Source organism: Mesoplodon densirostris, chromosome 3 (assembly GCF_025265405.1).
Source record: "Mesoplodon densirostris isolate mMesDen1 chromosome 3, mMesDen1 primary haplotype, whole genome shotgun sequence".
Classification (NCBI taxonomy): Eukaryota; Metazoa; Chordata; class Mammalia; order Artiodactyla; family Ziphiidae; genus Mesoplodon; species Mesoplodon densirostris.
Window position 1 is genome coordinate 149,432,256 of NC_082663.1, and position 142,457 is coordinate 149,574,712.

At 49.4% G+C, this 142,457-nt stretch overlaps 4 protein-coding genes across 7 annotated transcripts; 3 read left to right on the forward strand and 1 right to left on the reverse strand.

The window, feature by feature from the left end:
• The first annotated feature begins 1,569 nt into the window (after positions 1-1,569).
• ARRDC5 (arrestin domain containing 5) lies at positions 1,570-14,514 on the forward strand. The gene is made up of 3 exons (XM_060092351.1): positions 1,570-1,822; positions 3,282-3,490; positions 13,987-14,514. The coding sequence occupies exons 1-3, from the start codon at positions 1,570-1,572 to the stop codon at positions 14,512-14,514; spliced, it is 990 nt and encodes a 329-aa protein (XP_059948334.1).
• A 16,187-nt stretch (positions 14,515-30,701) lies between these two features.
• On the forward strand, positions 30,702-56,433 carry PLIN3 (perilipin 3). Of its 2 annotated transcripts, none has more exons than XM_060094436.1 (8): positions 30,702-30,789; positions 33,860-33,941; positions 37,997-38,195; positions 38,368-38,450; positions 44,230-44,527; positions 50,646-50,845; positions 52,864-52,989; positions 55,632-56,433. In XM_060094436.1, exons 2-8 carry the CDS (start codon positions 33,876-33,878, stop codon positions 55,974-55,976), a joined length of 1,317 nt encoding a protein of 438 aa, XP_059950419.1. In that variant the 5' UTR covers positions 30,702-30,789; positions 33,860-33,875; the 3' UTR covers positions 55,977-56,433. The 2 variants fall into 2 exon arrangements, with proteins under 2 accessions (XP_059950419.1, XP_059950420.1); XM_060094437.1 differs by having other exon boundaries at positions 55,635-56,433.
• An 8,173-nt stretch (positions 56,434-64,606) lies between these two features.
• TICAM1 (TIR domain containing adaptor molecule 1) lies at positions 64,607-82,360 on the forward strand. Of its 3 annotated transcripts, none has more exons than XR_009531425.1 (3): positions 64,607-64,741; positions 78,024-80,794; positions 82,041-82,360. XR_009531425.1 is itself a non-coding variant. In XM_060092352.1 (2 exons), the coding sequence occupies exon 2, from the start codon at positions 78,166-78,168 to the stop codon at positions 80,287-80,289; it is 2,124 nt and encodes a 707-aa protein (XP_059948335.1). In that variant the 5' UTR covers positions 64,607-64,737; positions 78,024-78,165; the 3' UTR covers positions 80,290-80,818. The 3 variants fall into 3 exon arrangements, 1 of the variants encoding a protein (XP_059948335.1); XR_009531424.1 differs by having other exon boundaries at positions 64,607-64,737; XM_060092352.1 differs by lacking the exon at positions 82,041-82,360 and having other exon boundaries at positions 64,607-64,737; positions 78,024-80,818.
• An 18,377-nt stretch (positions 82,361-100,737) lies between these two features.
• On the reverse strand, positions 100,738-104,485 carry FEM1A (fem-1 homolog A). The gene has a single exon (XM_060094448.1). The coding sequence runs from the start codon at positions 104,364-104,366 to the stop codon at positions 102,372-102,374; it is 1,995 nt and encodes a 664-aa protein (XP_059950431.1). The 5' UTR covers positions 104,367-104,485; the 3' UTR covers positions 100,738-102,371.
• Between the last annotated feature and the right edge of the window lie 37,972 nt (positions 104,486-142,457).

Sequence of the window (142,457 nt, forward strand, 5' to 3'; positions counted from 1 at the left end):
ATCAGCCACGTCACAGGTGTGAACAGGTGGGCAGGCCTCCCGGAGCTTGTGAGGCAGATGAAATCTTCCACATTGACAACACCTGCCCCAGGAACCCAGCCTGTTCCTGGCAAGAGCATAGCATCCATTTGTGCCTGCTGTTGCTAAAACTCAACGTGGCCGAAAGAAGAAATAGACCGTATATTCTTCATGTACATTTGGTGCAGAGCACAGCCCAGGCTCCTTGGATGCCTGAGGTTAAGTGACACAGAAAGAGGTGTCTGGCTTTCCCTGAAGAAAAGACCTGGAGTGGCGGGGATGCAGGGCCCCATTTCTCTAGTCATTTCGAGAAAGTCAGAGGGGTTGCTTGGGTTAATTAACTATGAGCAAGAGACTATGCCAAGCATCTCCAAAAGAAGCTTAGTAACCAGTTAGGAAGACAAGACATCGATGTCCGCAAAAGACATCACATCCAATAAAGCAAGATACGACAAAGAGTAAATGAGGCCTGCCAGAGCCTGGAGAACAGATACTTTGTAGAGCCTCTTCTGCTTCAGACCCTCCCCCCGCTTAGGCACCGGCCCACGTGTGAATTGGGCAACATGAATAACGGCTAGGGTGCCAAGGGCCCCAGTTTCCCTTTTGCAGAACAATATGCTCTCGACAGCCATTAAGTCATTCAACAAACTTTAATTGTCCTCCCTTGCCTGAACCAGGCTCTGGGTTCGGCAAACAAAGTCCTGCCCTAGAGGGACTTCCCAACCAGTGGAGGAGACGCTGGCATAAAGACAAGTGTCAGCTGTGCAGAGAGAATGCTTCGTGGTGGTATCCACATTCACATGGAGCCCACCGTGCTCTGAGCATCTTCAAGACACAGCAGATTCCATGTCCTGGCCATGGCTATCATTTTCCTTCTAACACACACTGATATAAATCTAGAGCTATTAAGGTGGAAATGACAGAATTCCCTGGCAGTCCAGTGGTTAAGACTCCGAGATTTCACTGCTGAGGGCACGGGTTCAATCCCTGGTCTGGGAGCTAAGATCCCACAAGCTTCATGGTGTGGCCAAACAAACAAACAAACAAAAGGTGAAAACGATTATCTGTGTAGGACCCAGCATCAATCTGTGAACCCTGAGAAGGGGGTGCACACACCCACATTTGGGGGCCATCAGATGGGGCAGAGAATACCCCTGGGCTCAGGCCCTGTGCCTCTCCATCTGTAAATAGAGCTCATGATGCCTGCCTCACCTCAGGGCCTGGAAGAATTCTTCGCACCCAGGGCCCTAGACCTCTGGCAGGATGACTGTTGTTCCCTAGTCGGCAGCAATGTTGGGATCTTGTGGTTTTCTTGTTCGTTATTTCCTAGGAAAAAGAGGTCAGGCTACCATTTCACCAACCAGTGAGGACTTTGAGATTCCCAAGCGGCCGCCCACTCCCAACAGCCTTGCCTCTCATCCTGGCCATTGGGAACCCCTTCCCGGAACCCTGGCTGGATGATGTCACAGACGGATGACATCACTGCAGCCAAGGAACCGGGGATCTCAGTGACACAGGGGAGGGGGGAGGATGTTCTCACTCCAAACCCCTATGTCTGTGGTGAAGTCCATTGAATTAGTGCTGCCCAAGGATGCGGTCTACCTGGCCGGCTCCAGCATAAAAGGGCAGGTGGTTCTAACTCTGAACAGCACCCTGGTGAACCCCATCGTGAAGGTGGAGCTCGTGGGAAGAGGTTATGTGGAGTGGAATGAAGAAATTGGGGCATCCCGCGATTATAGCCGAGATGTTATTTGCAACAACAAGGCTGACTATGTGCACAAGACAAAGACATTCCCAGTGGAGGGTAAGGACAAGGCCGGCCGCCAACCTTAGCCAGAATAGGAACTGGGGTCTGAAAGGTAAACACGTCTGTTAGTCAATCAACAACCCCCCGAGGATATCAGAAATGGGCAGAGGCCTGGTTCCCGTGGTCACGGGGAAAGAGACAGGAGGGAGGAGGCTAGGAAAGCTCTCCGTGGGAAGGACTGACTAGTCCCCAACTCTGCCAGGTTCAAATCTAAAGTCTGGACAGACATCAGGAAGCCTGAGCTGCCAGAAAACTATATGTCCTTTCCAAAATGTGTCCATGGGGGTGTTTCCGGGTAGTCCACAGTCAAACAGAATACTTGGCCAATGCTTGGCTGAATGAAGTTCAATTGTAGGTTTTTTTTTTTTTTAATTTTAGATAGGGTAGCCTGGGAAGGTCTCTGCAAAGAGGTGACTACCAAACTCAGATCTAGTGATGGGAGGGGGACCTGCCAGATATCCAAGGGAGGAACGGCAACCTGCTGGGCCTTCATACTCAGCAATTAGGCTGCCTCTCTGTATCCCAGTTAACCCACCTGGAAAATGGGAATAGGAAAAAGTCCTGCCCCCTAAGACAGTCTTGAGGACTTAATGATTTAATGGCATGTCGAGGGGAGGGCTCAGAATAGGGGGGTGGGGTGGGGGGTATACAGTAAGTGCTTGTTAGGTGTTCGTTTTTTCAACCAAAACACTCCCCCGCCCCTCACCACCCACATTATCAGCTATCACCCTTCTCCATTTCCAAGGGAAGCATCCTTTCCCCTCCGAAGCATCAGCCCCAAGCCTGCGATGGGTTCACTCATTTACTTCACAAACATGTATTAAGCACCTACTGTGCACAACAACCATGCCAGAGGCTGGGGATACAACAGCGAAGAAAACAGACAGAGTCCCTGGCGTCACTGGGGTTGCCATCAGGCAGGGAAAACACTCTAATAAGAGGGCTTTGGAGAAGTGCAAAAAAAAAATAAAACAGGGAGGTCACAGAGATGGGGGGGCAGTGTGAGTCCCTCCCCGGTCTTCTGTCACCACTCAGTCAATCAACAAATATTAAGCTCCTACTGTATGCTGTGCACTGAAGGCCAAGCTCTGCCAGGGCAGGGAGATTTGCCTGCCTTGGGACCCAAGATGTGTTTGTTGAATGAATATGCGATCGAATCCTGCAGCCGGGCCTCCAGTTTCCCAGGCCCAGAGCAGGGGTGAGCAAGTCCTGGTCGGTGGTTTTGGGTGACCACCCCAGTCGCATCACCTACCCAGGGCATCAGTCTCCAGCCCAGCTGAGACCTAATATTTATGGGCCTAGGCTTTTTAGATCCCTAAAAATCACAGAGCTAAGCCTAGCTCAGGGACAAACAGGCCAGGTCCAGAACAAGCTCCCTGCCAAAACAATAAAGAAAGAAAAGAGGGAAGAAAAGATTCTAGAACCTTCTGATGGCATCGGTGTGTTTTGCTTTCAGATAATTGGTTAAGTGCAGGCAGCCGCACCTTTGACTTCCATTTCAACTTACCTCCCGGGCTGCCTTCTACCTTCACCAGCAAAATTGGCCACGTCTTTTACTACGTGCAGGCCTCCTGCATAGGTCGGGAGCACATTCTAGCCAAGAAGAGAAGGTACTTGTTGGTTCAAGGGACTTCTTCGGATTTCCACGCAGAAAACCCATTGCAGGTAGTGATGTAGAAGGAGCAGGGGTTGGGCATGTCCTCAAAGCTCCCCGGAGGCAGGGGGAGGCGGGCAGACAGGAGACAGGGGAGGCCATGACCCGGAAGAAGGGAAAGTGTTGGCCGCTCCTAAGGCCCAGTGATTTTGCAAATGGGGGCTCAGAAACCAGGGCAGGAACTAAACCAGCAGCTCTCAACTGGGGTGATTCTGCCCCTGTGGGGGACACTGGGAGACGTCTGAGAACATTTTGGGTTGTCTCAACTGGGGAGGGGGGATGAGTGGGATCAAGAGAGTGTGGGCCAGGCATGATGCTCCACACCCTGCAGTGCCCCCCACAGAGAATGACATGAGCCCTGAATGTCCTTGACATTCGAGAAACAAGAGTGAGCAGAGGGACTTCCCTGGTGGTGCAGTGGTTAAGAATCCACCTGCCAATGCAGGGGACACAAGTTCGAGCCCTGTTCCAGGAAGATCCCACATGCCGCAGAGCAGCTAAGCCCGTGCACCACTACTAGCCTGCACGCCACAACTACTGAAGCCCTTGAGCCTAGAGCCCGTGGTCCACAACAAAGAGAAGCCACCGCAATGAGAAACCCGTGCACCACGATGAAGAGTAGCCCCCGCTCGCCCCAACTAGAGAAAGCCCGCGTGCAGCAACGAGGACCAAACGCAGCCAAAAATAAGTAAATAAATAAATGTATTTAGGGAAAAAAAAAAAAAGTGAGCAGAGGCCCCGCTGTGACCCCTGACTGAGGGTCCTGGGTGCTCAGTGACTCTCCAGGAGCTGATAATGGAGGTGGTGCCCCCCACCAAGAAGCACGGAAAGGGGATGTCTTCCATTCAGGCGGAAGGAAGGGCCTTGTGGCATCAGTCACCTGAGCGGAGGAAGTTTTTGGACAGCTTCTGGAGGCCAGGTGCAGAGGTGGAAGTAAGGGAGGGTGGACTTACATTGGCCAAAGTCACTTCACCTCCCTGGGGACCCATCTGTCATCAGAGTGTTGTGGCTGAGAGGGCTGGCATTTTAGTTTTCAAGGTCCAAGTTAAAAAGCCCAGCATCTCCACCTACATACTGTGTGACCCTCTGCAAGCGATGTGGCCTCTGTGTGCCTGCATTGCCTCATCTGTCAAATGGGCACAGAGATGGTGCCTATCCCCTAGATCTCAGAAGGAGCAGTGAGTGGACTTCATGCAAGTTCTGGACCTTGCACTGTGGCTGGCAGTGGTGGTAGGAGAGGAGCCCCAGAATATTTAGGCCCCATAAATCTTGTCACCGCTGCTGCTGCCACAAGTAGCCTTTTTTTTTTTTTTTTTGGCTGCACCATATGGCATGTGGGATCTTAATTCCCTGGCCAGGGATCAGACGCGCACCCCCTGCATTGGAAGCATGGAGTCTTAACCACTGGACTGCCAGGGAAGTCCTGGGTTGTCTTATCTGTGTAACAGGGACCATCTCTAGCCCGGCCTACTTCAGGGGGGTAGATGCTTACAGGGGTGGATCAGATGAAGCAGACCTGAGCTCAAGGCCTGCTTGGCCACCTGCTCCTTGTGTGACCCTGAGCGGGCTCTGGTCCTTCTCTGGCTCTTCCCTCAAGAGTTAATCTAGGGTGCAGGGGGCACAAGGTAGGAATTGGGGCAAAATGCTGGTATGGGACCAGACCTAGCTTGAGATCTCTGCCGCCAGATCTTTCACTAGCCGATGGCCTTGGGCAATTAACAGCACCTCCCAGACCCTTGATTGTCCTGATCTATACAATAGGAATACTACTACTACTAATAATAATAATCTTTCCTCGATTGTGGGGATCACAAAGCACCCAGCACAATGTGTACACATAGGGGATGCCTGGTAAGTGGGAAGAGCTCAAATCGTTATTATAGCGGCAAAGGGAGTTATTACAGATATGTTTTCTTATTTATTTATTTATTTATTTATTTATTTATTTATGGCTGCATTGGGTCTTCGTTGCTGCGCACGGGCTTTCTCTAGTTGCGGCGAGCGGGGGGCTACTCTTCAGTGTGGTGTGCGGGCTTCTTATTGCGGTGGCTTCTCTTGTCGCGGAGCACGGGCTTTAGGCGTGCATGCTTCAGTAGTGTGGCGCGCGGGCACCATAGCTGCGGCTCTAGAGCGCGGGCTCTTGAGTGCAGGCTCAGTAGTTGTGGCACACTGGCTTAGTTGCTCCATGGCATGTGGCATCTTCCCGGACCAGGGCTCAAACCCGTGCCCCGTGCACTGGCAGGCGGATTCTTAACCACTGCACCACCAGGGAAGTCCCATGTTTTGAGAGTACAAAAATATGGTGTTTTCTTCAACTACTCAGTACTGTTTTAATCAGATTGTAAGGGGCAGGGTGAGGGCAGGAGCTGGTGGACCAGGGCAGAAGCTACTGCTCTGGTCCAAGTAGACACGGAGTCTTGACTCCTACAATCTGTCCTTCTCATAGCAGCTGAAAGGATTCAGGTGATGACACTCCTCGGCCTTCCAGGGCTCCCACCTCCCACGGGGTAAAAGCTCAAGGCCTCCCTGCGGCCCCCAAGGCCCTGCACCACCTGCCCCATCCCCTCCCTGCCCTCCCCTCCTCCCTCTCCCCACCTCGCTCACTCTGCTCCAGCCACACAGGCCTCCTGGCTGTTCCTCCAACACGCCAGTCATGGTGCTGCCCCAGGGCCTTTGCACAGGCTGTGCCCTCTGCCTGGAACCCTGTGATAGGATCTTCCTATCCCTCCCCCTCATCCTCCAGATCTTTGCTCAGAAGCCAGGTCTTCAATCACCGGCATTGCTGATGCCCCAATGAACAGCCACAACCCCCACAGAAGGCAATATCCATATTAAAATGAACACGCACTTTGCCCCATCCATTTCCCTTCTAGAAAATTCTCCCATCGCTATCCTTTCACGTGTGTGACATGACCTCTCACTGCACTGTTTGTGGTGGCCAGAAACTGGCAACAGCTTAAATGTTTGTTGCTAAGTCAATTAAAGTAGCAGTACACAAAGGTCAACCCTACAGATACAGCAAAGAGAGAAAGAGAGACCAAGACACAGACAGAGACAGAGAATGAGGCAGCTCTCCCTCTCAGCACCTCCAAGTTACTGGGTTGAATGAATAAAGCAAAGTTCAGAACAGTGTGTCTAGCCTGCACCGTTGGTGGTAAAAACAAAAAATGCACAGAACTTCCTTGCAGGTGTAACAAACAAACGTCTCTTTCCAGAGACCAGAGAAACCAGCAACAGACACTGCCTCCTGGGAGGGAGCAAGGGAGGGGCAAAACTTTTCCCCTTCCACTTTTTTTTTTTAACATCTTTATTGATATACAGCTCACATACCTTATAATTCACCCCTTTAAAATGTCCAAATCAGGACTTCCCTGGCAGTCCAGTGGTTAAGGTTCCATGCTTCCAACGCAAGAGGGTGTGGGTTTGATCCCTCGTGGGGGAACTACGATCCCATGTGCTAAGCGGTACGGCCAAATAAAAAATAAATAAAAATAAAATAAAATGTCCAAATCAATGGCTTTTAGTGCATTCACACAGTTGTACAGCCCTCACCACCGTCAGTTTTAGAACACTTTTATTATCCCCCAAAGAAGTCTTGCACCCCTTAGCTGTCACCCCCAAACCTCTCTGTCCCCTCCCCCAGCCACCACTAAATCCATTCTCTGTCTCTGTGGATTTGCCTGGTCTGGACATCCCTCCCTTCACCTCTTGATGGACCTTGGATTGTTTCCACATTTTGGCTATTAGAAACCATGGTACTAACGTACGTGTGCAAGTTTTTACACGGACGCAAGTTTTCATTTCTCTTGGGTAGACACCTAGGAGTGGAACTGGGAAAGATGGTAACTCTATGTTTTACCTTTCGAGGAGCGGCCAGAATCTTCTCCACAGCGGCCGCCCCATTTTACATTCCCACCAGCCATGAACGAGGGTTCCAGTTTTTCCACATTCACTCCTATCTGTGTACCTTTAGAATTTTGAAAGACGTGACCTATTGCCTTTTCCAACAAGCAGTACCACTGTGTAGAGGACATGTCCCCAAGACCTTTCCTAACCAAGAAGTCTGAAAGAGTCGGAGTCCTGACTCCCCTTACCTCACCCCCTTGCCTAACCACATAGCTTATCCCTATCAGAAAAGTACCATTAGGGCTTCCCTGGTGGAGCAGTGGTTAAGAATCCACCTGCCAATGTAGGACACCTGGGTTCAAGCCCTGGTCCGGGAAGATCCCACATGCCGCAGAGCAACTAAGCCTGTGTGCCACAACTACTGAATCTGCGCTCTAGAGCCCATGAGCCACAACTATGGAGCCCGTGTGCCTAGAGCCCATGCTCCGCAACAAGCCACCGCAATGAGAAGCACGCGCACCACAACGAAGAGTAGCCCCCGCTCGCCGCAACTAGAGAAATCCCGTGCGCAGCAACAAAAACCCAACGCAGCCAAAAATAAATAAATAAATAAACAACAACGACAACAGAAGAAATGTACCATTAAAAAAAAGGAATGTACCATTTATATGTCCATCTCCAGACCAGAGCAGGGACTGGACTGGTCTTCACTGCTATAGGTTTTCCTTGAACTTTGCACCAAGTTGATACAAACGAATATTGGTTGAATGAATGAATCCCCCCCAAAGTTTCATATATGCCAAAGGAATATGAGGTCCCAAAAAACTTCTGGGTACGGAAAATCAATGTTGAGTTTTTGCCCTAATATTCTTGGAAATCAGAGCCCTGTGGCCACCCCACCTGGCCTGGCGCGGGGGTCTCTCTGATGGGCCACCCCTGATGCCTCTCGGCACCTCCTTCAGGACCAGGACAGAACTGCTGGCTTGGCCTTGAGTTAGAGCAGTGAGTCCTTTAATGCCTGCAGGGTCCTAACGCATGCAACGAATTTTCGAATAACACTGGAGGGGTTTAGAATGAAATGGGCTGCAATTAGCCTTCCAAGAGGAGGGAAAGAGTGGGAAGGCTGAAGGTAGGCAGGAGCCAGAGGCAGAGCGTAGGAGGTGAGGCTGAAGGGGTCGGGGGGTCAGCCTGAGGTCTCCAAGAGGAAAGGCATTGGACCTAGAACAGTGTTTTTCAAACCTCAGGTCATGACCTGCTAGTGGGGTGCAAAATCCATTTAGCAAGTTGCAAAGCATATTTCTACAAAATGAAAGGATAGGCAGGACCAAAATAGAAAAATATCAAAAAATATCAATTTTGTGGGTTGCAAACGTTGTTGTTCTTAACATAAAATAAGAAAACAGAACAGAGAATAAAATAAGTAGAATAGAAAATATCAGAAAAACTCCACTTGGTGGTTTGCCGTTAATTTTTTTTAAATGAAAACATAGAATAGAATATGTCAGAAAATATAAATTTGGTGGGTTGCAACAGACTTTGTTTTTATAAAATCAGTGTGTAGGACTGAATAGAATAGTATTGAATAAGTAAAAGGGGATAGAATTTACCAGAAAAAATAAATTTGGTGGGTTACAACATTTTCGTTTTATATAAAACAAAATGATAGAGTAGAATAGTGTAAGTAGACTAGAAATAACAGAAAAATCAATTCAGAGGGTCCAATCAACAGTTTTTAAAAGAATAGATTAAATAGAATAGAATAGGATAGAAGAGGAATTCTCAGCAGACATGTAGCAAGGATAAGCATTATTTCATGAAACTTATTTCTCTTTCATAGATTTAGATGTCGATGGATATATAGATTTGTGTTTTTCGCCACAATATTAAAATCTACGTTTTAACTATGAGTTGTGTTTTTTAAAAAAAGAATAATATGTAACAAATACTCTGTGTGGCCTGTAGAGTCTAAAAGATTTATTATCATCAGGCTCTTTACAGAAAAAAATTCATCAACTCTATGCCCTAGACCAACTCTTTCTTTTAAATTGTAGTATAGTTGATTTACAATATTATATTCATTTCTGGTGAAATATTTTTATATTTCAATATAAAAGTGATTCAATATTTTTATAGACGGTACTCCATTTAAAGTTATTACAAAATAATGGCTATATTTCCCTGTGCTGTATAATATATCCTTGTTCATCATTTACTTTATATATAGTAGCTTGTGTGTCTCTCTTTTTTTCTAATTGGAGTATAGTTGCTTTACAATGTTGTGTTAGTTTCTGCTGTACAGCAATGTGAATCAGCCACATGTATACATGTATCCCCTCTTCCTTGGATTTCCCTCCCATTTAGGTCACCACAGAGCATTGAGTAGAGTTCCCTGTGCTATACAGTAGGTTCTCATTAGTTATCTATCTTATACCTAGTAGAGTATATATGTCACCCCTAATCTCCCAATCCGTCCCACCCTCCCCTTCCCCCCTTGGTATCCATATGTCTGTTCTCTACGTCTGTGTCTCCATTTCTGCTCTGCAAATAAGTTCATCTATACCATTTTTCTAGATTCCACATATATTCATTAATATATGATATTTGTTTTTCTCCTACTGACTTACTTCACTCTGTATGACAGTCTCTATGTCCATCCACGTCTCTGCAAATGGTGCAGTTTTATTCCTTTCTATGACTGAGTAATATTCCATTGTATATATGTACCACATCTTCTTTATCCATCCCTCTGTTGATGGACATTTAGGTTGCTTCCATGACCTGGTTATTGTGAGTAGTGCTGCAATGAACATTGGGATGCATGTATCTTTTTGAATTATGGCTTTCTCCAGGTATATGCCCAGGAGTGGAATTGCTGGGTCATATGGTAGTTATATTTTTGGTTTTTTAAGGAATCTCCATACTGTTCTCCATAGTGACTGTATCAATTTACCTTCCCACCAACAGTGTAAGAGTGTTCCCTTTTCTCCACACCCTCTCTAGCATTTATTGTTTGTAGACTTTTTAATGATAGCCATTCTGACTGGTGTGAGGTGATACCTCATTGTAGTTTTGATTTGCATTTCTCTAGTAATTAGCGATGTTGAGCATCTTTTCATGTATTTGTTGGCCATCTGTATGTCTTCTTTGGAGAAATGTCTATTTAGGAATAGACTATAGAATAGAAATGTCTATTCTGCCCATTTTTTGATTGGGTTGTTTGTTTTTTTGATATTGAGATGCATGAGCTGTTTGTATATTTTGGAGATTAATCCCTTGTGAGTCGCTTTGTTTGCAAATATTTTCTCCCATTATGTGGGTTATCTTTTCGTTTTGTTTATGGTTTCCTTTGCTGTGCAAAAGTTTTGAGTTTCATTAGGTCCCATTTGTCTATTTTTGCTTTTATTTCATTACTCTAGGAGGTGGGTCACAAAAGATCTTGCTGCGATTTACGTCAAAGAGTTTTCTTCCTATGTTTTCTTCTAAGAGTTTTATTGTGTCTGGTCTTACATTTAGGTCTTTAATCCATTTTGAGTTTATTTTCGTGTATGGTGTTGGGGAGTGTTCTAATTTCATTCTTTTACATGTAGCCGTCCAGTTTTCCCAGCACCACTTATTGAAGAGGCTGTCTCTCCTCCATTGTATATTCTTTTTTTTTAATTAATTAATTATTTTATTTATTGGCTGCATTGGGTCTTCGTTGCTGCGCGCGGGCTTTCTCTAGTTGCGGCGAGCAGGGGCTACTCTTTGTTGCGGTGTGCGGGCTTCTCACTGCGGTGGCTTCTCTTTGTTGCAGAGCACGGGCTCTAGGCACGTGGGCTCAGTAGTTGTGGCTTGCAGGCCCTAGCATGCAGGCTCCGTGTAGGTAGTTGTGGCACATGGGCTTAGTTGCTCCGTGGCATGTGGGATCTTCCCGGTCCAGGGCTCAAACCTGCGTCCCCTGCATTGGAAGGCGGATTCTTAACCACTGCACCACCAGGGAAGTCCCTCTCCATTGTATATTCTTGCCACCTTTGTCATAGATAAGGTGACCAATACCCCTATCTTGTCCCTCCCCTCTTCCCTCTGCTTACTGGTAACCACTAGGTTTTTTTGGGTTTATTTATTTATTTTATTTATTTACTTTTGGCTGCATTGGGTCTTCGTTGCTGCCTGCGGACTTTCTCGAGCTGTGGTGAGCGGGGGCTACTCTTCGTTGCAGTGTGCGGGCTTCTCATTGTGGTGGCTTCTCTTGTTGTGGAGCATAGGCTCTAGGCGTGTGGGCTTGGTAGTTGTGTCACGGGCTCTAGAGCACAGGCCCATTAGTTGTGGTGCTCTGGCTCAGTTGCTCCGCGGCATGTGGGATCTTCCCGGACCAGAGCTTGAACCCGTGTCCCCTGCATTGGCAGGTGGATTCTTAACCACTGTGCCACCAAGGAAGCCCAACCACTAGTTTTTAAGATTCCATATATAAGTGATAATATAGAGTGTCTGTCTTTCTCTTTCTGACTTATTTCACTAAGTGTGATACCCTCTAGGTTCATCTACGTTGTTGCAAATAGCAGAATTTCATTCTTTTTATGGCTAAGTAGCACTCCATTCCATTCCCTATATATGACACATCTTCTTTATCCATTCATCTGTTGATGGACGCTTAAGTTGCTTCCATAGCTTGGCAATTGCAAATAATGCTGCTATGAACTTTGGGATGCATATATCTTTTCAAATTAGTGTTTTTGTTTTCTTCGGCTATATACCCAGGAGTGAGATTGCTGGATCATACGGCGACTTTACTTTTAGTTTTTTGAGGACCCTCCATACTGTTCTCCACAGCGGCTGCACCAATTTACATTCCCACCAACAGTGTACGAGGGTTCCCTTTTCTCCACATCCTGGCCAGTATTTGTCATTTGTAGAATTTTTTTTTTTTTTTTTTTTTCAGTACGCGGGCCTCTCATTGTTGTGGCCTCTCCCATTGTGGAGCACAGGCTCCGGATGCGCAGGCTCAGCGGCCATGGCTCACGGGCCTAGCCGCTCCGCGGCATGTGGGATCTTCCCAGACCAGGGCACGAACCCGTGTCCCCTGCATCGGCAGGCAGACTCTCAACCACTGCGCCACCAGGGAAGCCCTGTAGAATTTTTGATGATACCCATTCTGACAGGTGTGAGGTGCTATCTCATTGTGGTTCTGATTTGTATTTCTCTGATGCCTAGCCACACTGAGTCTTTTTTCATGTGCCTATTGGCCATCTGTACATCTTCTTTGGTAGAGCAACTCTTTCTTGTATGTAAGCCCAAGAAGTGTCTTCAGATGCTCCTTCCAGCTCTTTTATGATGTCAAACACACATGGAAACAATATAAATGTCTATCCTTCCCTAGCGGTCCAGTGGTTAGGACTCTGTGCTTCCACTGCAGGGGGCATGGGTTCAATCCCTGGTCAGGGAACTAGGATCCTGCATGCCACACAGCACGGCAAAAAAAAAAAAAAAAACAAACACAACTATATATATACATAAAATATACATATTATGTGTGTGTGTGTGTGTGTGTGTGTGTGTGTGTCTATCATGGAGGGGGAAGGGTAAATTAACTATTTTGCAGCACATTCCATTGCCATCGTGGAAACAAATGAATCAGAGTGACAGGCACCAACATGAAAGCCTTTCAAACACAGAATGTTAAGCTAGAAAAGCAGGTTGCTGGAAACGATATGAGGCTTGATTTATTTAAAGCATTCAAATATGTCAAACAATACTGTGTACTTCTACCACAAATAAATAAATGTATTCCTAAACAATACAAGCATTTGCATGAGCATGACAAATGCCACACACACACACACACACGCCTGTAAAAGTATCAAGTTCCTTTGGAAGAAGATACAGGAAGTCAGCAGAAGCGGACAGCAAATCATTGTAAGCGCACCCCACGTCACATCAAATCTTTTATTTTATTTTATTTCATTTATTTATTTATCTTTTGGTCACATGGCTTGCAGGATCTTAGTTCCCTGACCAGGGATCAAACCTGGGCCTCGGCAGTGAAAGCACCAAGTCCTAGCCCCTGGACGGCCAGAGAATTCCCTCGAATCTTTCACAGTGGTATCCACAAATAAAAAGCCAAATGTTACCCAAGCCACACGTTAAACATAACGTATACGTGACTTTATTTGCAATCCAGCAGCTAACCAATTGATATAAAGGCTGCTTTTTGAAGCTTCTATTTAAACACGTTACATAATTTCAACTCTACAGTTTTCATGATTCAGAGCCCATAATATTTTCTCCTTAAGTCTGAACTACTTGGGTAAACCCTAGGTCTGGGCTTAGACCATAAGACATTCTCTGTCTTCCAGAAAACTAAGACTCAGAGAAGTCAAGGCACTGGTTCAAGGTCACACAGCAAGTGAGTTATGGAGCTGGGGATAAAGCCAGGGTCTTGTGAATTTCTTAGGTCTATTTTACAGACAAGGAAATTGACAATCAGAATGGCAAAGGATTTTGATTAAATGGCAAAGCTGGGAATGACTTTGGACTGCAAAATCCCCAAGACTCCAGATTCCACCCCAGTGCCTCTTACTAGGAGAGTTCCAAAGGCTCAAGGTTTTGGTGGACTGTTGGGTGAGCAAGTGGCTCTTGTGGCCGCAATGCCTCACAACTGTCCATTCCCCCCACCCCCTTCTAGAATCCTCTGTTCGTGGAGGCCGAGAAAAAGATCTCCTACAATTGCTGCAGCCGGGGCACCATCTGCCTGCAGATTCAGATGGAAAAGAACACCTTCACGCCAGGGGAGAGGGTCATTTTCACCACGGAAATCAACAACCAGACCAGCAAGTGCATCAAGACGGTCATCTTCGCCCTCTACGCCCACGTGCAGTATGAGGGCTTCACACCCAATGCAGAGCGACACTCAAGGGTGGACAGCAGTGAGCTGCTTCGGCAGGAGGCCAACACCCAAATCACACCCTTCAACACCACCAAGATCGTCAGCACTTTCCACCTCCCGCCCGTGCTGTCCGTGAGCGGCGGCACACAGGCCAGCGAGATCATGAACACCCACTACGAGCTGGTCAGCACCGTCCACCTGCCCTGGTCCCTGACCACTGTCAAGGTCAAGGTGCCCATCATTATCACCAGAGCCCCCGTGGACTCAGACGGCTGCGGGCTGCTAGACGGGAGCAGTGTTACTGTGAGCCTGGATCATCAGAATTAAATGCCCAAACGTCTAAATATTTAAAGTTTTATCAGATTCTAAGGCAGTTCCTTCCTTTGCCTTGTGCAGATGGCCTTCAGATGAGTCCAGGCTTGGGCAGCATGTAGTCTGAAACTTGCCAAGTTCCAGCCATGCGGTCATCCATTTCTCCCATCCCAAGAAAGATCACTCAGTACCGGTAGAGGACAAAGCCTCCCAGACTGACAAAGCCTTCCAGGTCCGCACCCCAGTTAGCACCCCAGACCCATCTGCTTGCTGGCTCTTACAGTGCCAAGACCAGGGATCCCCAACTGGGAGCGACTCTGCCCTCCAGAGGACACTGGCACAGCCTGGTTGTATTGGCTATCCCAACTGAGGGGAGCAGAGTGCGCTCCTGGCATCCAGGGGGTGGGGGCCAGGGATGCTGCTCCGTGCCGCACAGTGCCCAGGACGGTCTCCCACAGAGAATGGCCCAGCTCCAGATGTCAGCAGTGCCGAGGTGGGGAGACCCGGGCTGGGGCCATTCATGGGGACAGATGGTTGTTGAGTCCCCAGGCTGGGTCTGGGAGCCTCTTATCCAAGTCGTATCCCTCCTCCACTCAGTCCCCCTCCCCGGCTCCCCCACCTCATTCAGGGTAAAAGCCCAAGTCCTCCCAGCACATCCACCCACGTCCAATCCATCAGCAAGCCATAGGGGCCCCTCTCCAAAATCTCCCCAGAATCCTCCTATTTCTCTGCCCTCCTCTGCATCCAGCTTTCCTCCCAACCATCCCCTGGACCAGGGCGGTCACCTGCACCTGGGTCTCCTGACCCCTGACCTGGATCCCCACGTTCTGTCCTTCCTGCAAATAAAAATCCAGGACCCCCAATTAGACTTGAATTTCAGAAGAATAATTTTTTAGCATAAGTATGTCCCTCACCACAGTTGGTATCTACTTATGCTTTAAAAAATCATTCGTTGTTTATCTGATATGCCAGTTTAACTGAACATCCTGTGTTTTATCTGGTCATCCGATTCCCCAAGCAACTAAAAGACTCTCCGCACAAATCGGGCCACCATACTCCTCGGCTTAAAATCTTTTAAACCTCCGTCGGGTCCCCAAAGCACCCGCTGCGGCCCACCAGGTCCTGGGTGGTCAGGAATGAAGGAATGGGCCAGAGTGCTTCTTCTGGGCTAATGACTCTAAAATATTTCTCCAAGCACCCGCAGGGGACAAAATACACATACCTGCCTCACCCCTGCCGCAGGCCCTCCATAAACCATGCAGACAGAAGAGAGGCATATACACTTGAATGGCGGGCCCAAGGCATCCCGGAACATTCTGAGATGCTGTTTCAGATCAAACTTTTTTGAGGGGAGGTGGTGCAGATAGAATGCACAGATTTAATTTGCTATTTCTCTCTTTAAAAAAATTTTTTTCACAAGAGAGATCTCTCACTTTCAGCCACGTTTACAGGGTGTCTCCAAAAGAGCTTCTGTGGCAGTCCTGGCTCCCTGGAAGGGGTTACTGCTGGGCCTGGGTGGGGATGTACCCCTGCTGATGTGGGTATGGAATCTTCCTTTTGCAGTGGACAAAAGGATCCAACCCTGAGGCAGTGTCATTGCGCTGCCCTGCTTCCCAAAAATTCAAAAAGGTTTATTTCAGGGAGGAAGAGGATGATATTGCTTGCCATGATGTCCTTGGCCCCAGCCTGAGCATCCTTGAGGCTCTGAAGACCAGGTCGGGGCCATCCCCACCTCCCCAGAACTAGATCCAGAAGGGCTGTGTTCTTCAAAGCTGCAGAGCCAATGTCGCCTCCTCCAGGAAGCCTTCCAGCCATGCCTCTTGCCCTCCAAAGAGCTCCCCAGTCCCAGACACTTCCTCCATCTGGTCCTGACCTCATACACCACAGAGGCCTTTGTCCAGCTCTGTTCCATGTGGGGGGGAAATTAAGGTGGGGATATCACAGCAGAGTCCTCCTCAGGGCCCCAGCACCACTCCAGCCCCCAAGTGGTTGTTAAAGATATAACAAGCGATTGTTAATGTATAACAACAGTGTTGGTGACTCTGCTGCTCTTGGATGGTGGGACAGAGCGTTTCAAGAATCCCAGAGGTGGGTCATAAGCCAGCTGGTGACTGCCCCTCACAGCTGGGGTGTCATCAGGCCGGAAGGGGGCGTCTGTGAACCCGGCGGGGGGGCCTCCGATTCTTTCCCACCATACTATCCTTACTTCCTTCTGTTTGGGACAAGGGATTTCTCCTCTCTGGGCCTCAGTTTCCCCATCTGTAAAATGGAAAAAACAAAAGTTGTTACCCCTAGAGCTTGGAGAAGATTAAAAGGATTAGGGACTTCCCTGGCAGTCCAGTGGTTAAGACTCCGCGCTTCCACTGCAGGGGGCAAGGGTTCCATCCCGGTTGGGGAACTAAGATCCCATATTGCTGTGCGGCCAAAAACTTAAAATAAAAGGGCTAGTACGTGCACCGCTTTTAGGAGAACTTCTGGAACACAGTAAGTGCCAGCCAGATGCTAATGATGAGTTTTAGGATTTATTTCCCTTCCATGGACTTCTCCAACTCCAAGAGCTCACCAGTCAGGTCTCAGTGACCTCCAGGTCACTGCGCCTAGGGTCACCTCACTGCCCTTGTCCTTCTTAGACTTTTTATTTGGAAAAATTCCAATTCCTATGGAAAAAGCTTGAAAGAATGATACAATAGACAGGTGATCATCCACCTCGAGCCTCCTGTTGTTGATTTTGGCCATATTTGCTCTTTTCCTCTTTTTCTCTCTCCCAGATTGTTTTGCAGTAAATTGTAGCATCACGGTGCTGGGCCCCTGTACTTTGCACTTCTTCCAGTACCCTGAGAATTAGAAGCGTCTAGATAATCACAATAACATGATCACTCCCAGGGCAGTTCCATCCTCTCACCTATATGTACTCCATATTCCAATATCCTCACTCTTCCAATATGTATCTTTTTTATTGTGGTAAAATACACACAGCATAAGATTTACCATCTTCACCATTTTTTAGATGTACAGCTCAGTGGCATTAAGCACATTCACACTGTAGTGCAACCACAACTAGCTTTCCTAGCTTCCCAAACTGAAGCTCTGTCTCCATTAACCATTAACTCCCCATTCCCCTCACCACCAGCCCCCCCCCTTTTTTTAAAGGCTGAATAATATTCCATTGTCTGTATACGTCACATTTTGTTTATCCATTCACCCATCGGTGGACATCTGTTTCCATCTTTGGGCTACTGTGAAAAACGCTGCTATGAACACGGTACACACATAAATATCTCTGAGACCCTGCTTTCCATTATTTTGTGTATATTCGCAGAAGTGGCCTTGCTGGATCATATGGCAATGCTATGTTTAATTTTTTGAGGACTTGGTATACTGTTTTCTTTCTTTTTTAAATATAGTTTATTTACTTATTTTTGGCCGTGTTGGGTCTTCATTGCTGCATGCGGGCTTTCTCTAGTTGCAGCGAGCGGGGGCTACTCTTCGTTGCAGTGCGTGGGCTTCTTATTGCGGTGGCTTCTCGTTGTGGCGCGCGGGCTTCAGTAGTTGTGGCTTGCGGGCTCTAGAGCGCAGGCTCAGTAGTTGTGGCGCACGGGCTTAGCTGCTCCGTGGTATGTGGGATCTTCCCGGAGCAGGGCTCCAACCTGTGTCCCCGGCATTGGCAGGGGCATTCTTAACCTCTGCGCCACCAGGGAAGTCCCAACCATTTCCTCTTTATGCAAACATCCACTTCCCTTGATTTCACTGATGCCACACCCTTCTCATTCTTCTCCCGCTCCTCGGATTTCGGATAAGGGGCTTCTACTTTCTTCAAAGTCACAGCATCCAGGCCTCCTCTTCCAGGAAGCCTTCCAGTCTTGCCAAGCAGAGCCTCTCACCCTCCTCTACCAGGTCCTGAAACATAGATGAGCTTCAGGGTTCATTTCTGCAGACATCCATATCCCACTGCTTGGTCAACATTTTGAACTCTGGAAATGCTAGGTCAAGGGCATTGGACTCGATCCTATGGCTTATGCGGAAATGTTTGGAGTACTTTTCTTTGGAGACGGGCTAGAGAGTGAGGATTTGAGAAAGGAGATTTGAAAAATCATTCCACTGACCCTGTGGATGGAATACAATACATCCAGGAAGCCGCTAGGTCGGAATAACATCAGAAATAATGAGGACAATGATAATAATACTATGGCACAAACTGGCTCCTTTTCCATCAAACTGTTTCCTTCTTCGTTCTGGGGACGTGGCTGGACTACATTTCCCAGCAACCCTTGCACTTAGGCAAGGCCATGGGACAGATCTGGCTAATGAGGTGTAAGAGGAAGTGATAAAAGTCACTTCCGGCTTGATCCTTTAAAGTATTCCCCTGAGAGACTTGTTCGCTCTTTCCCCTTTTGCCAGCTGCTTGGAGAAGATTGTTTGGAGGCGAGCTGCTCAGGAAACTCGATCTGTACTTGATTGTTGCATATCCAAGAAATAAAACTTTACTGAATAAACGACCTCCACTGAAGTTGGGATTGTCTTTATTTATTTTTTAATTGAACTATAGTTTGTTGTGCCAGTCTACTGTACAACAAAGTGAGTCAGTTACACACATACATTCTTTTTTTTTAATATTCTTTTCCATCATGGTTTATCCCAGGATGTTGAATACAGTTCCCTGTGCTATAAAGTAGGACCTTGTTGTTTACCCATCCTACATATAATAGTTTGCATCTGCTAATCCCAAACTCCCAATCTGTCCCTCCCCCACCCCCTCCCCCTTAGCAACCACCAGTCCGTTCTCCATGTCTGTGAGTCTGTTTCTGTTTTGTAGATAGGTTCATTTGTGCCATATTTTAGATTCCACATATAAGTGATATCATATGGTATTGGTCTTTCTCTTTCTGACTTACTTCACTTAGTATGATAATCTCTAGTTGCATCCATGTTGCTGCAAATGGCATTATTTTGTTCTTTTTTTTATGGCTGAGTCGTATTCCATTATATATATATACATACCACATCGTAGATTTTCTTATTCCAGCCATAGGATTTCTCCACCTCCATACAATTGACATTTGGGGTCAGATAAATCTGTTTATGGGGAACAGCCCTGTGCATTGTAGGATGTTAAGCAGCGTCTCCGGCTTTTACCCAATAGACGCCAGTAGCATCCCCACCCACCCCACCCCACCTCCACCCGGCCACAGTTGTGACAACAGAAATTTCCCTAGATGTTGTCAAATGTCCCCTGGGTGGGCAGAATCACCCCCAGTGGAGAGCCTCTAGTCTATTCTTATCATGCAAGTAGCTACGTTTATGGACACCCTTGCACATTTTGGGGACATGGACTCAATGTGGCCACAGCTGAACCTGCCATCATATCTTCCTCCATCCCTGCCTCCACCTGCTCCTCCCTCCGTTTCACTGAAGACCCCACCTGAGGGTCATCACTGACCTTTTATTCTCCCAAGTCCTGTTTGTCTTACTTCCCAAATAACTATTAAATCCGTCCATCTAATTCTCTCCATCTCCCCTGCCACCATCAAGCCTTGCCTGGGCTATTGCAGTAGCCACCTCCCAGGTGGCCCTGCTTTCATGCCTGCCCCCTACAGTCCATTCTCCACACAGCAGTCAGAGAGACAGCTTTTCAAAACGCAGTTGTGATTATAGGCTCAGCTGGGTCGGGGAAGCTGCTTCCAAGAAGACTCCCTCACATGGCTGTTGGTGGGAGACCTCAGTTCTTTGCTACCTGGGCTTCTGGGGTATCCTCACAACATGGCACCTGGCTTCCCCTGGAGCGACTGACATGAGAGAGAGTGGGGGGGAGAAAAAGAGAGAGCAAGAAGGCTATGGTACCTTTTATGACCTAGTTTCAGAAGCCTCATGGGTATTAGACACAATCACTTCTGCCATGTTTTGTTTGTGAGAAACAAGTCACTAAATTCAGCCCATACTCACAGGGAATAGACTTAGGCTCCACCTTGTTAAAGCAGTGTCCAAAATGTGTGGACATATTTTTAAAAACCACATTCCCTTCACACAGCTCAATATCAAAAAACCAAACAACCCAATCCATAAATGGGCAGAAGACCTAAATAGACATTTCTCCAAAGAAGATATACAGATTGCCAACAAACACATGAAAGAATGCTCAACATCATTAATCATTGGAGAAACGCAAATCAAAACTACAATGAGATATCATCTCACACCGGTCAGAATGGCCATCATCAAAAAATCTAGAAACAATAAATGCTGGAGAGGGTGTGGAGAAAAGGGAACCTTCTTGCACTGTTGGTGGGAATGTAAATTGGTACAGCCACTATGGAGAACAGTATGGAGCTTCCTTAAAAAACTACAAATAGAACTACCATATGACCCAGCAATCCCACTACTGGGCATATACCCTGAGAAAACCATAATTCAAAAAGAGTCACATACCAAAATGTTCATTGCAGCTCTATTTACAATAGCCAAGACATGGAAGCAACCTAAGTGTCCATCAACAGTTGAATGGATAAAGAAGATGTGGCACATATATACAATGGAATACTACTCAGCCATAAAAAGAAACGAAACTGAGTTATTTGTAGTGAGGTGGATGGACCTAGAGTCTGTCATACAGAGTGAAGTAAGTCAGAAAGAGAAAGACAAATACCGTATGCTAACACATATATATGGAATCTAAGAAAAAAAAAAAAAGGTCATGAAGAACCTAGGGGCAAGACGGGAATAAAGACACAGACCGACTAGAGAATGGACTTGAGGAAACAGGGAGGGGGAAGGGTAAGCTGTGACAAAGTGAGAGAGTGGCATGGACATATATACACTACCAAACGTAAAACAGATAGCTAGTGGGAAGCAGCCGCATAGCACAGGGAGATCAGCTCAGTGCTTTGTGACCATCTAGAGGGGTGGGATAGGGATGGTGGGAAGGAGGGAGACGCAAGAGGGAAGAGATATGGGAACATATGTATATGAATAACTGATTCACTTTGTTATAAAGCAGAAACTAACACACCATTGTAAAACAATTATACTCCAATAAAGATGTTAAAAAAATTAATAAAAAAATAAATAAAAACCACATCCCCCAACAATTCCTTGGCAAATTCTATTGAATCCACTTTCAAATTCCTTCTAGACTATTACCCTTTCCCTTATCACCACCCTGGTTCAGCAACCCGAGTGTCCATCAATGGATGAATAAATAAATGCTGTCCATCCATACAATGGAATATTACTCAGCTTTAAAAAGGAAATTCTGGGGTTCCCTGGTAGCACAGTGGTTGAGAGTCTGCCTGCCGATGCAGGGGATGCGGGTTCATGCCCCGGTCCAGGAAGATCCCACGTGCTGCGGAGCGGCTAGGCCTGTGAGCCATGGCCGCTGAGCCTGCGCGTCCGGAGCCTGTGCTCCACAATGGGAGAGGCCACAGCAGTGAGAGGCCCGCGTACCGCAAAAAAAAAAAAAGGAAATTCTGACACCTACTACAGCCTGGATGATCCTTGAGGACATGATGCTCAGAGAAATAAGCCAGACACAAAAGGGTGAATACTGTGTGATCCCACTCACAGGAGGTCCCCAGAGGAGTCAGATCCACAGAGACAGGAAGCAGATGGTGGGGGCCAGGGGCTGGGGGAGGGGCTGGGGAGTCAGTGTTTCATGGGAACAGAGTTTCAGTTTGGGAAGATGAGAAAGTTCTGGAGATGGAGGGTGGGGATGGTTGCACAACAATGTAAATGTGCTTAATGCCACTGAGCTGTGCTCTTTAAAATGGTTTAAATGATACATTTTATGTTCTGTGTATTTTACCACAGTTAAAAAATTTACTTTTTAATATCCAACCCTTATATGGTGCTTCCCATGTCCCAGGCACCATGCTAAGCTCATGGTGTTACCTCATTTGATCCCCTCCATCATCTGTGAGTTAGGGACAATGATCATCACCCCATTTTACAGTTGAGACAACTGAGGCTCAGAGAAGAGCAGTGATTTGCCCAAGTGCTTGCAGCCAGGATTAGATGCCCTAACCCTTGTACATGCTGCTTCTCCATAAACCACAGTGGTTATCATTACTGCTTCAGCTGAGAAGGAAGACACACAGCTGAGGCCGTTGACATTGCCTGCTAGGGTCCCTGGGTGTCAGTGAGTGGCTGAGCTGCGATGGGGACCCTGGAGAGTCTGAGCCCACACAGCCACTGCAGGCTCGATTTGTGAGAAGGAGCAGAGGGGCCTGTGCTGGGCTGTGGGTTCCAGTCTTCACTTATATCTCCTCTCTGGGCCTCAGTTTCCCTTACTGCAAAGCTTGAAAGGACAGTAAGGAAGCAGCCAAGGGAAATGGGTACCTGGGGTCCAGGAGTCCAAAACACAGGCTCTCTGGGCCTTAGTTTCCTCATCTTTAAAGTGAAGACTGGGCTTCCCTGGTGGTGCAGTGGTTGAGAGTCCGCCTGCCGATGCAGGGGACACGGGTTCGTGCCCCGGTCCGGGAAGATCCCACATGCCGCGGAGCGGCTGGGCCCGTGAGCCATGGCCGCTGAGCCTGCGCGTCCGGAGCCTGTGCTCCGCAACGGGAGAGGCCACAGCAGTGAGAGGCCCGCGTACTGCAAAAAAAATAAAAAATAAAAAAAAGTAAAAAAATAAAGTGAAGACTAAGGGGACCTCCCTGGTGGCCCAGTGGTTAAGACTTCGCCTTCCAGTGCAGGGGCTGCAGGTTTGATCCCTGGTCAGGGAGCTAAGATCCCACATGCCTCGCGGCCAAAAAACCAAAACATAAAACAGAAGCAATATTGTAACAAATTCAATAAAGACTTTAAAAAATAAATAAATAAAATGAAGATGAGCAAGTTCCCTGGTTGCCTAGTGGTTAGGATTCTAGACTTTCGCTGCCGAGGGCTCGGGTTCAATGTCTGGTCGTCAGGGAACTGACATCCCACAAGCTGTGAGGTGTGGCCCCAAAAGAAACAAACAAACCTTGTTTAAAAATAAAATAAAATGAAGATTATACTTAATAATAATTAATAATATTATTATTACTTTTCACCTCAGCAAGACTCTACATTTGGGGCTGGACCATTTTCTGTGGGAGGCGTCCTGGGCACTGTGGGGTGTGGAGTACCATCGCTGGCTCCCACCCACTGGATGCCAGGTGTACCCCCAATCGAGACAACCAAAATGTCTCCAGACACCCCAAGGATTGCCCTGATTGGGACCCCCTGTCCACACTATCAGGTCGGAGGCCTATGTTGAGTTAGTATATCTGATACTAAATGCTACTGAGATTCCCAGCTCTCCAGTTTCTGTGCTGTGTGACCTTGGGGGAGTCGCTTCCATTTCTGAGCCTCAGTTTCCTCATCCGTAGAACTCGGATTCATCAACAGCCCCTCCCTCCCGAAGTCTCTGGATTAACGTCTATAACCGGTATCAGCCACAGTAAGCACTCACTCCAGAGGCAGCGTTGCTACCCCAGTGGGGGGTCTTCTGGAAGATTCTGGCCCACAGCAGCGGGCCCCTGCACCCTCCCTGCTGGCCGCCTCCCCTCCGGGCCTCCGATTGGGGGACCACACAGGCGGGCGTTGGGAACACTTCCTGTGCGGTGGCCACCAGTGCCCGCTGGGCCAGGTGTGCCAACGGGAGAACACAGCTGGGGCTGCCCCACTTCCTGCCCTGGGTGGAGGCGCCTCTCACGCTCCTTTGCCACCACCCCAAAAATAACATGCCCCCCCAAACCAAAGCCACCCGCGCCAGCTGCAGCCTCCAACTTAGGGGACGCAGGACAGGCGGGGGCCAGCAGCTGCCACCACGGCGCCTGTCCCGCTGGGAATGTCCCCCCCCAATCCCCCGCTGCTGCCACCTCCGGCATTCCGATCCCAAGGGGGTGACCTGGCCTCCCCCAAGGTCCAGACACAGGAGCTCTGAGCAGGCAGGGCTGGCTGGGGGGAGGGGACTCCTCTGCCATACTGGGTGCAAGGGACCCTCTCCGGCCAGAACCCCCAGACCCGAGGTGCCTCCGATCTTCACCTCAAGGGACCGTTTGAGGAGGGAGGGGCTGGCTGCCAGGACAAAAGCCCCCTCCTCTTCCTGGGAACACAGGGGAGGCCGGGAGAGCCAAGGACTGCATGTTCTTTCCCCGACAACGTGACTGGCACATCCTGGCAGCTGGCACTCGGAGGGCTGGGCCAGAGCCTCTGGGCCTGGCCACCCCACACAACGCCACTCAGTATGGGAGCACTGGGATGGAGTGGCTGCCGTCCCGAGGGATCTGGTTCCTGGTCAGCTGCCCGTAGGCCTCTGTCCTTCCAGTACATTCTGACGAGGAAGTCTGCCGGCTCTGCCTGCAGAACTTCACAGAAAGGCCAGGGGGCCTCCGATGTCGGGCTCCGAGCTGGATGGGCCACCAGGATGGAGGGGGACAAAGGCCACGTGGAGGCCTTGCTGCTGCCCGCACCCCTGGCCCTGCATTCCGGGGCCGGGGGGTACCCAGTGGGACACCACACCCCACCCCACCCCACCCCAGCCCGGGAGGGGCCAGCCCAGGGGACAGTGGCTCTGGGAGCAGCTCCCCTCCCCCAAGCCACGCAGGGGGCAGCGGGCAGCTGGCGCCACCAGGGCGGGGGGGGGGGGGGCGGGCCAGGGCCAGGGCCTGCATGTTAAAAGACCCCCAGCTTCCTGCTGCGAGCGGGCCAAGGAGACAAAACCTTGTCTTCCGGCCATTGGGGCCACAATCGGTCAGGCTGTCGACCCACTGGCCAGAGCTGCAGTTTGGACGGACATCGTGGGCAGATCTGTCCTGGCTGGGGTAGGGTTGCCAGAAAAAAGTACAGGTCCCACAGGTAAACAAGTAATTACTCAGCGTATGTCCCTTGCTATACTTGGGACATACTTATGCTAAAAAAATTTTCACTGTGTATCTGAAATTCACATTTAACTGGGGGTCCTATATTTTTACTTGCTAAATCTACTACCCGACGCCAGGGGCTCTGGGAGAAGCAAAACTGCTTACCGACATCCCCCCAGACTTGCTCCTCTGCTGGTCCCAGCCTCAGGGGTGGTCCCACTGTCCCTCCACCCTCACCCCTCACTGGATTCCCAGCCAGAGGCCCGTGTCAGCCTCACCTTCCAAACCTTGGCCCGTCACTCTCCCGCTGCAGTCTCTCTCCCATCTGCCCCTCATCCTCAGCAGAGGGGGCCATGAGTTCCTGTCTGCCCCCCAGATATCCGGGGCCCCTTCCCTGAATCTCAAAGGTTCCATGCCTCCATCCCCAGAGATCTGAACGGGGCCCCTCCTCTGCTCTGAATCCGACAGTTGCTCCCCACTGCTCCCACAGTAAAGGCCCAAAACCTCTGCTGGACATTGGAAGCTCCTTCCCCAGCAGGGCTCCAACAAACCCCTATACCCAACTCCCAGCCCCCGCCTCCTCAAATGAGCTGTGGTTTCCCAAAAGTTGCCCGTTCTCTCAGGTCCCCAGGTATGGCCCGTCACTCCCAACCTGAGTCAGGTCCCATCCTTCCTCTGCCCACAGGCCTCCATGGTTCCCACCTTCCTGAGAGTAAAAACCCAAGTCCTCCCCAGGGTCCACAATGTCCTGCACGACCTTCCCCTGTCCCCTCCCTGCTCTTACCTCCTCCCTCTCTTTCCCCTTGTTCTCTGCTCCAGACACACAGGTTCCTTGCTGTTCCTCCAACACACCAGGCATAGTCCTGCCCCAGGGCCTTTGCACATGGTGTTACTGCTGTCTGGAGCACACTTCCTCCTAAAAGCTACACAGTCCAACAGCCTTCCCTCCTCCAGGTCTCGGCTCAAATGTCACCTCCTCAGTGAGGTCTCCCTGGTCTACCTTTAAAAAAATTTTATTTATTTATTTATTTAATTTGGGTGCGCCAGGTCTTAGTTGCAGCACGCGGGATCTTTAGTTGCGGTATGCAGACTCTTAGTTGTGGCATGCATGCAGGATCTAGTTCCCTGACCAGGGATCGAACCCGGGCCCCCTGCATGGGGAGCGCAGAGTCTTACCCACTGGACCACCAGGGAAGTCCCTGGTCTACCTTATTTAAAACTGTAAACTACCCCGACTCCCCATCTTCCTTTCCTGCTCTATTTTTCTCCACAACTCTTATCATCTTCTAATATACTATGCATTGACTGTTGCACGTGGTCTGTCTCCCCAACTAGGACGTCAGCTCCGTGAGGGCAGGGATGTTCTGTCTGGTTCACTGCTATATCCTGAGAAGGGTACACAAGGGGTGCTTAATAAATACTTCCGGAATGAATAACCATCACTGTTTCTGGAACAGCCTCCTGCACACCCCCTTCCACCTTTCGAGACTTACCTGAAGCAGGTGGGCTCGTGTTCCTCTCCCAGGTTTCCTTTATCCACAGGATGGCCCAAGATAGCTTTCGAATGCTCCAACATGCCCCTGCTGACCTTGCTTCAGAACCTTCTGTGGCTCTCCAGTGCCCTCAGGACTCTGTTAGCCTGGCCCTTGCCAACCTGTCTAGCTCCATCTCTCCCTCACCGATATTCCCCATCCCCTGGCCATGGTCTACCCTCCAGCCTCACTCTGCACCTTCACCCCCTCTGTTCCCTCCGCCTGGAACAGCTTCTCCAGTACCTTCACCTGACTTCATTTCTCAGGCCTCAGATCAGACATCACCTCCTCCTAGAAGCCTTCCAGGACCACCACCCAAACCTAAGTCCAGCACCTCCTCTGGACTCCACCATGCCTGAGCATCCCCATCACAGCCCTGACCACTTCTATTTTATCCACCTGGTCACCAGAGGCAACTTGTCATCAGACAAAGGAGACCCCGGGTCCACAGCACTTTCAGGAACCCACAAAATGGCTTCATTTTAATTTCTCTTAAAATCAAAAGAAACAATGAATAAAATAGTACCAATTCAATTGTAAGAGATCATTTGTAATATTTTTTCATGAAGGGAGGCGTCAAGTGCCTCAGGCCCAGGAAGGTTTTCTGTTGTTGTTGTTGTTTTGGGTTTTTTTGGGTTTTTTTTTTTTGGTCACGCCTTGTGGCATGTGGGATCCTAGTTCCTGACCAGGGATTGAACCCTGCAGTGGAAACCTGGAGTCCTAAACACTGGACCGCCAGGGAATTCCCCCGTGAAGTTCTTAAAGGGGCCCTGCTGATCCCATGTGGGTCTCCCCACTGGACTATGAGTGCTGCAAAGGCAGACGTCGAGACTGGGTCCCCACGGCTGCCTGGCAGTGGCCTGGCATACAGCAGGCACTTAATAATTGTTGTGTTGAATAACTGAATATCCAGTGAATCGCTGGGTCCTCACAGCCAGGCCTGGCTCACACATCATAGGAGATGCTTGATAAATGGATGGATGGATGGATGGATGGATGGTGGATGGATGGAGGGAGGGTCAGAAGGCAGATTGACCAGGACACCAATCTGGGACCAGCAGCGCCGCCTTGTGGCACACTGCTTGCCTGCCTCTCCCCCGCTTAGGTTTCAGTGGAAAAGTTCTGGGGAGTTTTCAGAGGCTTTCCACTGGAAGGGGATGGAGAGGAGGAAAAGGAGGAGGAAGAGGAGGAGGAAGCAGCAGGCAGTGAACTTAGAAACGAAGACCTTGGGTCCAAATCCCACAGCCACCCATTTGTGGCTGTGTGTCCCAGGGAAAACTACATCATCTCTTGATTCTTCAGCTTCCTCATCTAGAAAATGGGGGAAATCCAAATCTGGCCTCTGAATAACGTAATGAAATAGCTCAGAAACAGCAGCTATTTCTTACCACCCACCCTCGGACTCCTGGACAGGTGCTGTCCTCAAGGAGTCCCCCAAGGCTGGGAAGTGACAGAGTTTTCATGAAGACATGGCTGGGGCAGAGAAGTGGACATGGGTTTGGGGGTAGGGTTGTCAGGTTTAGTAAAAGCAACAAAATAAATAGGATGCCCATCTCAATTTGAATTTCAGATCAACAATGAATAAATTTTTAGTATAAGTATATACCAAATATTGCATGGAATACACTTAAACCCCCAAAAGGTATTTGTTGTTGACCTGAAATTCAAATTTAATCAGGAATTCTGTATTTTATCTGGCAACCTTAGCCTGGGGGAGCCTGGGGAGGCAGGCAGGAAGGCTTCCAGGAGGAAGGGGCAGTGGTGCTAAGAGCTGATGGTGTGGCCACCTTTCCTTCCCCTCCCCCACCTACACGTGCACCCTTGACTGGGCTCACAAGGGACTGGAGGTGGGGCTGATCTCCACACCAGGGAAGAAGGTGAGCAGGCTGTTCTCCTTTTGTTCAGAAGATGTGGGGCAAAATCATCAGGACTTTATATTCCAAATCAGAATTGAGTTACATCCCCTTGACCAGGGATATTTTGACCACATCCCAGCACTGAAGGCCACTTGGAAGCTGAAGGCTACCAGGCATATCTCCCGGTGACTTTCCAGCTGTGTGACCTTGGACAAGTCACTTTACCTCTCTGAGCTCTACACATTGCAGACCCGTTCTCCTCCAGTGCTCTCCCTCCCTTCACTCTGCCTCAGCCACATAGGGTTTTGGCTGCATCTCCAATTCACCAGGCATGGTACAGCCTCAGGGCCTTTGCACGTGCTGTTGCCGTCATGAGGAATACTCTTCTCTGGATCTCTACGGGGCTCCCTCCTCTCCTTCCTCATTTCTGTGCTCAAATGGCACTCTGAAAGGCCACCCCGACCACCCTACTAAAAAGTGTAGCCCCCACATTCTTAATCCCAGTTCTTTGCTTTTCTTGGTAGCATTTACCAACACCTGACCCGTTATGCATTCCACTCATTTATCTAGTTTATCATCCATTTCCCCACTGGGTGGTGAGCATCACAAGGCTGGGATCTATTTTACTCACTTCTGTGCTCCCCTCCCCAGCACAGCAGCTCAGTAAGAATTGTTGAATGAATGAGTAGGAAAAATGAATGAATGAGTGGGAAAAAAGGCCTGCCGCATATGTGAAATTTTTATCTGCTATAATTTTATATAATTGCTTTAATCATTTGGGGGTTTCAGAGTCACTTAGGAATCGGACAGGCTGCATGTGGTTACTTAAATATGTATATTCAGTTTCTTGGTGGGCAACAGCCATATGGTGCCAGTGGCCACTATATTGGTGGCACAGAGTTCTAGAACATTCCTCTAATCTCAGAAAGCTCTATCACACAGTGCTAGTATAGACCCTCTCAAAAAAAAGAAAACAAATGCACTAGTCACAGACACCCAATGTTTTCCATGTTCTTTCCGGAGGTTCCAGAATTCCCACCCCAACACACATAATTTAGCAGAGGTGGCAAACTTGTGGCCCCTGGACTGGATATGGCTCCATTGGGTTTTATTTGGTCCAGAGGTTTTTTTTTTAAGAGGCAGGACACGTTGTCTACAGTCTGGAATCTCCATGGATCTGTAAATACTTGGGTGGGTCTCCCCCAAGGTAAAGCTCTGCTCGCTCTAGGCAGGGCATGCTGTCACTTTTTAACCTCCTTCCTGGCCCCTGGGGCCATCTGAGTTTGAGAGCTTGGTTTATAGACGAAGAGAATAAAGGATTTTTTTTTTGGTGGGGGGTGGTGAAAATGCAAGTGAGCACCTTCAGGAAGGGGTTGATCCAGGAGTCAGAGATCCAAGAGTTGGCCCCTGCACTGTCCCTGGATGACTGTCTCTGGGCCTCGGTTTTCTCATCTGTAAAATGGGGATGATAAAGGGATACACAGTGTTGGGAGGATAAAGTGATACACAGTGTTGGGAGGATAAAGTGGCATGACGCAGGTCAGGGCAAGTTGTTCATAATGCTGGGCCCAGGTTGGCTCCATCACCCTCACGCGGAGTGGGGAGAGGGGGAGGAGGGGCGGAGGGGGAGGAGGGGGGAGGGGTGGCCCCTGACACGCGGGAGGCATCACGCTATGCTCTCTGAGTTCCCACTGCCTCGATCCGGCCACTGGAGAAAGAAGGGCGGGGGACCCCAGGATCGCACTCACCTCCCAGGGCCGAATTCCTAGGGTCCCTGGCAGGGAGGGGCGTCCCTTGGCTGGATCCGGCGTCGTATAGGGGTCGCCCACTGGGTGTACAGTTGGCAGGGCGCGCGCCCGCGAAATTCCGGCCCTTCCCGGACTTCACTTGTTGCTCCAACGTCCGGAGCCGGGCGGGGGGCGTGGCCTGGCGGCGGGCGGCCCCCCCAACCAGATTGGTCCTTCAGCCCGTCAGTCCCGGGCGCCCGCCCCCAATCATAAAAGCCTGCCTTGGGCTGGCCCAGGACGGTTTTGGAGCTGGCCTTGAAGTAGTGGTCACCGTTCCCTGGACGTGCCGTTGAGCAGGGTGAGAGGCGAGGGCCCCCGATTAAGTGGGGGCGGGGGCCGCCGAGTCCTGGGGTGCCCCAGGGGAGGAAGGGCAGGAAGGTCTTCCTGGGGGCTCTGCTTGTCTTCGCGGCCTGGGGAGGGGTCTCCAGCCTGGGCTGAGCACACCTCCCCCCCCACCAAAAATCCAACTTTTGGAACAGGCTCAGACTTTCAGACTCTCTCCTCTCAATATCTAGGACTTTCCCGGGGGGTGGTGCGCGAAAGAGCCCCCTAGAAGTGGTAGTATCAAGCGGTGGGGGAGGGTTGTCTTCAGTCCCAGCCACATTCTCTTGCTTTGCAAACGCACTTTGGAGGCAAGCCACAGCCCATTCCGCACAGGAATTCCTCCCTCTCTGGGTCTTCAGAGCGGGCCCCCTCCCTCCCCGCAACAGGGGGCAGTCTCTTCGCCTAGCAAAGCCCTTTCCCCTCCAAATGGTTTTGCCGCCTGGGGGCTCGGCCCCTCCCTTGATCTTCTGACGCCCCCCAGCTGAGCCTGGCGAGGTCTTGGGGCAAATCCCGCCCCCTTTTCCTGGGCGGGTATGGCCAGTGGATTGCACAAAGTGGTGGTGGGAAGGCCTACCCCCTTATCTGAGTCCTTGGGACCTCTGTAAAACCAGAGCCTAGGCCTGGGGTCCGTCCCGGAAACTTCGGAAGTTGGATCTTCACATTCCCTGGCTGCAGCTGAACGACTGCGTGACTCCAGCCAGTTTCAGCCAGTTCTTGGTCTTGCTGCTGGGGCCAGCTGCAGGCAGGTTGCTGACCCCAAGGACTTTAATGGGGGTGCTGACATCTGCAATGGGCGTCCTTGGTTAAACCATTTCCAAAGGAGTTGATGGAGAAAAGGGATGGGAGGGAGGACCTCTGAGCTGCCCAGGTGAGCTCAGGCTGCAGGGAAGGTTAGGGGAAGAACAGGAGTCAGGTGATGATCACTAGGGGTAGGTGTGCCTCCTTGCCCCACTTCCCAGTTGGGGGACCTTTGTACCAAGCAGAAGCTCAATCCTGGCTAGTTTCACCCGTTTCTTTGTGGCAGGCAGAGTGGTGTGAAATGGATCTGTTTATTGAGCACCTACTGTGTGCCAGGCACCAAGCTACGTTCCAGACACTCCTCCAGTCTACAGGGACTCTGTGCTAGGAACGGTTATCCCCATTTCATAGACGTGGCAAGTGAGGCTGCGAGAGGGGGTGCTGCCTTCCCAATCTCCCACAGCTAGGGAGTTGCAAAGCTGGGATTAGAACCCAGTTTGGACTGTAGAACTGGTGCTCTCAAAGCATCAGTTTGCTGGGTTCCATTTGGGGGATAGCAAAACACGGTGTCTGGAAGGAAATGCTCAAACTCAAGGTCAGGGGTTCACCACAGGCTTATCCCAGAATGACCTGGGGTGGGCTGGCTTCCATGGAAGTCCAGTGGTTAAGACTCTGTGCTTCCACTGCAGGGGGCATGAGTTCAATCCCTGGTCAGCTAAGATCCCACATGCTGTGTAGTGCAGCCAAAAAAAAGAAAAGAAAAGAAAAAGGACCTGGAGAACCAGACTTAAGGCAGGCTTAGCCCCATTTTACAGATAAGAAGACTGAGGCTAGGGGGGAGGAAGCTCCTTGCCCAACATAGCACAGCATGGGTAGAGCTGGGACTCCTGAAACCTAATCTGACAGTGCTCTAGCTGTCTCATCTCATTTGGCCAGGAAAATGGAGCATATCTGTGGCTGCCATCTTGCCTGCAAATGTGTGCATTAGATTCACCCAGGGAGCCTCCCTTGCCTTCCCCACATCCCTGAGACTGACTTGACCGTCTGCAGAGGGGCCAGGAACAGTCTCTCTCTCTCTTTTTTTTTTTTTTTTTTGCGGTACGCGGGCCTCTCACTGCTGTGGCCTCTCCCACTGCGGAGCACATGCTCCAGACGCCCAGGGTCAACGGCCATGGCCCACGTGCCCAGCCGCTCCGCAGCATGTGGGATCCTCCCAGACCGGGGCACGAACCCATGTCCCCTGCATCGGCAGGCGGACTCTCAACCACTGCGCCACCAGGGAAGCCCCTCTCTTTTTTTTTTTTTTTTTTTTTCAATTTAACTTAAAAAAAAAAAAAAAAACCTTCACTTTTTTTTGAACAGGTAATGTTATCTACCTGGCTCAAAAAGCCAGAGGCCTGCCCCAGCTACCCGATCTTCCTCCCTGAAAGGTGGCCACTGTAACAGTTTCCTGTGTCTCTTTAAAGATTCTGTCAAATACAAGCAAAAACTTTAGCCCCACTCACACCTTTTGTCCCTTAACAGTATCTTGGTCCCAGTCAATTACATGTAAGCTTCCACACTTAAGCCACTGCCCTGGGCTACCACTGTTATTTCCTTTAGTCCCCTTCTATTGGGCAATCAGATTGTTTCCAGTGTCTGTGGCCAACACAGGTATACACATCTCTGTCCACCTGGCAGTACCAGTGTGGGACTGTCCCCGCAGTGAGGTTTCTGGGTCAAAGGGAAGATGCCTCTTAAAACCCAGTAGTAGGGGGCTTCCCTGGTGGTGCAGTGGTTGAGAGTCCCCCTGCCGATGCAGGGGACACGGGTTCATGCCCCGGTCCGGGAAGATCCCACATGCCGCGGAGCGGCTGGGCCCGTGAGCCATGGCCACTGAGCCTGTGCGTCTGGAGCCTGTGCTCTGCAACAGGAGAGGCCACAACAGGGAGAGGCCCGCGTACCGCAAAAAAACAAACAAACAAAAAAACCCCAAAACCCAGTAGTAATCGACAAATTGCCATCTACAGGGGTTTTGCACCATAGTATTGATAGAGGTGAGCCCTTGGAGGGCTGTGCACAGACCTTGCCCTTTAAGGTATGGCCCCGGGATGAGCTGCATGAGCAGCACCTGGGAGCTTGTTAGACTTTTGCTCTGCTGAATGAGCACCTGTTTTGAACAGGCTCACAGGTATGTGTCAACAATTGAGAGGTAGGACTCTAGGAAATTGGGGGCAGGGGTGGTCAGAGGGCAGGTGTGAACCCGGACATCCCCCTGGAGGGAAGAGAGGAGCAGGCTGTACCCTGACTGGCCCTTCTGTTCACAGTGCCTGCTTCTGAGAAATGTCTACCAACGAGACAGAAGCCACTGCCAGCACCCAGGTGTCAGCGGAAGAACCGGTACAGCAGGTGAGGAAGGTCTGGGATCTGTGGGATGAGGCTTCCCACCTGGTGGTGCCTTGGCAGGGAGCTGATGGCAGCACAGGGTGGGTCGAGACACCCTTCTGAGTGGATTGGGCAGAGCCATTATACTAGCCCCTAACAGGTGCCCCACTAATAGGTGGAGGTGGGAGAGCTGGGGATTCCAAGGGCTCTTGGGAGAGCAGGGGTACAGCTCTGTTTGAAACTGCCTGGCTCCCCCCAGGCAGACCTTCCCTGTCTCTACAGGTTCTCTTAGGGTCCTCCTTTTAGGAAGCCAGTTTCTATTTCACCTCCTTTCCCCAGTTTAAATAAAAGCCCCTTTTAATAAGCAGCTTTTTAAGTTAGGTATCATTCATATACCATAAAATTCACCCTTATGAAGAGTACTACTCAGTGATTTTTAGTAAACTGCCCAGTTATGCAGCCATCACCACCACACTGGAAAATTTTCATCTCCCCCAAATGAGACCCCATACCCATTAGCAGTCGCTCCCCATTTTCTCTCCTCCTGGGAACCCCTCTTCTGGGTTCTGTCTCTATGGATTTGCCTATTTTGGACATTTCATAGAAATGAAAACATACACTATGAGACCCTTTTGTACCTGGCTTCTCTCACTGAGCGTAATCTTTTTTTTTTTTTGCGGTACGTGGGCCTCTCGCTGTTGTGGCCTCTCCCGTTGCGGAGCACAGGCTCCGGACGCACAGGCTCAGCGGCCACGGCTCACGTGCCCAGCCGCTCCGCGGCACGTGGGATCTTCCCGGACCGGGGCACGAACCCGTGTCCCCTGCATCGGCAGGCAGACTCTCAACCGCTGCGCCACCAGGGAAGCCCGAGCATAATCTTTTTGAGGTTCATCTGCATTGTAATATCTGTCGGTGCTTTGTTCCTTTTTAAATTTATTTTTATTTTAAAATTAATTTTTATTGGAGTATAGTTATTTTTACAATGTTATGTTAGTTTCAGGTGTACAGCAAAGTGATTCAGTTATACATAGACATATATCCACTCTTTTTTAGATTATATTCCCATTTAAGTCATTACGGAATATTCAGTAGAGTTCCCTGCGCTGTACATTAGGTTCTTATTAACTATCGTGTTCCTTTTTCAAACTTGTGGTAAAATACACATAACATAAAAATATACTATTTTAACTGTTTTGAAGTGTGTAGGTCAGTGGCATTAAGTATATTCACAGTGTACAACCATCATCACTATCTAATTCCAGAAGTTTTTCATTACCCCAAATCAAAACCCCATATCCATTAATAGTCACGCCCATTCCCCTCTCCCCCAGCCCCTGGCAACCACTAATCTGCTTCCTGCTGATGGATTTACCTTTTCTGGACATCTCATATAAGTAGAATAAGTGGAATCATTTTATAAAAGTAGCACCTTCTGTGTTAGGTACCACATAAGTGGAATCATACAGTGTTTGTCCTTTTGTGTCTGGCTTAGTTCACTGAGTATAATGTCCTCAAGGTTCTTCCATGTTGTAGATCTTGTCAGAATTGCCTTTTTTTAAAAATAAATTTGTTTATGTATTTATTTTTGGCTGTGTTGGGCCTTCGTTGCTGCCCACGGGCTTTCTCTAGTTGCGGCGAGCGGGGGCTACTCTTCGTTGCAGTGCGCGGGCTTCTCATTGCAGTGACTTCTATTGTTGCAGAGCACAGGCTCTAGGCGCACAGGCTTCAGTAGTTGTGGCACGCAGTCTCAGTAGTTGTGGCGCATGGGCTTAGCTGCTCCGCAGAATGTGGGATCTTCCCGGACCAGTACTCAAACCTGTGTCCCCTCCATTGGCAGGCGGATTCTTAACCACTGTGCCACCAGGGAAGTCCCTACTTTTAGTTTTTTTTTTTTTTTTTTTTTTTTTCCTTTTTGCGGTATGCGGGCCTCTCACTGTTGTGGCCTCTCCCATTGCGGAGCACAGGCTCCGGATGCGCAGGCCCAGCGGCCATGGCTCACGGGCCCAGCCGCTCCGCGGCATATGGGATCCTCCCAGATCGGGGCACGAACCCGCATCCCCTGCATCGGCAGGGGGACTCTCAACCACTGCGCCACCAGGGAGGCCCCTTACTTTTAGTTTTTTGAGGAACTAAAATGTTGTCCATAAGGGCTGCACCATTTTGCATTCCCACCAACATCATACAAAGGTTCCAATTCCTCCACATCTTCACCATTACTTTTTAATTTCTGTTCATTTGATAGTAGCCATCCCAGCGAGTGCAGGGTGTGAGGTTGTAGCTCATTGTAGTTTTGACTTGTATTTCCCTAATGATTTGCGATGTGGAGAATCTTTTCTTGTACCTGTTAGCCATTTGGAGACTATGTATTTTTAAAAACATGCTTTTTTAGACCACATTTTCTTTATCCATTCACCAACTGATGGCCATTTGGGTTGTTTCCACTTCTTGGCCATTGTGAATAAGGCAGCTACAAACATTCGTGTATGAGTCTTATGTGGACGTGTGTTTTCCTGTCTCTAGGGTAGAATCTTAGGAGCTAGATTGTGTGGTAAGTTTGTCATTAATTTCTGAAGAGACCTCCTGGGCAAACCCTGGAGGAGGACTGCCTGAGTCCAAGGTCCAGCTTTGCCACTGGCTTGTTTTGTGATCTTGGGTGACTTCCTTAGCCTCTCCATGCCTCAGTTTACCCTTCCATAATGTTGGAATAATACTCGCAATCTCCCGGGACTGGCAATTAAGTGAGCTAAAACACAAATTCTACAAATAGCCCCTGTGAGAGTTAAGTCTTCTGCCTGTGCCTTCACACGGGTCATCTTTGCAACTCCTTCAGGACAGAAATGACTTCCCATTTTATGGATTGGGAAACCGAGGCTCAGAAGGCCTGTCCTGAGTACTCAGTTCTGCTCTTGTAGGCTAAGAGTGGCCATATTCAATATGTAAATGAATGGGTGTGGCCATGTGCCAATAAAACTTTATTTACAAAACCAGATAGCATGGGATATTATTCAGCCATGTAACAGAATGAAGTACTGACACACAATGCAATGTGGATAAACCTTGAAGATATGGTCAGTGAGAGAAGCCAGACACAAATGGACAAATCTTGTGTGATCCCACTCACAGGAGGTCCCTAGAGGATTCAAATCCATAGAGACAGGAAGTAGATGGTGGGGGCCAGGGGCTGGGGGAGGGGCTTGGGAGTCAGTGTTTCATGGGGACAGAGTTTCAGTTTGGGAAGTTGAGAACGTTTTGGAGACAGATGGTGGGGATGGTTGCACAACAGTGTGAATGTACTTAATGCCACTGATGTGCGCTTAAAAATGATTTGAATGGTAAATTTTAAATTATGTGTATTTTGCCACACTTTTTTAAAAAAAGGAATGAAGCACTGAGACACGCTACTATGTGGATGAACCTTGAAAATATTACTCGGTGAAAGAGGTCATACACAAAAGGCCACATGTGTGATTCCATTGATGTGAAATGTCCAGAACAGGCAAATCCACAGAGACAGAAAGTGGATTCATGGTTATCAGGGGCTGGGAGGCAGAGGCGTGACAGCCAGTGGGGACAGGGTTTCTTTTTGGAGTGATGAAGAAGTTCTAGAATTAGACAGTGAATGTTGCACAACCTTGTGAATACACTAAAAACTTCTGACTTGTGCATTTCAAAATGGTGAAATTTTATGACGTGTGAACTAGATTTCAGTAGTGCTGCTAGGAAAAAAAAAAAAAACAGGAAAGAAGAAAAAAATCAGGCGGTGGACGGGACTTTGCCCCCAGGGGTCCGTAGTTTCCTGGCTTCAGTTGTAGACCCTGAGCTCCAGGACAATAGGTTCTTGTGTCATGTCACTGCCTGGCGCACAGTGGGTGGCATGTTCAAACAAGTGGGCTTGTTGCGGAGCATGGGCTCTAGAGCACAGGCTCAGTAGTTGTGGCACACGGGCTTAGTTGCTTAGGTGGGGACCAAGATACAGGAAGTGCCCGGCGGCACCCCGGAGTTCCTGACTTGTGCAACCGCGTGGGTTCAGGGGGAGGGGAGGCGAGCCGTTTCACTGGCCTGAACTGCCCTGCCCGTAGCCCAGCGTGGTGGACCGCGTGGCCGGCATGCCGCTCATCAGCTCCACCTGCCACATGGTGTCCGCCACCTACATGTCCACCAAGGAGAGCCACCCCCACGTCAAGACTGTGTGCGATGCGGCCGAGAAGGGCGTGAAGACCCTCACAGCGGTCGCCGTCAGCGGGGCGCAGCCCATCCTGTCCAAACTGGAGCCCCAGCGTGAGTGAAGCCTGGGAGAGCCTGGACCCGCCCCTCCTGGCTATTTCCCAGGCGAGGGCGGGGGTGGGCGAGGCGGGGCGCGGGGAGGCGGCCTGAGGACCTTCCCGGCCAGAGGGATGCGCATGCGCCGTAATATCAGCTGTCTGTCTCCCCGCCCCCCGCCGCTCCGCAGTCACATCGGCCAGTGAATACGCCCACAGGGGGCTGGACAAACTGGAGGAGAATCTGCCCATCTTGCAGCAGCCACCGGAGAAGGTGACTGACCGCCGCCAGTGGGGGGAGGCGAGGGGGGGTGGGATGCTCAGCTGAGACGGGGGCCTGCCTAGGTATCGAGTCTGTGGTCCCACCTTAACCAGAGCAGATGAGTGGGACAGCTTCCTCCCTGACCCCTCCTCTGTCTGTCCCCAGACCCCCACCAGGCAGCTGCAGGAGCATTCTGAACACCAGCCAGATGTGCCCTAAACCCCCTTGTGTCTCCCACCTGGCCCAGAGCAAAAGCCAAAGCCTTACTCATGGCCCCACCAGATGTGGCCCCGCTGCCTCTCTGCCCTCCCTGCCCACCTCACTTGCTCCATTCCATCTGCGCTGGCCTCCATCCTCCTGTTCAGTCACATCAGCGCCCATAGGTACCAGACACGGTGATGGAAACAGAGTCCTTGCCCTCATGGAACTTTCATTCCAGGAAAGCGGGGAAAGCAAATACAATGAACACACCCATCTGAGTGCTACCCCAGGATCTTTGCACCTGCTGTTCCTTCTTCGTGGACCAGGCTTCTGGGTCTCTGTTCTAATCTCACCTCTTCAGAGGCCTTCCCTTCCCTCTTAAAGAAGGTCCTTCCAGTTCAGCTCTGCCCAGTAGAACTTTTTCTGTACACCTTCTTTCTGTGCACCATCCAATATGGAAACCAATAACCATATGTGGCTGCTGGGCCCTTAGAATGTGGCGAGTGTGACTGAGGAACTCAAATACTAATTTTAATTATTATTTTTTAACATTGGGATTATTCTCTTTTTTAAAATTTATTTTTATTTATTCTTTTAAATTTAGTTGCACCGGGTCTTAGTTGCAGCAGGCGGGCTCCTCAGTTGCAGCAGGTGGGCTCCTTAGTTGTGGCTTGAGGGCTTCTTAGTTGTGGCATGCAAACTCTTAGTTGCGGCATGCATGTGGGATCTAGTTCCCTGACCAGGGATCGAACCCAGGCCCCCGCAAATTGGGAGTGTGGAGTCTTAACCCCTGCACCACCAGGGAAGTCCCTAATTTTAACTTTTAAAATTTTATATAGCTAATTTTAATTATTTTAAATTGAAATAGCCACATGTGGCTTGTGGCTCCTGTATTAGCATCATTCACACTACATCAGCTTGTTTGTTTGTTTGTTTTTAATGTTTATTGGAATATAGTTTCTCTACAATGTTGTGTTACTTTTCTGCTGTACAACAAAGTGAATCAGTTATACCTATATCCCCACTTTTTTAGATTTCCTTCCTATTTATGTCACCACAAAGCACTGAGTAGAGTTCCCTGTGCTGTACAGTAGATTCTCATTAGTTATCTATCTTATACATAGTAGTGTATATATGTCAATCCCAGTCTCCCAATTCATCCCACCGATCCCCCTCCAGCTTTTTGGTTTAACAGCTTTCACTGAGATATAATTCATGTACCATATATCTCGCCCATTTAAAATGTACAACCCAGTGGTTTTAGTGCATTCAGATTGTGCAGCCACCATCACCCCTTTTCTTTTCTTTTCTTTTCTTTTTCATCATCCCTTTTAGAACATTTTCATCACCCCAGAAACAAATCCCAAATCCCTTAGCTCCTTCCCCTCCCCCAGCCCCCGGCCACCACCATCTACTTTCTGTCTCTGTGGGTTTGACTCCTCTAGGGACTTCCTGTGAGTGGAATCAGGCAGTATTTGTGCTTTTGTGTCTGGGTTATTTCACTAAAGATCGCGTCCTCGGGGTTCATCCATGTTGTAGCAGGTGTCAGAATTTCTGGGTGGACCACATTTTGTTTCTCCATACTTCCGTCAGTGAACTCTTGGGTTGTTTTCACCTTTGGGCTGTTATATACCCATGCTCATTGCAGCAGCATTCACCAATTGCGTTAACTTTTTTTTTTTGGCTGTGCCACGCAGCTTGCGAGATCTTAGTTCCCAGACCAGGGATCGAACCCCGGCCCCCTGAAGTGGAAACGCGGAGTCCTAACCACTGGACCACCAGTGAATTCCATGCATTAACTTTTAAAAAACGTTTCAGATAGTGTGTTACATAACTGCTTATTTGTCTCCCCAGCTGGAGTGCGGGCACAGACTGTCTGCTTTGTTGCTGTGCCAAGTGCCCATCACACAGCCTGGCACGTAGGAGATGCTTATTAAACACTCAGGTGCTTCATTGCCCCTTTTTCCTGGTGGGACCGAAGTGCCGCACTAAGGCAAACCTGTTCACGTTGAGAATCTTCCCACCAGAAATAGGTTTTCCCTGGTCGGGGGCAGTGGGACACGCCAACCACTCCTCCAGTTCCCTTAGGCTTTCTGCTGAGACCACCTACTTTGTCAGGCAGTTTATTCACCCGCTAGCTCTCAAGCGCCTCCTGTTGGCCAGGGACCGCGATATGTCATGTCCCCCAAGGGCAGCCCCGTTACACAGAAACGGAGTGGGCTGGGGAGCATTGGAACAGAACCTGAACCCATATCTTACCACAAAGAGTGTTAACAAGTTGGGCATGTGGAAGGTGAAAACGGCCACATCCAAAGAAGGATGGAGAATCATCGCCCAGGAGCCGCCTCCTTAGGGCTGAGTGCTTGCATTCTCCTCCTGTCCTGCGGGTGTCACCAGGCCAGCATTCCTTCTGTTTATAGACGGGATGAGCTCAGGGTGACATTGGACAAGGTTGTCCAACAGAGCGGACGCTCTGAGCTCCTGACTTCCTGGGAGGCTCTCTCTTCTTCTTTTTTTTTTTTTTTTTTTTTTGGCCCTGCCTTGCGTTTTGCAGGATCTAAGTTCCCCAACCAGGGACTGAACCCAGGCCCTTGGCAGTGACGCCCCAGGTCCTAACCACTGGACCGCCAGGGAATTCCCATCGTGGGAGGCTGTCCTGATTCTGGGCCTTGTGAGGTTCCCCTTCAGAATGAGGTAGCTCTGCCTGGTCCTGTGGGACAACAGGGCTGTCAGAGCTGGGATTTGAACCCGGGCCAGCGTGAGCTACGTGACAGCCCCACTGTGTGCTCAGTGAGCTTAGGGCTGGTGTTCAAATCTGACAACCGTGCCCTCTCCCCCCAAAAAGAGACTGATTCCCATGAATAGGAGGGTTTAGGTGTTAAGAGGGGCGCCAGCTTAGAAGGGTAGGACGGGAGGGGGCATGGTTTTTAACTTTCCAGAGTGCTCTATGGGTAGAGATCTATTTAAAGACTTAGATTCGAGAGCACCAGGCATGGATCAACCAGTACCCACTGTGTGCTCAAGCGGCTTCTCCAAGGATGCAATGCAAAGCTAGTCCAGAGGTGGGCAAATCTGGCCTTCTGCCTGTTTCTGTAAATAATGTTTTATTGGCACACAGCCGCAAACAGTGGCTTACGCATCATCTATGGCTGCTTTTTTTTTTTTTTTCTGGTATGCGGGCCTCTCACTGCTGTGGCCTCTCCCGTTGCGGAGCACAGGCTCCGGACACACAGGCTCAGCGGCCATGGCTCACGGGCCCAGCCGCTCAGCGGCATGTGGGATCCTCCCAGACCTGGGCACGAACCCATGTCCCCTGCATCGGCAGGCGGACTCTCAACCACTGCACCACCAGGGAAGCCCTATGGCTGCTTTTGCCTGAACACTGGCAGGTTTGAGTCGTTGGGACAGAGACCCTCTGGCCTGCAAAGCTGAAAATATTTACCATCTGGCCTTTCCTGGAGAAAGTTGCTGACCCCCTTTAACCAGTCAAGGTTACAGGCAGGAGAATCAAAATACCAGGTTACGATTCAGGCTCTGCTCCTTAGCAGCTAGACAGCCCTCAACACAAGCTGCTCAGCCTCCCTCGGCCTTGCTTTCTCTTCTGGGGAATGTGTACACTCCTGTGTCTTGGAGATTTGCTGAAGTGGGTTAGGTTCATCACCTGAAGGCCGAGAACATACTAAGTGTTGGTTCTTTTTTTAAATTAATTTTCATTGGCGTATAGTTGATTTACAATGTTGTGTTAGTTTCAGGTGTACAGCAAAGTGAATCAGTTATCCATATATCCACTCTTTTTTAGGTTCTTTTCCCATATAGGCCATTACAGAGTATTGAGGAGAGTTCCCTGTGCTATACAGTAGGTTCTTATTAGTTATCTATTTTGTATATGGTAGTGTGTATATGTCAATCCCAATCTCCCAATTTATCGCCTGCTACTGAGTGTTGGTTCTTCACGTCTTGATACGGGCTTCGGGGGTCCACAAAATGCTTTGATGTTTTGGGCACGTCACCAGTTCGCAATGGGGAGTTTAAGGTAGTTGATGTGTTAAATTGGCAGTTAATGGAGACAAAACGTTTGGTTATTTGGACAGGTGCATAAAATCCCTCCTGGTGCTTTATTTTTTTTTGTTTGTTTGCTTTTGGGTTTTTTGGGGTTTTTTTTTTTTTTTTTGGTTGCATTGGGTCTTTGTTGCTGCACACGGGCTCTGTCTGGTTGTGGTGAGTGGGGGCCACTCTTCGTTGTGGTGCGTGGGCTTCTTATTGCGGCGGCTTCTCTTGTTGTGGAACACGGGCTCTAGGCGTGTGGGCTTCAGTAGTTGTGGCTCGTGGGCTCTAGAGCACAGGCCCAGCAGTTGTGGCGCACGGGCCTAGTTGCTCCGCAGCATGTGGGATCCTCCCAGACCAGGGCTCGAACCCGTGTCCCCTGCATTGGCAGGCGGATTCTTAACCACTGTGCCACCAGGGAAGCCCTGCTTTTGGGGGTTTTTTGGCCACACTACGCGGCTTGTGGGATCTTAGTTCCCCAGACAGGGATTGAACCTGCTCCCTCGGCAGTGAAACACAGAGTCCTAACCATTGGACCACCAGGGAATTCCCCTCCTGTTGCTTTAGTGTAGCTCTGAGCGTCTCACTCTAAAGGGGGTGTCCCTCTCCCTCAGCACCACTGACACTGGGGCCAGTCATTCTCTGTGTGCGGGCCATCCCAGGAGCTGTAGGGTGTTGAGCAGCATCCCTGGCCCCCACCTGCTCAATGCCAGGAGCCCTTCCCCCCGGCAAGTCATGATGACCACAGATGTCCCCAGACACCACCCAGTGTTCCCTGGGGGCAGAAACACCCTGGATGAGTAGTGCTGTCCTGAGGGACTTAACATACTGATTACCTGTTCAAACAGGATTGCAGTTCTTAGTACGGGATTGTAGTGGTCCCTTCTAGGGATGTCGCTAGTTGCTGGTCTCACACTGATTCAATGCTTGAGCCAAGCACTGTTCTAACCCTGTGATTTAGCCGGTTAGGACTGCTGTAACAAGTACCCCTAACAACAGACATTCGTGCTTGCACAATTCTGGAGGGTGGAATTCCGAGACAAGGTGTCGGCAGGGCTGGTTTCTCCGAGGCTCCTCTCCTTGGCTTGTAGATGGCCATCTTTTCCCTGTGTCCTCATGTGGTCACCCCTGTGTGCGTGTCTGTGTCCTAATCTCTTTGTATAAGGACACCAGTCAGACTGGATTAGGATCCACTCTAATGGCCTCATTTTACCTTAATTTACTGCTTTAAAGGTCTCATCTCCAAATACAGTCACATTCTGAGGTCCTGGGGGTTAGCACTTCAACACTGTTCAGCCCATAACACCATGGGGAGAAGAAGTGGAGGCCCAGAGAGGTCGAGTGACTTGCTTGAGGCCACACAGCTAGGATATATCAAGCCAAGGACTCTAACCAGGCTGTCCGGCTCCAGAGCACATGATCTTAACTGCTTTCACCCTTCAGGGTCGTCCTGGAGCTGGAACTCCTCCCTTCGGCCCAGGGTGCAGGGTGGGGGTACCCAGGTACGCAGGGAGGACGGAGATGCTGACGCTGCCCTTTCTCGTAGGTCCTGGCAGACACCAAGGAGCTCGTGTCGTCCAAAGTGTCGGGAGCCCGAGAAGCTGTGTCCAACACCGTGTCCAGCGCCAAGGACACCATGGCCTCCCGGGTGACCGAGGCGGTGGAGGTGACCCGGGGTGCTGTGCAGAGTGGCGTGGACATGACCAAGTCCATAGTGACCAGTGGCGTCCACTCGGTCATGGGCTCCCGTGTGGGCCAGATGGTGCTGAGCGGGGTGGACACGGTGCTGGGCAAATCGGAGGAGTGGGTGGACAACCACCTGCCCATGACGGACGCTGAGCTTGGTGAGTGCAGTTCACAGGGCTGGGACCCCTCCCCAGACCACCCGACGTGGGCTCCCTCTCGGCCACCAGGAGTCTGTCCATCACATGCTGTCATCTCATCCCTGCCCCCTCTTCCCATCTATCTTAGCCCACCTGGACCAGCTCGGTTCCCTCTGCCCTGGTCTGTGGTGCCTGTCCTCCCTGAAGCAGCCTCCAGAGGGCGCCTGTGAACACTCAAGTCAGGCCCCTCCAAGCCTCCCACCTCCGGTGGGTAAAAGACCAAATCCTCCTGGAAGCTCCCTTGTACTTAGCTGCCTGCCCTCATTCATTCTACTCCAGGCACACTAGCCTTCTTGCCCATCCTGGAGCGTGTTCCCACCCCAGGGCCTTTGCACTGGCTGTTTCTTCTACCAGGAACTCTGCCCTGACATCCAGATGTCTTGTTCTTTCTACCTCCAGCTCTGTGCTCAAATGCCACCTCCCAATAAGGCCTCTAAAATTGCACCGTCCCTCATGCATGTTGTGTCCTGAAACCTCCCCCCAGGCCCGGCTCTGATTTTTCTCTTCAGCACTGGTCGTCAATTCCACAAAGCAGAAGCTGTGTCCTTCCTGAGTCTAGAATGGGGCCTGGCACTTAGCAGGTGCTGAAATCCCCAAACAAAATCACTCAAACTCTTCTCTATCATTCCCCCACCCCACCCTAGGCATATTTTTGTTTGTTCAAATGTTCCTTGAGCACTGGCTGTATGCCAGGCCCTCTCTAGGTCCTAGGGATATGTCAGTGAACAAAGTTCTGCCTTCGTAGAACCTAAAGTCTAACGTGTACAGCAATCAGATTTAAGGAGATGTTTCTGAGGAGGTGACTTTGCCCTTTCGTGCATGGAGGGAGGGAATGAGCTGTGCAGATGTCAGGGCAGAGACGCAGGGAACACAGACCCGGGCGCAGAGGCGTACCTGGTCTGTTGGAGGGATAGCAATACGTGTGTCTGGAGCAGTGAGCGAGGGGGAGGGCAGGGAGGGGACTGGGCAGGTCGTGCAGGGCCTTGTGGACCACGGGGAGGACTTGGGCTATTACCCCAGGGAGGTGGGACCCTGGAGGGCTGTGGGCAGGGGGCGGGGGCGGCGGGGCCTGACTCTGTACTCACTCACGCCCTCTGGTGGCTGCTTTTGGGAGGACAGACTCCGGGTGAGGAGAGGGTGGGAGCCAGGGGAATCCGGGTTCAGGTGAGCTGTGATGGGGCTGGACCAGGTGGTGGTAGGAATAAAGAGAAATAGACAAACTGGGGATAAAAGTGTTGAGACAAAGCAGCCAGTCTTACTCATGGTCTCATACGCATGGCTCTTGGGGTTGGCCTTGACCCCGCCTTCTAGAGATGGCCGTCCTTTGCACACATACCGGGAACTTCCAGCCGGGCCAGCAGTTGCAGACTCCAGTGCCCACAGCAGCAGGGGCCCACGAGGGCCATGTGTAACCAGACACCATGCTCCGTCCAGGGAGAGCAGCCTCTCAGCTCCGGCCAAATTTAGCCAGAGCTGGTTTGTTTGAATGAGATGCCAAATATTTGGGATGACTGGAAAGAGTTGAAGACAGACTAGATCAGGGTTTCCCAGCTGTCACTGGAGCCGGGTCATCCTCTGTGGGGGGCCATCCTGGGCACTGTGGGGTGTGGAGCAGCCTCCCTGACCCCACCCACTCGATGCCAGGAGCACCCCCAATTGTGACAACCACAGATGTCCCCAGACATCGCCCAGTATACCCTGGGGGCAGGATCACCCCCAAGTGAGAACCAGTGCTTTGCCTGTTCTAGAACTTCATATAAAGGGAATCATATGGGAATTCCCTGGCGGTCCAGTGGTTAGGACTCCACGCTTTCACTGACGAGGGAGCGGGTGCGATCCCTGGTCAGGGATGCTACAAGCCACATGGTGCAGCCAAAAAAAAAAAAAAAGAATCGTGATTCCCTTGGGGGTAGACAGCTCCTAATCATCATCTCCAATCTCTTTTTCCATTGGGATTGCAACGTGTCACTGTTCTAGCTGTTATCTGGAAAACTTCCATGAACAAAGTTCTCAGTTGCAATCTTGATTACCCCAAGGTACGGTTTATAGAGGAAAAGCAGGGCAAGTAGTTAATGTTCCCCCTTTTTATTTATTGTGGCATCGCAGGCTGGTTCACCAGCACCCTCCAAGAGTGCGTAGTGAGTTTTTACATTATAGGTTTGAACACGAAGATTAACACGACGTATTGCAATCCGAGGTATTTATTTTATTGATGCTTCACTTGTCCTATTATTTTCAATTGCTTGGAGCCCTCCTTGAGCTGACTCTGAGACCCCATGATTCTCCCTGGGAATCCTCGGCAGAAAGTCATGGTCCCTTGCCTTCTGGAGAAACTCGATGTTCTAGGTGGGGCGACGTTCCAGGCAAATGATCTTAAGCCCTGCAGCGTGTGGCTTGAGCATAGCGTGTCGCTTGTCCTTTGTGTTTTCAAAACTTGACTCCAGACCTCTTGAAGGAAGGGACCTGGCTAATGTCTTCCGTCCTGTATCCCAAGTTCAGTGCCTGCTGGCCTCTTGTAGTGCTCAGACCAAGTAACACTTGGCTATGGGTCTTGGCCCCCAAAAGTAGGGGGAGAAGCAGGGTTTGCTGGGAGGCAGTTGTGAAGCAAGCCTGGGAGCCACTTCAGAGAACAGATCTGTCTGAGCAGCTTTGACTTTCTGCGCTTTCCTTTGTGTCCATCCACTAAGGGTGAAATCACTGTGCACAGGGGTGCTTGAGGTACTGGGGAGGTCTGTGAGTAAAGGTGCCTTGTTAGAGCTAGGATATTACTCGTGGGCTCGGGGCAGGAGCACAGGCCTGCTCCCCCTCTCTCCCAGTTCTCCCCTTTGCCAAGGGCACCGCCCCCTCCAGGGGCCCTGCCGGCTTGCTCTGACATGCCTAGGCTCTGCCAGACATCCTTGGCCTAAACAACAAAGCTGCTTTCACTTCCCAGGGCAGAGCTCCCGGGTTCCCAGAGGGCCGTGGAGAAGTTCTGGCCATTGGGATGGGTTCAAAATGTTGCTGGTTTGGGTTTAGTCTTTGCAAACCTGCCTTTGGTGGGAGAATGGGGCAGAGTCTGTTTTTCCCAAGATGCCAGCTTTTATTTTCGCTGCCTCTAAATGTCCCAGGTGTTTGGGTTTTTTGTTCAGTTTTTAATTTATTTTTTAATCTTTTTGTAATTCATTTTTATTTTTTTTTAATTAAAAAGAATTTTTTAATTGAAATTTCGTTGATCTACAATGTTGTGTTAGTTTCAGGTGTACAGCAAAGTGATTCAGTTATATCTATTCTTTTTTAGATTCTTTTCTGTTATAGGTTGCTACAAGATATTGAATATAGTTCCCTGTGCTATACCATAGGTCCTTGTTGGTTATCTATTTTGTTCAGTTTTTAAAATGTCATCATGAAGTGACTCTTCTGTGACATCGTTGTCCCCCAGCTGACTATGTTAGACTACCTCCAGGCCATCTCCGGCCCACCGCCTGCTTTTGTAAATAAAGTTTTATTGGCACACAGCCACGCCCATTCATTTACATTTACTCTATGGCTGCTTTTGAATACCAGTGGCAGAGTTGATTAATTGCACAGTAGAGCCTGCAAAGCTGAAAATATTGACTGAACTGGCCTCTTACAGAAAAAGTTTATTAATCCCTGGATAAGAGTATGTTCTTCCAAAATTTTGTAATGTTTATAGTGTCAATGAAAATCAATAAACAGCCAATAATAAGAAGAGAAAAGAGTTTTATCTGAGCCAAACTGAGAACTATACCCTGGAAGCCTGCTTACCAGATAACTCTGAGAAACTGCTCCTGAGAAGCAGAGATTTCAGCACAGTTTTTTATCTTGTTAGAACAAAAAACATTAAACAAGTCAGGGTTACATTTCTTCAAGGTTTCAAAAAAAGAAAGAAAAAAAAGGAACAGACCAGCATGTACACGAGTCAGTATGGCCTTGCCACCTAGGAAGGAATCTTATCATCAAAGGAGGACCAGCGGGCCTCCCTGGTGGCGCAAGTGGTTAAGAGTCCGCCTGCCGATGCAGGGGATACGGGTTCGTGCCCCGGTCTGGGAGGATCCCATATGCCGCGGAGCGGCTGGGCCCGTGAGCCATGGCCGCTGGGCCTGCGCATCCGGAGAAAAGAAAAAAAATAAAAAAAAAAAAAAAAAAAAAAAAAGGAGGACCAGCATTTTGGTGTCCCAGGAAGGGAGGCATTTAATCTTGATTTTGAACATGGACATTCTTTACTACTGGCCAATGTGCTCTTTTCTTTAATAATTAAAGCAGATGTACAATGTAGGTTTGATAGGCCACAAAAAGGCTATTTTAGGTAGCATCAAATTCAAGTTAACTCAGGTATAAGCCAGAATGACTTCCCTATGTATATCTTAATATGTGAAAATTTCTTTTATCAATAGAAACAACTGAATTCCCCTGACTGAAGTCTTACCTTGATTGAGCAAGGGGTTGATGACACCATGTGGAATTTTGTTGCTTGATTTTCCCCTTTCTTTCATTTCTGGAACAGTGCCCAATCCAAAGGAGAGACACATTTAGGTGGCTAAAGTGGAGATCTCACTCATCATACCAGCCCCACTGTTCCTGCCTGACCAGAGCACATTTCTTGTGTTATCTTGGTCCTGTGTACTCCCTGTTCTGTTTATTTGCTATTCTTTCAATCAACTTTGCCAGATTCTTTTAGAAAGGGAACTTTATCACTTACTATAAACAGATAAACTACAAATAGGTAATAAGAATAGCTAAACATTCGTTCATTTGTGTGCCTTTCTGAAGGCAGTGAAATCGTGGAGTCCTAACCCCTGGACTGCCAGGGAATTCCCCAGATTTCACATTTTAGGCATTTCTAACGCGGGTGGTACAGAAGGGAGGCTGAGGCTTATTGGCCAAATCACTTCTGCATCTAGGGGGCCACAAACGTTTTCTTGACAGGCCAGGTAATAAATAATCTTGGCTTTTTTGGGCCATACAGTCTCTGTCGCAGCTATGCAATTCTGCCATTGTAGCACAAAAGCATAGACAGTAGGTAAATGAATGGTTGTGATTTTGTGTCAATAAAACTTTATTGATAAAGGCAGGTGGCATTCAGCCCAGGGGCTGTAGTTTGCAGACCCTGCCATAGGGCCTTACAAAGCCAGTGATTTATTAGGACCGGATTTAAACTCAGATCGGGTTACTTACAAAGCTCAAACTTTTATCACTACTATAGTAAAGTCTAAAGGGAGCAGGATAAGATAGGATCAAATTATCAAGACATGTGAATTTCCATCCTGTTGCCGTGTAACTTTATGAGTATTTTCTGGACTAGATAGTCTGGACTTTCCCTTAACGGCTGTGAAGATGGTTCTCCTATGGCTCAGACTTCTCCTCCCGTCAGGTATCATGGTTAAGAATGTGGGGCCTGGCTTCAAATCCTGATTTGTGACATCCCAGCTATGTGACCTTCGGCAAGTCGCTTAACCTCTCTGAGTCCCCGTTTCCCCATCTGTAAAAATGGGATAATGGTGTCTCCCTCTTAGAACTGTTATGATTTAACAAGAATGCCCACAAAGCACCTAGAACATTGTGAACGATTGGCCACTATTAATATATGTTATGCGCTAATACAGGCAGAACTGGCCAACTTTTTCTGTAAAGGTCCAGATAATGAATATTTTAATCTCTGCAGGCTAAGAGGCCACATATTCCAGAGGCCACCTCTGTTGTTTGAGAGCAGCCATAGACAACGTATAATGAACATAGACGGTTGTATTCATGGGTCGGTTTGTCCCGAGGGCCGTAGTTTTCAGACTCTCACGCTAGTCTAAGGCCTCTTTTTTTTTTTTTTGCCATGCCTCACAGCATGTGGGATCTTAGTTCCCTGACCAGGGATCGAACCCGTGCCCCCTGCGTTGGAAGTGTGGAGTCTTAACCACTGGACTGACAGGGAAGTCCCTAGTATAAGGCCTCTTAATCCTGGGATAGTCAGTCCCTATCATACCCATTTTGCAGATGGGGAAAACCAAGGCAGGGAAATCCTTTTACACTTGCAGACCCGGGGCACAAACTCGGCCTTCACAGTGCTTCTCCTGCCTTCCCCATGCAGCCCGCCTCGCCACATCCCTGGAGGGATTCGACATCGCCTCAGTGGCCCAGCAGCGGCAGGAACAGAGCTACTTCGTGCGTCTGGGCTCCCTGTCAGAGAGGCTGCGCCAGCGTGCCTATGAACACTCTCTGGGCAAACTGCAGAGCACCAGGCAGAGGGCCCAGGAGGCCCTGCTACAGCTCTCACAGACGCTCAGCCTGGTGAGGCCCGCGGTGATGGGGGCGCTGGCCAGCAGCGTGTGTGCCAACGAACCCCTCCCCAGCCTAGTGGCTTATTCCTCCCCACACATCCGCCTGGGCTCGCTCACGAGGCCGTGGTCCTGGATGAATTGCTGGGGCTGCTGAAACAAAGTCCCACACACTGGGCAGCTTAAACACAGACGTTTATTGCCTCACAGTTCTAGAGGCTGGGAGTCCAAGATCAAGGTGTTGGCGGGGTGGTTCCTTTTGAGGCCTCTCTCCTTGGTGTGTAGACGACTGTCTTCTCTCTGTGTTCTCACCTGGTCATCCCTCCATGCATGTCTGTGTCCTAATATCCCCTTTTTATAAGGGCACCAGTCATATAGGATTAAGGCCCACCCTAATGACCTCATTTGAACTTAATTACCTCTTTAAAGATCCATCTCCAAATACAGTCACATCCTGAGGTCCTGGGGGTCAGGGCTCCAACCTATGAATTTGGAGGGGACACAGTTCAGCCCATGACAGGTTGGCTGGAGGCTGGGTCTCTCGGTGTGGTCTCCTCCTCCATTAGGGTACCTCAGGCTCTCCCCCGGCTGTGGCCTGAGGGATCCAGGTACAGTGGGAACACGTGAGCACTTTTTTTTTTTTTTAATTTATTTTTGCTGTGTTAGGTCTTTGCGGCACGTGGGATCTTTTGTTGCAGTGCGCGGGCTTCTCTCTAGTTGTGGCACTCGGGATGAGCACTTTTTTTGTTTGTTTAAAGTCAGTTTTATTTGAGGTATAACTTACATTTTACATACAATGAATATCACCCCTTTTAAAGTATACAGTTTGAGGAGTTTTACAAATATAAACAGACATGTAACCACCACTGCAATCAAGATGTGGACCATGTTCATCACCCCAAAAGTTCCCTCCTGCTTCTTTTTTTTTTTTTTTTTTTGCAGTACGCGGGCCTCTCACTGTTGTGGCCTCTCCGTTGCGGAGCACAGGCTCCGGACGCACAGGCTCAGCGGCCATGGCTCGCGGGCCCAGCCGCTCCGCGGCACGTGGGATCTTCCCGGACCGGGGCACGAACCTGTGTCCCCTGCATCGGCAGGCGGACTCTCAACCACTGCACCACCCGGGAAGCCCCTCTCCTCCTCCTGCTTCTTTGCAGTCAAATCCTGCCCCCTGAAGTTTTTAATTTTTCTGTTCTCTAAAGAGAGAAATTTCTAATTTCTTTCCCTGTGTGCTTAGCTTCTACTCAGTACTGTCTCCTCTCTCTTTTTAAAAAAATTTTAATTGTGCTAAAATACACATAAAATTTACCATTTTAACCAATTTTAAGTGTATAGTTCGGTGGCATTCAGTACCTTCACATTGTTGTGCAACCATCCCCACCATCATCTCCAGAACTTTCTCATCCTCCCAAACTGAAACTCTGTTCCCATGAAACCCTGACTCCCCAGCCCCTCCCCCAGCCCCTGGCCCCCACTATCTACTTCCTGTCTCAATGGATGTGACTCCTCTAGGACCTCCTGTGAGTGGAATCAGACAGTACTTGTCCTTCTCTGTCTGGCTTCTCTCACTGAGCACCATGTCCTCAGGTCCATCCATGTTGTAGTGAGTGTCAGAATCTCGTTCCTTTTTAAGACTGAGTAAAATATTCCATTGCAAGTGCTTTTTAAGCTTCTGCTTGCGCTCCATCTGCTTGTGTCCCATTGGCCAAAGCCTGTCATGTGGCCAGGCCCACTTGCAGGGCTGGGGGGAGGACAGAAACAGGCAAGATGGGAGGAGCTGCAGAGAACCTGTGGCCACTTTCTTTGCAAGTACCACACGGGGCACAAGCATGTTGATGACCCTGAAACCCACAGGCTGTGGAAACACTCTGTGAGAAAAGCAGCATCCCTCCCCCTTCTCTCCCCATCTCAGATGAAAGGACCGCCCCTGCTCCCTCTGGAATCCCACATCTCCCAGGATTCCTGTGGATTCCCATGCGCTCTGCTGGTTTTGGTCAAGCGCCAAGGCAGCCACCCTCTCTCTCTGTACTCCAGATGGAAACCGTCAAGCAGGGTGTCGACCAGAAGCTAGTGGAGGGTCAGGAGAAACTACACCAGATGTGGCTCAGCTGGAACCAGAAGCAGCTCCAGGGCCCAGAGGAGGATGCAGCCAAGCCAGAGGTACCCACCACGGGGGCGGCATGGGATACCTGGGGCCCTGACTTCCCTCTCCCCACCTCTGCTTGATGGACCTACCTGCCCGGGATGCTTTCCCCAGCCTCGCCTCCCATTAACTGCCTTCAGGACCTGATGATACCTCCTCCGGGAAGCCTGCATGGATTTCCACTCTTGGGTATAGGCGTTGCTTCTGAACCATGGGACGCCTGATAGTGATGGGTCTCAACCTGCTGAATTCGAAGCCATGTCCCATTTACTTGAGTCCTCACTCCTTCCCTACTCCATCCCAGTGTCCCGTCACATCCTTCAAATTCACCTGCCCGGTTCTGAGTGTCAGCTTCTCACTAACGTGCTCTGGCCCCTCCAATCTATCCCAGGCATTGGCCTCTTGAAGGAGCCCTGACTTTTGCCACCTGTGCTGTCACTCATCTAAGCTTTCACTGAATCAGTGCCTTAGACAATTCTCATGCCTCATTCTGAACCATAGTCCCTCTCTCTTAGGGACTCATAATATCCTAGCACAATAGCTTCTCAGCTTTACCTCTCTGGGTCTTGATTTCCCCATCTGTGAATGGGATATAAGACTGTCTGCCAGGTTGTTAAGGTGAAATGAACACGCATGTTCACAGCAGCATTAGTCACGTCAGCCAAAAAAGTGGAAACGGCCCAAATGTCCATCAACAGATGATGGACAAACAAATGTGCCCCTCCACACACGGGAACGTCACTCAGCCATGAGAAGGAGAGAAGTCTTGACACTCACTACAACAAGGACAGATATTGAAAACATGATGCTCAGTGAGAGAAGCCAGACACAGAAGGACACAGTGTGTAATTCCATTGATGGGAAACATCCAGAACAGGCAAATACATAGACACAGAAAAAGTGGGTTAGTGGTGGTTGGGAGCTGGGAGAGGGGGAATGGAGAGGGAGTTTCCTTTGGGGTGATGGAATGTTCTGGAATTAGAGGTGCTGGTTGTGGAACCTGGTAAATGTACTAAAAAATGTACACTTAAAAGGGTGAATTTTCTGGTATGTGAGTTATTTTATATACATGCATATACACACACACTGACATGTAAGGCACATAGTAAGTGCTAAAAAATAATATTTATAAGGTATAGTGAATGTCTCTATAAATGCAAAACTGTTCAGCATTCAGACCCCAACCGCGGAAAACCGTCTCCCTTCCCCCCTCAACTGCTGAACGCAGCAGCCTGAAAATAGATATTGATTCTCTCGGCACCTCCCTGCCAGGTTCAAAGCCAGAGTCCTCAGGTGAGCAGGCTCAGGGCAAAGTCTTGCCTCCCAGCCTCCTTTGATCTCCTCCCCGGCCTGGGGAATTTTCAAGGACCCAATCTCAACTGCAGTCTCCCCCACTGCTTATAACTTCTGCCTAGAAAGTTCTTCCAGACCTTCTCATTTTTCTAAACTTAAAAAGAAAAAAAACAAACAATTTGGGCTTCCCTGGTGGCGCAGTGGTTGAGAGTCCGCCTGCCAGTGCAGGGGACACGGGTTCGTGCCCCGGTCTGGGAGGATCCCATATGCCGCGGAGCGGCTAGGCCTGTGAGCCATGGCTGCTGAGCCTGTGCATCCGGAGCCTGTGCTCCGCGACGGGAGAGGCCACAACAGTGAGAGGCCCGCGTACCAGGAAAAAAAAAAACAAAACAATTTTATGGAGATATAAAATTCAGAATCTTGTACTTTAAAAAGGTTTTGAGGTATAATTCACATACTGTACAATTGACCCATTTAAAGTGTACAATTCATGGGTTGTGTGACTTTCACTGTAATTCACAGCATCCCTATCACCCCAAAAGGAGATCTTCTCCCCAATAGCAGTCAGGCCCCGTTTCCACACCCTCCTCCATTCCTGGCAACCACAAATGTACTTTGTCTCTGTGGACATTTCATGTAAACAGAATCACACCCTGTGGGTCCTTCTGTGTCTGGCGTCTCTCACTGGGAATTGTGTTCTCGAGGTCTGTCCACATTGTAGTGTCAGTGCTTCACCCCTTTTTATGGCTGAAGACTGTTCCGTGTGTGGATGGACCACATTTTGTGTCTCCATTTGCCAGTTGATGGGCATTTGGGTTGTTTCCACTTTTGGCTACTGTGAATAATGCCCCTTTGAGCATTTGTGTATGAGTCTTTGCATGGACGTGTATTTTCGTTTCTCTTGGGTGGATGCCTAGTGGAATTGCTGGGTCATATGGTAACTCTACAGTTTACCATTTTGAGGAGCTGCTAGACTATCTGCCAAAGTGACTGCACCACAAGATACAAGGGTTCCAATTTCTCCCCATCCTTGCCAGCACGGGGGTGAGGGGGTATCTGCCTGTGGGTTTGAGTTGCACTTCCCTGATGATTAACGACGTTGAACATCTTTTCATGTGCTTCTTGGCCATTTGCGTATTTCTTTGGGAAAATGTCTATACCTGTTTTTCAATTTGATCAGTGATTATCTTGCACAGTTTGACACTCAAAGAGCCCGTATTCTGAACCACCTGTGCTCGACATCCTCTCCTGGGGAAAGGTTTTCCCCAAGGTGGGCGGTAGAACCCCCATTTTCTCTTTCCCGGGCTTTGGGTGCAGTTACTCCCAACTCAAAGGGTCCTGATGGTCGCCCTCCACCCCTTCTCAGCAGGTTGAGTCCCAGACGCTCACCATGTTCCGTGACATCGCCCAGCAGCTGCAGACCACCTGCGCCTCGCTGGGCTCCAGCCTCCAGGGGCTGCCTGCCCACGTCAAGGACCAGGCGCTGCAGGCTCGCCACCAGGTGGAGGACCTCCAAGCCACCTTCTCCGGCATCCACTCCTTCAAGGACCTGTCCAGCAGCATCCTGACGCAGAGCCGCGGGCAGGTGGCCAGGGCCCGAGAGGCCCTCGACCACATGGTGGAGTATGTGGCCCAGAACACGCCCATCACGTGGCTGGTGGGACCCTTTGCCCCCGGAATCACCGAGAAAGCCCCAGAAGAGAAGAAATAGGAGAAGCAGGAGGGAGGCTCCTAGGGCCCGGGACCCCTCACTGGGAACACACGTCTCTAAACCTTCCAGCTCACCTCAGCTGCCACCTTGGGAAACCGAGGTCCTCAAAACCAACCAGTCCCTCACCCTGTCTGAGCTTTGGAGGAAGCATGTCCTGAGCATCACAGTGGTCATTAGGGCGAGATTTCCAGAAAAAGAAAAAATTTTTTTCTAGAAGGTTCCAAAACTTTTTTTTTCTTCCTCCAAAACCAGGAATATAGCTCTTACATCCACTCCTTTTTCTACATCAAGGCTCCTGGATATCAGCCTTGAGCTAAGGGACTTGGGCTTCTGTGAAGTGGGCCTCCTGGGCATGGGGTAGGGGCAGAGCAGCTGATACTCATTCTAGAGCTGAAGGGGGCTGAGGCCTGCCTGGTGGGGCTTCAGTGTTGCCTTGATAAATTTTACCTGCAGCTGAGTCCAGGTTGTGTGTGTGTGTGTGTTTATTTTTCAGCAGCTAAACAACTCTGGCGTCTCTGTGTGACCTTCTCAGCCCCTTCTTTGCTTTGCTCCCAAGGGCGTGAACGGGACAGGGCCGGGCCTGAAGGCCTGTGCCCAGTGCCTCGGACAAGGCCTGTCTGGGTTGTCAGAGATGCACTCACCACGCTTGCTTGGCTTGGAGAGAACCAGATTGTGGGGGTCTTTCATCTCCCCCCGCCCACGTGCCAGAGTCTTACCCCCTGTGTCACGTTCTGTTCAGCCAGCAGAAGTGAGAAGCCTGCTGCTTTTCTGTCCTGGGCCTCCCCGGCCATGTTGGGGAACCGTGTGGCAGGCCGACCCCCAAAGATGTCCACGACCTGATCCCTGGGCCCTGTGACTACATTCCCTCACGTTGCAAAGGAGATTTTGCAGATGGCATTCAGTTAAGGATCTGGAGACGGGGAGATGGTCCTGGATTATCTGGGTGGACCCTAAACATCATCACGAGGGTCCTTTTAAGAGGGAGGCTGGGGGACTTCCCCAGCGGTCCAGTGGTTAAGACTCCGTGCTTCCAATGCTGGGGGCACAAGTTCGATCCCTGGTCGGGAACTAAGATCCCACATGCATACCGCAACTAAGAGTTTGCATGCCACAACTAAGAAGTCCGCACGCTGCGACTAAGACCTGGTGCAGCCAAAAATAAATAAATAATAAATTATTTTTAGAAAAAGATGAACGAGTCTGGGGTTATAAAGTACAGCTTGGTGACTGCAGTTAACAATATTGCATTGTGTATTTGCTAATTTTTTTAAATTTTATTTATTTATTTTTGGTCACATTGGGTCTTCGTTGATGCGCACGGGCTTTCTCTAGCCGCGGCGAACGGGGGCTACTCTTCCTTGCGGTGCTCGGGCTTCTCGTTGTGGTGGCTTCTCATTGTGGAGCATGGGGCTCTAGGCATGCAGGCTTCAGTAGTCACAGCAGGCGGGCTCGGTAGTTGTGGCTCGCGGGCTCTAGAGCACAGGCTCAGTAGTTGTGGCGCACGGGCTTAGTTGCTCTGCGGCATGTGGGATCTTCCCGTACCAGAGCTCGAACCTGTGTTCCCTGCATCAGCAGGCAGATTCTTAACCACTGCGCCACCAGGGAAGTCCCTGCATTGTGTACTTGAAAGTTGCTAAGAGGGTAGGTCTTAAAAGTTCTCATTTCAAGAAAAGAAATATTTGTAACTATGTGAGATGATGGATGTTAACTAGACTTATTGTGGTCATTTCACAGATATATATTGAATACATATATCAAATCATTATATTGTACACCTAAGACTAATGCTATGTTGTATGTCAATTACATCTTAAAACAAACAAAAGGTTAAACATTTGGGGGAAATAGTATGAAAAAGAACATGCAATGACAAATTCAAAATTAGGTGCCACAGAAAACCTGCCTGTCGACACTTAGTGATAGATACTTGCTGTGTGTCAGGCACTGTGGTAAAATGATTTAGACTAAAAGTCTGCAAACTATAGCCTGAGGGCCAAAAGTACCCAAAGAGTTGTTTGTTTGTTTGTTGGCATGGCTAACAAGCTAAGAGGGTTTTAAAGCAAACAAAGATACACAACACAGACCTCCTGTATCCCGCAAAGCTGAAAATATTTACTATCTAACCCGTTATAGGAATAGCTTGCCAACCTGTTTTGAGACCACTGTACCGGACTTCTTCCTGTTACATCTTACTGCTTAGACTTAACTATTTCTCCCAGTCCATAGAAGATGTGAACAAGGGTGAATTACTGATATTCACAGCAACGTGACTGAAACTCACAAGCATGATGCTGAGTGAGAGGAGGCAGACACAAACACATCCACATACTGATTCTCTCTCTCTCTCTTTTTTTTTTTTTTGCGGTACGCGGGCCTCTCACTGTTGTGGCCTCTCCCGTTGCGGAGCACAGGCTCCGGACGTGCAGGCTCAGCGGCCATGGCTCACGGGCCCGGCCTTTCCGCGGCATGTGGGATCTTCCCGGACTGGGGCACGAACCCGTGTCCCCTGCATCGGCAGGCGGACTCTCCACCACTGTGCCACCAGGGAAGCCCCTCTCTTTTGATGAAGTTTCAAAATCAAAACTAAACTATGGGACTTCCCTGATGGTGCAGTAGTTAAGAATCTGCCTGCCAATGTGGCAGGGGACATGGGTTCAAGCCCTGGTCCGGGAAGATCCCACATGCTGCGGAGCAACTAAGCTCATGCGCCACAACTAGTGAGGCCCCCTGGCCTAGATCCCGTGCTCCGCAACAAGAGAAGCCACCACAACGAGAACCGCTTGCACTGCGATGCAACAGAGAGTAGCCCCCGCTCGCCGCAACTAGAGAAAGCCTGTGCACAGCGACGAAGACCCAACGCAGCAAAAATAAATAATTCAATTAATAAAGAAAAAAACCCAAACTATGTGAGAAACCAGAAGGGTGGTTTCCCAGTGGGTAGGGATGGAGAAGGGGCCCTTGCGGACTTCTAGGGGATGGAAATGACCTCTATATCTCAATCAGGGAGTTGGCTACAAGGAGTGTGTACATACCCCAAAAAACCACTGAGCTGTCTGTCCCTTTAAGCTTTATAGACTTTGGTGCCTATGAATTACACGTCAACACAAATTAAGACAGAGAAAGTAGCATGAGGTGGCGGTGGGGGAAATGAGCCCTCTTGTTCACTTCCGGGGGGGAGTGCAAACAGGGACACTGTTTTGCACAATATCTGGCGGTGTTTAGTAAGAGTGAGAATGTACTCCATGTCTGAAAAGTCCTAGAAGTTCCCTTTCTCTGCAGCCACCCTAGAGAAACCCTGTCAACGGAGTCACAGGGATCCTGTGATCTCAGGATCCTTTTTTTTTTTGGCCCCAAGGCATGCAGGATCTTAGTTCCCGGATTAGGGATGGAACCCATGCCCCCTGCAGTGGAAGCACAGAGTCTTAACCACTGCACCGCCAGGGAAGTCCCATCACCTAATCCTTTTTATCAACCCCAAGAGGCAGGTGCTGTAATGATCGCTGTGTTACAAGAGAGGGAAACTGAGGCAGGGTTCAGCGGGCCCCCCTGTGGCCCCACCTCATGGCAAGTGTCAGAATAAGATTTGAGCCCAGCACTCAGACTGCCCTCCCCCTCACCCCTTCCCCCCACTGTTCATAACCACCAACTTATAAGGTGTTAATGCCTGCCTGGGGGGAAGAGTGGCAGGAACCAGCATGTCCAATGATAGGGGACTCAACAAACTGTGATATGGCAATGCTTAGTGAGACCATAATACACTTAAAAAGAACAAGGTTGGGGGACTTCCCTGGAGGTCCAGTGGTTAAGACTCCATGCTTCCACTGCAGGAGGCACAGGTTCGATCCCCGGTCAGGGAACTAGGATCCTGCAAGCCGCGTGGCACAGCCAAAAAAAGGAAAAAAAGAACAAGGTCGGGCTACATATATTGGCTTAGAAAAATGTTGGAGACATCTTCAAAAGAATAAAGCTAAGTATTGATACCATCCCAGCAAACCACAGCCACTGTCTGGCCTGCGGCCTGGTTGTTTTTTTTTTTTTTTTTTTTTTTTTTTTGCGGTACGCGGGCCTCTCACTGTTGTGGCCTCTCCCATTGCGGAGCACAGGCTCCGGACGTGCAGGCTCAGTGGCCATGGCTCACGGGCCCAGCCGCTCCGCGGCACGTGGGATCCTCCCGGACTGGGGCACGAACCCGTGTCCCCTGCATCGGCAGGTGGACTCTCAACCACGGCGCCACCAAGGAATCCCTGTTTTGTTTTTTTTTTTTTTGGCTGCCTTGGGTCTTTGTTGCTGTGCGCCAGCTTTCTCTAGAGCGGGGGCTACTCTTCGTTGCGGTGTGCAGGCTTCTCATTGCGGTGGCGTCTCTTGTTTCGGAGCACGGGCTCTAGGTGCGCGGGTTTCAGTAGTTGTGTGTGACGCACCAGCGTAGCTGTTCCATAGCATGTGGAATCCCTACGGATCAAACCTGCATTGGCGGGCGGATTCTTAACCACTGCGCCATGAAGGAAGTCCCTGACACCTGGTTTTGTAAATAAAGTTTTATTGACACACAGCTGACACCCATTTACTGAGGTATCACCTGTGACTGCTTTGGGGCTACAGCGGCAGCATAGGTAGTTGTAATAAAGACACTATGGTGCCTAAGACCGACAATATTTTACTAGCTGGTCCTTTACAGAAAAAAGTTTGCTGACTTCTGGCCAATTTGAATAAAAAGCAAAGCCAGACCAAAGGATACTAAATATCACATTCATGGATGCGTGTAAACGTGTGTGCAAAAGCGGAAAACGGAACGAATGGGCCTCCAAGTGGGAGTAGGAATGTGGACCTCAACCAGGACCTTCTTTTTTCTTTAAATGAAGGGAGGTGCACAACCACACCTGTCTGCAGGTGGTCAAATTTATCCGTCTGCAGCCCATGGCTTCCCGTGGAAACCTCGGATGTTCCAGCCGTGTTACCGTCTCTGAGCCTCAGTTTTCCCACCTATAAAATGGGCACGGTCAAACCTACCAGGAACAGTTGTTTTAAGACATGGATAAGGATTTCCCTGGCGGTCCTGTGGTTAAGACTCCACAATTCCACTGCAGGGGGCACGGGTTCAATCCCGGGTCGGGGAACTAAAGATCCCACATGCCACAGAGCGCAACCAAAAAATAAATAAATAAATAAAAGACATTGATCAGATGACTACCAAGATGTGTTTGGCCTGGGAACAGGCACCTGATGGACGCTCCAAAAATTGGTGATGGTTGTGGGGTGGAGAGGCATATGGGAAGATGGGTTTCATGCCTGCTCCGCCTCCAGCTCAGGAGGCCCTAAAGGCAGGGACCACTTCTTCCCCCATCCCCACCCCGATGTATCCCCAGAACCTAGACATGCTTGGCACACAGTAGGCGTTCAAGAAAATTTCTCCCTCACAGGCGACAGGCACTAAATGAGGCACTGAGGTGGGAGGACAGGGCAGGGGTGGGGGACTTAGCGTCCTGATAACTACCATTTGCATTTCCCTGCCAAGAACCTTTCAGTGAACTTTGGCCTGGAATCCATGCACCATTTGCAAGAGCTGATGATAAAATTCAGGTTGCCCAGTGAATCGAGGGGAAAACACCCTCACATCTTTATTTGCACTGACTCAACTGATATTTGCCATTTCCTCAATTATGAATGAAGGACTTGTGGCTTTGTTTCTGGTAGAAAACCACAGGCATTTCCATGTCAGCTCACACTGCTGCAGGTGGCTCAAAATACCGCTGACCCTTGTTATTGCTGAAAAATCACTGTGGGGATTAGATTTTGTTAGTTAATGTGGTGATACACACAGAGGTAGAACCCTAAGCCTGTTTGTTTGTTTCGGTATAGCTCTATTTCAAAAGTCTTTTTGAAGTGACTGTCTTGCAAGTATTTGAAAACAATATTTTGTGGTGGTAAAATAAATATACTAAACATGAAATTTACCTTTTAACCTTTTTTTTTTTTTTTGATTTTGACTGCACAGTGTGGCATATGGGATCTTAGTTCCCCGGCCAGGAATTGAACCCATATCCCCTGTGGTGGAAGTAGGAGTCTTAACCACTGGACCACCAGGGAAGTACCACCTTTTAACCCTTTTTAGGTGCACAGCTCAGTGGCACTAAACACATTCACATTGCTGTGCAACCATCCCCACCATCCGTCTCCAGAATTTTCTCATCTTCCCAAACTGAAACTGTCCCCGTGAAACAGTCTCCCTCTTCCGAACTGGTGGCACCCACCACCTCCTTTCTGTTTCTATGAATCTGACCTCCCTAGGGACCTCCTGTGAGTGGAATCACACTGTTTGTCCCTCCCTCTCTGGCTTATCTCACTGAGCACAATGTCTTCAAGGTTTATTCACCTTGTAGCCTGTGTCAGAATTTCCTTCCTTTTTTTTTTTTTCGGTATGCGGGCCTCTCACCGTTGTGGCCTCTCCCGTTGCAGAGCACAGGCTCCGGACGTGCAGGCTCAGCGGCCATGGCTCACGGGCCCAGCCGCTCCGCGGCATGTGGGATCTTCCCGGACCGGGGCACGAACCCGTGTCTCCTGCATCGGCAGGCGGACTCTCAACCACTGCGCCACCAGGGAAGCTCTCTTTCCTTTTTAACATCGAATAATATTCCACTGTGTGGGTGGACCCCATTCATCCAAGGATGGATCACTAAGTTGTTGTTAAAGAATTTTTTTTTTTTTTTGCGGTACGCGGGCCTCTCACTGCCGTGGCCTCACCCATTGCGGAGCACAGGCTCCGGACGCGCAGGCCCAGTGGCCATGGCTCATGGGCCCAGCTGCTCCACAGCATGTGGGATCTTCCCGGACTAGGGCACGAACCCGTGTCGCCTGCATCGGCAGGCAGACTCTCAACCACTGCGCCACCAGGGAAGCCCCTAAAGAAATTTTTTATAAGTATATTTCAACATAATGGACTTCCCTGTAACTTCCTATATTGGGCTTGATGCATCTAACAAAAGGTATTTTTTTTAATTGAAGTATCGTTGATTTACTATGTCATGTTAGTTTCAGGTGTACAGCAAACTGATTCAGTTTTATATATATATATTTTTTTTCAGATTCTTTTCCATTATAGATTATTACAGGATATTGAATATAGTTCCCTGTGCTGTACAGTTGGACCTTGTTGGTTATCTGTTTTATTATTTTTAAAAATATTTATTTATTTTGCTCCTCCAGATCTTAGTTGCGGCACACGGGATCTTCGTCACTGCGGGCAGGATCTTTCATTGCAGCATGTGGGATCTAATTCCCAGACCAGGGATCGAACTGGGCGGGGTCCCCTGCATTGGGAGCACGGACTCAGCAACTGGACCACCAGGGAAGACCTGGTTATCTATTTTATATATAGTAGTGTATATCTGTTAATCCCAGACTCCTCATTTATCCCTCCCCCCACCCCCTTCCCCTTTGGTAACAAGAAGTTTGTTTTCTATAGCAAATGCTATTTTGACCAGAGGTTCTGGGTGACAAAGTGGCCCAACCAAAGGTATATTATTTATAGCTTTTGTGGGCCTCTTCCTCCACTAAAAAAAAAAAATTAAATTACATTTTACAACTGTGTTGGTATAAAGACACATATAATTTAGGCTGGATTATATTCATTTTCTGTTCTTTTTTTTTTTTTCCTTTCTGATTTTAAGAGAAATGAAAACATTTTCGTGGGTCCCAGAAGTATGACGGGCTCTGAGCACCGTGATTTAACTCTGCCCAATAGATATGTAAGCCCTGGGTTCAGGACCCCTGTGAATTTTATTTTATTTATTTATTTATTTTATTTTATTTTTGCGGTATGCGGGCCTCTCACTTTTGTGGCCTCTCCCGTTGCAGAGCACAGGCTCTGGATGCGCAGGCTCAGCGGCCATGGCTCACGGGCCCAGCCGCTCCACAGCATGTGGGATCTTCGTGGAACGGGGCACGAACCCGTGTCCCCTACATCGGCAGGCGGACTCTCAACCACTGCACCACCAGGGAAGCCCCTGAATTTTATTTTATATATATATATATATTTATTTATTTATTTCTTAGTTACAGGCTTTAGTTAGTTCTGCTCCCTGTGAATTTTAAAACTTCATGTTTGCATCTTCAAGATATGCCATCTTGGGAATTTCCTCGCGGTCCAGTGGTTAGGACTCTGCGCTTTCATTGCGGAGGGCCGGAGTTCAATCCCTGGTGGGGGAAATAAGATCCCAGCGAGCTGCACTGCGCGGCCAAAAAGGTATGCCATCTTGCTGTCCCTTTTCCAACCACATGGGCGTCCCCAAATCCCTCCAGGGTGGCCATGATTTCCCCCCCGTCCCCCCCAATTATCCCATCCCCTCTGTTCGGTGTCCTGGAAAACATTAATTACTAATTGAGATGAACTAATTTAAACGCTGTGGTTCTTTCTCACTAGACGGTGGGCTCGCGAGGGCTGTTGTAACCCTTGACCCCCGTTGTGGTCCCCAGCGCCCGGCCACCCCGGAGGTGCCCAAACGTCCCCTAAGTGGCAGCCGGCGGAGGGACAGAGGGCGTCGCTCGGGGCGTCTCAGGGACTTTCCCGGTCCCGCTGGGAAAGCGTGATCTCACCCCCTTCCTCCCTCCCCTCCGGACGCGGAAGGGGCGGTCGGAGGCCGTGCGCCTGGAGCCACCGGCGTGCCCTTCGCTCTCTGCCATCCGCGGGCACGCCGCTAGGCCGTCCGGCCACCAGTCCCAGCCCCGAGGACACGAGCGGCGCGGCCAGCCGCCCCCGCGATCCCTGGTAGGTGAGGAAGGGGCGAGGGCCGGCTGGGGAGGGGCAGGGGACCCCCGCAGGCCTACAGGGGGCCCGGCTGCCCGCGCCCCGCGCCCCTCGCCAGGGTTCGAAGCCAGCTGACCCGCACTGGGAGCTTTGGACGTCCTTGCGTCGCGTGTTCAGTGCCCCCCGCCCCCCAATGCTCCAACTCCCCTCCCTGGCCCAAGTCCTCCCCCCAACTCTTCCCCAACACCCCGAATCCACCCCAACATGACGTACTACCTTCCAATACTGCTTTTCTCCTCCGCGTTTCTGATTTCTTCCCCAAACTGGGCGCTCTCTCTGCCCCAGCCCCGGTTCTTCCTGCCCGGTGATCGCCATCCCCCACTGCCGCTCCCCCAGCTCCTCCAGGGTCCCGAATCCCCATTTTATCCAGGGGCTTCCGTGACCCCCCCTCCCACTGGGGAAGCGCGCTTCCCTCAGCGGGTCCCATCCATCAGCTGAGATAGGTCTCGGGGAGTCTCCAACCCCCCGTTCCCCACCCCTTCCCGTGGGGAACGGGGTTGGTTGGTACCTGCCCAGGAGTCGATCCAAGTCTGCCCAGGCCGCTGGCACCACTTGGCTGAGCCCAGGACTTCTTCAGGGTACCTGTGTTCCTTTCCTCTCCTTGCGGCTGAGGCAGGGGTTTGGGGGAGGGGACACCACAGTGTGACCCAGGCAGGCTGAGGTCTGGATTCCAGAGTTTGGGGGAGGGTTGGTAGGTGCCCCAGGCTGCAGAACCTGCCTGGGCCTCTGTGTTCTCCTCCGAATAAGGGCCATTCATTCATTCTTCAACAAACTTTTATGGAGCAACTGCTGCATGCCAGGAGACACTGTTCAGTACCCTGGGCACACAGTAGGGGCCAAATAGTGTCCTCATGGAGCCACAGGAAGCAAAAGTGTGATCTGTCACAGTAATGTGTGCCAAATGCAGAGGGCAGCTGTCCGGTACCTTGGCCAGGCTTGAGGATTCCTCAGATCCAGGCATGGGAGGGGTACTGCACATAATAGGTGCTCAGTGAATAAAGGCAGGGGCCCTGCAGCCACGCTGCCTGGTTTACATTACTGCCCCTTTACTTTCTACCTGTGTGATCCTGGGCAAGTCACCTTTCTGTGCCTCCCTTTTCTACTGGTAAACAGGCAGTCAAAATAGTCTTAACTCGCAGTGTTGTCCTTTGCTTTGCACAGTGCCCGGCACATAGTAGGTGCTCAGTAAACACTTTTTTTTTTTTTTTTTTTTTTGCGGTACGTGGGCCTCTCACTGTTGTGGCCTCTCCCGTTGCAGAGCACAGGCTCCGGACGTGCAGGCTCAGCGGCCATGGCTCACAGGCCCAGCCGCTCTGCGGCATGTGGGATCTTCGTGGAACGGGGCACGAACCCGTGTCCCCTGCATCAGCAGGCGGACTCTCAACCACTGTGCCACCAGGGAAGCCCAAACACTTATTTATTAAAAAATATTTATTTGGCTGCCCCGAGTCTTAGTTGCAGCACGTAGAATCTTCGTTGCAGCGTGCGGGATCTTTAGCTGTGGTATGAGAACTGTTAGTTGTGGCATGCATGTGGGATCTAGTTCCCTGACCAGGGATGGAACCTGGGCCCCCTGCGTTGGTAGCGTGGAGTCTTAGCCACTGGACCACCAGGGAAGTCCCCTGGAACATTTCTTAATTAGCCAAAAGGAGTGAAGTGTGCCCCTACTATGTGCCAGTCCTGGTAGGAGCCGATTAGGCTGTCTTCTTGGGGAGGAAGGATTCAAGCAGAAAACATTTATTGGGTGCCTACTGTGTGCCAGGCACTGCTCTGTCCACTCACTGATTTATTCAGCCAATAGGTATTTATTTATAAGGTATACTTATTTATTTATGTAAGTATACCTACTGTGTGCTGGTCTCCAGAGATCCTTCCTGGAGATCACCACCTGGTCTGGATCCCATCATTGCTTGCTTGAGCCAGTGGTCACCTCCATCCATGTCTCCTTCCCACCCTCTCTCCTGCCCTCACCACCCTACCCCCAAATCTGCCCTCACTGAAGTAGCCAGAGGGCACCTGTGAGCACCTGAGTTAGGTCCCCTCCCAGCTCTGCATGCAGCTCCCCAGGGCTCCCTCCTCCTTCTCACAAGGCCCTGCCCGACCTGCCCCATCCCCGACCTGCCCTCCCCTCCTCCCTCTCTCCCCCTCGCTCACTCTGCTCCAGACACGTGGGCCTCCTCGCTGTTCCTCCAACACATCAGGTCCAGTCCCACCCCAGGACCTTTGCACATGCTGTGCCCACTTCCTGAAACTCTCTTCCCCCAGATCTGCACCTGAGTTGCTCCCTCACCTCCTTCAGGTCTCAGCTCCCGTGTGTCACTTCCTCCCAAAGGTCTCCCTTGATCTCCAGTTCTCGGCAGCCTTTCCCCCAGTCCTTGCCTTCCTCCCCCACCCTGGCTCATTTTCTTGATGGCTCTTTCCGTTCTCTGCAATGAACTACTTTCTCATTCATCCCGGGTCTCCCCCAACTAGACTGTGAGCTCCAAGATGGCCGGAGGTCTGCAGCAGCACCTACAATAGCTCTTGGCACACAGTAGGTGCTCAATTAATATTCTCTCTGTGTGTGAAGAGATTGCTCAAGAGTGTAGACAGGAGAGGAGAGGGTAGGCAAATTCCAGATTTGGTGAACAAATAAAAAAGAAGAGAAAAAAGAAATTCTGCCAGTATTTATTTCTGATTTGTACAGATTCTTACATTGTTATTCTGAACTCTCGCTCAGGACGAGGGCCACTCTCCTGCTGGTTTTACACACGAGGAAACTGAGGCTGAGAAAACAGGCTCCACCAGCTGGCAGGTGGCAGAGCCGGGTCCCTCACCCCGGTGGGTGCTCCCCCACCCCCACCCCGCTGTCCCGAGCACCCACTATCAGGTGCAGAGTGGACTTTGCCCTGGAGGCTGTGGAAGTTGGGTAGAATGAAAGCCAGGTTTCTGGAAGGTTGGGGTGGCTGCTGGGCAGGGCAGATGGAGTGGACGGGGGACATGCCAGGGCACAGTGTCTGGGGAGGGGGCGCTGCGTCGGGGCTCAGGCTGGCGGGCCAGGAGATGGAGGAGAAACACAGTGTGACTTTAGGCAATTTGCCAGGAGTGCAGGCAGGGGAGGGCCTGCCTGGCTGATTCTTTTTTTCTTTTAATATTTATTTACATGGCTGCGGTGGGTCTCAGCTGCGGCACGCAGGATCTTTAGTTGCGGCAAGCGGATCTAGTTCCCTGACCAGGGATAGAACCCGGGCCCCCTGCATTGGGAGCGTTTTTAATTTGTTTGTTTGTTTGTTTGTTTGTTTGTTTGTTTATGGCTGCATTGGGTCTTTGTTGCTGCACGTGGGCTTTCTCTAGTTGCGGTGAGCAGGGGCTACTCTTTGTTGCGGTGCGCGGGTTTCTTATTGCGGTGGCTTCTTTTGTTGCAGAGCACGGGCTCTCGGTATATAGGCTGAGTTGCTCTGCGGTATGTGGGTTCTTCCCGGACCAGGGCTCGAACCCGTGTCCCCTGCATCGGCAGGCGGATTCTTAACCACTGCACCACCTGGGAATTCCCCGGGAGTGTACAGTCTTATCCACTGGACCACCACGGAAGTCCCTGCTTGGCTGATTCTGAGTCTGGCTGTGAGCTTTTCCACAAGCCCAGCCCTGAGCCTCTGCTGCGGGGGCCTCCAGCTCGGGTGCTGCTGGGGGCAGACAGCTGTCAGGTACCGTAAGGCTCACGGCGCACCGAGGGTGTGCTAGGCACTGCTCTGTGCCATTTCTACACGGATTAACTTATTCGACCTATGGCGGTCCTCGCAGGAAGAGCTCATCCTCGTACCCAGTCCACAAAGGAGGAGACTGAGGCACCAATGTGCTTGTGGCCTGTCCAAGGTCACAGCTGGGAAGCCATACGGCTGAGATTTGAACCCCAAGCGCATGCTCCCACCCACTGCTCTCTTGCCCTGGAGCTGACTCATTTTGGGTGGGTGTCCCATAAAGGGGGCAGGCTGTGACCAAGGGCAGGACAAGGGCAGCTGCCACTCTGTTCTTGCTGACCGTCTGGATTCCAAGAGAACCCAGAACACCAGAGTTTCACACAGCACCTCCTCTGTTCAGCGTTGGCAGCTAATTCAAATTTTCTTCTCACACTGCTGCCCGTGGTGTAGTTGCAGGAGTTGGTGAACTTTTCTTCCTTTTAACATTTTATTGACCTAGAACCTGAATTCAGAATAGGACACAGATCCTAAGTACTGAACTTGAATTTTCAGAGTGAACAGTGCGTGATGCAGAACTTAATGTCTGGCCCCATTCATGCCCCGTCCTTCACACTTTATCAGGTGTGCCCTTTATTCGTTAAAAACTGGAGGGTGCATGTCACCACGTGATTGATTTTCTCTCTTTTTTTTATTGGAGTATAGTTGCTTTACAATGTTATGTTAGTTTCTGCTGTGCAGCAAAGTGAATCAGCTCTACATATACATATACCCCCTCCTTTTTGGATTTCCTTCCCGTTTAGGTCATCACAGAGCATTGAGTAGAGTTCCCTGTGCTATACAGTAGGTTCTCATTACTTACGTTTTTTTTTTTTAACTTTTTTTTTTTTTGGCTGGAACGCGTGGCATGCGGGATCTTAGTTCCCTGACCAGGGATTGAACCCGGGCCCCCTGCAGTAGGAGCATGGAGTCTTAACCACTGGACCACCAGGGAAGTCCCCTTAGTTATCTATTTTATACACAGTAGTGTATATATGTCAGTCCCAATCTCCCAATTTATCCCACCTGCCCTGCCCCCCTTGGTGGCCATACGTTTATTCTCTACACCTGTGTCTCTATTTCTGCTTTGCAAATAGGTTCATCTGTATCATTTTTTCTAGATTCCACATATATGTGTTAATATACATGTGTCTTTGTCTCTCTGACTTACCTCACTCTGTATGACAGTCTCTAGGTCCATCTATCTTTTTTTTTAATTAATTTTTATTGGAGTATAGTTGATTTACAATGTTGTGTTAGTTTCTGCTGTACAGCAAAGTGAGTCAGTTATACATATACATATATCCACTCTTTTTTCAGATTCTGTTCCCATATGGGTCATTACAGAGTACTGAGTAGAGTTCCCAGTGATTTTTTTCTTTTTTTTTTTTTTTTTTCTTTTTTGCTGTATGCGGGCCTCTCACTGTTGTGGCCCCTCCCGTTGCGGAGCACAGGCTCCAGACGCGCAGGCCCAGCGGCCATGGCTCACGGGCCCAGCCGCTCCGCGGCATATGTGATCCTCCCAGACCGGGGCACGAACCCGTATCCCCTGCATCGGCAGGCGGACTCTTAACCACTGCGCCACCAGGGAGGCCCTGATTTTTTTCTTTTTAAGTTACTATACATGCAGCTGTTCCCAGGAGCCACTGACAGGTGGAAAGAACAGTTGATCTGAGGGTCATTGCTGTAGAGGGAGATATCTGATACTTCAAGGAGTTTTGATATTTCAGTAAGTTTTGGCTGACTTGTGGTCCCACCTGATCGTCATCGTTTTTATCCCATTTTGTTGCCGACAGCAAGCTCACATCAGAGATAGGAGAAACTATACACTTTGCCTTTCTCTTTTTTAAAAAAAAATTAATTTATTTTATTTTTATTATTTATTGTTTGGCTGCGTTGGGTCTTCGTTGCTGCGCGGGCTTTCTCTAGTTGCGGCGAGTGGGGGCTACTCTTTGTTGCAGTGCATGGGCTTCTCACTGCGGTGGCTTCTCTTGTTGCGGAGCACGGGCTCTAGGCTCATGGGCTCTAGAGTGCAGGCTCAGTAGTTGTGGTGCATGGGCTTAGTTGCTCCACGGCATGTGGGGTCTTCCCGGAACAGGGCTCGAACCTGTGTCCCCTGCATTGGCAGGTGGATTCTGAACAGCTGTGCCTCCAGGGAAGCCCCACTTTGCCTTTCTCTTACTGCTCACTTGTGCCTGCATTATGGCAACAACGTCTGTCCTCCACTTTCTTCCAGTAGTCTGACCATGAGCTCATTTCAGGGGCTGTTTCAATTAAAACTAGATAAGTCTGTTTCTCAGGCCATATAACCAGCTCCATGTAAGCTGGAATCTCTGACGATACACTTTGGAGACCACAGGCTCAGTGGGTTCTAGGGCCAGGCAGCTTGGCTTCCAATCCAGTTGTGGCATTTACATACCTTTTCTCGACTAATTCTTCAAGATCTGGTGTGTATTTTTTCAGATCTCAATTCAGATGCTACATTTTTAACATTTTAAGTGAAATCTGATCCTACGAAAACAAAGTTGGGTCATTTTTTTTAAAAGAGGAGATAATAGTACATACAGAATTTATTTTTTAACACATACAATTATATAAATGCATTGTATTTTACACACGGTAAAGCCTTGATAATTATTTTTTTAAATATCTATTTATTTATTTATTTGGTTACACCGGGTCTTAGTTGTGGAAGGCGGGCTCCTTAGTTGCGGCATGCGAACTCTTAGTTGCGGCATGCATGTGGGATCTAGTTCCCTGATCAGGGATCAAACCTGGGCCTCCTGCATTGGGAGCGTGGAGACTTATCCACTGTGCCACCAGGGAAGTCCCCAAAGTTGGGTTTAATTGGAGAACATTTTTTTTTACACTGCCCCAGTTTTTCCATTTTAATGAACTAAATATGAATAAAATTTAATATTTACTTTCTCCCTGGTAGCTGTAGCCACATTTCCAGTACTCAGTAGCCACATGGAGCTGGGGCTTCCATAACAAAGTCCCACAGGCTGGGGGGCTTAAAAACCAGAAATTTATCGCCTGACAGTCTGGAGGCTGGAAGTCCAAGATCAAAGTGTCGGCAGGGTTGGTTCCTTCTGAGGCCTCTCTCCTTGGCTTGCAGACAGCTGTCTTCTCCCTGTGTCCTCACATGATCCTCCCTCTGTGGGTGTCTGTGTCCTAGTCTCCTCTTCTTATAAGGACACCAGTCTTATTGGATTAGGACTCCATCCTTATGACCTCATTTTAACTTGATTACCTCTGTAAAGACCACATCTCCAAATGTAGTCACATCTTGAGGTCCTGGGGGTTAGGGTTTTAACATCTGAACTTGGTGAGGGGGGAACCTAGTTCAACCAATAACAGCCAGTTATCCCCCGTAATAATTACATGGGCTGGAGAGACAGGCATCTGGTCTTAGGGTTACAAACATTGGTGCCATGGGGCTGTTCTGCCCATCGTTAGCTGTGCAATCTAAGTTTGCCCCTCTATGGAATGGGGGGAAAAAATCATATGCCTGTTTCGTAGCCCAGTTGTTGGCAAACTTTTCTCTGGAAAGGACCAGAGAGTGAATATTTTCATCTTTATGGGCTACATGGTGTCTGTTGCAGCTACTCAGCTCTGCCACTGTAGCCTCAAAGCAGCCATGGATCCTGTGTAAATGAGTGAGCATGTCTGTGTTCCAAGAAAACTTTATTTACTAAAACAGCCCATGGGCCATACTTTGTGACCCCTTCCTAGGGAGTTGTGCACAGTGTCATCAGGGCAGGCTTGACCAAAAATTTGAAGGAAGGTAGGGAGTGAGCTGTGGGGATACATGGGGGAAACAGTGTTCCAGGCAGAAGGAGCAGCCAGTGCAAAGGCCCTGAGGCAGGACTGTGCCTGGCAAGTTTGAAGGATAGCAGGAAGGCCAGTGGGGCAATTAAGAGATATGATATACTAGGTTGTAATATTATATATACATATATCCACTTTGTTGCCGTAAGTTGCCATATATTGATATTTGTTTTTGAAAGAAGCAAAAAAGTTTATGAAAAGAAAAAAGGAACTCTTCTCTGCCGTAATATATGGCTCATATTTAGTCTTTCTTTATGGAAAAATAATTCAGGAGCTAAGGAAGCACTTAAGCAATAATTATCTTCCTTCTTTTTGGGGGAGGACTGTCAGCTCCAAGAGGGAAGAGTATTCCTGTTTTATTCTTCTCTCTGTCCTGATACATTCAGTGTCCAATACATGGCAGATGCTGGAAAATTACTTCTTGAATGAATGAATGAATGCTGTGTATGTATAACTTTCACCTCTTCACACACTTTATTTATTATTTGCAACAAATATGTTCAGAGTTTTTACTCTGCGGATGGCACATTGGCTTGCTTTTTTTTTTTTTTTTTTCTTTTAGGCTCACAAGGTCTCTTTAAAATATTTGAATCGATTGCTAACTTGACACAACTGAGCAGATTCCTGAAAATCTGAGTTTCTGGCTCCTCTTGAAAAGTTAGCAGATGTGGTCCCACTGAGCCCATTTTCCTTCTCGGCAACACACATGAGGCAAGACCATGGCATTTAGACAGGTCGAGGTGGTTCTAGGTTTTCAGGTAAAAGCCCAAGTGCCCCTCTTTCCCCCTACTCAGGCCCACAAGTTCCTGCACGACCTGCCCCGTCCCCTCCCTGCCCTCCCTTCCTCCCTCTCTCCCCCTCACTCACTCTGCTCCAGACACACAGGCCTTCTCGCTGTTCCTCCAACACACCAGGCATGGTCCTGCCCCAGGGCCTTTGCATGGGCTGTTTCCTCTGCCTGGATCTCTCTTCCTTCAGATGTCCCCACTCTCTCCCCATGTTTATGTCCTGTCGAAATCTCTCTTCTCATCAAGACCTTCCTAAACTATGTTGTTTAAAACTGCACACAGGGACTTCCCTGGTGGCACAGTGGCTGGGACTACACACTCCCAGTGCAGGGGGCCTGGGGTTCCATCCCTGGTCAGGGAACTAGATCCCACATGCATGCCACAACTGGAAGTTCGCGTGCCACAACTGAGGAGCCCACGTGCCGTAACTAAGACCCGGCACAACCAAATAAACAAAACAAAACAAAACAAAAAAAAAACTGCACCCCTCCCCCCCATTCTTGGAGTTTATGACTCTCCTTCCCTCGTTTCTCCGCGGCATTTATACTGTGATATATCATGAATTTCACTATGTATCCGCCGATCATTTGTCTCCCCATACTAGGAAGTCAGCTCCATTTTAGGGTCTCTGCTATTTCCCCGTCCCTATCAGCATTTCAATATGTCAGGCCGCTTTCAATTTCGAAACAGCCAGACAGCCGCTCCTCTCCTTGTGTCCTTTCTCCCCCGGCCCTGCACCAACACCCCCGCCCCGCCTCTCTCTCTCTGACACTTCTCGGCCACTTCTCTTCTGCTCACTCTGCTCGGTCACATCCCTGTCACACCTCTGGAACCATCGACCTTGGTCCTGGGCCATTTGACATCCGCTCAGAATGAATTTAAAAAAAAAAAAAAAAGCTGAGTCATTTATACAGTGACGTCTGTGATTTATCAGCAAAGGGGGTTGATGGATGAATCAGCTCTTCATCTAGACCAGGCATCCTCAACGTCAGCGCTTAGCAACATCTGGGGCTCGGTCATTCTCTTGAAGGGCTGTCCTGGGCACTGTGGGATGTTGAGCTGCATCCTGGCCACCACCCACTCAATGCCAGGAGCACTTTTCCATGCAGTCGTGACAACAGAAATGTCCCCAGATGTCACCATGTGTCCCCTGAGGGGATAGAGTTGTCCCTGGTGCAGATGCACTGTTCTTGGCTCGGAGGTGGGGCAGGTCCCAACGTGGGCACCAGCGGGTTTCAGGCAGTAGGCCTAGCTGAGGGGCAGAGAAAGTGTTCTCGGCCCCCTGGACTGGACATGAGGCTATGCTTTTTCCAAGTCTGAATGTGACGTAAATTGAGCGCCTGGGGATTTAAATTTGGGGGTTTGGGACACTCTCCATAGTGTCTTTGTTCTGCGTCCTTGGGAAAGACCTTTTCTCTGTGTGTGTTTTCTTTCTTTCTTCTAAATTTTTATTGGAGTATACTTGATTTACAATATTGTGTTACTTTCTGCTGTACAGCAAAGTGAATCAGTTATACATATACATATATCCACTCTTTTTAAGACTCTTTCCCCATATAGGTCATTACAACGTATTGAGTAGAGTTCCCTGTGCTATACAGTAGGTCCTGATTAGTTACCTATTTTATATATAATAGTGTGTATATGTCAATCCCAGTATCCCAATTTATCCCTCCCCGCCTTTCCCCCCTGATAACCATAAGATTGTTTTCTACATCTGTAACTCTATTTCTGTTTTGTAAATAAGTTCATTTGTACCATTTTTTTAGATTCCATGTATAAGTGATATGATATGGTATTTATCCTTCTATGTCTGACTTACTTCACTCAGTATGACAATCTCTGGGTCCATCCATGTTGCTGCAAATGGCATTATTTCATTCTTTTTTATGGCTGAGTAATAGTCCATTATATATATATGTACCACATCTTTATCCATTCCTCTGTTGATGGACATTTAGGTTGCTTCCATGTCCTGGCTATTGTAAGCAGTGCTGCAATGAATATTGGGGTGCATGTGTCTTTTCAAATTATGGTTTTCTCCAGGTATATGCTCAGGAGTGGAATTGCTGGATCACATGGTAGCTCTCTTTTTAGTTTTTAAGGAACGTCCATACTGTTCTCCATAGTGGCTACACCAGTTTACATTCCCACCAACAGTGTAGGGGGGTTCCCTTCTTCTCCACACCTTCTCCAGCATTTACTGTTTGTAGATTTTTGTGTGTGTGTGTGTGTGTGTGTTACGCGGGCCTCTCACTGCTGCGGCCTCTCCTATTGTGGAGCACAGGCTCCAGACGTGCAGGCTCAGCGGCCATGGCTCACAGGCCCAGCCGCTCCGTGGCATGTGGGATCCTCCCGGACTGGGGCACAAACCCGCGTCCCCTGCATCGCAGGCAGACTCTCAACCACTGCGCCACCAGGGAAGCCCCTGTTTGTAGATTTTTTGATGATGGCCATTCTGACTGGTGTGAGGTGATACTTCATTGTAGTTTTGATTTGCATTTCTCTAGTAATTAGTGATGTTGAACATCTTTTCATGTGCTTTTTGGCCATCTGTATGTTTTCTTTGGAGAAATGTCTATTTAGATCTTCTGCCCATATTTTTGATTGGATTGTTTTTTTTGTTATTGAGCTGCATGAGCTGTTTGTATATTTTGGAGATTAATCCCTTGTGGGTTGCTTCGTTTGCAAATATTTTCTCCTATTCTGTGGGCTGTCTTTTCGTTTTGTTTATGGTTTCCTTTGCTGTGCAAAAGCTTTTGAGTTTAATTAGGTCCCATATTTTTATTTATTTTTTTATTTTCATTACTCTAGGAAGTGGGTCAAAAAAGATCTTGCTGCAATTTATGTCAAAGAGTGTTCTGCCTGTGTTTTCCTCTAAGAGTTTTATAGTGTGCGGCCTTACATTTAGGTCTTTAACCATTTTGAGTTTATATTATTTTATTTTTTTAAGGGATTGGGTTTTTTTGTTTGTTTGTTTTAATTTAGTTAGTTATTTTTGGCTGTGTTGGGTCTTTGTTCCTGCACGCGGGCTTTCACTAGTTGTGGCGAGCAGGGGCTACTCTTCATTGTGGTGCGCGGGCTTCTCATTGTGGTGGCTTCTCTTGTTGCAGAGCACAGGCTCTAGGCGCGCGGGCTTCAGTAGGTGTGGCACACAGGCTCAGTAGTTGTGGCTCATGGGCTCTAGAGGTCAGGCTCATAGTTGTGGCGCACAGGCTTAGTTGCCCCACGGCATGTGGGATCTTCCTGGACCAGGGCTCGAACCCATGTCCCCTGCATTGGCAGGCGGATTCTTAACCACTGTGCTACCAGAGAAGCCCTGTGCCTGTTTTCTTATCAACAGTATTGGAAGGAAATATTGCTGGCCCCATTCATACATTGATTCATTCATTCAACAAGTATTTGTTAGGTACCTGTTGTGTGGTTCCACAAACCCTCACCCTTTGATGCCCGTGGTGACTGGGAGGCAGACAGATGTGGAAGGTTTAACACACAGGAAAAGGTCACCCAGTGGCCAATTCTGTTGTGGGGGGACATGGAGAGACAGACTGGGATAGAGAACCGGGGTGGTCATGGAGGGCTCCCTGAGGCTGCACCATTGTACCTGGGGGCTAAGGATGAGCTTCAGGTCACCCAGGCAAAGGTCTGGGGTAAGGTGCTCCAAGCAGAGGGAACAGTGCATGCAAAGGTCCTGAAGTGGGAACCAGCTTGGCATTTTTCAAGAAATGGAGAGAAGAGGAAAGAGCCTCCAAAGGGCTTAGCAGCAGTGTTAGGCATAGATCTGGCCCTTGGTCATGGTTAACTCATCATAGTAATAATGCAACCTGTATCAGTTAGCTATTGCTGTGGAACAAATTACCCCAGAACTTCGTGGCTTCAAAACAACAAATATTTATTATCTCATATAGTTTCTGAATATCAGGAATCTGGTGGCAGATGAGCTGGGCGGCTCTGGCTCTAGGTCTCTGATGAGGCTGCAGTTAGGCTGTCTGCTGGGGTTGCCTCATCTGAAGGCTTAACTGGGGCTGGAGTCTGAGATTGGCGCCCCCATGTGGCTGGAGGTGGGAAGCCTCAGTTCCTCCCCTGGTGGGCCTTTCCATAGGGCCACTCACATCATTGTTTACCCCCGAGAGAGTGACAGAGAGAGTGACTAAGAAGGAAGCCAGTGTCTTTTATAACCTAATGTCACAGATGACACCCTATCACTTCTGCCATATTCTATCGATCTCACAGAACTCTGGGACAACATTGGAAGGACCACCCAAGGCTTGAATACCAGGATGTGGGGTCACTGGGGGCTATCTAGGAGGCTGACCCTTCCTGAGTGACTTCCAGTCATTGGGCTCAGAGCTTTCCATACGTTAACGCAACTCAGCTCCCTGAAACAATCCCATAAGTGGGCTTATTATCATCCTAATAGGCAGTATAGTCTTGTAGTTATGCACATAGCCTCAGCCTCTAGAGTCAGATAGCTTGGGCTCAAATCCCAGCTCTGGGAATTCCCTGGTGGTCCAGTGGTTAGGACTCCATGCTTCCACTGCAGGGGGTGCAGTTTTGATCCCTGGTTGGGGAACTAAGATCCCGCATGCCTTTTGGACAAAACAAACAAACAAACAAATCCCAGATCTGTCACCGGCTGTGTGACTTGGGGCAAATGACTTCACTTCTCTGGCTCACCTTCTTCCTCTGTGAATGGGGAAAATAGCAGCAGCTACCCGCTGGGTGACACCAGGCAGGTGCCTCTGCTGTCCTCTTGCAGAGGAGGAGAGGGAAGGTGGGGGAGGTAAGAAGTCTTGCCCAAGGTCAAGGTCTGGTGATAGGTCTGGTGGGTTTTGAAGGCATGGGGGGGGTGCGTTGTCTGGGCCGCCTCCCAGAGCCCCCTTTCTGGTGATAACCATGTCTTTCTGCTTCACAGGTCTGCTCTGCAGCCCCCAGGGGACCTAGTACCCGTGAGCAGGTAGGGACACCGGGCCTGCAGCGCAGGGGGGCAGCGTGTGGAACATGACTCCATCACCCAGTGCTTCTCCCGCTGCCGGAGGCCACACCCACCTGCGCCCATGGCCAGCACAGGGCCGTCGCTTTCTGGCGCCTTTGACATTCTAGGTGCGGCGGGTCAGGATAAGCTCTTGTATCTTAAGCACAAGCTGAAGACCCTGCGGCCAGGCTGCCGTGGGGCGGACCTCCTGCATGCCATGGTGCTCCTAAAGCTGGGCCAGGAGACCGAGGCCAGGATCTCCCTGGAGGCGCTGAAGGCGGACGCTGTGGCGAAGCTGGTGGCCCGCCAGTGGGCTGGTGTGGACAGCACTGAGGCCCCAGAGGAGCCCCCAGACGTGTCCCGGACTGTTGCCAGGGTGTACCACCTTCTTGCCGAGGAGAGGCTGTGTCCAGCGCCAATGCGGGAGGAGGCCTACCGGGCAGCCGTCCGTGCTTTCAGGTCCAGGGACGACCCCCAGCTGGGGGAGCTCCAGGAAGAGGCCCGAGACCGGTGCGGATGGGACGTCCTTAGGGACCTGGGGGCCATCCAAACTCTCCACTCCGATCTGGGGTGCCTCCTGCCGTCCTCGGCATCACCCTCTGGGACCCGCAGCGATCCACGGCCCATCGAGGACTTTTTGGACTGGAGCAGAGGGCATTCCCTGAGATCCACCGGCAGCCCAGCCTCTCTGGCCAGCAACTTGGAAATTAGCCAGTCGCCCACCGTGGCCCTCCTCAGCAGTCACCACAGCCCCCACGGGCCCAGCAAGCTGTGTGACAAGCCCCGGGCCAGCCCGGTGCCCGAGCCTGCCCCTATGGGCTGCCAGGAGCCCGAGGAGATGACCTGGCCCCCATCAGTGGAGGCTGCCAGGTCCCTGGTGCGGCCAAACAGCCCAGCCCCCAGGCTTCCCGAGGTGGCCGCAGATGCATGCCCCGCCAGCCTGCACGACCCCCCGGAAGCTCCGAAAACCAGCAGTCACTACTCGGTGGAGTGCACGGATGTGCCAGCAGCTCCCAAATCTCTCCCCTCGCCTTCCAGAAACGCCTGCCCTGTCGCGGATCAGACGCCAATCCAACTTTCAGAGGAAGACACCACTTACCCGGCGGCTCAGCCACGCCCACCGACTCCATCGGCCCCCAAAACGTCCCCTCCCTCTTCGTCTCCATCGACTCCTCCTAAGGTTCACCCTACCATCTCAAAGCCGGGGCCCCCTCCTCCTGAGCTGGAGTCGCAGGAGCAGAAGTTCTATAACTTTGTGGTGCTGCACGCTGGCGCGGACGAGCACATCGCGCTGCGCGTGCGCGAGAGGCTGGAGGCCCTGGGCGTGAGCGACGGCGCCACCTTCTGCGAAGATTTCCAGGTGCCAGGGCGCGGCGAGCTGCACTGCCTGCAGGACGCCTTAGACCACTCGGCCTTCACCATCCTGTTGCTCACCTCCAACTTCGACTGCCGGCTGAGCCAGCACCAGGCGAACCAGTCTCTGATGAGCAGCCTCACGCGGCACGGGTGGCAGGATTGCGTGATCCCCTTCCTGCCCCTGGAGAGTTCCCAGACCCAGCTCAGCCCCAGAACGTCCAGCCTGCTCACCGGCCTGGTGTGGCTGGACGAGCACTCCCCGATCTTCGCCAGGAAGGTGGCCAACACCTTCAAGTCCCAGAAGCTGCGGGCCCGCAAGGCCAAGTGGAGAAAGGAACAGGATGTCCGGGCCCTGCAGGAGAAGAGCCAACACCTGGAGGGTGAGCGGCAGCAGGCAGCGGCGTGGGGTGCCGCGCACTCAGCTTGCCTCCATAACTACCTGTCCTACCAGAAGCAGATGGAGAAGCTCCAGGTAGCTTTTGAGAGCTACATGCCATTTGGGACTCAACCGCCTTCTGTGCTTCAGGTGCCCTTTGGGGGACCGGGGCCCCTCGGAGCCCCACCACCACCCTTTCCCACCTGGGCGGGCCATCAGCCGCCGCCCCTCCCTCCTTGGCTGGCGGGCATGCCCCCACCGGCCTTCCCGCAGCCCTCAGTGGCTTTCCCGCAGCCCCAGGCCTTCCCGCAGCCCCCGGACTTCCCACAGACTTCACCCGGGCACTCTCAGAACCCTGGCCTGCAGCCCCTCATCATACATCATGCACAGATGGTACAACTGGGACTCAACAACCACATGTGGAACCAGAGAGGGACGCAGGCGCCCGAGGACAAGACGCCAGAAACGAAATGACCAAGTGACTGGACCTGATGGCCTCGGCCTTGATTCCCCATCACCAGGGGTCAGTGGAACATGGGGTCATTTGCTACTTTCAGGACACTGCCGGGAAAATTGACCCCATGACTTTCTGGCCCTCGAGGTAGCCAGAATTGGATGTGTTTACAAATTCTCAGTCAATCCCTCCCTCTCTCTGGACCGTGGTGGTGGGGAATGGGTTGGGGGTATGGGTATGGTGTTTTAATTGTAATAAATATTTATTGAATGCTTTGACAGCACCATTGTCCTCTGGGAGACCTCTGCCTGGCCATTTGTCAGGATAAAAATGTGGCTGCTATTGCCATAAAAGGGACAGGAACCAAAAGTTGTGCATGTTTGCTTTCATTTCATTGGTCAGGATATAGTCATATGGTCCATCTCCGGCTGCAGGGGAAGCTGTGAAATGTAGTCTTCTGATGGGTCACGTGCTTTGCCAGAAGTGTTGGTTCTAATGCCAGAGAAGGTGGACAGAAAAGACATTGTGAGTACATTTAGCTGTTTCTGTTGCAGCCCTTTTTGGGGGAAGCGGGGGTCTGCTTTGATGCTCCCACCAATGCTGGGCTCTGATCACACTGTGTAATCTTCAGCAAGTGCCTTCACCTCTCTGAGCCTCTGCTTTCTTATCTGAGAAATGGGTTTATGAGGCCATTGTTCCAAGGTCATCAGCAGATCGTGTGAGATAACAGTGAAATACCAGGGACAGTGTAAGTGCTCATTAACTTTGTGCCCGGTATGAAGGGGATTAATCTTTTTCAGGGTCTCAGACCTTTTGAGAATAAGAATAGAATTAATATTTGTTGAGCACTCACAATTTATCCATCTTGGAGGCTTTAAATCTAAACCTTTTTAAATTTTTGGACTCACTACACGGTATGCGGAATCTCCCTGACCAGGGATCTCCCCGACCAGGGAATCGAACCCGCGCCTCCTGCAGTGGAAGCGCAGTCTTAACCACTGGACCACCAGGGAAGTCCCATCTAAACGTCTTCTAATCCTCAAAAATGACCCCCCCACACACGGTAGAAGCTCCTGTTGCTGCTCCCCATTTTACAGATGGGGAAAACCGAGGCAGAGAGAGGTGAATTCTGGTCCCCAAAGTCACACAGATCGGAAGTGGAGAGATTGCAGTGAAGTAGTCGGATTTCCAAGGGAGGGAATGAAAGCCAGCCCAGGAAGGGCGTACGTGGGCCAGGTGAGCCAGGAAGCTGCAGGCCTCCTCTCGCCCAACATCGTGATTTGAACACTGACTTAGCATGTCCTTTCCTCCTCCACCAGCCACCCCAAAGGGCGGGCCTGGTGTGAGTCACCCAGACTGTCACGCACCACTTACTATTTTAGTCGCTGACTCAGATTTTGTCGAAGGTCTGCTTCCGGCTTCCCTGCCATGACATGAAACTTGGGGAGATTGGATTCTCCGGGTGGGGTTGTGGAAACAGACAGTTTCTTTTCTTTTCTTTTTGGCCGCTCTGGCGTGGCTTGCAGGATCTTATCTCCCCAACCGGGGAACGAACCTGGGCCACGGCAGTGAAAACGCCGAATTCCCAGGGAATTCCCAAACAGTCGGTTTCGGGTCACTAAGGCTAGAGTCAGCTGCAGTTAACAGGCCAGTTTTGCAGTTGACCAATATTTATTGAGCTCCTAGTGTGTGCCAGGATTGTCCCAGACACTGGGGTGCAGTGGGCGCGAAGACAGATGTGAACCATCCCCTGCTCTCTTTTCAATCGCAGGTCGAGGCGGAAGGAAGGGAGTGGTGAATGAATCATCAAATGAGGAGGCAAGATAATTTCAGAAACTGAGGAGACTTCAGAAGAAATAAACTGGGCATGCATGGTGATGGGGGTGCCTCAGGAGGAAGAACTTTGGCCCAGGTGACCAGGAAGGCCTCTCTGAGGAGGTGGCATTAGAGCCAAGACCTGGAGAAAGAGCTTGGGAAGGAAGGGTTAAATCTTCTGGGCAGAGGAAACAGGCAGTGCAAAGGCCCTGGGGCAGGACCGTGCCTGCGTTGTTGCATGAACAGCAAGGATGGGCAGAGTGAGTGAGGAGGAGAGAGGGTGGTGAGGACCGGGAGGGGATGGAGCAGTTCATGCAGGACCTTGTGGGTCTCAGGGAGGACTTGGGCTTTTACCCCCAGGGAGGTGGGACCATGGAGAGCTGTGGGCAGAGGAGGGGCAGGGCCTGACTCAGGTGTTCATGGGCTACCCCTGGCTGGGGCGGGGAGGGCAGACTGGGGAGCAAGGGTGGAAGCTGGGGGCCCAGAGGGGACTGGTCCAGGCCAGTGAGGATGGGGGCTGGACCAGGTGGAGGCAGAGGAGGGAGAAGTGGGCCCATTCAGAATGTGAGCCCCTATTTCATCCCTGAGATGTTGTGAGTTGCAAGTCACAGCCCTTTCTCACCTGTACCATGGACATAGTGACCTCCAGTCTGGAACTCCAGTACCTACATGTCCCTGTGTCAACCCAGTATATTTATCTATTTTTATAAATTTATTTATTTTTAATTTTTGGCTGCATTGGGTCTTCGTTGCTGAGCATGGGTTTTCTCTAGTTGCGGCGAGCGGGAGCTACTCTTCGTTGCGGTGCACAGGCTTCTCATTGTGGTGGCTTCTCTTGTTGCAGAGCATAGGCTCTAGGCGTTCAGTAGTTGTGGCTCGTGAGCTCTAGAGCACAGGCTCAGTAATTGTGGCGCACGGGCTTAGTTGCTCCACGGCATGTGGGATCTTCCTGGACCAGGGTTCAAACCCGTGTCCCCTGCATTGGCAGGCGTATTCTTTCTTAACCACTGTACCACCAGAGAAGTCCCCAACCCCGTATATTTAAAGGATGATCATTTTGAAATCCCTGGGCTGAGGGCTTTACGTGCTGGATGAACACATTTAATCCTCTCAACAGCCCCAGGAGCTAGAAACAATGTTCCCAATTTACAGATGAGGAAACTGAGGCCAGGAGGGGTGACGTCATTTATCCAAGGTCACACAGCTTATAAGTAGCATTCTGGGGCAGGAGAATCAGCCAGGTATCTCTCTACTGGATTCTAGCCCATATGGAGACTCCCCAGCCTGTTAATTTATGACCTCCGTTTTTAATTTTTATTTTATTTTATTTTTTGGCTGTGCTGCACAGCATGTGGGATCTTAGTTCCCCAACCAGGGATCGAACCGGTGCCCCCTGCACTGGAAGTGCAGAGTCTTAACCACTGGACTGCCAGGGAAGTCCCTAGATTTTTAAAATTCTTTGAATATTCCTGTTCATTTTGTTACTTGTTAATTTGTGGCTTCTCCACTACACCCTGCCCACCCTGAGAGAGCTGGGGGCCCATGTGTCTTGGTCACTGCAGTATTTTCAGAACCCAGCACAGGATGTGGCACACAATAACTGTTCAGTAAAGTGAATCCTTCTGACAAACAATTAGTGAGTACCTACTGTGTGCAGACCATGCTGGGTGCCCTGGACACAGACCTGGACTCTGCCCCCATGGAGCTCACTGGGTAGTGAGTGGAGTGGACATGGATTCCTCCATCCATTTAGCCAACCAACATTTATTGAGCTCCTACTGTGTGCAGGCCCTTGGGCACAGGGATGACTGAGTAGTCACCCTCTCGGGTGACCTGAGACACCCCCATTCTGTCCTCTCAGGGCTCACTGTCCAGTGCCAGAGACAGTGTTATGGGGAGATCAGGCCTGTGATGAAGTGTAGGGGGCTGTGGAGGCCCAAAGGGGACCCTTGACCAGCATGGGGGGAATTAAGAGAATCTTCTGGAAGGAGGAACTGACACCAGAGGCCTAAGTCGGAATGAGCCATTGGTGGGGAAAAGTGTCCCTGGGGGTGGGCACAGCATGGGCAAAGGCCTGGAGGGGAGACCATGTAGGGAAGGGCAACTTCACACACGGCCACAATTCCTGCTGCCTCAGCGCCCCCTGGTGGCAGCCACCACCTCGGAGGCCAGCCTACCCAACATGGCCCTGTGGGCCTGGGGTATTTCCTGGAGAAGTCCCATGCCCACTCTTGGCCAAACAGCCTTAAAGAAAAATAGGGGGAAATTTTTTGAAAAGTTTCCCCTTTTTTCTTTATATATTTTAGATTGTGACTTTTTTTTCTTGGCCATGTGGCATGGAACATGGGATCTTAATTCCCTGACCAGGGATGGAACCTGGGCCCTTGGCAATGGGAGCACAGAGTTCCTACCACTAGACCACCAAGGAATTCCCTAAAATCCGTTTTAAATTGCACTTCTCCAATCCTCTCCTCTGCTCTGACTTACTTTATATAAGATAATAATAATAACAAGCACAAACACTTTGAGAAAACTTACTATGGGCCAAGGATTGCTCTAAGAGCTTTAGTGTAATCCTTGCTCTAAGAGCTTTACTGTAATCCTTACCACATCCTTACAATACCCTTAAGAGGTGGATTTAATTATTCCCATTTTACAGATGAGGAAACAAGCTCAGAGAGGTTAAGTAATCTGGCCAAGGTCACACAGCCTATAAGGAACAGAGATTCTAATGAAAAATATAACATGATTTTTTTTGGTATGAGAATTATGTTATTTTTTAAGTGTACACTTCAGTGTTTTTTAGTATATTTCAATATATTGTGCAATCATCACCACTATGTAATTCCAGAACATTCTCATCACTCCAAAAAGAAGCCAAGTCCCCATTAGCAGTCACTGGGCATTCCCCTCCTCAGCCCCTGGCAATCACAAATCTGCTTTCTGTCTCTGTGGATTTGTCTATTCTGGACGTTTCATATAAATGGGATCACACACTATGTGGCCTTTGGCGTCTGGCTTCTTTTATTCAGCAGAACATAAACTTGCATTCCTAGGCCGCCCCCATTATCAGGAGCACTGGTCACCACTGTGTGTCCTCATTCTTTTTCATGGCTACGTAGTATTCCACCTCCAGAGAGCCCCTTCATAACCAGTATGAGAAACACCCTTGGAACCTGCATTGCTAGAGCAGAGGGGTGCCTAGGGGTCAGTTAGGCAACCCACTGCAAAGCAGAACAAAACTATGAGAAATCCTACTTTTATTTTTATTTTCTGGTTGCACCATATATACCTGGTGTGCCCAGGCTCTCGGGTCAGTGAGATTATCAATCAACAAACACACATTTGGGCAGAGTTGTTTGCCAGGGTGCTGGTGTGGAGGTTTGCAGATGGTCCGCAATGAGGCAGCGAGCATCTGTTTATTCTCTTTCTTCTAGAAGCATCTGCTTCCTGCCAGGGCCTGGTGCTTGTGCTGGGCCTTTGCCAGGGGTCGTTGTGACACTGGAGCTCAAGGTTACCCTGACCCAGACCCCAGCCAGGCAGGGCCTCGGGAAACTGAAAGTCCAGTGGAGCCAGAAGGAGGAAGTTTCTGCAGGCTCTGCAGCCGACACCCACATCCACCCCCCACTCCTCTGCCCAAGCTAATAAAGGGCCTTCTGGAAGGTAGGGTCAGCCCTGAGAAAGGCCAGGGTGGGATTTTTCCTGCAGTGTTTGCTCCAGTATCAGCCCTCTTTCCTCCCAAGGCTGCAGAAACTGCCCTGGTCAAGGTCATGGGTACCTTTGAGTTGTTAAGTCCAGCGGTCACTTCTCTGTCCTCCTCCCCCTCTCGGAGGCGTCTGACCGGGCCAGTCGGCCTCTTTCTAAGAACTGCATTCTCACATGGTCCCCGGGCCCCATACTCCTCCTCCCCCCCGCCCCACTCTCCCTCCCACCCACTTACCCACCCACCCACCCACCTCTCCCAGACCCCCTCGGGCTTCTCCTCTCCCCCACCCCACCCCTCCCTGGCGGCCTCGTCTATGCCCTCAGCCCTGTCTCCAGCTCGGACCTCCTCTGAGCTCCAGACTCAGGGTGCAGCTGCCCCTCTACGTCTCCACTTGGGGGGTTCACGGGGGTCTCACACTCAGCACCGCCACGTGGTGTCTGACCATCCTCGCTAACCCGCTCCTCCCACGTCTCATCTTGGCTGACGGAAGCTCCGTCCTGGCAGTTGCTCGGCGAGAACCTGGGAGTCACCCTAGACTGACCTGTCAGCCAGTCCTCCTGCTTCTGCTTTCAAAAAAACTGCGCAGAATCCACCCACTTCTCTCCCCTCCTCTGCCCGGACCTGGACCAGCGCGGTCAGCTGCACCCTGGTCCCTGGATTCCCATCCTCGTCCCCACAGTCTGTCCTCCCTGCAGCAGCCACCAGAGGGCGCCCGTGAGCACCTGAGTCAGGCCCCGCCCCCTCCTCTTCCCGCGGCCCTACAGGGCTCCCACCTGTTTTGCGGTAAAAGCCCAAGTCATCCCACAAGGCACTGCACGACCGGTCCCGTCCCCTCCCTGTCCTCCCCTCCTCCCTCTCTTCCCCTCGCTCACTCTGCTCCAGAGACATGGGCCTACTCGCTGTTCTTCCAACACTCCAGGCATGGTTCTGCCTCAGGGCCTTTGCACGTGCTGTGCCCGCTGCATGGTGTCTTTCCTCCAGATTCCTCCACAGCTCCCTCTCTCACTTCCTCCAGATCTTTGCTCAAATGTCATTCTCTCAATGGAGGCTTCTTTGAGCCCCCCATTTAAAATTTATATTTATTTACCGTAGCACCCACCAATAACCCTGACTCTGCTCTATTTTTTTTTTTTAAGATTCATTTATTTATTTGTTTCATTGGTTGGTTGCTCTGGGTCTTAGCTGGGGCACGTGGGTTCCTTTGTTGTGGCAGGTGGGCTCCTTAGTTGCAGCATGCAAACTCTTAGTTGTGGCATGCGTGTGGGAACTAGTTCCCTGACCAGGGATCGAACCCAGGCCCCCTGCATTGGGACCGCGGAGTTTTATTCACTGCACCATCAGGGAAGTCCTGCTCTATTTTTTCATAACACTTAGCACTTTTGGACAAATATAAGTCACTTATTCATTGTACACTTTGTTATTGGCCTTCTTTGCGAGGACACGAATTTTCTCTGACTTCACTGCTGGATCTTGGGACTGGCACACAGTAGGCGCTCAATAAATAAACAGGCATACCTTGTTGTATTGTGTGTCACTTTATTGCCCTCTGCAGATATTGCGTTTTTTCCAAATTAAAGGTCTGTGGCAACTCTGCGTCAAGCAAGTCTATCGGCGCCATTTTTCCAACAGCATTTGCTGCCTTCGTATCTCTGTGTCACATTTCGGTAGTCCTTGCAAAATTTCAAACATTGTCATTGTGAGTATATTTGTTATGATGATCTGTGATCAGTGATCTTTGATATCACTATTGTAATTGTTTTGGGGCACCATGTAAGATGGTGAACTTAATTGATAAATGTGGTGTGTTCTGACCGCCCCACCCACTGGTTGTTCCCCCATCTCTCCCCATCTCCTTGGGCCTTCTTATCCCCTGAGACACAACCATACTGAAATTAGATCAGTTAGTAACCCTACAATGGCCTCTAGGTATTCCAGTGAAAGGAAGAATCACACGTCTCTTTAAATCAAAAGCTAGAAATGAGGGACTTCCCTGGTGGCACAGTGGTTAAGAATCTGCCTGCCAATGCAGGGGACATGGGTTCAATCCCTGGTCCGGGAAGATCCCACATGCCGCAGAGCAACTAAGCCCATGCACCACAACTACTGAGCTCGCGAGCCACAACTACTGAAGCCCGCGTGCCTAGGGCCTGCGCACCACAGTGAAGAGTAGCCCCCGCTCGCCGCAGCTAGAGAAAGACCGCGTGCAGCAATGAAGACCCAAAATAAATAAATAAATAAAAATTTAAAAAGATCTAGAAATGATTAATCTTAGTGAGGAAGGCATGTCGAAAGCTGAGACAGGCCAACAGCTGGGCCTCTTGCTACAAATTATTAGCCAAGCTGTGAATGTAAAGGAAAGGTTCTTGAAGGAAATTAAAAGTGCTACTCTATTTTTGACCCACCTCCTAGAGTAATGGAAATAAAGACAAAAATAAACACATGGGACCTAATGAAACTTAAAAGCTTTTGCACAGCAAAGGAAACCATAAACAAGACCAAAAGACAACCCTCAGAATGGGAGAAAATGTTTGCAAATGAAGCAACTGACAAAGGATTAATCTCCAAAATTTATAAGCAGCTAATGCAGCTCAATAACAAAAAAACAAACAACCCAATCCAAAAATGGGCAGAAGACCTAAATAGACATTTCTCCACAGAAGATATACAGACTGCCAACAAACACATGAAAGGATGCTCAACATCTTTACTCATTAGAGAAATGCAAATCAAAACTACAATGAGATATCATCTCACACCAGTCAGAATGGCCATCATCAAAAAATCTAGAAACAATAAATGCTGGAGAGGGTGTGGAAAAAAGGGAACACTCTTGCACTGCTGGTGGGAATGTGAATTGGTACAGCCGCTATGGAGAACAGTATGGAGGTTCCTTAAAAAACTACAAATAGAACTACCATATGACCCAGCAATCCCACTACTGGGCATATACCCTGAGAAAACCATAATTCAAAAAGAGTCATGTACCAAAATGTTCATAGCAGCCCTATTTACAATAGCCCGGAGATGGAAACAACCTAAGTGTCCATCATCGGATGAATGGATAAAGAAGATGTGGCACATATATACAATGGAATATTACTCAGCCATAAAAAGAAACGAAATTGAGCTATTTGTAATGAGGTGGATGGACCTAGAGTCTGTCATACAGAGTGAAGTAAGTCAGAAAGAGAAAGACAAATACTGTATGCTGACACATATATATGGAATTTAAGGGGAAAAAATGTCATGAAGAACATAGGGGTAAGACAGGAATAAAGACACAGGTCTACTAGAGAATGGACTTGAGGATATGGGGAGGGGGAAGGGTAAGCTGTGACAAAGCGAAAGAGAGGCATGGACATATATACACTACCAAATGTAAAATAGATAGCTAGTGAGAAGCAGCCGCATAGCACAGGGAGATCAGCTCGGTGCTTTGTGACCGCCTGGAGGGGTGGGATAGGGAGGGCGGGAGGGAGACGCAAAAGGGAGGGGATATGGGAACATATGTATATGTATAACTGATTAAATTTGTTAATTAAAAAAATTAAAAAAAAACAAACAAAACGAAAACAAAACTAAGCAAGAAATGACAACCAAAAATCAAAACAATTAAAAAAATAAATAAACTACTATATATAAAATAGATAAACAAAAAGGTTTATAGCACAGGGAACTATATTCAATATCTTTTAATAAACTATAATGGAAGAGAAAAAAAAAAAAAGTGCTACTCTAGTGAACACATGAATGACAACAGAGTGAAAGCCTCCCTGCTGATAGGGTCGAAGTTTTCGTGGTCTGGATAGAAGACCAAACCAGCCAGAACATTCCCTTAAGCCAAAGCCTCATCCAGAGCAAAGCCCTAACTCTCTTCGATTCTATGAAAGCTGAGAGAGGTGAGGAAGCTGCAGAAGAAAAGTGTGAGGCCAGCTGAGGTGGGTTCATGAGGTTTAAGTAAAGAAGCCATTTCCATGACATCAGAGTGCAAGGGGAAGCAGCAAGTGCTGGTGTAGAAGCTGCAGCAAGTTCTCCAGAAGATCTAGTTAAGACCATTCAGGAAGGTGGCTACACTAAGCAGATGTTCAGTGTAGATAAAACAGCCTTCTATTATTGGAAGAAGATGCCATCTAGGACTTTCATAGCCAGAGAGGAGAAGTCAATGCCTGGCTTCCAAATTTCAAAGGTCAGCCTGGCTCTCCTGTTAGGGGCTAATGCAGCTGGTGACTTTCAGTTGAAGCCAACGCTCATTTACCATTCCCCGAATCCTAGGGCCCTTCAGAATTATGCTCAATCTACTCTACCTGTGCTCTGTAAATGGAACAACAAAGCCTGGATGACAGGACATCTGTTGACAACGTGGTTTACTAAGTATTTTAAGCCGACTGTTGAGACCTACTGAAATGCACCAGGACCCTGTGGTCCCTCCCCACCACTCCCCGCCATGTCCTCAGCCTGCCTTTGTCTGAGGAAAAACTTTAGCCAAAGATTAAGCTTATTCAGAGAAGTGAGAAAATGCAGAAACAAAGGAAAACAGTCCAACAAGACTAACTAATAATAGTCATTAAGCATAGTTAAGGACTTTTAGTTTCTTCTCAAGGGCTGTAGATAATATTTTGAGCCATATCCTGGGAGCTGTCTTGTAGATACTGAAACCTCCACCAGGTGGAAGACGTTAACTACATGATGACCAGACTGTGGCCATGACATAAGCTGCCATAATTCCAAGAATTGGACTCAAGGAAATGAGAAAAAACCGACCCTGGAACTGAAGATTAACTGTACTTAAAATAATCAAGATGATGCTGATCAGACCACCACATGATCAATTTTAAGATGACTGTCAGAGCTGACTGTGCTGTTTCTGCATGTAGCTGCCTCCCTCCGTCTATAAAAGCTCTTGCCCCCTGATTGTCAGTGGGGGGCGAGTTCGCCTTTGGACAGTTGCCCCCCCGCACCGTGGTTGCCAGTATCCGAAATAAAGCAAACTTTCCTTTCCACCAACCTTGCCTCTTTATTGGCTTCTGAGCTGCAAGCAGCCAGACCCCACTTTTGGTTACACTACAGCTCAGAGAAAAGGGTTCCTTTCAAAATATTACTGCTCATTGACGATGCACCTGGTCACCCAAGGGCTCTCACGGTGATGGACAATGAGATTCATGTTGTTTTCATGCTTGCTAACTCAATATAGGGAAGAAACTTTGTATTCTATTACAAGTTAATCACTAAAGGGATGTTGCCTGTAAGCTTAAATTATACATAATGGCCCGTCTCTGGGAACCCGGTCTCCCATGAGTGTTAATTTAAAACACCTTAGTTCAGCTCGCAGAAACCTCCTGACCAGGCCCACCTGTGAGAGGCTGCAGGCAGGAAGAAATTAACACAACCCAGAACCAGAACTTTCCCCCCGCACCTTCTAGTATAAAAGAACCCAGAATTCTAACGTGGGGAAGGTGGTTCTTTGGGATACTTGTCCACCATCTTCTCCATCTGCTGGCTTTCCGAGTAAAATCGCTATTCCCTTCCCCAACACCTCATCTCTTGATTTATTCGCCTGTCGTGCAGCGAGCAGCACAAGCTTGGATTCGGTAACAAAACAACATCCGTGCTGCAGCCCATGGAGCAAGGAGTCATTAAGACTTTCATGTCTTATTCTTTAAGAAATTCATTTTTGGGAATTCCCTGCAGTCCAGTGGTTAGGACTCTGCACTTTCATTGCCCACGGGTTTGATCCCTGGTCAGGAAAGGAAGATCCCACAAGACGGGCGGTGCAGCCAAAACAAAAGGAAAAAAAAAAAAAAAAGAAGTACATTTCGCAAGGCTATAGCTGCCATGGATGGTGATTCCTCTGATGGATCTGGGCAAAATCAACCGAAAACCTTCTGGAAAGGATTGACCATTCTAGATGCCATGAAGACCATTCGTGATTCATTCGAAGAGGTTAGAGTATCAACGTCAACAGGAATTTGGGAGAAGTTGATGCCAGCCCTCATGGATGACTTTGAGGGGCTCAAAACTTCAGTGGAGGAAGTCACTGCAGATGCTGTGGAAACAGCAAGAGAACTAGAAGTGGAAGTGGAGTCTGAAGATGGGACTGAATTGCTGAAATCTCAGGATACAACTTTCACAGGTGAGGAATTGCTTCTTGTGGATGAGCAACGAGAGTGGTTTCTGGAGATGGAAGCTACCCCTGGTGTAGACACTGTGATGACTGTTGAAATGACAACAAAGGATTTAGGATATGACAGAAACTTAGTTGATAAAGCAGCGGCAGGGTTTGAGAGGATTGTTTTCAGTTTTGAAAGAAGTTCTGCTGCAGGTAAAATGCTATCAAATAGCACAGCACGCTACGGAGAAATTGTTCATAAAAGGAAGAGTCAATTGATGCAGCAAAGTTGTTGTCTTATTTTAAGAAATCGCGGCAGCCACCCCAGCCTTCAGCAACCATCACCCTGATCAGTCAGCAGCCATAGAGGCCAAACCCTCCACCAGCAAAAAGATTACGACTCGCTGAAAGCGCAGATGATGATTAGTATTTTTTAGCAAGAACGTATTTTTAAATTAAGGTATGTACTTTTTTTTTTTTTTTTTTTTGCGGTATGCGGGCCTCTCACTGTTGTGGCCTCTCCCGCTGCGGAGCACAGGCTCCAGACGCGCAGGCTCAGCGGCCATGGCTCACGGGCCCAGCTGCTCTGCGGCATGTGGGATCTTCCCGGACCGGGGCACGAACCCGTGTCCCCTGCATCGGCAGGCGGACTCTCAACCACCGCGCCACCAGGGAAGCCCAGGTATGTACATTTTTAAAAGACATAATGCTATGGCACACTTAGACTACAGTGTAGCATAAACATAATTTATATGCACTGGGAAACCCCAAAATTCATGTGACTTGCTTTATTCCGATATTCACTTTATTGCCATGGACTGGACCTGAACCCACTGTATATCTGAGGTCTGCCTGAATCTGAATTATCGCATAAGTCTGTTTTTATCTTTAAAACAACCTCTCTCTTAAATTATTTATGTTTATTGGACTATGGTTGGTTTACAGTCCGTTATTTTCTGGTGTACAGCAAAGTGATTCAGTTATATATATGTATGTATATATATATTTCACATTCTTTTCCATTATGGTTTATTACAGAATATTGAATCTAGTTCCCTGTGCTATACAGTAGGTCCTTGTTGTTTATCTGTTTTATATCTGCTAATCCCAAACTCCTAATTTATCCCTCCCCCACTCCCTTTCCCCTTTGGCAATCATAAATTTGTTTTGTATGTCTGTGAGTCTGTTTCTGTTTTGTAAATAAGTTCATTTGTATCATTTTTTTAGATTCCACATACAAGCGGTATCATATGATATTTGTGTTTCTCTGTTTGACTTACTTCACTCAGTATGACAATCTCTAGGTCCAACCATGTTGCTGCAAATGGCACTATTTCATTCTTTTTTCATGGCTGAGTAATATTCCATTGTGTGTACATGTATTTATTTATTTATTATTTATTTATTTATGACATCTTTATCCATTCATCTGTCGATGGATACTCGGGTTGCTTCCATGTCTTGACGTTTGTAAATAGTGCTGCTATGAACATTGGGGTGCATGTATCTTTTTGAATTAGAGTTTTCTCCATATATATGCCCAGGAGTGGGATTGCAGGATCATATGGTAGTTCTGTTTTTAGTTTTTTTTAATTAATTTACTTACTTATTTATTTATTTATTTTTGGCTGCCTTGGGTCTTCATTGTTGTGTGTGGGTTTTCTCTAGTTGTGGCAAGCAGGGGCTACTCTTCATTGCGGTGTGAGGGCTTCTCATTGTGCTGGCTTCTCTTGTTGCAGAACACGGGCTCTAGGTGTGCAGGCTTCCTTAGTTGTGGCACATGGGCTCAGAAGTTGTGGCTCACAGGCTCTAGAGCACAGGCTCAGTAGTTGTGGTGCACAGGCTTAGTTGCTCCTCGGCATGTGGGATCTTCCTGGACCAGGGCTTGAACCCGTGTCCCCTGCATTGGCAGGCGGATTCTTAACCACTGCACCACCACGGAAGCCCTGTTTTTAGTTTTTTTAAGGAATCTCCATACACTCGTCTACAGTAGCTGCACCAATTTATATTCCCACCAACAGTGTAGGAGGGTTCCCTTTTCTCCACACCCTCTCCAGCATTTGTTATTTGTAGACTTTTTAATGATGGCCATTCTGACCAGTGTGGGGTGATACCTCGTAGTTTTGATTTGCATTTCTCTAATAATTAGTGACGTTGAGCATCTTTTCATGTGCCTATTGGCCATCTGTATGTGTTCTTTGGAGAAATGTTTATTTAGGTCTTCTGCCCATTTTTCACTTGGGCTCTTTGGTTTTTTGTTATTGAGTTGTATGAGCTGTTTGTATATTTTGGAAATTAAGCCCTTGTCAGTCGCATGGTTTGCAAATATTTTCTTGCAGTCCCTACGTAGGTCGTCTTTTCGTTTTGTTTATGGTTTCCTTTGCTGTGCAAAACAGCCTCTTGATTCCATGTTCCCTTCTTGCCTGTGGGTGAATGGTTCCATTCATTAATTCTGCCATCCATTCATTCATTTACTGAACAGTGTGTATTGGCACCTACTGTATGCCAGGGACGGTTTCAAATCAGGGGACATACTGTTGATTAAAGCAGACACTGTTCCTACCCTCTTGGGGCTCACAGATCCGTGGGGGAGACATTAGACTAGGTGGTTACAACCGAGGTGGTCCGGGGTGTGATGGGGGATGGTAGGGGGAGGTGAGAGCGGCTGTGGGAGGCTTCCTGGAAGGCATCACTCCAGGGAGAAAGGATAGTCCAGGTGGGGAGGGGGGAGTCACAGCCCAAGGGTTGGGAGGAGCCAGTGTGATCCCACCCTCGTGCAAGACCTGTCCCCCCACCTCCCCCAGAACAGGATGCTTCCTTTATTCGTGGGAACCCAGAAGATACTGCGATGAGCATTTGGCGCCACCAGGGGGCGCCGTCGGACAACAGTTCCTGCCTCTCCTCCTTCCCACCCCCCCCACCCCCACCCCAGGGCTGGCGACAGCCTTCCTCCTGAGAGAGCCCAGAGAGTGCCAAGTTCCAGACCATGCCAAAGGCCTCTCTCCCTGATTACAACCTCCGTAAATAACAACAACCGCAGCCGTATAAATATGCCCATTAATTGGGTGTTTGGAAATCCTTCAGTCGAATGCTGTTGGGAACCAGAGCCCAGAGAGGGCAGACAACTGCCTTAGGTCACACAGCAAGTCCTACCCCTGCCTGGCCCACACAGTGTCTCCTCCCAACCCCAAATGCCCCTGGGTGGGGATCTTTATTTTTAACCTGGTCAGTGGACACCGCCTTTTTATAGCCCTGGGAGGCGCCCAGGGTTTCCAATTTCCAAAGGAGTTTTAAAAAAAATTGTTCTCTTCCCAAGAAAAGGAACTGCCTGACCTCTCAGAGGGGCCTGGCCCAATCTCTTATTTTCCCTGAGGCTCAACGGGGTCCCTCAGACCCCTCACCAGGTGCTATGCCCATTCCCACCCCTTGCTGGGTCTTAGAGTCCCCTTCTGTCATTTGGGGCCATCATGCTCTCTGGCAGCCTCCTGAGGATTCCCAAACTTTGCTTACCTGTCTAACTGTCCTCAGCATCTTTGCTGGCCATCTGCCCTCTTGTTTGTTTAATTTCTTTCCTATTCATTGAGTCCTTTACTTTTTTATTTTTAAAATATTTATGTATGTATTTATTTATTTTGGCTGCACCAGCTCTTAGTTGCGGCATGCAGGATCTAGTTCCCTGACCAGGGATCAAACCCGGGCCCCCTGCATTGGGAGCACAGAGTCTTACCCACTGGACCACCAGGGAAGTCCCTCCTTGAGTCCTTTAATATTTTTCTTTAAACAGGTTTAAAAAACAGCTCTTCCCCACCCCCCGCCCTGGAATTAGATACTGGTGATGGTTGCAAAACCTTGAGATCATACTAAAGCCACTAATTGTAAGCTTTAAAATGATCAATTTTATCTCAGAAAAAGATTGTAAAAAATACGAACTCGTCTTTATTTTTAAACTTGGGTCATTTTCAGGATTAACATCTGTGAACTCACATGTTGGGAGCAGGGGGCCTAGCAATGCTTTGTTCCTCAAGACACATTCAAATAAATACATAACCACTTAAATTTTTTAAAGTTCATCTGTGTATGGGACTTCCCTGGTGGTCCAGTGGGTAAGACTGCACTCCCAATGCAGGGGGCCGGGGTTCAATCCCTGGTTGGGGAACTAGATCCTGCATGCCGCAACTAAGACCCGGTACAGGCAAAATAAATAAATAATAAATAAAAAGGCTCATCTGTGTATTATATGTATAAATGAGTGTGCAAGCAGTAGGTGCCTGTAACTATGACAGCTACACTGAACATTTACTGTGTGCCAGGGTGTTTTCAGGGGTAAACTCATTTAATTCTTCATACAATGCTGGTAGGAAGCTGCTACCATCAATACCATTTTACAGAGAGGAAACTGAGGCTCAGGGGAAGTGACATTCCCAGGGTCATGTGGCCTGTGTCCTAAAGCACCATGCCACACTGTCCAATGAGCATGTTCATTCTGAGTGAGGAAACTGGACTAAATCAGAGGATTGATTGCAAGGTGGTGACCCCGGGGCAGAATCTGGAGCCCCACCTCATCTCCACCAGCACATGTGTTTCATTCAATTCTATTAAACTTTTTAAAGAACCAGCTTTTGGTTTCATTGGTTTTTCTCTATTGTTTGCCCATTTCTATTTTATTGATTTCCACTCTTTATCCTTTGGGCTTAATTTGTGCTGAGTTTTCTAGCTTCCTAAGGTGAAACTTTAGATCAGGCATTGGCATGCTTTTGCTGTAAAGGGCTAAACAGTAAATATTTTAGGCTTTGGGGGCCAGATGGTCTCTGTTGCAATGCAATTCTCCCATTGCGGCACAAAAGCAGCCACAGGAAGGTGTAAGCACAGGAGTGTGGCTGGATTTGTCCCATGGGCCATAGTTTGCAGATTTTGTTTTTCTTGTCTTCTACTGCAAGCATTTAAAGCTATACATTGTCCTCTAAGCACTGCTTTAGCTGCACTACACACATTTTTCATATGTTGTGTTGTATGCTCCATTCAAAGTACTTTCTAGTTTTGTTTGTGACTTCTTCGACTGAAGCTGGGTCACAGCTGCCTACCTGTCAGCTCACTCACCTGTGTTACCTGCCTTCCCTGAGTGGTGGCTGAGCTTAAGGCTCTTTAGAAGTCAATGTTAAGCTACTTCAGCAACTCAAAGGCCTACCTTCCCCGGGACTGAAAGCCTTCTATTAGTCAACACATACTGATTGAGCTCCTACTATGTGCCAGGCATACCAGCTATACAGTGGTGAATGAGGCAGCTACAGTAGGGCTCCCACTAGGCCCTCGAGTCACCCCGAGTCAGGAACTCTGCTCCATTTCTCCACAGCCCATTAAACAGCCCCACCATCCATCTACTTACTGGCTCTGGCCAAAAAACCTAGGAGTCATCTTAGACTTCTCTCCTTCCCCAAACCAATTCATCAAGCCTTGCCAGCCTTACTCCAAAATGGATCTGAAATCTGTTCACTTCTCTCCATCCCACGGCCTCTCTCTAATCCGTTCCTCCAGCTGTAGCCAGTGATCTCAAGACTTAAATCAGGCCATGTCTCTCCTTGGTGTGAAACTTTGCCATTGCTGCCCATAGCCCTGAGGGTAAAACCCAAATTGCTCTTTAGGGCCTAAAGGCCCTGCACCATCTGCCTGTGTCCACCAGCTCCTCCTGCACTCCCCTCACTCACTCTGATCCAGCCACACAGGGTTCCTTGCTCGTCTTGGAACAAGTCACGTGAGTTCATTTATTCATTCAACAAATGCTTAATGAACTACTGTGAATCAGGCCCTCTTCTAGGTGCTGGGGACACAGTATGGAATGAGCTTGAGTAGTTGACATACTAAGGAAGGGACATGATGAAAAAACAAGGAAGGAAACAAAGAAAAAGATGATGAGGACTTCCTTGGCAGTCCAGTGGTTAAGACTTCATGCTTCCAATCCAGGGCCTGCAGGTTTGATCCCTGGTCGGGGAACTAAGATCCTGTGTGCCGCGTGGCGTGGTCAAGAAATAAATAAAATAAAATAGAATTTTTTTTTTTTTAAAAAAAGAAGATGATGATGACAGGTGTTAAGATTTTAAGGATTAAGAAGGAAGTACACAGGAGGATGTGGTGGAGGCTGTCTGGGGCTGCATTTTTAATGATGATCTGGGAGGGCTTCATGGAGGAGGTGACATCTGACGGAGACCTTTCCTTGATGGGCTTTTAATAGAAGACATCAGGACTCAGGTCGGGGGAGAGGGTGGCACTGGGGGATTTCAAATGTCCCGTCCAGTGTTGAGGGTCACTGTCTCTTTTGCAACCTACTAGAAACACAGGTGCTGGGGTCAGGGGAGGGAGCACTTCTCCCCCGCCTTGCAGGAAGGGTGGTGCTGCCTGCATCTGGTCTGGGTCTTGCCTAACACATGTTGTGGCAACCACTGGGTGGAATCACCCTTTGTCCAGTCCTAACTGAATTTCCTGAAGGAATCCACACCCTCACCCTTTCTCCAGGGATGCAGAGTTAGTGCCCTGCAGTGCCAGCCAAGTGCCACCTTCCCAGGGGCTGGTCATCTCACCTTTCGGGGCTGTGATGTGAGCCCCTGAGCAGTGCTATCTTTAACCTTGGGCCGGGACGCTCTGCTCCTGTAAACACTGCTCAGATGACAGTCCTGGAATCCCATGGGGGCGACAGGCTCCGTGCGTGGCAAAGCCATCGGGGCTGCTCAAGTTGTTAGGCGTGGACTGAAAGCCCCAGAGGCAAGAGGCATTCGTTCTTTCACTCACCACATGGGTCACTCAGTGGGGACCAACACAGACCCTCCCAGGGCTCCAGAAGGTCTGAGAAAGGCATTAACCAAGTAGACAAGCCAATGAGTAGAAAGAACTTCAGACCCTGATTTCAGTTCTGCAGAGGCAGGAAGTGGGGCGGGGAGTGCCAGTGAGTAGGGGCAGTGGCTCCCACTTGTGGGGTGGGCTGCACACTTTGACACCCTCAATCTTGGGTCTCAGCCTTGACCCTGGTGAGCTCGGGCAAACCCCACTCCCTCTGAGCCCTGGTCTGCTCATCTATCAGCAAGGTGGGTCGCCATCCTGGCTGTGTGGCCTTGGGCAGGCAACTGGCCTCTCTGAGCTTGTCTTGTCACTGGTAACATGCAGTAATCACTGACCCAGGCTGAGTCAGCCAGCACGACCCATTCCTGGGCTACTACAATTGGTCCAATTCCAGTGAACATCAGGACTTTGGCTGGCGTGTGCCATTCTGCTGGCTGCCATGTTGGGACCCGGGAGGAAGCAGATCATTCCTAAATTCTGAGCTGCTGCATCAACCCTCACCGGAAACCTGCCTGAGCTTTAAGGTGGCTTTCTCTGGAGAGTCTCAGGCAAAAGTCACAATTCTCAGGTGTGAGCTTTTTTTTTTTTTTTTTTTTTGCGGTAAGCGGGCCTCTCACTGCTGTGGCCTCTCCCATTGCAGAGCACAGGCTCCGGACGCGCAGGCTCAGCGGCCATGGCTCACGGGCCCAGCCGCTCCGCGGCATGTGGGATCTTCCCGGACCGGGGCATGAACCCGTGTCCCCTGCGTCGGCAGGCGGACTCTCAATCACTGCGCCGCCAGGGAAGACCTCAGGTGTGAGCTTTTAAAGAAAGCATTTGGCCCAGATCGGTTTCCCTCTTTGGCGACTCCCGACAAATACAATCTCTTAATAGCCTCAGTTTCCCCCATTTGCAAGATAGGAATAATGGTACAGGGCTGCTGTGGGCAGCCCACCCAAGCACACAGAATGGTGCCTGCCATCCAGTCAGGGCTCAATAAATGCTGCTGGTGTACACGTTTCCTGAGAGCATCTGCTGACTCAAAATACACTCTTTCAGGGCAACAACCATATATTCACACCGTAGCTGAGTGGGTGTTAGCTGGTAAGTGTGGTTGGGGCCCAGTGAAACCAGGAGTTGGAGAGACCACAGCATGGTCTCCCCACTGTCCCAGGAGCTGAGGACGCAGGGGAGATGACTGGCCTCAGGTATAGCTGGTTCAATCCTCCTCCCACCTCCAAGGGGGCTCGAACCCTGCCTGGCACACAGTGGGCCCTCAGGAAATACTCAATGACCCACCACCAGGGCACTGCTGTTGGGGAGGGTTGACACCGTGAATGGGGAGAAAAACAATTTAACCAGCGAGACGGCAGGACAAAGGGAGGGGTAGGGGCACATCAAGTTCATGCACAGACCTCCTGGGCCAGAGGGTCCATGGGCTCCATTGGGGGTCTCTGCGAAGCAGGGCTGAGCTAGGGGCCTTCCTGTTTCCTGAGCCCTTCCTTGCCTTTCCTGAAGGTCAAGCCATCCTCTTTTCTGTGGCAACCCTCCTGAAAAGCAGGGCTTTTGACTAAGTCAGGGTTTTTTTTTTTTTTCCTGCAGTAATACATCTTCCTAATGCACTCTGACACAAAGCCCCAGGACACAAACCGAAACTCGGGTGGGAGCCATTAGCCTTTACGTGGACCTTCTACACCTGGTGGCACCCTCTCCCTGCCTTCTCCCCCATCTAGCCCGTGTGGGACTGCCAGGCGGCCCTCTCCCCGTGTCATCCTTTTTGTTTGTTTTTGTTTTTTTGCGGTACGCAGGCCTCTCACTGTTGTGGCCTCTCCCGTTGAGGACCACAGGCTACGGACGCGCAGGCTCAGTGGCCATGGCTCACGGGCCCAGCCGCTCCGCAGCATGTGGGATCTTCCCGGACCGGGGCATGAACCCGTGTTCCCCGCATCGGCAGGCAGACTCTCAACCACTCGCCACCAGGGAAGCCCCGTGTCATCCTTTTAACAACATCAGCAAGAGACATGCAATGGACACTGCCTCGTTTCTTTATTCCGGCCTTTGGGAGGGACAGTGACAGCATTTCCCGCCTTGACGGAAGGCGAAACCTGGTCTTTCCTTGTAAAGAAAGAATGTCCTAACTAACACTGCAAATCCAAACGAGACCTAGGTCCCTCAGTGGGGCGGGACATCCAGGGACCCGATGTGGCTTCTGGAGGCTTCCGTGTAGCTGCCCCTCGACAAGCCTGCGGGAGAGGCGTGGGGTGGGAACGACCTCTCTCCTGAGCCGGCGGGCGGCTGCTCCCGTCCCCTTCTGCTCTCCCAACATGCCAAGATCACTCTCCTGCTGGCGGCCGGGACGGATGGAGGATGCCCCCGAGGGAATCTCGCTGGGATGGGTTCTCTGGCAGGGGCGCTGGACGCCCCGAAAGATGGGAGAGCAAGACTTTGTACCACCTTAGTTGGCAACCCATTCCCGGCATCCAGCGTCTCATCTAGATGACTTAGTGGGTTAACAGTGTACTTGGCATTGTCTCAGGGTCACCTGGATCCAGTTCCCTAAGCAGCTAAAAAATGGCTACAGCCACTTGGGTGGCTCGCTACACACCTGTGCCCTCCGGTGTGATTTGTGAGGCAGAAGTGACCTGCAGTTTTAACTTGGAAATCGTGAAAACCAAAGCCCAAACCAACCACGCTAGCTCTTGCTGGGCGGGAAGCAGCCGGCAAGCCCTGCTCCTTCAGTGTTTGGCCGGCTCCTGGTTTGGAAAATTACTTCTCCTTCTAGTGTGAACGGGAAGTCGGGCGGCCCAAGTAAAAGGCAAACGAGTGAAGTGTTCAGAAAGGTACCGTCACCCTCGTTTTGGGGACTGATAGGCCAGGATGGCCCCTCCCTCCGTCAATTCTTTACACAACGAAGCTCACTCCTGCCGGCCGTGGCCATCTTGGGCACGACAAAACCCTCGCTGCGTCAAGTGAACTTAGCGAGCCCGACAAACCAAAATCTTAAAAAAAAAAAAAAAAAAAAAAAAGTATATGGCAGCAAAACCTCAGGACTCCTGAGCCACACCTGTAACCTGCCCGCTTAGTAAATAAACGGAACACCAAACCACAAAAGCTACGCAAAGGGCAGGCCGCCCCGGCAGAGAGACCGGCCCACAGCAAGGCGGAGGGAGCTGGTGCAAACGTGCTGTAGGGGACGAGTCTCCCACTCCACCCCGCCCGGGGACCCCCAGTCCTAACACTGCACTGGGCGGCTGGGTCTATCCGGCCACGTAAGGGGCAGAGGCCTGACCCGACTCTCCGTTTCTTCTTGTGTTTCTAGCAGGGGAGGATGGCGATGGCTTCAATCCCTCTGCCTCTGGGTCAGAAGGAGACCCTCAGACCCTCAGAAACCCAGGCAGACAGGACTAAGGTGCGGGAGGTTAAGCGTCTTCTCCCTGTTGAGGATGGGCGCGCGCGTGGGCTCCTCGAGAAAGTCCTTTCTCCTAGCGCGTGATCCTGAAGGCTTCTAGCACCGACAGCTCGCTGACTCCTTTCCCCTCTCCCTGTGGAGGGGAGGGGGCCGTGGAGGCGGGAAAGCCCTTCCCCCATTCCAGCCACTGGAAGCGCTCCCCGGCGGGTGCGGGGACAGGTGCGGGCCCCACCCCTCCCGGGTTCTCCTCTGGGCCCTGTCAGTGCAGCTCGATGAAAGCCTCCAGCTCCTCGGGGATGAAGCCCTTGTAGGGGATCTTGTTCTTGTCCAGGGCGCGGGCCGCAAGGCACTGCAGGGTTACGTAGTTGAAAGGCTGAATGGTGCTCTTGGCTAGCAGCTTCTCGTCCAGCAGCTCGTAGGCCGTCTTCTTGAAGGCGTTCGTGGCGTCCATGTGGGCCCCCGCCTCGATCAGGGCGTTCATGATCCCCGGGCAGTTGTTCTGCGCCGCGATGTGCAGCGGGGTGTTGTTGTCAAAGTCCCGGCTGTCTGGGTCGGCCCCGCAGTCGAGCAGCACCTTGACCACCTGGAGGGAGGGGAACCTGCCCACCGGGTAGCGGCCCACGTTTGTGGTCTCCGCGTCCACGGCCATGTGCAGAGGGGTGAAGCCGTTCTTGCCGCGGGGGGCGCACTTGAGCAGCCGGTAGACCTTCTGGTGCTTCAGGTGCTCCTGGTCAGGCGTGCACTCCACTTTCTCCAGCAGGTAGAGCAGGTGGAGGATGATGGCCAGGGCCTTGGTGAACTGGGCCGAGTCCCCGGGCTCCTTGGGCAGCTGCAGGGCCCGCTCCACTTCCCGGACTCCTTTGCACAGCACCCCCATGAGGTCTGCAAAGCCGACTGGTGTGCCCAGGCTGCCCTTGGCCGAGCGGTCCTGGAGCACGTAGGAGAAAAGTTCGGCAAAGGAGAGGAAGCTGCTGGCGGTCATGGGGCTCAAAGGCTCGAGGTTGTTCTGCTGCATGTCTAGGGCGTACTTCCACAAGCGGATGCAGCGCTCGAAGTTGCCTGAGTCGGCGTACACCGCGCCCCGGTACCGAATATAGTAGGAAGTGTCCGGGTGGGAGGGACCCAGGATGCGCTCTCGGATCAACAGGGCCTGCATGCGCATCTCATCCGGGTCAGTGATGAGCGCCTCCAACTCCTCAGTGGTGTTCACCTCCCTGGAATAGTCATAGGCGAGAACCAGCTGCGGGGGCTCGGGTTTGGGCAGATACGCGCCCCCCTGGTGACGAAGCTCCATGGCCCGTCTCCAGTGTTTCAGGGCCCCGAGCAGATCTCGCTTCTTATCCACGTAGGTGGCTCCCAGCAACTCCAAGGCTTCCACGGCGGCTTCCCGGCTGGTGGGGCAGCAGCTCTCGTATGATTCCCCACTCAGGGATTCCTCTGGGGAGGAGCTGCCGCAGCGGGCGCCCTGGGGCTGCGCGCACGCCACGCCGGCGGAGGGGTCTTCTCGGGCCAGCCCTGGCCTCGCTTCCTCCCCAGCGGGCTGCTCCTGGATGAGGTACTCCACGATGTTGGTGTGGCCCGTCACGCTGGCCGCCAGCAGCGGGGTCATGCCGTAGCCGTCCCGTTCCATGCGGGCGTTGCACCCGAGCAGCAGCTGCAGGATCTCCAGGCTGCCGGACTCAGCGCAGTCGTGCAGGGCCGTGTTGCCTTTGGCGCTGCGCCGGTTCACCTGGGCGCCCTGCTCCAGCAGGTAGCGGGCGATCTCGCGGTGACCCTTGTAACAGGAGATCATGAGGCACGTGTGCCCGTGCCGGTTGGCCACCTCCAGGTCGGCCTGGTGCTCGCCCACCAAGTAGCGCACCACCTCCAGGTGCCCGTCGAAGCAGGCGGCGCGCAGGGGCGTCGAGTTGGTGCGTGTGGTGCGGTTCACCGAGGCCCCGCGGCGCAGCAGGCTCCGCACCACGTCCAGGTGGCCAGCGGCCGAGGCGGCCCACAGCGGCGGAGCACCCTCGATAGTCTCGCCATCAAAGTGCACCGAGCCGCCCGCCTCCACGCTCGCGCCGCACCGGTCCACCAGGTACTCGACCACGTCCAAGTGGCCGTAACGGGCGGCGATGAGCAGCGGCGTCCCCCCGCTGGCCACCTCGCCCGTTAGCTCTTCCAGCTCCTCCCGGCTCCGGCCGCTGAGCAGCTTCTGAAGCAGCTGCAGCTTGCCGTCGCGGGCGGCGTTGTACACGGCGGTGTGGAGGTCCATGGTCCGGGCCTCCGCCAGGCCATGGGCCGGCCGCCGGGGTACTGAGGGACGGGGGGGGACGGCGGACTAGCGCCCGGAGGAACACTGGGCAACCTTCACCGTCTCCCCCGCCGCCATCTTAGGGGCTTCTGGGGCGGAACAAAATGGCTGCCGCGACCTGGTTCCGTTGGAGCCTGGAAGGATGCAGGGAAATGTAGTTCTCTAAGCCGGCACACTCCATGAAACAGAAAAGAACGGTAAGGTATTAAAGCTACAACTCCCAGAAGGCCGAGGGCCAGCGGCGGCGAAGTGATATCACGATGCATGGCGGGAACGGCAGTTCCAATCACAGCCAATTGTGGCGGAAACTCGTCCCTCGAGGACTACCACTCCCGTCATGCAATGCTATCGCGATGGCTTGTGGGACCTGGGAAAGTTTGGCTACGTACTTCCTGTGGCTGTCACCATACCGGAACCGACAGGAAACGCAGACGCAGGGCAAAGGAGTACGTTCCGCAAAAGGCAGGGAGAGCAACTCGGAGCCAACCAGGAGCGAGAGCAAAGGCGAAGCCAGGCGAGTGGTCCGATTTGGGCTTCGCGAGGCCGAGCCGCTCACCGGCAGGGGGCGCTCGGGAGAGGCAGGAAAGTGGGGCGGGGTGGGGACGTTAGGAGAGCAGGGAGTACAGGTGGCCCTAAGGTTCAGTGTCTGGCGCTCGTTCACTTCTCATTTATTCGTTCATTCATTCACACACTCATATGTTTATTTGCTCACTCATTAATACCCTATTAAAAATTTAGTTTTCCTTCCTTCAACCCTCAACATCCTCAATACAAAATCTAAATTAATTTGCCTCAGCCCTTGGTCATTTGGCTGGGGAACTTCTCCAATATCATTGTGAGTAAACCTCTGGGGTTGGGGGCTTTGAGAATCTCAGTTGCTTGCTTAAGGGCACAGGGCAAGTAAATGGCCTGGTCGGGATTTGAACCCAGGCAGAAGTGGCTACGTAATTTGCAGGGCCCAGTGCAATAGGAAAATGTAGAGCCCCTTGTCCAAAAGTGATGAAGAACTTCCCAACAAGGACAGCAGGGCATTAAACCAAGCGTGGGGCCCTTCTGAGCATGGGGTCCTGGGTGACTGCGCACGTCGACACCCCCGTGAAGCCTGAACCCCACCTCCAAAGTCAGACCCTTACCCCCAACACTGTCTTGCCTCCAATCTGCTGCTGCCTGCTCCAGGGTTATTGAGGATTACTGGAAAGATGAAGGAGGTTGCTGTGTCCAGGAATGTTCGAGAAATGCATGGTGTTCTCTACCTCCCGACTTTTGTGTGTGCTGTTCCCTCTGCTTGGAATGCTGTTCCATACCTTCTTCACTTGGCTACGTCTTGGGCCTTCTTCAGGTCTCAGCTGAGACTTCAGGTCTTCTTGGATGATTCCTTGACCTGGAGCTTACTGAGTGCCTTCCCTGGCACCATTGACGTTCTGCTTCCTTAATCTTAGAGAAATACTCTGTTTTAGTCAGTTCAGGGTGTTGTAACAAATACCACAGGCTGGGTGGCTATATTAGTCAGGATTCTCTGGAGAAACAGAACCCAATAAGAGATAGGTAGACAGATAGATATGTTACTGAACTCAGGTTCAGCTGCTCGCCGTTCAAAAGCTAATACTCGGGCCTCCCTGGTGGCGCAGTGGTTAAGAGTCCGCCTGCCGATGCAGGGGATACGGGTTCGTGCCCCGGTCTGGGAGGATCCCATATGCCGCGGAGCAGCTGGGCCCGTGAGCCATGGCCGCTGGGCCTGCGCATCCGGAGCCTGTGCTCCGCAACGGGAGAGGCCACAACAGTGAGAGGCCCACATACCGCAAAAAGAAAAAAAAAAAAAAAAAAAAAAAAAAAAAAAAAAAAAGCTAATACTCTAGTAGCAAATGTCAGTAGAAAGGAAAGATGCTTTATTCAGAAAAGCCAGCAATTTGGGGAGAAGGTGGAGTCATGTCTGGAGACCAAGTCCAGAGATTCTGCTCAGCCATGACAATTTTTAGAGGGAAAAAGGGGGAAATCTCAGTTAATCATTATGGTAGGAGGTCAGATTCTTTGTCCTTTTCCCATTGTGTGCAGAGTGCTGACTTCTCCTGATCTTATTTTGGATGCTGTCTTGCACGCGTGGTCCACCTGCAAATTTGCAATGGGGCAGCTGAGGTTAGAGAGTCAGTCATTCTTTTTTTGTTGTTTTTTTAAGATAGATTTTATTCATTTTTAAAATTTTGTTTATTTTTGGCTGCGTTGGGTCTTTGTTGCTGCACATGGGCTTTCTCTAGTTGCAGCGAGCGGGGGGCTACTCTTCGTTGCGGTGCGCGGGCTTCTCATTGCGGTGGCTTCTCTTGTTGTGGATCACGGGCTCTAGGCGCGCGGGCTTCAGTAGTTGTGGCATGTGGGCTCAGTAGTTGTGGCTCGTGGGCTCTAGAGCGCAGGCTCAGTAGCTGTGATGCACGGGCTTAGTTGCTCCACGGCATGTGGGATCTTCCCGGACCAGGGCTGAAACCCGTGTCCCCAGCATTGGCAGGCGGACTCTTAACCACTGCGCCACCAGGGAAGCCCTAGCCAGTCATTCTTTTTTTTTTTTTTTTTTGTTTTTGCGGTATGCGGGCCTCTCACTGTTGTGGCCTCTCCCGTTGCGGAGCACAGGCTCCGGATTCGCAGGCCCAGCAGCCATGGCTCACGGGCCCAGCCGCTCCGCGGCATATGGGATCCTCCCAGACCAGGGCACGAACCCGTATCCCCTGCATCGGCAGGCGGACTCTTAACCACTGCGCCACCAGGGAGGCCCGCCAGTCATTCTTTAATCCTTCATTCTTACGCCTTTTAATCTAGGAAAGGAATCAACAGGTCAGGCAAGGTGTTGTGTACATTTAGTAAAGCAAAAATCAGGAGTTAGAGTAAATGTTACCTAGTGATCTCATTTTTATGATTGTTTAAGGGGAACAGAAATAGACAAACAGGAAAGGGGCCAAAGAGCTGCTTACAAATTCCCACTTGTCAGACATCATTCCATTTCTGTGGGATTAAGGGCAAAGGTTCATCTTCCATAACTTCTTCATGCTGACATAGGACGCTGTGTTTTCAGAGTGGAAGATGTCGACATGGGTCTGTAGCATCTCTTTGCTGACAATTTTAGTCTCCTGCTTACATATAGGGGCAGAGCAAGCTATAATTACTCTAATGCCCACACAGGTATAGATTATTATGAGCAATAATGTTAATCCCATTCTTTCATCGGACACTGAGTCTGTGACTCTAGTGTCCTAATCGTTAACTGCTTGAGCCCGCTCTTTTGTGACTCAGGGAGGCCTGGGAGACTTCAGCTTTTCCACAGACAAGAGGCAGGGGACATAAAGGGGCCTTTGTATTTGGAGAGGGCCCTGCAGGGTTCTGCTCAGTTCCATATCTATCTATCTATATGTATATATGTATATATGTATGTGTGTGTATATATATATATATATATATATATATATATATATATTAGGAATTAACTCACGTGATTATGGAGTCTGAGAAGTTCTATGATCTGCCATCTGTAATCTGGAGAACAAGCAAACCTGGTGGTGTAATTCAGTCCAAGTCTGAGGGCCTGAGAACCAGGAGCTCTGATGTCTGAGGGCAGGAAATATGGATGTCCCAGCTCAAGAAAAAAGAGAATTCACCCTTCCACCTTCTTGTTTTATTCAGGCCTTCAGTGGATTGGATGACGCCCACACTGGTGGGGCTGATCTTCTTTTTCTTAGTCTACTGAATCAAATGCTAACCTCTTCCAGAAACACCCTCATAGACACACCCAGAAATAATGTTTTACCTGCTACCTGGGCATCTCTTAGCCCAGTCAAGTTGACACATAAAATTAACCATCACAGTGGCTTAAACAACAAACGTTTATTTCTTACAGTTCTGGAGGCTGGAAGTTCAAGATCAGGGTGGCAGCATGATCAGGTTCTGATGAGGACTCTCTTCCTGGTTTGTAGACAGCTGTCTTCTCAACTGTGTTCTCACATGGAGGAGAGAGAAGGAAAGAGAGAGAGAGAGCTGGGCTCCCTTCATCCCTTTATAAGGGCATCAGTCGCATGCTGAGGGCAGAACCCTCATGACCTCATCTAAATCTGCTCATCTCCCAAAGACCCCAACTCCAGATACCATCCCGTTGAGGCTTAGTGCTTCAACATATCGGGGTTTTTTTGGTGGGGAGGTGAAGCATTCCATCCATAACATACTTCAAAATGACTTCCTGAGATTCAGGGCTTGTTAATGGAATTCCTGAATTGTTGAACATAAAAGAGGGAGAATTGAGGGAGCTCCAAGGAGCAGGGGGGGAGGACAGACCCCCTCCCACAGGCTTGGTGGGGCAAGTTTCTTTTGGAAGAAGGGGAGCATGCCTGAATGCGGGGACCAGAGGCAAAGGCAACTGGGAATGCCCCTTGATTCATACATGGTGCTTTGAGGATTTGAACCCAGGCTGTCTGTGCCCATAGCCACAGCACTGTAGGTCCTGATGAACTTATATCCTTTACATCATTGAGTGCACTTCGTTTTGACTATTTCTGATTGCATAAATGTCATGTACTCTCATCAAGAAATGCAGACAAGCAAACGAGAAAGAAAAATCATGAAAACCCTTCCTAGCGTCCTCCAGCCAGAGACAAAACCGTCAGTGATCTACAAGCACTTCTTTTGTTTTGCATCTTTCTGGTCACAAATCTGAATTTCTTCCACTCTTACCTGCCACAGACTGTTGAAAAGAACACCTTCGATTAATAACAGCTCTTTCAGGGGCAAAAACAAAAAACAAATGAACAAACAAAACCCCACACCATGCTAAACATACGCATGGCTTTTAGTTAAATATAGTTCAGTTTTTTTCTGGTTCCTGAAACACAAAATCGTGGAAAAGTGCTCATTTTGGGGATCAAGGAAATACAGGTGTTATACTACCTGCTTTTTGACAGTATAGTTTGAATATTTCCCATGGTACTCCCATGGTACTCAACAGGTACCATGTTTTAGGTAGACAGTCTCCTGTTAGTAGACATTTATTGCGTGCCCAGTAGGTGCCAGGTACTGCTCTGGATGCTAGAGCTATGATCGTGAACAAGAAAGACAAAATTCCCAACTGTGGCAGAGCTGACATTCTAATCACATTTTTTCCCCTGATAGTATTTTTCATGGCTGTATAGTATTCCACAGTGTGGACTTGTGCCACGATTTATATAGATAACCCCCAGTTATTAAAACCTCCACTCTAGTGCACATGCTGCTAGCTAAATTTTTGTGTTTTCTTTATTTTTCTAGATTGGGGTAAAAGATACATAACATAAAATTAAGTGTACGATTCCATAGCATTAAGTACATTCACATTGTTGGGCAACCATCCCCACCATCATTTCCAGAACTTTCTCATCTTTCCAGACTGAAACTCTGTCCCCATGAAACACTGACTCTCCATCCCCCTCCCCCAGCCCCTGTCCCCACCATCTACTTCCTGTCTCTATGGATGTGACTCCTCTAGGGACCTCCTGTGAGTGGGATCAGACTGTATATGACCTTCTGTGTCTGGCTTCTTTCACTGAGCATCACGTCCTCAAGGTTCATCCATACTGTAGTTTTTATCCTTTTTAAGCCGCTATAGTTGTGGATTTTCTGACACACAATGGGAATGTGTCCTAACCGGCCCCATCTTAGGAGGGAGAGCTGGGGAGAAGAAGGCCAGAATTGGAATGAGGTTGGGGATAATTGATAGGGCAAGATAGCAGAGGAATTTGAGAGGGGCATCCAGAAAGTGGGAGGAACTCCCCTTGCACTCATCTACCTTCCAGAGAAAAGACTGAGAACAGGATGTGGGGATGGAAATGGGGAGATTTGGGGACCCCACGTCATGGAGTGTCCCCAGCTGTGCTCCGCTGCAGGCAGAGTAAAGACACACGCTCACAGCAAGTTCTAACTTCACTGGTCCAGGCTCCCAACTTCGTATCAGGACCTCAGTCCTGTTCAGAATTCTCCCCTCCAGGCTGTGCTGAAGCCAGCGTGCCCTGGCTTACAAGGGCCAAATTTTCTAGATTTTTGACAACCAGAAATTAAGCCCAGCCAGTACTGAACATTAAATTATAGAGATTTAACACTTAACAGATCATAAAAAACCGAAGGTGGTACGCAAATACTCATCACGTCCTAATTATTCTCGCAAATACTCATCATGTCCTAATTATTCACTAAGTATTACTGTTATCTATGCTTTCGAGGTAACATGCCTATGAAGGTACATGGCGGAAATACCATATGATGGTGTGGACCTGCCCATCTCCTCGCAATTTCCCACTCTGTGACGCCATCAGGTAGCTCGAAACCATCCTTGATGGGGTGTCTGCATCCTCAGCAACCCTCCCCCTCAAGGCCCCCCGACCTTGCTCTATTTTCTTCCCACAGCACGTATCAGTTTGCAACCTAACTTCCTATATCACTGACGTGTTTACGACCTTTATTCTCAGTGTGCTTGCTTACCATGTCAGCTCGGACAAGGCAGGGATTTTGGTCTGTCACGTTCACTGCTGTGTCCCAGTTTCTAGCAGCTCCCGGCACACTGTAGGCACTCAGTAAATATGGGGGATGTGAATAAAGGGGTCACTCCAGGAAGCTAATTTTAACCACAGCTCCACCCCGCCTAACGTTCCGTGGCCCGGGCACCATCCACCTTCTCCTCCTTCATTCTGATTTGTTTCTGACGCCCCGCAGGCTTCCAGGGAGGCAGCCACGAGGAGACACGGTGGGGGCCGCTACTTGGGCCGTGACTGCGGTCCACCCAGGCGGCGGCCCCCTCCCCAGCCCCTCTGCATCTGGGGAGCCTGTTCTCCCAATGCCTGTCCCCACGCCAGGCCCGGGAGGCTGCAAACGTCCGGCCCCCATGCGCCGGCACATCCCGGGCCGCCCGCCAGGTGCGCATCGCGGGGCGCCAGCAGCTGCAGCGTTTCCCCTCCAGCGCAGCAGCCTAAACGCGGCAGCCGATGCGGGGCCACGGCCCAGCCACCTGCGCGCTCCCGGCGCACCAAGAACCAAGGAGGCCACGGGGACCTCTAGGGCCGTGCCCAACCCCAGCTGGGGGGCTTTTCATCGTAGGGCGCTTTAAAATCTTTTTAATGAGAAAATATTTTAAACATTCAGGAAAATAGGGAAAATAATATGACAGACCCCCAAGAGAGCAATGCCAAAGAGTAGGCGTCCTCATTCATCCCATAAATATTTCATAAGGTTACCAGTGTGTCTGGCACTGTTTTAGGAGCTGGGGTAGAACTGGGAGAAAAATAGAGCAAACCCCCTTAACTCTGGAATCTGGTTCAAGGTGGGGTGGAGGGGAAGGCTGGTAAGAAATTAAATCAGTGTATTCATTTGCTCGGCCTGTGTTACAGGCTGAATTTTTGTGCCCCCCCCCAAATTTATTTGTATAATCCTAGCCCCTAAAGGTGATGATATCAGGAGGTGGGGTCTCTGGGAGGTGGTGAGGTCATGAGGGTGGAGCCCTTCCTGATGGGATTAGTGCCCTTATAAAGGGACCCCAGAGAGTTCCCTTGCCCCTTTGCCCAACGAGGACACAGCAAGAAGATGGCTGCCTATGAACCAGGAAGGGAGCCCTCACTGGACTGTGCCGGCACCCTGATTTTGGACTTTGCAGCCTGCAGGACTGTGAAAAATAGATTTCTGTTGTTGTTAAGCCCTTGGGTCTCTGGTATTTTGTTATAGCAGTCCAAACTGACTAAGACTTACTGGGTGGTTTAAGTAGCAGGTATTTATTGTATCACATTATGGAGGCTGGAAGTCCAAGGTCAAGGTGTTGGAGGGTTGGTTTCTCCTGAGGCCTCTCTCCTCCCTGTTCCTCTTCCTCCTCCTTCCTTGCTAGTTTAATAGGTGTTTGTGGCACTTTTGAAACATGGCCCCCACGTTCACTGACCCTTCTCTCATCAAGAGCCATGGTCTGTGTCTGCTCCACTTGAATGTAGGTGGGTGCGTGCCTGCTTTGATCTCTACGGTAAGGCGGAAGTGACGCTGGGATTTCTGAGGCTAGGACAGAAAAGGTCACCAGCTCCCCCTGGTTCTCTTGAGGTGCCCCATCTGGGAAGTCAGCCACCATGAAAGACGTCAACTACCCAAAGACCATCATGCTGTAGGCATGTGTAGACCCTCTGGCCCACTGTCCCAGCTGAGCTCCACCTTCCGGCCTTCCCCTCCATGGTGTCCCCTAGGTGACTGAGGCCATCTAAGACCTTCCAGACCAGCCATCCACCTGACCCCACCCACAGGCCACAGAAGCTGAGTCTGCCCAGAGTCCTGACCTGAGACATACAAAACTCCGTGAGATATACAAAAATGATTGTTCTAAGCCTGTACGTTTTGGAATAGATTGATGCAGCAGCAGTAACTAGAACAGCGTTAAATGTAGCTTGTGGCTTTAATTTGCGTGTATATAATTACTGAGCAAATCATACAGTTCCCCTGAGAGTTTGTTTACTGTCTGCTCCCTCTCTGGGGCACTGCCTGTTCTTCGGGGAATATGCCATAGTTGAGTTTCTAAGAAATAGCCTGGATATGTCTCCCCTCCCCGAAGGGACAGATAGATTGATTTTGTTTAGCACAGCCTGAGGTATTGGTATATGTCTTCATTTCATTCATTCAGCCATGCTGATTTATATTCTAAGCACTTACTACGTGCTGCGCCATGTGCTGGAAGCTGGGATGCAGCAGTGAGCAAGACACACAGCGTTCTCAGGAGCCAGGAATCTGGTGGAGGGAGAGAACTTAAGTCAGGGTATGTAGTCAGGGATGCGGGAGCCCAGGGGACCCATAAGTTGTGCCTGGCTGGGGAGGGAAGGAGGAAGTTGAGAGAGGCTTCATTCATGGACAGGGGTTTTTCAGGTAGAGTGTTTGAATGAAGCAGTGTTCCAGATCACTCTAGTTTTCCATTTTGGCTTAACAAACTACCCCAAGCTTAGTGACTGCTGGGGATGGAATTGGGTCCTCCCCAAATTCTTACGCTGAAGCCCTAACCCTGCAATGTGACCGTATTTGCAGATACAGGAACCACACAGCCTTGGAAGTCACACAGTGTCACTTCCTCCCCATTCTCTTTGCTGGACGGAAGTCGCTAAGTCTTGCCCACTCTAAGGGGAGAGAAGCAGACACCACCCTCTCAACGGAAGGGAATTAGTTGTGGGAGGGATGTCAATACATTTGTAGGTATGTTTTGTGGGTTTGTTTTTGTTTTTTGGTTGTGCCAGGTCTTAGTTGCGGCAGGCAGGCTCCTTAATTGCGGCTCGCTGGCTCTTTAGTTGTGGCATGTGAACTCTTAGTTGCGGCATGCATGTGGGATCTAGTTCCCTGACCAGGGATTGAACCCAGGCCCCCTGCATAGGGGAGTGTTAACCACTGCGCCACCAAGGAAGTCCCTGTTGATATGTTTTAAAGTCACACACACACACACACACACACACACACACACACACACACACGGTTGCAAAGATAAGACCGCAGGGTAGGCGCTGTGCATTCAGTGCCTCATTGAATCACCCCACATCCACAAGACAGCAATTCAGGTAATTTCTCCGCCAAAGATGAGGGGACACTCCCTTCTCCTTAAAAGCCCTCAAATTAATCACACAATTGGTTCTTTTTGTAACACAATGAATGAGAGATTCAGAGCTAAACACATCTGTCCAAGGGACATTTCAACAAAGTCCTCTTAATTTTTCCCTCAAGACAAGACATTGCTGAGTAATAAACAGATGTCATCCGCACTACTTTCCTAGCTGTCTATGGTGAAGTGTCTTTTTTTTTTTTAATTGCACAAGTCTTAACTGTAAAGACCACCCCCTGGCATATTAAAGTGTATTACATGCATTTAGTATATTCACAGTATTCTGCAACTGTCATCTTTATCTAGTTTCAAAATATTTTCATCAGCCTCAAAGACAACCCCATCCCCATTAGCAGTCACTCCGCGCCCTCCTTCCCCAGCCCCTGACAACCACAAATCCACTCTCTGTCTCTGTGGAGTTGCCTGTTTTGGACGTTTCATGTAAATGGAATCACACACTACGTGGCCTTTTGTGTCTGGCTTCTCTCATTGAGCATCATGTTTTCAAAGTTCATCCACATTGTAGCGAGTGTCAGGGCTTCTGTCCTTTTCATGGCTGAGTAATATTCTGTCGTATAGATGGACCGCATTGTGTTTATCCAGTCATCCATCAATGGACACTTGGGTCGTTTCCACCTTTTATCTGTTGTGACTAGTGCTGCAATAAATATTTGTGTATAAGAATTTGAGTCCCTGGTTTCAGTTCTTTGGGTGTAGAGGTAGGAGTGAAATTGTGGGCTCATATGGTAATTCTATGTTTAACTTTTGGAAACATCACCATACTGTTTTCCTGTGTCTGTGATTTTTTTTTAAACAGCTTTACTAAGGTAAAATTCACATACAAGAAACTAGACATATTTAAAGCACACAATCTTGTCATCCACAAATAAAGGCAGTTTTGCTTCTTCCTTCCAAAGAAAATACTGTTCATCGTAGGTTCTCATAGGTATGCTTTATTGGGTTGAGAAAATTCCCCTCTATTACTAGTTTCCTGAGACTTAAAAAAAATCAAGAATAGATGTTGGATTTTGTCAAATGCTTTTTCTTCACTTATTGAGATGGTCATGTAGTTTTTCACTTAGTTGTTCATATAATGAATTACTTTGATTAGTTTTCTTTTTTTTAAAAAAAAGATTTATTTATTATTTATCTTTATGGCTGCATCGGGTCTTAGTTGCGGCATGTGGGATCTTCATTGAGGCATGTGGGATCTTTCCTTCTGGCGTGCAGGCTCTTCTCTAGTTGTGGTGCACAGGCTCCAGGGCGCATGGGCTCTGTAGCTTGCAGCTTGCAGGCTCTCTAGTTGAGGCTCGCGAGCTCAGTAGTTGTGGTGCACGGGCCTAGTTGCCCCACAGCGTGTGGGATCGTAGTTCACTGACCAGGGATCGAACTTGCGTCCCCTGCATTGCAAGGCAGATTCTTTACCACTGGACCCAGGGAAGTCCCTACTTTGATTGGTTTTTCAAATGTTAAGCCAACCTCGCCTTGTTTGTAACTTTTTATTTTGGTATAATTTCAAACATATAGAAAAGTTGCAAGAAGAGGTGAAGTATTTTTGCATATTCTTTACTCAGATTCCTCAACTGTTTGCATTTCGTCATATTTGCTTTATCATGCTCTCTCTTTCTCTCTCCCTGTATAAACACTATTGTATTCTATAGTCTAATTATATAGACTGTTGTCTATATAGTATATATTTTTGCATGTAACATATTGTAAGTGTATAAATATATTATCCATAATATTCATATTATATAATACATAATATTTTATGACATAACATGACAAAATATAATAATGTGTTATAAATACTATATTACATGTTATGTATACATATTATACATAATAATATATAAAATAATATATAATGTATAAATATACTATACCTTCATATAACATATAAAGTAAAAAATATATATACAATGTACATATAATGTTTCCTGGACAATTTGAAGAAATAAGTTGGAGTCTTGGCAAGCTTTACTCTGACGTCTGTCAAATATCCCTTCTCTGCCCTGAAGAGCATATTCTGTGTAACCTGTCGGGTCCCTGTTAGTTAATAAGTCTCACCTTGTCGAGCCCTGTTAACCATTTCCACCTCAGAGCTTTCTCCATCCCCTTGGTTGGCCAGATACATGTCTGGGAAACCTGGGGTGACGTGGAGGCCCCTGGGACCACTTCTTCCCCATGCCCTGTCCCTTCTGCTTTGCTTTGCACGTGTGCCTGGTGTGTGCTGTTTCCGTCTGTCCCTCCCTCCCTCACTGGGCTGGGGCTGGGCCGAAGAGAGGGAGCTCTGAGCGTACCCAGGGGTGTGAACACTGACCACCCACACGGCTGTCTGCTTGGGTCTGGGCCTGGGCACCGGCTGGGTTCCCGGGATCCAGAAAGGCAGAGGTGGAAGGGGACAGATTCCAGAGCCAGATGTGGGTTGGGGGAGGAAACTCAGCCATCTCCTTGTGATGCTGCCTGCCTGTTGTCATGGAAACCCAAGCCATTCTCTTTTGAAGGACCCATTAAGGTGCAGGATATAATCAACGGTGTCTCTGGCAGACCCCCACGCTCCCTGGTGGGAGGCGACCACCACTTGAACAGCAGCCCCTGGATGATGAAGCATCTGAGTTCTGCCCTCACCATCTGTTTCCAGCACTGGCTGGAGACAATACGCTGTGTGACCATAAGTCTCTGCTCCTGTCAGCACTTTAGCATCCTCCCCTGTGGAAATGACAGAGGGACACGTCACAACTGCCATGTTGTCTCTGCATACCAAACTGTGATAGGGGTGTAAGGTAGTGGTTCAACATGCACATCCTGGCGACACAGTGCCCAAATTCAGCTTCTGACTCTGCCACCCACTAGCTGTGCAACCTTGAGCAACTTGCTTGACCTCTCTGGACCCGTTTTCTCTCCTATAAAATGAGGTATAACGATGGTACCTACCTTATAGGAGGTAATATAGCTAAAGCTATCAAAACAGTGTCTGGATAAAGAAAATGTAGTATATTTGTGCAATGGAATATTATTCAGCCATGAAAAAGGAACAAAGCACTGACAGGCTACAACATGGAGGAACCTTGAAAGCATTTATGTTCAGTGAAAGAAACCACACACAATGGGATGTGTGGTGTATGATGCCATTTATATGAAAATTCCAGAATAGACAAATCCAGAGAAACAGAAAACAGACTGCTGGTTGCTGGGGGCTGTGGGAACAGGGAAATGGGGAGTGACTGCTTAATGGGAATGGGGTTACTTTTGGGGTGATGGAATGTTCTGGAAGTAGGTAGTGGCGATGGTTCTGCACCTTTGTGAATGTACTAAGTGCCACTGAATTGTCCTTTTAAAATGGTTGAAATACAAATTTTATGTTATGCGTATTTGCTTTATAAAATTTCAAGATTTTTTGATGGTGTGATACACACAGTGACACTCAGATCGAAGAAAGACAAAACTCTTTATGTTACTTGGAGCTCCAAACTAGAGGATACAGGGCTTGCACTGAACAGGGTAACAGCAAGCTGGAGCTGTAGTGGGGTTAGCTAGGTTTCCCAGGCTTCCTGGGATTGGCTAATTTGAATAATTTCTTGGGTTCCAAGACCATGGGGCTGTCCCTAGTTGCCTGGTTCCTGGCCCTGGGGCAATCAAAGCAGGTGTGTGGTGGCCCTTAAGTATGAGAGCCGATAAGGGAAGTGGTCCAGGTGTGGACTTAGGCAGTTTCTCAAGAGGAACTAATCAGCCTCTGTCCAGGGCCTCAGAAATGGGTCCCTCCCTCCCTTCCTTCTTTCCTTCCATCTTTCCTCCCTCCCTTCCTCCCTCCCTTCCTTTCTTCCTTCCTTCCTTCTCATTTATCTATCAATCCATTATTTATCCACCTTTATACTTTTGTCATCATCATTTCCTGAGCACTTACTGTCTGTGGTGCCATGCACGTACATACACCATCTCCTTGATCTTTACAACAGCCTGAAAAGAGAGGCCATAATCACCCCATTTTACAGACAGGGAAACTGAGGCTGAGAGAGGAGAAGCACTTGACCAATGTCCCTGCTCAGCATCCTTCACCTCCCTGCCCCACTGCCCATCACAGAATAGAAATTATTTTAGCACCCACCTTCCTGGTGCCCAAAACATTGCATGTGGGTCTCTAGCCCTCACCATCCTACAAAGACTTATTATAATGCCAAGAAACAGGCACCAAGGTTGGCTAATTATTATTATTATTTTTTAATTTATTTATTTTTGGCTACATTGGGTCTTCATTGCTGCATGTGGGCTCTCTCTGGTTACAAAGAGCAGAGGCTACTCTTCGTTGTGGTGTGCGGGCTTCTCATTGTGGTGGCTTCTCTTGTTGTGGAGCACGGGCTCTAGGTGCACAGGCTTCAGTAGCTGCAGCACGCAGGCTCAGTAGTTGCGGTATGCAGGCTCTAGAGCACACAGGCTTCAGTAGTTATGGCATGTGGGCTCAGTAGTTGTGGCTCACGGGCTCTAGAGCGCAGGCTCAGTAGTTGTGGCGCATGAACTTAGTTGCTCTGCAGCATGTGGGATCTTCCCGGACCAGGATCGAACCCCTGTCCCCTGAGTTGGCAGGCGGATTTTTAATCACTGCACCACCAGGGAAGTCCAAAGTTGGCTAATTTTAACTTTCAACCCATATAGTACCTCAAAAGCACAATCTCATATGCTCCCCATGATCCTCTGAGGCATTTCATTCCTGTAGTGGATAACTCCATATTTCAAATCCCCTGTCTTCTCACAAGTGCTTTTAGCTTTTGGATCTGTGTTGCTGCCACTGTGGGCTGGATTGTCTGTTTTATTTGTTCTGCCCTTGTCTGTCTCTCCAGGGTCTTGAAGGAGCCGCCAGGACATGGGTGTGTTTTAGGTAGCTCTACCCACTAGCTCTGCCATGTTACCCATTCATACGCCTTCCTTCTTCAGGAGCTTACAACTCTATTTTGAAATATGAGCCTGGATATCCAGGCTTATAGGAGGTCTCAGGTGGAAACTGGCTTGGAAAACGTGAGCAACATTGGATGGATTTACAACTCTTTGAGATACCTGTAGCAGAGATTGCCAGCTGTCCTCAAAAACTGTTCTTCCCTTCTTTCTCACGGCACTAGAACCCCCAATTTTTATCTGAGCATATCTGGCGGTGTAAAAGATAGACAGTATTTTAACAAATGGCGCAGCACACCACGGGGATGAATGTGACACACTAAGGATAGCAGAGCAACAGTATAGAAGGAGTCCAGGTCCTGCCATCATGGAGCTCCATACCAGCCCTGAACTGTGTACGCTCAGTTTTCTGACATAAAATAAATGTATTACATTTTTTTACTTAAAGAAGTTGAGTTGGGGGGACTTCCCTGGTGGTGCAGTGGTTAAGACTCCGCACTCCCAATGCAGGGGGCCCGGGTTTGATTCCTGGTCAGGGAACTAGATCCCACATGCATGCTGCAACTAAGAGTTCGCATGCCACAACTAAGGAGCCCGTGAGCCACAACTAAGGAGCCCAACTGCCACAACTAAGGAGACGGGGAGCCACAACTGGCACAATCAAAAAAAAAAAAAGAGGAGTTGGATGTTTCTTATAGTAAAATGCATAGACCTTAAGTGTACAGATCAATGATTTTTGACAATTGTAGACACCCATATAGTCGCTACCCTAATCAAGATGGATAATGTTTTCAGAACCCTAAACAGTTCCCATGGCCCCCTTTCCAGTTGATTCCTACCCTCTCCCAGGAGCACCCAAAATTCTGATTTCTATCCACATAGATTAGTTTTGCCAGTTTTTGTTTGTTTGTTTGCCTGCCACACCGCATGGCTTACGGGATCTTAGTTCCCTGGCCGGGGATCCAACCCGTGCCCCCTGCAGTGGAAGTCTGAGTCCTAACCACAGGACCGCCAGGGAATTCCCAGGGAATTCCCTGCCAGTTCTTAAATGCCATATAAATGGAATCATGCAGTATGTATCCTTTTGTGTCCAACTTCTTTTGTTCAGCATGACCTTCAGTCATCTAGGCTGCCACTTGTATCATCAGTTTGTTCCTTTCTTTTTTTTTCTTGCCCATAGTGTGGATATACCAGTTTGTTTATCCATTTGTCAGTTAGTTTTTGGCTATTCCCAACAAAGCTGTTGTGACTGTTTTTGTAAAATTTGCTCTGTGGAAATAGATATTCTTTTCCCTTCTGTGTAGATCTAGGCATAGAACTGCTGACTCAAAGGGAAGAAAATAGGGACTTCCCTGGCTGTGCAGTGGTTAAGAATCCACCTGCTAATGTAGGGGACATGGGTTCGAGACCTGATCTGGGAAGATCCCACATGCCACAGAGCAGCTAAACCCGTGCGCCACAGCTGCGGAGCCTGCACTTCAGAGCCTGTGAGCCACCACTGCTGAGCCCGTGCGCCACAACTACTGAAGCCCGCGCGCCTAGAGCCCCTGCTCCGCAACAAGAGAAGCCACCGCAATGAGAAGCCCGCGCACCGCAATGAAGAGTAGCCCCCTCTCGCCGCAACTAGAGAAAGCCCGCGCGCAGCAATGAAGACCCAACAACGAAGACCCAGTGCAGCCAAATTTATTTAAAATTAAAAGAAAATTACCTGGCCTTAAAAAAAAAAGGGAAGAAAATACACTTCCACTTTGTTAGAGTAACCCCACTATCTCCCTATATATTGGTGTTCCCTCCTTCTTTGCCTCACCCTCTGGTTTCTTCACTTCTGCTTTCTTGGGACCACCTTCCAAATAAACCAGACTTGTCTCAGACTCTACTTTCATGGATTTCCCAAGTTAAGATAATTGGACACTGACCAAATAATAAGATAGCTCCATGGGTTGTACCTTCAGTTCAGTTGTCCACAGCACCTCTGAGGGTGATGGCTCTTCTTTATAGGTGCATGTGGCCTCCATGCTCCTGTGTCTGATGAAGGTGACAGGGGTTCAGGCATCAGCATTTACTTCTCAACTGAATACTTATTAGGTACTAGCACTGAGCTGGGCATGGGGGTGGGTACAAAGATCAAACTGCTGAGATTAACTGAGGTTCCCGGCCCCCCAGTGGTCTACGGGAGAATAAAAGATTGGAGGGTTTTTTTTTTTTTTTTAAACGAAGGATTCCCCTAAATGACAATCAGTGGGGAAGCTGGTCAAAATGCAGATTCCTTGGCCTGCCTCACCTCTGGATTATTGAAACTGAGAGGGTCCTGGGATGTGCATTCTCTATGATTTTCCTAGGGGAATCATCCTCATATTAAAATTGGAGAGGGCTTCCCTGGTGGCACAGTGGTTAGGAATCCACCTGCCAATGCAGGGGACACGGGTTCAAGCCCTGGTCCAGGAAGATCCCACATGCTGTGGAGCAACTGAGCCCATGCACCACAACTACTGAGCCTGCACTCTAGAGCCCGCGAGCCACAACTACTGAGCCCACGCACCGCATCTACTGAAGCCCATGCGCTCTAGAGCCTGTGCTCTGCAACAACAGAAGCCCGGCCACCGCAGTGAATAGTAGAAGAGTAGCCCCTGCTCGCCGCAACTAGAGAAAGCCTGCGCGCAGCAATGAAGACCCAACACAGCCAAAAATAACAAATAAATAAAATTTTAAATAAATAAAATTGGAGAATTCGGGGACTTCCCTGGCAGTCCAGTGGTTAAGACTCTGTGCTTCCAATGCAGGGGTTGCGGGTTCGGTCCCTGGTCAGGGAGCTAAGATCCCACATGCCGTGTGACGTGGCCAAAAAATTTTTTTTTAATATTGGAGAATTCAAGCAAGAGATGGTCGTGAGTGAGCTAGTTATTGAGTGTGGCTGGTGGGGGAAATGATAGGCAATTACACTCAACACGGAGGGGCCAGATCATGCAAGTTGTGTGAGGATATTTGAATTTTATCTTGCAGGCAGTGGGAGTCTTGGAAGTGTTGAAGGCAAGGGTGGGACTTGATCAGATTTGTGTTCTAGAAAGACCCCTCACTGTATGTGGCGAATGAATTGGCTGTGTGTGTGTGTTTTGGGGGAGGAGGGAAGAGACCATGAGACGACCAGGCAGTGATGGAGGTAGGGGGCTGGAGAAGAGGACAGATTTGATGAGAATGACTTGCCTTGGGGAATATGGGAGGGGGAGGGGGAGGGGGAGGGTCTCTGGAATGTGGAGAGCCTGCCTCATGATGGGGGCATGGAGGGAAGGGGCAAGTTGGGGGTTGGGTGGATTGGGCGTTCACCTTGACATTATTAATTTGGAGTGATGGTGAGACACCTAGGGAGAGATATTCATAGAAATACCAGGGGGCTTCCCTGGTGGCGCAGTGGTTGAGCATCTGCCTGCCAATGCAGGGGACACGGGTTCGAGCCCTGGTCTGGGAGGATCCCACGTGCCGCGGAGCAGCTAGGCCCATGAGCCACAACTACTGAGCCTGTGCGTCTGGAGCTTGTGCTCCGCAACAAGAGAGGCCGCGACAGTGAGAGGCCCATGCACCGCGATGAAGGGTGGCCCCTGCTCGCCGCAACTAGAGAAAGCCCTCGCACAGAAACGAAGACCCAACACAGCCAAAGATAAAAATAAATAAATGAATAAGATAAAAAAAAAAAAAGAAATACCAGGGCAGAACCTCCTCTTTCATTGGTGTCCCTAAAGGGCAGTATCTGGGTGCCTTTTCCTATCTGAAAGCTCTCCCATTCCCAGAGAACAATTCTAAATATACCAGAGAGTCTCTCAGAGTTAGCCTTAACCCAGACATTGAATTCTCTCTCCGCTCCTCATTCATGAAGAGCCTCTGGCATTTAGATGTCTTGTAATCATATTTTCTCTGCTTGTTAATGGACCCACTGAGGCAGTACTCCCGGGAGAGAGAAAGATTTCGTTTGTCTGGGGCTGAGGAGGGAGACAGGGGTTGCCAGAGCTAATGAGGAATCAATGCCTCATAATTGCTAATTAAACGAGTCTGGCTGTCTCCTGGGGCACTAGTTGGTTGGCCGGCCCTTGAGTGTCCACAAATTTAATTATACTTCCCAATAAACACCTGCAGCAACCATCACCCTGTGGTATCTCTGTGGGGGAGACCAAGGAGAAGTAGGATCTCCATGTGTGCGCCGAAACCATCAATTCATTTATTGATTGATGTATTGGTTTATTCCCTGATGCCTTTATTGAGTCAACAAATATTTATTGAGCACCTGCTGTGTACCAAGCCCTGGATTGGGTGCCGGGGACTCAGCAGTGAAAATACAAACACAGTCTCTGCCCTCATGGAGCTCACAGTATCATGGGGAAGACAGTTCTGTAAATAGATAACAGAAAAATAATTAGGCTAAGTGCCAGGTGGAAGATATCCCGGGTCTATGAGAATGTATAATGTAGACTTGACGTGGGGAACGGTGAGGCAACAAATGATGAAATGAGACTTGGATGAGGAGGCAGAATGTGCCATGGGGCACTCTGGGTGGCGGCATCCATTCCAAGCTGAGGGAACAACAAAGGCAAAGGCTGTTCTTAGGCTGGGCTGAGCAGAATGTCTTGAAAATTCTCCCTAGAATCCTGATCTAGGGAGGCCTTCCAAGGTTGTTCCCGCATTGATCCTCCAGGAAAGTGTAGTGAGATGGTTAAGAGTCCTGGGTTCAGAGTCAGATATTTTGTAGTTCCAGGCCCATGGGGGCATAGGAGTGACATGGCCAACACCACACACTGTTGTGTATTCATGGGGTGCATGCCCCTATTCTGTTCCCTCCTCCGCCTTTATTCTGTGGAATTAGTCAGCCCAACCCCTGGGTGGAAGTGATTCCTCCCTGAGCCCCCAGCCCTCACACTTGCTTGTTCGTCTTGGGCGGAGGTCGACGGGAGTCCACGCTATGAGGAAGCTGTGACTTGTTGTCATAGTACATCAGAACAACAAAATCACTAGTCTTCCACACAGCACTAGACCACAGCCGTTTCAGTCGTCTTCGCCACCGTCTGCCCCATGTCTGAGATCCCCACCCAGCTCTTTCCCCTCACCTGAGCTAAGCCATAACACCTGTTCTCCACTGCCCCCTGTTTCCCGTCCCTGGTCCTCCTGGAGAGAGGCAGGGTCCGATCTCCAAGGGCCCAACTCGCACCCAGCCATATCAGAAACATGGAATTTGGAGTTGGACAGATGTGGGGTTGACTTGCAGCTTCACCCTTGGGCTGAGAGCCCTTGGGCTTGTTACGTCCCTGCCCCTCTCTGGGTCTCAGTTTCCTCACCTGTCACCTGAGTGTAATAACACCCATGTCCTGGGGCTGAAGATGGCATGATATAATGTATGTAACATGCTTGGCACAGTGCTTCTCACAGAAGTCTGGAAGGAGCACCGTAATGCCATCTTGGCAGGCGCCTGTCCCCACTCCGTACTACGGATTGGCCATTTCACCTGTTGGGAATTACAGATTTTTTTTCTGTGTGCGGTTTCATTTCACCTGCTTATCTGGAAAACCATTCTTTGAAAGATTCATTAAATGAGGGTCAAGTCTCCAGAAACGTCAGACACTTCAGACCACCCTCTGTTCCCCCGTCAGGGGACAGGGGCTTCCCGGTACCAGGGAAGCTGTCCGGTGTCCTGGTTCTGAAATGAAGTCGGCTCCGGGAACCCCCTAGGAGCTGTCCGGAGCCCTGGTGCTGAAGCAGATTGTGGCTCCCTTCCTGGACCCCGAGCGGCGCTGTCCTGAGTCTCGGTGCTGAAATAAATAGCAGTTTCCTTCCTTGTTGGTCGGAGAGCTGTTCTCAACCTCGGTGCTGAAGAAAACTTGCTTTGCTTCCCTCTCTTCCCCAGCTCACCCTAGTCCCCTCTGTTCGTCTCCCTCTTGGGAACTCCCCTCCACTACAATTCCTTCCCCTCCGATCCTCTTCCAGGTGCGCCTCCCGGCACAAGGCGGGGGAGAGACGGAGAGGTCATAACTAGGATTCATACCTGCGCCTCACCTAGTGGCATGTTTCCAGAACTTACCTCCCAGGTAGTCAGCGAGGTTGGTCTCCGTTTTCCAGACCGTCAAACTTCACAGTCTTTGTCGCTTTCTGGGAAACTGTCCATGCGCTCACCTGCAAACCAGCCCCATTCACAGGGACCCGGATCCCTCAGACCACCCCTCCCCCCACGCAGCTTCGGCCCTTCCCCAGTGTGCCTCACCTGCTTCCCGTCTTGCAGGCAGATGCAGGTGTCCACTGGCTGCCTAGGCGGGGACTTGCGCTTTTATGGGCTTCAGGGGAGGCGGGGCGCCGGGAACCCAGGGAGGGGCTTCGCCAGCCTGCCAATGGGACTCCGCCTCGAATGCAATTCCAAAGATTACCTCATAGGTTGTGGCCTCAGCTTCAGAATAAAAGTCTGGCATCTGCCCAAAACCTGGGTTAGGGGTTTTCTGGAGGGGGAGGGGACGCTCATTGTGTTCCTCAGGGTCTTCCCACAGGGTCCAGCCCCCTCCTAGGTCTCTGAACTCCGTGTTGGCTCAGGGACGCTGGCCAGTACCTGCTTCTCCCCATCCCCAGCTTGTGCTATTGCTGGATCAGGAGAGAGAAAGCTAGTAAACTGTATTGGGGTAAAAATGACACAGTGCAGAATATTTAAGTCCAGTTCCAGATAGGGAAACTGAGGTCTGTGGGACTGGAGGGCTTAGAGGAGGCTGGGGCCGAGGTGAGACTCTAGCCTAGATCTTTTGATTCCTTGATTCAGAACCCAACTCATAACTTAGTGTATTGTTTTGCTTTATGGAGCAGACTCTGAGCCAAAAAACACACGAACTTGGGTTCAAACTCAGATTTTTCTCCTCCTTGCTGTGGGTATTTGGGTATAATCAAACCTCTCTGTGCTTCCGTTTCCTCAGTTGTGAAATGGCAATGATGGTAGTAACTTCTCAGAGCATTGTGATGAGGAATTAATGATATGGTGTGGATTGCATGTTGAAATAAATAATCAGGACTGGGGCTAGGGTGAGGGAGGCACTGGCCTCAGTTGCAAAATTTAAGGGGCTACAAAAAAAACCCTCAGTAATCAAGATAAATAATATTTCAATGCAATGTTTTAAGAAATCAGAATTAATGCAAAAAATCCACAATGAACAAAATACCAAACTTTATAAATAAAGACAGGACGGGCATTACTAATTTTTCCTTTTGCCTCAGGCTCCAGTGCAGCTTGGCGTGGCACTAGAAATAATCTGAACATGATAAGTTTCCCAATAATGTAGCTATTTATTATTTTCTGAGACATTCCACTCATTTATTTACTCAACAGACTTTTATTGTATTAGGCACCAGGGACATATACATGAATTCAGCAACCAATCTTGCCTTTAGGGAGGGTGAAGACATGAAGTTATAACTATGCTCAAATGTAGTATGTGTGACAATAGAGGGATTTGTGTCATAGCTTGTGCTGTCCCTAGTATGAACATCCTATGAAGGAGCTACTCATTTTGTGGAATTTGACCTCACAAGTGAGCTGGCTGTAGATCACCCATGGATTCAGGAGCATCAGATAAGGTACCTAGCGTTTGTCAGCAAAGTGCCAACCAAAGATTAGCACCATCCACACACTGGGGGAAAGTTCAATCGAACCCATAATGCAGAAGCTGTAGGGAATCCTAACACATAGTAGGTACTCAGCAAATTCACTGTCAGCTATGTGACTTGTGGGAGTTCGTCTGAAACACTCTGGCTTAATTCTTCCACCCTGCCTCCCATGCGGAGGCCAGTTCTGGCTTCCCAGCTCCAAAGGAGGAGCAGGGAGCCTGCTACAAAAGGAAGAGGAAGAAATAGGAATGCAGCTTGGGGGCGGTTGCCTCATTTATTTGTTTCCCTCTTTAAAAAAAAAAAAACTTTCTATTTTTTTAAAAAGAAATTCACACCCACAGGAAAGTTGCAAGAACCAGGCAATAAACTCTCATATTTTACCTAGATTCACCTACCCATCCTTAACATTTGGCCACATTTGCTTTCTCTTTGTCTTTTTCTCTCTAGAGATCTTTGTCTCTGTTCTAATCATGTAAATTGCAAACACAACTGCCCCTTCATCCTAAATACTTCAGCACGCATTCCCCAAGATCAAGTCTGCTATGTAACTTAATGCAACGATCTCAACCAAAAAGTTAAAGTTGTTACAACACCACTGTGTAATCCAGAGTCCATATTTCAGTTTCACCAGTCATCCCAGTCCTGTCCTTTATGGTATTTCTTCCCAAGACAGGATCCAATTCAAAATTATGCATTGCATTTCATTGTCCTGTTTTCCATCTCTTTTGCAGAGGGGTGGGCTTTGTAGTAACAAGAAGACTCAGACCCCAGGCTCTTCCTTTCAACCCTGAGATCTGGCTCAGTCACTGTCTTCTACAAGGCTGTGCAGTGTACACAGGGTCTGACCCCCCCTTATTTACAACAAGAGTTTGTTTACAGGATTTCTTAAGTCCCCTCCTCGTCCAACATTCTGGAAAGATTTGACCAGATCTGTTTCCCCTGCCCAAGCCTACTTTATGCATTCATTTACTCCACAAAAAAATTTTTTTGAATGTCTGCTATGTGCCGGGCACTGGGAAATACAACAGGGAACCCAGCTGATGTGATTTTTGGCCTCCATTTAGTGCAGAAGATAATAAACAAGTAAACAAAGGAACAAGATAACCTCACACAGAGATGACGGCTATGAAAAAAAACAGACTGGGGGATTGTGATAGTGCTGGAGTCAGCAAACTTTCTGTGAAGGGCCAGAAAGTAAATATTTTCAGCTTCGCAGGCCAGCCGGTCTCTCTCGTGGCTACTCCCCTCTGCTGTTGTAGCTCAAAATCAACCTTGGAGGGCCTCCCTGGTGGCGCAGTGGTTGAGAGTCCGCCTGCCGATGCAGGGGATGCGGGTTCGTGCCCCGATCTGGGAGGATCCCATATGCCGCGGAGCGGCTGGGCCCGTGAGCCATGGCCGCTGGGCCTGCGCGTCCGGAGCCTGTGCTCCGCAACGGGAGAGGCCACGACAGTGAGAGGCCCGCATACCGCAAAAAGAAAAAAAAAAAAAAATCAACCTTGGAGAATATATAAATGGATGAATGTGACTGTGTGCCAATAAAACTTTATTTGTAAAAACAGTTGCAGCTCATTTGGCCCAAGGCCCACAGTTTGCTGGCCCCTGTGGTAGAATGGGATTGGCTGGTGAGAGGGACATTGCTTTAGGCTGGAGGTTGGGGAAGATCTCTCTGGGGTGGGGCCACTTGAGCTGAGACCTGCAAGGTGGGGAGGCGATGACTGGGGGAAAATTTAAAGGACAAATATGGGGCTGAAGGGACAGTTGGTGTAAAAGCCCTGGGGGCAGGGGTACCGGCCCTGATGGATGTGTTGGAGGATGATCAAGGGTGGTAATAGATTTAATCAGAGAGAGATGGCCAGGGGTCTGGTCACTCAGGACAGGAGCAGATCACAAACACAGAAAAACCTTTCCCCCTTTCTTTCTCTCCCTGCTCAAGCTTTTACCCTGTGCAGGGCTCTGTGCCCAACACTCTACGTGCCAAGTATTCCTAAGGTGACCCCGTAAGATACCTACCATTGTTGTCCCCAATTTACAGATGAGGAAACTGAGGCCAAGAGAGGCTAAGAAACTAACCCAAGACCACCCGGAAAGCAAGTGGGCAAGCAACAGAGCTGGAATTTGAACACAGCTCTGACTCTTGGTTCCAAAGTTCACGGTCCTCACCACTTACCCCAACATTGCCTTCTTTTGGGGTTCCCCCTCATACCTCCAGGAGAGCAGAGAACGTCTTTACACCTAGAATTTTGAGATTCTCCTGCCAGTTCTTCCAAGCTGCAGAGCAGATACGAAATGACCCATTTTACAGATGTGGCAGAGGCAAGCCCCTTCTCCACAGACTGCAGTGAGCGGGGGCTGGAGCTGGGATGGGGACCCCAGTCCGCTGACTCTAAGATCTAAGTTCTTGTCAATGTCCATTCTGTTCCCTGTTCCCTTCCAGAGGTCCTGTATGCATATTCGAATTTATACATCATCCTACACACACACCTTTTATGTTTTTAACCTTTTAAAGAATTCATAAAGCAGACATATTGAGGTATAATTTATATACAGTAACATTCACATTTTTAGGTATATAGTTCTATAAATTTTAGGTGTACAGTTCTATAAATCTTTTTCTTTCTTTCTTTCTTCTTCTTCTTTTTTTAAAATTTTTTTGGCTGTACCAGGTCTTAGTTGCAGCACGCAGGATCTTCGTTGCCCCGTATAAGATCTTCATTGAGAAATGCAGGATCTTTTAAGTTGTAGCATTCAAGATCTTTAGTTGTGGCATGCGGGCTCTTAGTTGTGGCATGCAGGATCTAGTTCCCTGACCAGGGATGGAACCCGGGCCCCCTCCATTGGGAGTGCAGAGTCTTAACCACTGGACCACCAGGGAAGTCCCCAGTTCTATAAATCTTGACAAATACATAGTCATGTACCCAACACCATACTCAAGATACAGAACAGTTCCATCATCCCCCAAAGTTCCCACTGCCCCCTAATTAGGGGTGGGGGGTGTGTAGTCTGTCCCCTCCCCTACTCATAATTCCTGGTAACTGATATCCATCATCACAATTTTGCCTTTTCCAGAACGTCATTTAAATGGAATCACATAAGGGGAATGGGGGGACGCTGCAGAAAAAAAAAAGGAATAACATGGTGTGCAACTTTCTGTGACTGGTTTCTTTCACCAGCATAATACATCGGAGATTCATCCATGTTGTTGTGTATGTTGGGAATCAGCTCCTTTTTTATTACTGAGTAGCATTCCACTATGTGGATGGAGCACAGTTTCTTTAATCATTCACCAGTGCAGGGGCGATGGGTTCAGGGACATCTCTAGGTTTTGGAGATAATGAATAAAGCTGCTCTAAACATTCACGTACATGTGTTTTGTGTGGACAGTATGTTTTCACTTCTGTAGGGTAAATATCTAGGAGTGGGATGGGTGGGTCACCTGGTAAGTTTGACTTTATAAGAAATTGCCAAGGGACTTCCCTGGTGGTCCAGTGGCTAAGACTCTGTGCTCCCAATGCAGGGAGCCCAGGTTCGATCCCTGATCAGGGAACTAGATCCTGCATGCCGCAACTAAGACCCGATGCAACCACATAAATAAATATTTTAAAAAAAGAGAAATTGCCAAATTTTTTTTTTCCAAAGTGGCCACACTGTTTGGCCTTTCTGTGAGCAGTGGTTGAAAGTTCCAATTGCTCCACATCTTCGTCAGCACTTGGTATTGTCAGTTTCTTTTTCAGCCACCTAATAAGTATGCATTGTCTTCTCTTCCTTTTTTTTAATACATAAGGAAGCATTCTATTCATACCTTGCAAAATGCTCTTTTTCACTTAATAGTATATGTAGAAGAAAAAGACATAGTCTTTTTTAAAATTAATTAATTATTTTTGGCTGCATTGGGTCCTTTTTAATATATAAATTTATTTATTTATTTATTTATTTATTTATGGCTGTGTTGGGTCTTCGTTGCTGCATGCGGGCTTTTTCTAGTTGCGGCAAGCGGGGGCTACTCTTCGTTGCTGTGCAAGGGCTTCTCATTGTGGGGGCTTCTTGTTGCGGGAGTGTGGGCTCTAGGTGTGCGGGCTTCAGTAGTTGTGGTGTGTGGGCTCAGTAGTTGTGGCACGCAGGCTCAGTAGTTGTGGTTTGTGGGCTCTAGAGCGCAGGCTCAGTAGTTGTCGCGTACGGGCTTAGTTGCTCCGCAGCATGTGGGATCTTCCCAGACCAGGGCTCGAACCTGTGTCTCCTGCATTGGCAGGCGGATTCTTAACCACTGAGCCACCAGCGAAGCCCAGGAACAAGATATAGTCTTTGACAAAATGTGTAGTAAGAGAGATAGACAGTCCCAGGCTATTACAGCTCTGAGTGAACAAAGCTGTGATGGAGGAGATTTGGGGCACTGTGGGAACCCAAGAGAGTCACCTGCCCCCATCCAGGTCGATGAAGGAGGGGTAAATCAAGGAGGGCTTCCTGGAGGTTGCAGCACTGTCTAAACTGAGACCTTAGGCTGAGGAGGAGTGAGATGGGTGAAGTTGCAGGAAGTGTGTTCTTGACAGCAGGAACAGCATGTGCAAAGGCCAGGAAAGAATCTGGACTTGGCACATTTGGAGTCAGGACCACTGGTTGCAGAATATTTCCTCCTCTTGCCCCGTTGTGCCTGCCTTTGGGTCTGACTGGTCCATTTAATCAGATGGGATGACTTTCTCTTGCAAACACTGGCACCTTAGGAGGCTCCATTCCACCTTCCAGAATAGAATCATCATAGCTAGCATTTAAAAATCACTTACTGTGCCCTTGCTAATTCGAGCTCTGCCCTTGTCATCTCGCTGGGAATCTCAGCTTCATGGACAGTCCCCTTTGTTCAGTTTTCTCTCCCTGGGTCCCCAGGATCTGCAACATTTGCCTGTATCCCAGGCAGGTGCAGGTGGGCAGAAATGAATGAGTCTCTTTAGAAAATGTTCCCCAGGAGACTCCATTTGGGAATAGTAGCTAATTATCTCTGGGGATAATAAGCCAACAGTGAGTATTAATTAATAGCTCATCACGGCAGAAATAAAGGTTTAGGAGTGAGAGTTAAGGGTCTGGGATGATTCTTCCTCCCTGTCCCCTGCCTTATACACACACACACACACACACACACTCAGAGGTACACACACACGCAGCCCCTTCCTCAGCCGTTACTATAGAGACCTCCTTCCTGCCACCCTCATGAGCATTTACAAATCGAGAATGCACAGATGGTGGCCTCAGCAGGCCTGTTGTTCTCTCTTCTAAGGACAGTTCCTGGAGCCCCAAGGATTAAGGAAACAGGGCTACTCTGGACAACATCTGCCTGGAGCCCTGAAACCTGACCCTCAAGCCCAGGCAGGGGGAGATTAATGGAGGCATTTACCCAGAAGGGGCAGAGCGCACCAACAGGACCACACACAGGTTACCCTCCCCACCTGAGGCCGCCAGGGAATCCCTAATGAAGGTCTCAGTCCTGAGGGAGAATCACCCCAAAGGTCAGGCAACTTAACACTTCAGACCCTGTGACAGAGGGGAGCATCTTGCAGGTGTGTGTCCTGGAACTATTGCAGTAATATGACCTAGTGTTTCCTGAACATCTATTTTGTGCCAAACACTGCCACTTTATATGTAATAAGTGCATACTGGAGAACTTTTTTTTTTTTTTTTTTTTTTTTTTCTTTTTGCGGTATGCGGGCCTCTCACTGTTGTGGCCTCCCCCGTTGCGGAGCACAGGCTCCGGATGCGCGGGCCCAGCGGCCATGGCTCACGGGCCCAGCCGCTCCGCGGCATATGGGATCCTCCCAGACCGGGGCACGAACCCGTATCCCCTGCATCGGCAGGCGGACTCTCAACCACTGCGCCACCAGGGAGGCCCCATACTGGAGAACTTTATGTATAAGATAATTATGATGATACTAATGCTTAATTATCTGTCATTAACTATACGCTTAGAGCTTTAAAAGGACAAGGATCTTGCCCATTTTAATCCCCACTCTATTTCCCAGTGCTCGGAATTGATAGCCATTGAGTGAATGAATGATCTCATTTACTCCTCACAGCCACTGCAGAATAACTGAATCCCATTGTTCAGATGTGGAAACCGAGGCCCAGAGAAGTGGAGAGATTCCCCCAAGGACACGCAGCAAGTAGGGAGCAGCGGAGGGATCTGAAGGGAGGTCTTCCTATTACAAAGACCACCCCCCTCCTTTTGATGAGGCCCAGAGAGGGAAAGCAACTTTCTCAAGCTCACACAGCATGTCAGGGACCCAGCCAAGATTAGAATCTGCTTTCCCACCCCTCTCTTGGACGCCCTTTTCCTTGGCTCTACCATAGTTCCTTTCAGTCCTAGCACCAAACGCAATGTCTGGAACACATTGGGCCCCAATAGATATTTGTGAGTGATGCTGTGGGTACCAGGTTGGGGCCTTCCAGAACCTTCCAGAACCCTTCTGAGGTTGTTATCTGCTCTGATCTTACACCCTTGCCCTCCAAGAGGCCAGAACTTGGAGTTTTGTTCCTGTTTGAAAGATGAGGGGAAAGGGAAGCACAGAGAGGCCAGATTGCTAGCTTAATGTTACACCAAGAGAGGGTGGTTGGCTGGGGCTGGATGTCTCCTCCCATGCCATCCTGACGCTCCCTTGAATGCCTCCTCTCTCAGTATCTACATGTTTTCAAAACCAATTTTCTATTTATTGAGCACCTACTAGGTGTGGGGTCTCTCTACCTCATCATATCCTCACATTAACATCCCAAGCTCCCTGCTATTAGCCCCCTTTCCCAGAGACAGAAGCAGGCACAGAGAGGTTGAGACACTTGCCCAACCACACCAGAGCAGGGAAGAGGAGAGGGCTGCCATTTGCAACCAGAGTCCCCATGTGTAGCCACATTCCGTGGTTGGTGTCTGTGTCCTGAGTGGGACCAGCCCCTGGTCAGTGAAGGGTGATTCTTGAACTGCCAAGCTGCCAGTCTGTATAGACCTGGTTTCCTCTCCAGCCCTGAGTCCTGGAAGGACCCTGAATGAAAGCCGTGTTCTCCCTTCTAAGCTTTCGGACATGCTTCAGAAACAGTATTGACAAAATTTCCGGTACAACCCTCCCCTGCAACTGTCCTTCCTCTGACTGCTTATCCTAGTGGTAGAGGAGGGGACAGGAACAGAATTCAGAGGAGGGGACAGGAACAGTATTCCTGACAGTCACAGTGGTGGAGGGCAGCACATCCATAGCTGAGGCGGAGAAAAGATGTGCCTGTATCAGGGAGGCCTCTTTGAGGCTGGGCTATTTGTACCGGGACAGGAAAGGTGAGAGTCAGTCAGCGGAAAGAGCTGTCCAGGCAGAGGCAAGTCTGAAAGCCTGGAGGTGGGAACCAGCCCTGGAGAAACTGAAAGCAGGCCAGATATGCCCTCCTGTCCACTCAGATCCTGGGCCACATCCTGTGATCAATGATATAGATAGTCCTTGGAGCCTATGTTCTCTGTTATGAGGCTGAGCATTCAGACCCACAGCGTGGCTCAGTACACAGTAGGTGCTCAGTGAATGTTTGTTGATGAAAGTATGAACAAAGCAAAGAACTGGAAGGAATTTAAGAGATCAGCCAGTCGAAGGATGGAAAACTCAAATGCCCACAGGAGCGTTTCACGTGAAAGCGCCCGATTTAGGCTCTTTAAAAAAAAAAATTATTCAAGGAAACAAACCCCAGTGGCAGCCAACTTGGCACGAGGCCCCTTATCTAATCCCTTCATTTTATCTATGGAAGAAACTGAGTTCGGAGCCATTAAATGACACTTGGGAGGTCTCACAGCCCATAACTGAGAGCTGGGACAATGATGATGATTATTAGCTTCTGTTTACTGAATGCCTACTATGTGCCTCACATACATTCTCTCAATAAATACAACTCCCACGAATAGATATTGGGATCTCCCGATTTGTTTTTTAACTGATGAGGAATCAGAGGCTCAGAGAAGTTAAGGGACTCAGAGTCACACTACGGTAAAAGGCCGAAATGGGATTCGAACCCCTGTATACAGATCTAAGCCTTTATACACTCCCTTCAAGAGCGTATTTTCCGTATTTTTCGTACAGGCGGAAATCGAGACTCAGCGGACTGCGAGGGCTGGTTAGGGGGGAGGTGTGTGTGTGTGTGATTCAGTAAAGCCAACAGCGATTGAACAGTTCCTCTGAGACCACGAATCTTAGGAATCAAACCCATTGATCTGATTCGCGCCCCCAAACCCAGAAATACCCAAGCACGAGTATCTCCAACCCCACCGCAAGCGCGCCGACTCTCCTCCCCTACAGTGTAGACAGTAGGCGCTTAATGAGCGCTTTGATGGCGGTTATGGAGGCAAAGGCGAGGCTGCTGGAGTAAGAGGGTCCTGCTTCCGTGCCCTCCCTGCTCAACCCCTCGGGGCCTGCCCAGCCCCCAGCCCCAGCCCCCTCTCATCGGGAGCTCTCCCACAGCAATTACGGTAATTAGCTCCGAGCTGCTGGCGGCGGGGGAAGGAGGGAGGAGGGAGGGAGGCGGACTTTGGCCCAGACTGACCTGCTTCCGGGCGAGCGCTCGGATTGGTCTGCGCCGGGCACGTGACACGCACCGTGGACTTGTTGCTGGGCATCCCGGCGTTGCCAGGGCAACGCCTGCCGCGTGTCCTCTCTGCCAAGTGCCGGGGAGAAGTGGCTGTGCTGAGGGTCTCGAGACTCGCAGGAGGCGAGGAGGGGGGATCCGGTGAGCGAGGCGAGCTGCCTCCCTCCCCCAGCTCTCCCCAAGCCCATCCCCCGCATCCCAATCGCCCCTGGTCCCCCGTGGACGTGTCATCTGTGAAGGTGGACACAGCAGATTCAGGGTCGCAGATGGAGCTAGGGGGCACACGCAGAACCCTTGCGAGGAACTCCCCCATGCGCAGACGGGGTGTACAGGCAGAACAGAGGGACACAGATCTTGCATTGACCAACAGTTGCTGAAAGCCCACCAACCTCAGAGCCTGTGTTCAGATGGGGCAACACTAGACAAGGCAGAGATGAGACAGTCCCTGTGCCCCCATCATCATCCTCATCACAGGAGCCCCTGCACCTGACAGCTCCCACGTGGAGGGCCTCAGCTAAGCACTGTACCTGCATTTCATCCTCATTACACTCCTAAGTTATTTCCATTTTACATATGAAGAAACTGAGGCTCAGAATGGGGCAAACATCTAACCAAGAGGAAGGGACTCCACCCTTCAAGGGTGTGTCTATTAAAGCCCACATACTTAATTCACTTTATAAAACTTAAGCCAATAATAATAGTAATAGTAATAATGATAATAGTATGGTAGCTATTGCTGTGTAACAAATTACCCCAAAACTTAATGGCTGAGAACAACAATATTTATCATCTCACAGTGTCTGTGGGTCAGAAATCTGGATGTGACTTAGCTGGGTGCTCTGTCTTAGAGCCTTCCTGGCTGAATTCAAGGTGTTGGGCAGGGCTGTGGTCTCATCTGAGATCTGACTGGAGAAGGATCCACTTCCAACCTCATGTGGTTCATGGTAGGACTCAGTTCCTACAGGGCTGTTGCTGGAGGTGGCTGTCAGTTCTTTGCCTTGCGGGTCTCTCCAACGTGGTGGATTGCTTCATTAAAGCATATTAGCCCATGGAGGGAATTCCCTGGCGGTCCAATGGCTAGGACTCTGCGCTTTCACTGCTGAGGGTGAAAGTTCAGTCCCTGCTCAGGGAACTAAGATCCTGTAAGCTGCACAGCATGGCCAAAATAATAATAATAATAAAATAATTTTAAAATAAAGCATATTAGCCCAGGAGACAACAGTCTCCTAGCAAGATGGCGGTCACAGTCTTTTATAACCTAATCATGGAGATGACATCCCATTACTTAGTGTGTGTGCACCTGCTTATTGTGGTAAAATATGTATAACACAAAATCTGCCATTTTAACCACTTAAAGTGTACATTTCTGTGGCATTGAGTAGTTCAAAATGCTGTGCAGCCATCACCACTATTTCCAAAACTTTTTCATCACCCCAGACAGAAACTCCCTGTCCATTTAAGCAAAAGCTCCCCATTCTCCCTTCCCCTCTGTCCCTGGTAACCCCTAATCTACTTTGTCTCTATGAATTTGACTATTATAGGTACCTCATGTAAGTGGAATCTTACAATGTTGTTTTGTGTCTGGTTTATTTTCTAGGATAATATTTTCAAGGTTCATCCATGTTGTAGTGTGTGTCAGAATTTCCTTCCTTTTAAAAGGCTGAATAATATTCCATTTTATGGATGGCTCACATTTTGTTTATCCATTTATCTGTCAATGAACATTTGGGTTGCTGTCACCTCTTGACTACTGTGAGTAATGCTGCTATGAACATGGGTGTGATAATATCTCTTTGAGACTCCGCTTTCAATTCTTTCGGATAAAGACCCCGAAGTAGGATTCCTGAATCACGTGGTAATTATATGTTTAGCTTTTTGGAGAACCTACCTACTGTTCATACAGTTTTCCACAGTGGCTGTACCATTTTATATTCCCACCAAGAGTTTGCAAGGGGTCCAACTTCTCCACATCCTCAACACCACTTGCTATTTTCTTTTTTCTAAATTCTAACAGGCTGTGACAGTTGGGTGCATTTTGTAACAAGGTCTTGCCAGGTGAGTTTGAGAGGCTTGCAGGACAAAGAGCAATTAAGGACTGAGGGACTCAATCAATCAATGTGTTGGTTATGAAATGGGAGTTACAGGTTTACCCCAAAGCTTTGGGGTCATGGGGCAGGATAGCAAGAGGATTATAGGAGTGAAAAGCAGAGAGGAAAGTGGTTGGAAGAGCTTGGAGCGGTGTGATATTGTGATTTATAATAGGATAGATATAGATATATTTGGTCTTTTTCTCTGTTCCTGGCACAGAGCTCCTAAAACCCTTGGAATTTCCTAAGTGATAAGAGCAATAAAGATGAAATGGGTGTTGTTTGTTATCCAATAGCCAATGATTTAATCAGTTTTGCCTACATAATGAAACCTCCGTAAAAATCCCTTAATGTATGGGTTTGGAGAACTTCCAGGTTGATGACCACGTGGAGGTGCTGGCAGGGTGGCACACTCAGAGAGGGCATAGAATCTCCGCCCCTTGCCCCATACCTTGCCCTGTGCATCTCTCCCATCTGACTGTTGCTGAGTTGTATTCTTTTATAATAAATGTGTAATCTAGTAAACTGTTTTCCTGAGTTCTGTGAGCCATTCCAGCAAATTATCCAACCTGAGGAAGGTATCAAGGGAGCCTCCCATTTATAGCTGGTCAGTCAGAGGCACAGGTGATGATCTGGACTTGTGCCTGGCATCTGAAGTGGGAGCAGTCTTGTGGGACTGGGTCCTTAACCTGTGGGATCGGATGCTATCTCAGGGTTTGTAGTGTCAGAATTGAGTTGAATTCAGGGTACCCAGCTGGTGTCTGAGAACTGTTTTGTGTGGGGGAATAGCCTACACATTTTGGTGTCAGAATTGAAGTATTAAGAGCAGTCATAAGAGAGGAAACACAGGAGTGTTTTTTTCTGCCAGTTGGAGTTTCAACGGAGAAACTCTGGTTGCCGGCAACAGAAGCCACACCAATGAGCCTTACAGAAGAATTGGGTTGTTCACAGGATTAGCTGAATATAGGACCCTGGGCAGTTCTGGGGACCTGGAGAGCAAGGCCCAATGGATGTCCCCTTGAGGGAGCTTCAGTTACCGTGGTTGAGCCTGTAGCAAAGGCATTATTCATCTTGACCTCTTCCCACTCAGGTGGAACATTCTGAGAAAGTTCCACCCATTGTCTCAAAGTCATGAAACTGTCCCCTGACTGAGTGGGATGTGTGAATTGACAGCCCATCCAAGACCCAACACCTAGGGAAGGAGGTGTTCCCTGGCAGTAAATCGGGGTGCTACCAACCCTCAAACCCCACCAGTTCACTATAAACAGTGCCTCAGGAACCCAGGCATTGGGACAAAGAAGAATGAGCTGACCCTCACGTGCAGGAGAAAAGTCTCTGTGGTAAGAGTCACCCAACGCATGCAGCCTGGCAGCAAGTTTGACCATGTACTTCCCCTGCTCTAACCTCTTCCGTGGCTCCCTATTGCCCTCAAGATAAATTCCATGCCTCGGTTTGCTCATATGCAGAACAGAGCTGTTAACAGCATCAACCCCCTTAGGATGTAGTGAGAATAAAATGAGTTAACACAGGGAGGACACGTAAACGGTGTCAGGCATATAGTTACCACTCAAGAAATGACAGTGACCATGATGATAATTATCTTTATGATGATCATCATCTTACATCGGCTTTTGTAAGCCTTCACATCTCCCCTCACATGCCCCCAGAGATTCTGATATGCTTTCCTTCTGCTCAAAAAACTCTCATTATGCCTCAGAAATGGTTTCTGCTTATGTAACATGGAGGCAGTGACAGGATCCCCCTGACAGGTTGTAGTGAGTATCTTTTTTTTTTTTTTTTTTTTTTGCGGTACGTGGGCCTCTCACTGTTGTGGCCTCTCCCATTGCGGAGCACAGGCTCTGGACGCGCAGGCTCAGTGGCCATGGCTCACGGGCCCAGCTGCTCTGCGGCATGTGGGATCTTCCCGGACCAGGGCACGAACCCGTGTCCCCTGCATCGGCAGGCAGACTCAACCACTGTGCCACCAGGGAAGCCCAAATATCTTTTTTATTTTTTATTTTTTATTTTTTTACGTTACGCGGGCCTCTCACTGTTGTGGGCTCTCCCGTTGCGGAGCACAGGCTCTGGACACACAGGCTCAGCGGCCATGGCTCATGGGCCCAGCCGCTCCGCGGCATGTGGGATGTGGAATCCTCCCAGACCAGGGCACGAACCCGTGTCCCCTGCATCGGCAGGCGGACTCTTAACCACTGCGCCACCAGGGAAGCCCCCAAGTATCTTTTTTTTAAACCCACGTGTCACATGCTTAACCAGTGCTGGGGACATGGTAAGTGCCCAGAAATTTTTAGATAATATTATATACCTTTTATGAAACTTTTGAGATAATTGTAGATTCATATGCATTTCTAAGAACACAGGAGGATCCAGTGTATCCTCTACCCAATGATAACATCTTGCAAAATTATTGATGCACGTCCAGAATATTGACACTGAACATTTCTGTCACTGCGGGGGTCCCTCCTGTTCACCTTTTAAAGCCACACCCAGTGTCCTCCTACTCCACCCTGTTAACCCCGGGCAACCACTAATCCATCCGCCATTTCTCCAGTTTTGTCATGTCAAGAAGGTCCTATAAAGGGATGCATCCAACATGTAAGCTTTTGGGAATGGCTTTTTTCATTCAACATAATTCTCTGAAGATTCATTCAAGTTGTTGGTGTTATCAGTAATTTGTTTCTTTTAACTGCTGAGTAGTTCCATATATTGGTTTTTCACTTTTTATTTTGAAATGAATATCAAAGTTTACAAGACTAGGGATATCGCTGGTGGCGCAGTGGTTGAGAATCCACCTGCCAATGCAGGGGACACAGGTTCGAGCCCTGGTCCATGAAGATCCCACATGCCGCAGAGCAACTAAACCCGTGCGCCACAACTACTGAGCCTGCGCTCTAGAGCCCGCGAGCCACAACTACTGAGCCCATGTGCCACAACTACTGAAGCCCACGCACCTGGAGCCCATGCTCCTCAACAAGAGAAGCCACGTCAATGAGAAGCCCATGCACTGCAACGAAGAGTAGCCCCTACTGGACGCAACCAGAGAAAAGTCTGCGCGCAGCAGAGAAGACCCAACGCGGCCAAAAAAAAAAAGTTTACAAGACTAGTACCATGACCTCTTGGGTACCCATCACTCCACTTCACATTTTGTTATTCACGTTTTAATATATATATCCTGTCATTGTCACTGAGCCCGTTAAGGGGTTTGGCACCTCTAAGAAAAAGGCTGTCCTCTTACATAATCATACAATGAATTCATGAAATTTAATATTGAGTCGATGTTATTATCCAATATATAATCCATATTCAAATTTCTCCAACAGTCAGCATTGTGTTCATTAGAGCTCTTTTCTTTTCCCATCTGGGATGTAGTCAGAATCACACGTTGCATTTGGTGTTCCTGTCTCAACAAGCTGTTGTTGCCTTCCATGACATTTGAAGAGAGCAGAAAAGTTGTTCTGTAGATGGTTTTGCTTTGAATTTGTCTGATGGTCTCTCTAATTCATTTCATTCATCCAACAAGCATTTATTGAGTGTCTACTGCATGCCAGGTGCTGGCATCATACAGCAAATGGGACTTCCTAGTTGTGTAGTGAAACCATCAAGTAGATGGGCTGTAGTGTTGCTTTGAGATTTCCAGCCCTTCCTGGCCAAACATCCGGCTCTACCATTCACTCGCTGTGCGCCCTTGCACTGGACACTTTCCTTCTCTGGGCTTCGCTTTCCTCACGTGGAAAACGTGGCCAATGTTAGTCTTTACCACTTATGGGGGCTCGGAGAATTCAGTGGGACTACACATGACGAGACTGGTAGATACCAAATGCATGATAAACAAAGTTAACTTGTGATTTTTATTATTGTGTGAATCTAGGTCAGGGTCTCCCAACCTCCGTACTGCTGATATTTGGGGCCGGATCATTCTCTGTGGTGGGTCCATCCTGTGCACTGTAGGGTGCCGGGCAGCATCCCTGGCTCCCACCCACTTCATGCCAGGAGCCCCTCCAGTCATGACAACCACAGATGTCCCCAGACATTGCCCAGTGTCCTCTGGGAAGGAAGGACCCCGCTGCCCCACTGGAGTGAGGACCACTGATCCGTGATAAGTGATTTTGAAGAATGATGATGATTGAAGCAATCCATGAGTAAGTGACCAAGCACTCCACATCTACTCAACCAAGGGTTGAGTCATGCCGAGGACTATAAAGTCACATTCTAAGAATCTAAGGGTCTCTGGTTTCACAAGGGTAAGATTTCCCGAGGTGTGGTCAGACACTCTGCTTGCTGCTCAGCCCACTGGGTCCCCAGAGCTCCACCCCTGGCTCGTCAGCTGTGTCTCCATGGGTCCCGGTGCGCCTGCCTACCCAGCCTCTGTCGCCAGCCTCAGCCGTGAGAAGAGGGGCTCAGGTTTCAGCTCGGGGCAGCTGCTGGGAGGCCCCGGTCAGGTGAGGGACTTGGGAGCAAGGCCTTGCAGATGAGGACGGAGCCCGATAATCCCTGTGTCACTCTTGTCCCTTGCAGTGTCCCAGCTCACCTGTGAGAGCCAGCTCAGGGGCCCAAGAAACAGGGAGAGTGTGTGGGTGGGCGAGCATACAGTCAGTCGGTGGCAGTCATCTGGGTTGGGGCATTTGCTCCCCCAGGGGACACTTGGCAAAGTCTGGAGACATCTTTAGGTGGAGGTGCTGCTGGCATATAATGGGTAGAGGCCAGGGATGCTGCCACACATCCTGCAATGTGCAGGACCACCCCCGAAAGCAAGACTCATCTGGCCTCAAATGTCATTAGTACTGAGGGGGAGGCACCCAGATCTGTGTCGAAGGAAAGGGGTTCATTTCATCTCATTTCATCTTTTCCAAAATAGTCTTACTTGTTGTCTTTTTCTTATTACGTGAGTGCATATTACCTGCAGGTAAAGGTTAGAGAAAAACAACAAAGAAAATAAAAGTCACCCACGACTAACCCCATGCAGAGGCAATTGCCGCTAGCAGTTTTTAATATCCTCCCCCCTGATATATCTGTGTTCTCATTTGTATATTTACAAAAATGTAATAATTCAGCGCATTATTTCACATAACAGATAGGAAAATCTTTTTGTATCTTGAAATTCCTCCGTTATATTTTCTGATACAGCTGCCCCACCGTTTAAGTAAGAGCCTCATCACTGGACATACTTACTGGTTGCTCACAGTTTAGGGCTAAAGCACGTTTGTGACAGAGCTTTTCGGGACTCATTCTTTGTACAGGTTCACATTTATTTCCTCAAGA

Coding starts and splice junctions, on each gene's coding strand:
- ARRDC5 (XM_060092351.1), top strand. CDS start 1,570: ATGTCTGTGGTGAAGTCCATTGAATTAGTGCTGCCCAAGGATGCGGTC. Junction 1,823..3,281: donor AAAGACATTCCCAGTGGAGG/GTAAGGACAAGG, acceptor TTTTGCTTTCAG/ATAATTGGTTAAGTGCAGGC. Junction 3,491..13,986: donor ACGCAGAAAACCCATTGCAG/GTAGTGATGTAG, acceptor ACCCCCTTCTAG/AATCCTCTGTTCGTGGAGGC.
- PLIN3 (XM_060094436.1), top strand. CDS start 33,876: ATGTCTACCAACGAGACAGAAGCCACTGCCAGCACCCAGGTGTCAGCG. Junction 38,196..38,367: donor GTCCAAACTGGAGCCCCAGC/GTGAGTGAAGCC, acceptor GCCGCTCCGCAG/TCACATCGGCCAGTGAATAC. Junction 50,846..52,863: donor TCTCACAGACGCTCAGCCTG/GTGAGGCCCGCG, acceptor TCTGTACTCCAG/ATGGAAACCGTCAAGCAGGG.
- TICAM1 (XM_060092352.1), top strand. CDS start 78,166: ATGGCCAGCACAGGGCCGTCGCTTTCTGGCGCCTTTGACATTCTAGGT.
- FEM1A (XM_060094448.1), bottom strand. CDS start 104,366: ATGGACCTCCACACCGCCGTGTACAACGCCGCCCGCGACGGCAAGCTG.